Here is a 138,520-nt window from a genome sequence, read left to right as displayed (position 1 = left end):
GGACAATTGAGTCTGCCTTGGAGCACCTTCACTGATCATTCACTTCATTGTTTCCTTCTCTACTTTCTTAGTTAACACAGACAATTGTTTTTCAAATGTCTTTTCTGTTTACAGAAACTACAAGTGTCTTTAACAAGTTTCTCCCTCTTCCAGTGGTTAATGACTGGGGTGAGTGCACGTAGCTTTTTTTTTTTTTTTTAAGCCTATCAATTTGTTCTGATTTTTATTCTGTTTTTATTGTAAGATTCTTTTCAATATGCTCAACAAAGTGTGTTTTAAGTTAAATCCCGTGTCATATTAAATTAAATCCCATGTCATTGACTTAAGGCCATGCACGAAAAGGCAGGAGAGAACTGGATCATATCCACTTTAGGATCTACTAAGATGGGCTTCCCTTGTGGCTCAGATGGTGAAGAATCCACCTGCAATGCTGGAGACCTGGGTTCAATCCCTAGGTGGGAAAGATCCCCTGGAAAAGGAATGGCTATCCACTCCAGTATTCTTGCCTGAAGAATTCCATGGACAGAGAAGCCTAGCAGGCTACAGTCTATGGGATCACAAAGAATTAGAGACAACTGAGTGACTAGCACACAAGATATTTAAAAAACTGATCCTTGACATCTCGAATTGAACTCATTCTTTCTCTGCTTGGTCTTCCCTGATGGCTCAGACGGTAAAGTGTCTGTCTACAGTGCAGGAGACCGGGGTTCGTTCGATCCCTGGGTTGGGAAGATCCCCTGGAGAAGGAAATGGCAACCCACTCCAGTACTATTGCCTGGAAAATCCCATGGGTGGAGGAGCCTGGTAGACTATAGTTCAAGGGGTCGCAAAGAGTTGGACATGACTGAGCGACTTCACTTTCTCTGCTTACAGGACTGAAACAGAGTCCAGCATGTTTTCACAGGGAACCCTTCGGAATAGTCTCCAAAAGAACAGGCACACCTTCTATATAGCTTTCATAAAGTCCTCTAATTTCTTGCACAATCAGCATCTTTTAAGTCACCTCAGTGTCATCTTAGTCTGCCTTTTCCATCCAATTATTTTATATCTGAGGTTTCCTCCAAAATTGCCCTATGATGCATTTTAACAAAAATGTAAATTTCTTTGCAGATATCTGTCAGTTTCACCTAGACTTTCAAAAGTCTTGAAATGGATCTGAGGTCAAAATGAGACTAGGGAATAAAATCAACCACAAATGATTTTTCCTATTATCACTTAAGAGATAAATGGTGTGTGGGGGTTTCCCAAGAGGGAAGGGGAGACTATCAAGAGGTACAGGACAGAGAGAAATGGAGGAGCAATAAGAGTAGGATGAAGGCCATTAGGTTATATTGTGATTTGTGAAGATTATGTATGGTTAGTTGCTAAGTCGTATCTGGCTCTTTGCAACACCATGGACTGTAACCTGCTAGGCTCCTCTGTCCATTTCTGTTTTTCACAATTTTGTTTTATGCTGTGGCCAAGCAAACCCTTCAGGAAGCAATTCTGGAATCTGAATTTCTTTGGGTACTTCTTTATACCAACCCAAAAACTGAACATTGGATGAATTGAACATTGGAGTTTTAGATTTTGTCCTCTTTTATTCTAAAGTACCTCTCAAATGAACAATTTTGTCCACATCAAAGGGTCCCCAAAGTAGCTACTATAATGCTAAATTATCACTGGTTAAACTGTTTATTTAGAAAAATAAGTATACAAGATTATGTTACAGCACAAACATATGTAAAAAAGTAGGAATCTGGCTCGAAGAATGTATGAACTCTAATTTAGACCAGAGTGGGCAGCTCATTGGTTATTTATAAAAATAAAGTTTTATTGGAACTTGTCCATTTATGGCTGTATAAATAAGGACAATGACAGAGTTGAGTAATTAGAAGAGAGAGTGCATGGCCCACAAGTCTGTAATATCTGAAACTTGACCTTTTACAGAAAAAGTTGGCAGGTCCTCAGTTTAGACTAAGACAAACCCAGGAGAGCCTGGAAATGGTCAGCTTTTGTTGCAATTAGGTCAACTGACTCTGGCCACACCATTGTGACCCTTAGAACAGGTAACTATATGATGTTTTTGGCTTTTTGGACCACAGCGTGCCTTTTACCACCAAAGCCACACGACAAAGGTGTTTGCTGGACTTTCCACACTTTGTACCATGCACAAGAATCTGGTATTGTTGAGCTTGGAACAACCTTCCTAAAAGTCAGCTCAGAGAAACTGTATCTTCCTCACCTCCTCCTGGTCTCTGAATTCAGCTGTCTCCAGAAAGGGATCTTCATCTCTCAGCTGCTTCCAGGGTAATGGCCAGGATGAAAGGGGTGTGAGTTTATACAAACCCATTTTGATAATCCAGGATTCAACACTGACCCCAGGACTTGCTTCTTTCTTTCTCTCATGGCAACCTCAGGTTGGCCTGATGTATATATCTTCCAGTAAAAATGCCCAGCCAGGAGAGAGTCTGGGGCATTCAAGCTACTTCTGGTTCAGTCACCTGGATTCTCTTGTTTGATCAATATCATCATACATTATTAGGATAATAATCACTTTGTTGAATACGCTGCTTACCCGGATTCTTCCATAGCAGCATAGACGGGTCAAAGTAGGGGATATAACAAATATCTGTGATTTTTGTTTTGTTTTATTTTAATTTTTAGCTCTGCTTGGTCTTTGTTGCTATGTTCAGGCTTTCTCCAGTTGTGGAGAGTGGGGGCTCCTCTTTGCAGTGACTTCTCTTATTGTGGATCATGGGCTGTAGCATCCTGGCTCAGTCGCTTAGGCGCTGGGGCTCAGTGGCTCTGCAGCATATGGGATCTTCCAGGACCAGGGAGCTAACCTTTGTCACCTGCTTTGGCAGGCAAATTCTTAACCACTGGACTACCTGGGAAGCCCTTCTGTGATTTTTATAAAAATCCTTTGTCTGTCTTGTGACTGAGGCTTTCAGACAAAATGTGTGCAGTGGAGGCTGACTGGGGAAGAGGGGAGTGATGTTATAGATATTGGAATAGGTCACACTGGTTTTGTGCTGGTGGAGGGAGAATAGCATCTTGGCCCTTAGGAGGGACCACCTCAGACTCGGGAGTTATGGAGGAGGAGGAGGAGCATTAATGATCTTTGTGTTTTATTAATAGAATCACCGTAGGAGGTCTTCTTCACAAAGAAAAATGCCCCATTTATAAGCAGGAAAAAATACCAAGTTAGAAATGGTTACAAGTGCCTTCAATTTACCTTGCTAGTGGATTTGTCCTCCCCTAACCGATGGCTCTGACCATGATTTGATTGCCATTCCCCTTAACCTTATCAAAAAGTTTGTGAGAAAAAGCAGAGGATGACCCCAGATCCTGCATCTCCCATTCAAATCACAAAGTCCTTCCTCTGGTGTCTTCCCCACTTCCATTCTCAGTCATTTTGTGTGGTAGACAGATGTCCCCTAGCTGATGGCTGACAAGCAGAACTGGTTGGACTGACTACCTTCAGATAGTTCCTCAAAAAATGATTAGATCCCATCACTGAAACTAAACTGGGAAATTAAGGCTTGCCAGGTGACAGGGACTCTACATGGAGGTGCCATCGCCCCATGCCCTGGACTGATGTAAGTCTCACCTGAAGAAACCTAACAACGATAAAGAACATTTTCCTTCCTGGCTCACCATGTGAGCCTCCAGGACTGTAATTCTTGTGCAGGAGCCAGGCATTAACCTGCCTCTCTCAAAATCAGGAGGACTTTGCTCCTGAGGGGTGGTCATAAGACACCTTCAGATTTTTAAGGAAATATCACCAGTTGATTATGTAGCCTTCAGATGATTATGAAGATTGGTCCAAAAAGAGGCTGCCCTGGATTACTGGGAGGGGTCCCCCAGGGAGTCAACAGACTCATTATTTATGTGCATCCTTGTAGGTGTTATCCCTATAAGGGATATCATTGAATTAGAAAAGGCTGTGTAAAATTTGTCCTAGAATTTAGCCACATGATCAATGACACGCTGGGGTTGAAGCTGAGCTGTAGGTTGCAGGTGGACTTCTATGGCCTGTGTAGAAAGCTTTCTATGTAGAAAGCTGCTGCTGACCTTGCTGGCATGACCTTGCTTGCTTGTGTGCTAGGCAGTCTGACCTTGTTATGGCAAGTCTGGGATAACACCACAACAGGTTATATTTAGGAAGCCCAGGTGTGCACAGAGAGAGCTGAAGGCACAGGTTCACAAAGTTGGCCAACCAGTAATGGTCAAGGACACTGCCCTGCGGGTCCAGTGGTTAAGAATCCACTTTGCTATGCAGGGGATGCAGGTCCAATCCCTGGTCGGGGGTGCAAGATCCCACACGCCCCTGAGCAATTAAGCAAGCCCATATGCTACAAATAAGACCTGATTTAGCCAAATAAACAAGTAATTTTTTTAAAAGGAAACAACTAGTAATGAGTCCAAGACTCTTTCTTCTGCCTTGTAGCAAGGCCAAGCACAATGAATATGTTGAAACTTTGCCCCCTGACCTGGCTGTCCTCCTGCATGTGTTAATATACTAAGGATGACTAGCTCTCTGAGTCTGCCTTTAGGCATTTGTAGTTATGCAACTCATCACGGTATTGGTCAGTGGCTGGGTACTTGAGAGAAGAGACTAGAAGCATAGGAATGCAATCTATAGTTTTAGTAAAGGGATTTATTCTAAGGTAAACATGTAGAGAGAATCACAGATGAATAGTGGGTGAATTCAATTGGCCAGGAAGTAAAGAGGAGCACACAGGCATTCCTCTAGTATGTGGTTAAATTCATTTTTCTACAGCAACTGGACTGGAGGAATTATGGTAAAAGAGTAGACATGTATTTTGGGAAACCTGGAAACTGATCTCCAAAACATGGCTACAAATTAGAGATCCTGGTCTGAGATGATGGACTTGGGGAAGCCAGTGAGTTGGAAGATCTCTGATAAGATCCCTCTGTGTTATCTGGAAGTTATAGGGATCTCAAGCAATAGTTGTAGCCATTCAGGTGCTATTAACCAAGACCTGGTTGGCATTGTAGCCCTGGCCTGGACAAAGTGAACAGAGAATACTTGTTCTCCTCTTCTCTCTGGAAATCTGTTGGAAGGTCACCTCAGAAAGTTCTCACCACCAACAGGGTCGTTGCAGTAGAAATTGGTAGGCAGAAAGTAGAACCTGACAGAATACTTCCTGGCAGCCCCCATCCCCATCATACCCCCAAGAGGGCTGTGAAAAAAATTGTGAACGTTACTATTTCCAAGCCGGGAGCTGGAAGTGAGAGCGGGTGAGCCTGCTATGAGTCATGTGTTGCATGGTGAGGAGACCCTATAACTGAGGCTGCAAAGGGCAGGCCCAAACCCAGGACCAGACTGAAGTACGAGGAGGGCCAGGGCTGCTGAGTTAGCTGAGGAAGGCTGACAGCCTCCCCTGAAATAGTCTTGCTGCATTGTCAAGGTTGAAGACACAGGCAAGTATATAAGCAGTGCATGTGTGTGTGCTCAGTCACTTCAGTAATATCGGACTCTTCACAATCCTATGGAATATAGCCCACCAGCCTCTTCAGTCCATGGGATTCTCCAGGCAATAATACTGGAGTGGGTTGCCATGCCCTCCTCCAGGGGATCTTCCCAACCCAGGGACTGAACACTCATCTCTTTTGTCTCCTGCACTGCAGGCAGATTCTTCACTTCTGAGCCACCAGGGAAGCCCTTCTTGGCCACCCTGATCATCTTGTTTAAAACCAAGGTCCTCCCATCCCCTGAACCCCTGATGTGCTTCAGCCTGCTCTAGCTTTTCCGTGGCACTTTTCACCTTCTAACATACTATGTCATCTACTTCTTTATGGGGAATATGGTTAACAGTCCATCTGCTCACTCCCCTAGAAAAGGAAACTTTTTTTTTCACTGATGTATCCAAAACACCTGGTACATCGTAGATGCTTTAAAAATATCTGTTGAACAAGTAAAGAACTTTACAAAAAAATACTTGACTTATCCAAGTCCGTTCAGGCTGCTATAACAAAATATCACAGACGAAGTTGGTTATAAACAACAGAAATTTATTGTTCCCAGTTCTGGAGGCTAGAAGCCTGAGATCAGAGTGCCAGTATGTTTCGGTAAGGGCCTTCTTCTGATGGCAGAATTGTCGGTTCGTCCTCACACCGCCTCAGGGACAAGGGAGCTCTCTCAGGCCTTTTTTATATGGGTATTAATTTCATTCAAGGGCTCTGCCTTCATGACCTACACACCTCCCAAGTGCCCCAACTCCTAATACTATCACTTTGGGGGTTTGGCGTTTCAACATATGAATTGAGGGGGCGGCAAGGAACACAAACATTCAGACTATAGCATGGTTCATGTTGTTTGTTGTTCAGTCCCAGTCATGTCTGACTCTTTGCAACCCCGTGGACTGCAGCATGCCAGGCTCCTCTGTCCGCCACTATCTCCCTTTGCTCAAGTTCATGTCCATTGAGTTGGTAATGCTATCTAACCATCACATCCTCTGCCACCCCACTCTCCTTTTGCCTTCCATCTTTCCTGGCATCAGGGTTGTCAGTGCTATATAAGTGTTAGTTCTCAAGGGAAAGAAAGTTCTAGAGGAAAAGAAAGAAGAAAAAAGAAATTTTGAATATAAATATAAAATTCTTGTTGTTAAATTAGCAAACCTAACCCTTCCTTAATTCACTTTAATTTAGGAGAAGCCAGTTGGTAAAGTTACATTTTCACACAATCGAGAAGAGTTTTGTTTCTTACAACCATAAACAGCAATTCATTTAACAGAATGTCTAGACAGCAGTTCCTCTGGATCTGCCTTAATGACATATTTTAATTAGTAGATACTGGCATATAAACAAGAACAGAGTCAAAGCCCTTCATCACATTCCTTTTCAGATACAGAGGGAAAGCTGATACCTTAAAAACTCATCTCTATAGCAACACAAATTGTGTTAGTTTGCTAGGGCTGCCATAACAATGCACCACAGATTGAGTGGCTTAAACAACAGGAATGGCTTTTCTCACAATTCTGCAAGTCAAAAGTCTAAGATCAAGGTGTCATCCAGATTAGTTTCTTTTGAGGCTTTTCTTCTTGGCTTGTAGGTGGCTGTCTTCTCCCTGTCTTCACATGATCTTTAATCATGTGTGGTTTCAGGTTTCCTCTTATAAGGATACCAGTCATACTGGATTAGGACCCGCTCTCAATTTAACTTAATTACCCACTTAAAGACTATCTCCAGGTACAGTCCTATTCTGAGGTACTGCAGGTTAGGGATTCAACATATAAATTTGGGAAAGGCATAGCTCATAACACTAGTAAAAATTTGAAAAGAAAAATATTTGTATTGACAAAGGATAAAATTAAGCAAGATCTTTCCTTAGCTAAGCTTAATTGGACAAATAATATAAGGTACCATGCAGCTCTCTTGAAATTTATTCAAGGTAGTCAACTTCAAAGTACATATTTGGAACAAATTGAAATTTTCTTCAATGTTTTGTGCCTATACACTATATCTAGAAAATGTACACTATACATTTGCCTATACACTATATCTAGAAAATGCTAATTTTTAGGAGCATTATTTGAGCAGCTTCTGAAATTTTAAAGAAAGGACTGTTATTTGAGGAAGAGGATGATTTTTGTAAATACCATATAGTTTTTTCTCTATCACAAAAATAAAATAGATGATTTTGAAATATCATTGTTTTCAGAATTTATACATTTTCATAAGAAATCAGACATTTTTAAGTTATTTTTTCATTCAACAAGTGTGGTTGTCTTTTCTAAAGTCATTATTAGTAAGTAGCATATATTTAGTTTTCTAACCATTAAAGGTCTGTAATCTCTAGAGTAGTTGTGTATACCTTCCAACGATAAAAGGAAATGACATAATAACTATACAATGGTAATAAATCCATATTTGATCTGTCTGCCCTATCCAGTCCCCTCTCTGGGAATTGTCCTTTTCCCCACTTCATATGGTTACATAGGGAGCAATTGCCAATGTTGCTCCATCATCTGAAAAATAGACACCTGTGCAAACTGACCTGGTGATATGGCATCCAGATCAAAGTCTATTCAGGTGTCAAGAAACAAAAAGACAACTCTAGAATGGGAGAGAATATTTGCAAATCATACATCTGACATAAGGGGCTTGTATCCAAAATATATAAGGAGCTCTTATACTCAGCAACTGTCCCATGGGAAATAGATTTGAATAGAAATTTCTTCAAAGAAGTTATTCAAATAAGCACATGAATAAATATCAAACATCATTAGCCATCAGGGAAATGCAAGTCAAAACCACAAAGAAATGCCATTTCACACCCACTATATGACTGTAATCAAAAAGACAACAAATAACAAGAGTTGGCAAGGATGTGGAGAAGTTGGAAGCCTCGTAAATTGCTTGTGGGATTGAAAAATGGTGCAGCCACTCAGGAAAACATGGATGAACCTCGAAAACATGATACTAACAGAAAGAACCAAGGCACAAAAGGCCATATAATATATGATTCTAGTTATATGAAACATCCAGAAAAGGCAGATTCATAGAGACAGAAACAGATTAGTGGTTGCAAGGAGCTGGGAGTAGAGAGGAATGACTACTAATGGGTATAGGGTTCCTTTTTGGAAAATTATGAGAACGTTCTGGAGTTACATGTTGGTGATTGAGGTATAATTTTGTGAATATAAAATAGATTCTCCTTTTTTGTGGTAGTTCTATTCTGTAAAGTTGCCACAAACACTGAATTAGTGACTACTGAGTATTGCTCCTAAGGGAAATATAGGATTGAGTTCCCAAAGTTTCTGGTTTCATAATATTCTCATCTATCAGTCTTACAAAAGCTTGTTTTGTGTGCGTTTCTGTTTAAAGACACCTTACTTAATATAGATTTCTTGTAATTTAATATTACTTTATACTAAAACACTGGCCAGGAAGAGTTTAACATTTTCTTCACCTTGGATAATGTGACAGTCCATTTCTTTGGCTTTCCATGTCACAACTATGCTACTTAATATAGTTCATGCTTTTTTTAAAGTTGGTTATCATCTCGTGAATCCACAAATTTAGCCACTTTTCCATCTTTTCCATCACCTCATCTGACACTATAGGTGTTACAGCAGTACTTGGCAGATTTCCTCTTCCTTTGTCTGGAGGTACAGCATTGTTGTTTAATTAACATTGACCTCATAACCAACAGCACTATAACTCGTGCCTGAAAAACAATTATCTAACATGTGTTTTCTCTGTCATGTCCCTCCCAGCCTTCCTGTGTTTAGAAACACTAGAGAGCACTTCAGCACTTCAAGTACTCTATAGTTGAAGGCCATTCTAGACAGCAATATCACCAACAAAAAGCACAAAAGTGTTAAAAATGTGCCCTCAATAGACTACAGGAAGGGTACTTGACTTCTAGTATGAGAGTGTGTGTTCAGCAATTCAGATTTTTCACCATTCTGCTCAGGTCCATGAATGAGCAACTAGATCAAAAACCACTGAGTTTTACACATTAAAAGTGAACTTGATAGTGTTGTTGAACCCAAGTTTACATGCCTGAAGCATGGTAAAGCCAAATAAACCAAAGCATCATAGTTTGAAGCAGAGAAAGGTTTATTGCATTGCCAAGAAAGAAGATTGGCTAGCTCAGGCTCAAAAAGCCCAAACTCCCCAGTGGTTTTCAGGGAAGTTTTTAAAAGGGAAAACCTGTGGGGAGGTCTGCAGGATGTGTTATCTTCCTCTGATTGGTTGGCTGGTGAGGCAGTAACAAGGCCATATTCCAGGAATCTCTATCATCCGCCTTCTGGTTCCTAGCAGTCTGGGGTCCAGAGCTTGCTTGTGTTCAGCCTGAGGTTACGATCCTCCTTAATTCCTGTAGAAGAACTCACAGATACATATCAGTTTGTTAGGTGTATTTCTTGAGGAAGATTCAGGACCCTGTCTCATCACTGTACTATTGTGTCATGTATGGATGTGAGAATTGGACCATGAAGAAGGCTAAGCATCAAAGAATTGATACTTTCAAACTGTGGTGCTAGAGAAGACTCCCGAGAGTCCCTTGGACTGCAAGGAGATCCAACCAGTCCATCCTAAAAGAGATCAGTCCTGAGTGTTCATTGGAAGGACTGATGTTGAAGCTGAAACACCAATACTTTGGCCACCTGATGTGAAGAGCTGACTCATTTGAAAAGACCCTGATGCTGGGAAAGATTGAAGGTGGGAGAAGAAGGGGACAACAGAGGATCAGATGGTTGGATGACATCACGGACTCAATGGACATGAGTTTGAGCAAACTCAAGGAGATAGTGAAGGACAGGGAAGCCTGGCGTGTTGTAGTCCATGGGGTTGCAGAGTCATACGTGACTTAGCAACTGAACAACAACAAGAAATTGTTTCTTGACTACCTTTCCTTTGTTTCTGCATTTCCTCACTCTCCTTTGTTTCTGTATTTCCTCACTCCCCTAATTACTAACTTCTTGAATCTGCCTTTTGGAACTCAGGAAGGTTGAAGCCTTTTCCTACAAACAAAGAACGGGGAATATGAAAAGGTTTTTGTACAGTAAGTCCCCTACATACAAATAAGTTCCATTCCAAGAGCAAATTCATAGGTTCAATTTGTAAATCCTTCAAAGTTAGTCTAGGTACTCAGCTAACACAATTGGCTATATAGTACTGTACTGTAATAGGTTTATAATATTTTCACACATATAATACACAAAAAACAAATAAATACAAAAAATAAAGAAAACATTTTTAACCTCACAGCACAATACCTTGAAAAGTACAGTAGTACAGTACAACAGATGGTATACAGGAGCTAGCATCTAGTGAACAGGAAAGAAGAGTTACTGACTGAATGAGGGAGAGGAGTTGGGAGATGGTAGAGTTGAAGGATTGTCAGCAATAGAAGATGGAAGACAAGCTGCAATTTCACTCATACCTGATGATGATGGAATGTACGTTTACATCTTTGAAAGTTTGCAGCTTGAAGTTTCATGTGTAGGGGACTTACTGTACCTGGGAGGGTCCCACAAGGTCCTGCTCAGCTTCAATAGTATGTGAATTTTAAAATTATGTCTCATTAAAGCTGTTTTGTCTTTCTTTTTTTTACTTAAAAAAATATCAAGTGTGTCAGTGGGGAATTCTACACAAAACATATAGAACTCATGATATATAGCTTTTTTCCTCCCATGTATCCTTTGAAACAGAAAAATACCATTCTATTCCATGAAAAAAGAATGAGATTGACTAGCAGGGAGAAGTAGATGAAAAATAAACCCAGAAAGAGGACGTTCTGGGCTCTTTACAGTGCTCCAGACCCTGATTTCTATCCTTTGGAGGCCTGCTTGCCCAGTTCTTTCTTTGATACCACTGTAAGCAATGTTCCCTTCTTGCTTAAGCTGGCTCAGGTAGATTCTATTTCTTTCAACCTAAATAATTCAAATTAATATAATAAATTTTTTTAGAGTTTATATGTATAGTTTATTGTTCTTGTTCAATCATTAAATTGTGTCCAACTCTGCGACCCCATGAACTGCAACATGCCAGGCATCTGTCCTTCACTATCTCCCGAAGTCTGCTCAAGCTCATGTCCTTTGAGTTGGTGATGCCATCCAACCATCTCATCCTCTGTTGCCCCCTTCTCCTCCTGCCCTCAATCTTTCCCAGCAACAGGGTCTTTTCCAATGAGTCAGTGCTTCACACCAGGTGGCCAAATTATTAGAGCTTCAGCTTCAGCATCAGTCCTTCCAATGAATATTCAGGGTTGATCTCCCTTAGGATTGACTGGTTTGATCTCCTTTCTGTTCAAGGGACTCTCAAGAGTCTATATAGTATATATATAAAGTTTTTTAGAGTTTATATATAGTATTAGAGTTTATATATATATGATATTATATTATTTATATATAATAATTTTTCTGGAATCTTTTGATGAAATGATGACTGAGTTTAATTAGGTCAACTAGAACTTGAATGAATATTGAGATGGCTGTGAACCATCAGACTGAATTTCTTGAGAGCAAGCTGGCATCTTGGTTTGGTCCATTCAGAATCTATACCTACCATCCATTCCCTATATGTGAAATGTTGAGTGCTGAAAGGTATTCCTGGCACTGAAGTGTATTAGGATCCCTAGAACAAGCTCTCTTCAGGAGAAGTAACAACTTGGTTTGTGGTCCTGACTCTATCACAGTGTGACCTCTGTAAAAGGAGATCAGAAAAAAAATCAGTCCTTAAGGCCTCTTGCAGCTCTGACATTTTTTATTATATAAATTAAACATACTTCTTAAAATAGTTCATACACTATAGATTCTCTTACTAAACCCTCCTTTATGGCCATCACAGGAGATAAATGTCAACTCAGGCTGACTCAGCCCAGTGCATCCAGATCAATTTACAGTGTCCATACAAGCTCTATTCCAGCTCTCAGCTGAGTTAGCAAATCACTATAAAAGATTAGAATTGATGATTTAAGTGTTATTTTTGCAGAGAGACCTTGGGGCATTTTAATCTTAATAAGACAAGGAAGGGATTGTAAACCTCTTTCTCCCACTCTTCTCACAAATATTCAATGTCTTCACTGTCCAAGGGCGCAAATGAGATTTCCCAGGTGATTTGAGCCATTGGTATACAGCAACCTGGTAGGGTCTGGGTGGAGCAGTGGTTCTCAGAGTTTCAGCTCAGCTCAGTCACTCAGTCATGTCCGACTCTGTGCAACCCCATGGACTGCAGCACGTCAGGCCTCCCTGTCCATCACCAACTCCCAGAGTTTACCCAAGCTCATGTCCATTGAGTCGATGATGCCATCCAACCATCTGATCCTTTGTCATCCTCTTCTTCTCCTGCCTTCAATCTTTCACAGCATCAGGGTCTTTTCAAATGAGTCAGCTCTTCGCATCAGGTGGCCAAAGTATTGGAGTTTCAGCTTCAGCATCAGTCCTTCCAATGAACACTCAGGACTGATCTCCTTTAGGATGGACTGGTTGGATCTCCTTGCAGTCTAAGGGACTCTCAAGAGTCTTCTCCAACACCACAGTTCAAAGCATCAACTCTTTGGTGCTCAACTTTCTTTATAATCCAACTTTCACATCCATATGTGACCACTGGAAAAACCATAACCTTGACAAGATGGACCTTTGTTTGCAAAGTAATGTCTCTGCTTTTTAATATACTGTCTAGGTTGGTCATAGCTTTCCTGCCAAGGAGCAAGCATCTTTTAATTTCATGGCTGTGGTCACCATCTGCAGTGATTTTGGAGCCCCCCAAAATTAAGTCTGTTGCTGTTTTCACTGTTTCCCCATCTATTTGCCATGAAGTGATGGGGCCAGATGCCATGATCTTAGTTTTCTGAATGTTGAGCTCTAAACCAACTTTTTCACTCTCCTCTTTCACTTTCATCAAGAGGCCCTTTAGTTCTTCTTCACTTTCTGCCATAAGAGTGATGTCATCTGCATATCTGAGGTTATTGATATTTCTCCCGGCAATCTTGATTCCAGCTTGTGCTTCTTCCAGCCTAGGGTTTCTCATGATGTACTCTGCATATAAGTTAAATAAGCAGGGTGACAATATACAGCCTTGACGTACTCCTTTTTCTATTTGGAACCAGTCTGTTTTTCCATGTCCAGTTCTAACTGTTGCTTCCTGACCTGCATACAGGTTTCTCAAGAGGCAGGTCAGGTAGTCTGGTATTCCCATCTCTTTCAGAATTTTCCACCATTTATTGTGATCCACACAGTCAAAGGCTTTGACACAGTCAATAAAGCAGAAGTAGATGTTTTTCTGGAACTCTCTTGCTTTTTCGATGATCCAGCGGATGTTGGCAATTTAATCTCTGATTCCTCTGCCTTATCTAAAACCAGCTTGAACATCTGAAAGTTCACGGTTCATGTATTACTGAAACCTGGCTTGGAAAATTTTGAACATTACTTTGCTAGCATGTGAGATGAGTGCAATTGTGCGGTAGTTTGAGCATTCTTTGGCCTTGCCTTTCTCGCAGCTCTCAGTTTAGCCTGTAGCAGAATACCCTGGAGAGCTTGTTAAAAAAAGATTGCTAGGCTCCACCCCAGAGTCTCTGACTCAGCAGGTCCCAGAAGGGTCAGAAATTTTATATTTCTAGCTGGTTCCCAAGCAACATGGACTCTAGGTTGTTAGTTCAGAAACAAACTTTGAGAACCATGGAGAAAGAAATTCTCAAAGAGACAATGTTTGGCAATAAATGCTGGAGAGGGTGTGGAGAAAAGGGAACCCTCTTACACTGTTGGTGGGAATGCAAACTAGTACAGCCACTATGGAAAACAGTGTGGAGATTTCTTAAAAAACTGGAAATAGAACTGCCATATGACCCAGCAATACCACTTCTAGGCATACACACTGAGGAATCCAGATCTGAAAGAGACACATGCACCCCAATGTTCATTGCAGCACTGTTTATAATAGCCAGGACATGGAAGCAACCCAGATGCCCATCAGCAGATGAATGGATAAGGAAGCTGTGGTACATATACACCATGGAATATTACTCAGCCGTTAAAAAGAATTCATTTGAATCAGTTCTAATGAGATGGATGAAACTGGAGCCCATTATACAGAGTGAAGTAAGCCAGAAAGATAAAGAACATTACAGTATACTAACACATATATACGGAATTTAGATAGATGGTGGCGATAACCCTATATGCAAAACAGAAAAAGAGACACAGAAGTACAGAACAGACTTTTGAACTCTGGGGGAGAACGTGAGGGTGGGATGTTTTGAAAGAACAGCATGTATATTATCTATGGTGAAACGGACCACCAGCCCAGGTGGGATACATGAGTCAGGTGCTCGGGCCTGGTGCACTGGGAGGACCCTGAGGAGTCGGGTGGGGAGGGAGGTGGGAGGGGGGATCGGGATGGGGAATACTTGTAACTATATGGCTGATTCATGTCAATGTATGACAAAACCCACTGAAATGTTGTAAAGTGATTGGCCTCCAACTAATAAAATAATATTTAAAAAATAAAATAAAATAAAATAAAATAAAAAAAAAAAAAAGAGAGACAATGTTTGGAGTCAGGTGTTTTAGCCCCTGAGAGGTTGTCAATTTGAGGAATTATTGTAACAGACATCTCAGAACCTCCATGTTGGTTTTCACTTGGCCTTCGTCTTTCCTGTTTTTAGTTGACCTTGTGGCTCGGCTGGTAAAGAACCTGCCCCCAGTGTGGGAGACCTGGGTTCAATCCCTGGGTTGGGAAGATCCCCTGGAGAAGGGAAAGGCTAACCACTCCAGTATTCTAGCCTAGAGAATTCCATGGACTGTATAGTCCATGGAGTTGCAAAGAGTCAGACACGACTGAGCAAATTCCATTTCACTTCATCTTTCCTATTTTTAGCTTTCCTAGAGAGATAGGGAGCTTCTCTTAAGAGCTTTCTAAAGTACTAGGTGTATCTCCTTTCAAAGTCCCATGACATGACATTCCTGAAGCATCTGCCTGATTGATATGTAATGTGAGAATAGTTCCTTAATGAAACTGGTACATTCAAGCCTTACATGAATATTTTATGCTGTATCCTTTATCAAGGGTGACTCCCCTCCCTTTAGGTTAATCTTAGACATGCAATTTTCTGATACTCCTTGATGAGTGCCTAATATGCACAAGGTACCAGATTAAGGGCTATGAATGCATGCCTAAATGTACTGGCCACAATGTACTTATCATGGCTCTATAGAACTCAGGGTACAAAGTAGAAGATGGCCTGTGGCATTAGGAGGGCCTGGGCAAAATTCTGTCAAGGTCTAGAAGTGATCTCAACTGGTTTTGGTTTTGTTTTTCTTAAGGTTATGAGCTAACTCTCGCTGTTTGCAGATGACATGATCCTCTACATAGAAAACCCTAAAGACTCTTTCAGAAAATTACTAGAGCTAATCAATGAATATAGTAAAGTTGCAGGATATAAAATTAACACACAGAAATCCCTTGCATTCCTATATACTAACAATGAAAAAACAGAAAGAGAAATTAAGGAAACAATACCATTCACCATTGCAACAAAAAGAATAAAATACTTAAAAGTATATCTACCTAAAGAAACGAAAGACCTATACATAGAAAACTATAAAACACTGTTGAAAGAAATCAAAGAGGACACAAACAGATGGAGAAACATACCGTGTTCATGGATTGGAAGAATCAATATTGTCAAAATGGCTATTCTACCCAAAGCAATCTATAGATTCAATGCAATCCCTAAAAAAAGCTACCAACGGTATTTTTCACAGAACTAGAACAAATAATTTCACAATTTGTATGGAAATACAAAAAACCTCGGATAGCCAAAGTAATCTTGAGAAAGAAGAATGGAACTGGAGGAATCAACCTTCCTGACTTCAGACTCGACTACAAAGCCACAGTCATCAAGACAGTATGGTACTGGCACAAAGACAGAAATATAGATCAATGGAACAGAATAGAAAGCCCAGAGATAAATCCACGAACCTACAGACACCTTATCTTTGACAAAGGAGGCAAGGATATACAATGGAAAAAAGACAATCTCTTTAACAAGTGGTGCTGGGAAAACTGGTCAACCACTTGTAAAAGAATGAAACTAGAACACTTTCTAACACCATACACAAAAATAAACTCAAAATGGATTAAAGATCTAAATGTAAGACCAGAAACTATAAAACTCCTAGAGGAGAACATAGGCAAAACACTCTCTGACATGAATCACAGCAAGATCTTCTATGACCCACCTCCCAGAATATTGGAAATAAAAGCAAAAATAAACAAATGGGACCTAATGAAACTAAAAGATTTGCACTACAAAGGAAACTATAAGCAAGGTGAAAAGACAGCCCTCAGATTGGGAGAAAATAATAGCAAATGAAGAAAAAGGCAAAGGATTAATCTCAAAAATATACAAGCAACCCCTGAAGCTCAATTCCAGAAAAATAAATGACCCAATCAAAAAATGGGCCAAAGAACTAAACAGACATTTCTCCAAAGAAGACATACAGATGGCTAACAAACACATGAAAAGATGCTCCACATCACTCATTATCAGAGAAATGCAAATCAAAACCACAATGAGGTACCATTACACGCCAGTCAGGATGGCTGCTATCCAAAAGTCTACAAGCAATAAATGCTGGAGAGGGTGTGGAGAAAAGGGAACCCTCTTACACTGTTGGTGGGAATGCAAACTAGTACAGCCACTATGGAAAACAGTGTGGAGATTTCTTAAAAAACTGGAAATAGAACTGCCATATGACCCAGCAATCCTACTTCTGGGCATACACACTGAGGAATCCAGATCTGAAAGAGACACATGCACCCCAATGTTCATCACAGCACTGTTTATAATAGCCAGGACATGGAAGCAACCTAGATGCCCATCAGCAGACGAATGAATAAGGAAGCTGTGGTACATATACACCATGGAATATTACTCAGCTGTTAAAAAGAATTCATTTGAATCAGTTCTAATGAGATGGATGAAACTGGAGCCCATTATACAGAGTGAAGTAAGCCAGAAAGATAAAGAACATTACAGCATACTAACACATATATATGGAATTTAGAAAGATGGTAACGATAACCCTATATGCAAAACAGAAAAAGAGACACAGATGTACAGAACAGACTTTTGGACTCTATGGGAGAAGGTGAGGGTGGGATGTTTTGAAAGAACAGCATGTATATTATCTCTGGTGAAACAGATCACCAGCCCAGGTGGGACGCATGAGTCAAGTGCTCAGGCCTGGTAGGCTGGGAAGACCCAGAGGAATCGGGTAGAGAGGGAGGTGGGAGGGGAGATCGGGATGGGGAATATGTGTAACTCTATGGCTGATTCATATCAATGTATGACAAAACCCACTGAAAAATTTTTTTTTAATAAAGGAAAAAAAATTAAAAAAATAAAATTAAGAAAAAAAAAAAAAGGTTATGAGCTTCTGGAAATTTGGCACTCTGTCACTTTAGTGCTTTTGTGGTGCTATGAGGGCTTCCCAGGTGGCTCAGTGGGTGATGAATCCACCTGCAATGTAGGAGACATGGGTTCAATCCCTGGGTTGGGAAAATTCTCTGGAGGAGGGCATGGCAACCCACTCCAGTACTCTTGCCTGGAGAATCCCATGGACAGGGGAGCCTGGGGGTCTATAGTCCATAAGGTCACAAAGAGTTGGACCCGACCAAAGCACCTGAGCACACACGCACATGGTACTATGAATGATTACTCTAACATTAGTGGTATGACATCATCTCTCTAAAACATATAAAGAGAGATAGCAGCATAGGACCAAAGAAAACAGAGGGCCACTCATGGAATAGGAACCAGGAAGTGATAGCAAGGTGACTGGCCACCCTTAGTGGTTCAGTGGAACTCCTTTCCCTAACCTTGTCTCTTCTTCTTCCATCTCTCTCTCACACACCTCCAACCACACTGTCCCTTTTCAGCCTACCCATGGGCTAAACAAGTTGGGCAATTTGCACTTTTAGAAAGGACAGAGAAAAAGTGCATGAAAATAGGTTGCTCACCTTATCATTTGCAGCTGTTGGAACAAACATCCTTGCAATTCCACTGGAATCTGCATTTATTTTTAGTCTTAGGATCAGGTGGTCTGGTATTCCCATCTCTTTCAGAATTTTCCACAGTTGATTATGATCCACACAGTCAGAGGCTTTGGCATAGTCAATAAAGCAGAAGTAGATGTTTTTCTGGAATTCTCTTGCTTTTTCTATGACCCAACAGATGTTGGCAATTTGATCTCTGGTTCCTCTGCCATTTCTAAAACCAGCTTGAACATCTGGAAGTTAACAGTTCACGTATTGCTGAAGCCTGGCTTGGAGAATTTTGAGCATTACTTTGCTAGCGTGTAAGATGAGTGCAATTGTGCAGTAGTTTGAGCATTCTTTGGCATTGCCTTTCTTTGGGATTGGAATGAAAACTGACCTTTTCCAGTCCTGTGGCCACTGCTGAGTTTTCCAAATTTGCTGACATATGTGAATCACAATAAACTGGAAAATTCTGAAAAAGATGGGAATACCAGACCACCTGACCTGCCTCTTGAGAAACCTGTATGCAGGTCAGGAAGCAACAGTTAGAACTGGACATGGAAAAACAGACTGGTTCCAAATAGGAAAAGGAGTACGTCAAGGCTGTATATTGTCACCCTGCTTATTTAACTTAATGCAGAGAACGTCATGAGAAACGCTGGAGTGGAAGAAGCACAAGCTGGAATCAAGATTGCCGGGAGAAATATCAATAACCTCAGATATGCAGATGACACCACCCTTATGGCAGAAAGTGAAGAACTAAAGGGCCTCTTGACGAAAGTGAAAGAGAAGAATGAAAAAGTTGGCTTAGGGCTCAACATTCAGAATACTAAGATCATGTCATCCGGTCCCATCACTTCAAGGCAAATAGTGGCATGGAAACAGTGGCTGACTTTATTTTTCTGGGCTCCAAAATCACTACAGATGGTGACTGTAGCCATGAAATTAAAAGACGTTTACTCCTTGGAAGGAAAGTTATGACCAACCTAAACAGCATATTAACAAGCAGAGATATTATTTTGTCAACAAAGGTCCATCTAGTCAAGGCTATGGTTTTTCCAGTGGTCACATATGGATGTGAGAGTTGGATTATAAAGAAAACTGAGCGCCGAAGAATTGATGCTTTTGAACTATGATGTTGGAGAAGACTCTTGAGATTCCCTCGGACAACAAGGAGATCCAACCAGTCCATCCTAAAGGAGATCAATCCTGGGTGTTCATTGGACGTACTGATGTTGAAGCTGAAACTCCAATACTTTGACCACCTCATACGAAGAGCTGACTCATTTGAAAAGACCCTGATGCTGGTAAAGATTCAGGACAGGAGGAGAAGGGGATGACAGAGGATAAGATGGTTGGATGGCATCACCGACTCGATGGACATGAGTTTGGGTGGACTCTGGGAGTTGGTGATGGACAGGGAGGCCTGACGTGCTGCAGTTCATGGGGTCGCAAAGAGTCAGACATGACTGAGTGACTGAACTTAACTGAACTGAAAAAACTTTATGCATACCAATCTCTAGAGTATTTCAAAACAGATATAAGTGAGAATGTGTGTGAAATCCAAGCTGTGACATAACTTTCTACTCAATATGTATTTAGTAAGGTTTGATACAATTTTCTGCTCATACTTAAAATTGAGTTGGGAGATATCTTAAACTTTTAAAATTAATATATAACTGACATAAAATTATCTTAGTTTCAGGTATACAAATAATGATTCAATTGTAGGTATATATTGCAAAATGATCATGGCAGTAAGTCTAGTTAAAACACATCACTGCACATCTTTTTTCTTGTGTTGAGAACTTTAAAGACTTTCTTAGCTACTTTCAAATATACAATACAGCATTATTAACCATAGTCACCATACTGTACATTACATCCCCAGCATTTACTTATTTTGTAACTGGAATTTTATACCTTTGACCCTCTTCACCTCTTTTACCCATCCCCCACTCCTACCTCCAGAAACCACCAATCTATCCTCTATAATCTAAGAGTTTGTTGGGCTTTTTTGTTTTTTCAGATTCCACATAAAAGTAAGATCATATGGAATTTGCCTTTCTTTTCCTGACTTACTTCATGAAAAGTATTTTAAATTTTTAACAGCAGGTGGGGGGGAATGTGTTTATATCCAAATTATTATAATAATAAGGAAAAATTTAAATGTACTTTCAATACATGTGTGTGCATGCTCAGTCTCTCAATCATGTCCGACTCTTTGTGACCCCATGACTCTTTGTAGCCCACCAGGCTCCTCTGTCCATGGGAGTTTCCAGGCAAGAATGCTGGAGTGGGTTGCCATTTCCTTCTCCACTCAATACACAATGCTATGATTTTTTTATTAAAAAGAACTTTTCTAAGTATATTTCTTTTCAAAAGTCAGAGTAGAGCAAAAGAGACTGTGATAAATACTATTAGTTCTTTTTTTTTCCAGCCATGCCTGCATCTGATGGGATCTTTGTTACTAGATTAGGGATCGAACCCAGGTCCCACAAGTAGAAGCGCCAAGTTCTAACGACTGGACTATCAGAGAATTCTCTATTTTATTTTTTAAACCAAGTGAATGATCTTTCAGTTTCCTTTTAATTCTAAATCCTGAGAGACTGCACCAATGTACCCATAACCTTTTATCTAACTTATTTTTTGAGGCATTTATGATCTTACCTCCTAACTACTGCTGTTGATTAGGCATACTGTTCCATTCAGAGCTAAGCTTCCCTCTTATACAAGATCTAAGAAAAATTATTTTGAAATTATTTATAGAGCTTTGTCAATGGATTTGAGGCTATAGTAACATTGGCTGAGATACGGAAATCTGTGTGATATAATAGAAAGCACAATAGTAAGTTCTGGCATTAACTAGCTGGAAGACTTTGAATAGCTAGTTTACTTCAAATCTCTGGGTCTTAGTCTCTTCATCTATGAAATAGAGTTACTGGACTTGATAAGTAGATCTGAACTAGAATCACCTGGGATCTTCTCAAAAGCACCCATGCCCAACCCCCACGCCTAAGCTCTTATACTCCAGACCACCCCAGCCAAAGCCCAGTAGGTATGTTCTGAAAAAGCTTTCAAGGTCATTCGGGATAGTCTTCTGGATCCTCCCTCTTCTAAGATTCTCCAAGGCTATGAAATATATCTTTACTTTTTATCGCTTTATCTCTAAGTGAAGCCAGGTAAGAGAAACACTTAAAGCCCCTCGATAAAAATTTGGATTTTTATTAATATTTTTAAATGACTTCCTGTCTTATTTTTATTGAAACCTTAGAATTTCAAGCTCCCAGAAGCTGTTATAAATGTAGCTACCCCCAAAGCTTTAAAAATGAGACTGGATTCTATATTGTTTTAAAACTGCCCAAACTTTATTGACCTCAACATTTGGCTTATTTTCATACTGAAATGTCCTCTCTCCCTCTTTTTTTCCTTAACTTTGTTAGGAAAAAAGGGGGAAAAGTATCCTTTCTAGCTTAGAGTCGTTTAATTATAATCAAAACATTTAAGTACTTTTTGTGTCTGATACAATGCTAGAAGATACAGAAAGCAAGTTAAAAAGAAATCATTTCTGCTCTCTGAAGATACATTCCAAAATCAGTAGCATTAAAAGCAAACTGTTAAGATTTATGGTTTCATGACTCGAGGTATAGAAAGTTCTCTTGATCCATCATGTACTCCTTATTTTCTAAAACACTTGCGTCTTTTTTCCCACATAATCAGAATACATTTTCATTCTGATTCAATAAATAAACTAAAAAACAGACTGGATCCCTTGTCTTCTGAAGCACCTTGAGTTCAGGAAATGTGGATTATCATTGTAGCTTCAATGCCTAGCACTCTGCCAAGCACAGAGTAGCTGCCCAATAAACGCTGGACTATAGGGATAAATGGATGTGTTACCTCCTTCCTCTGGCCAATTCTCCAAGACAAAGGTAGAAAAAGTAACTGAGGTGGCAGGTTGCCTCGACTACTCTGAATCTTCACACAGGGCACCGGGAGAGTGAGCAACCATCTTTCCTGGATCTAAGTTTCTCATTTCTGAAGTTTCCTTCCTAGGAGTGATGTGGTGAGAAGACCCTATGAGATGCTGTGGCTACACAACCACATGAGCGATTACTTTGGTTGACTTTGTCTTTTAATTCTTTAATTAATTGCTTCCTGATTTCTGAGGGTGCCTCAACCTTGCTTGTTTTGGTTTTTTAAATATTGATGTTTATTTATTATTATGAGAATTTTATAAAAAATAATTCTCAGGGTTACTTTACAATGTTGTGTTAGTTTCTGCTATACTCAACCATAAAAAAGAATGAAAACTGCATCATTTGTAGAGACATGGACAGACCTAGAATCCGTGATACAGAGTGAAGTAAGTCAGAAACACAATTAATCATATATTAACACATATGTGCTATTAATACGAAATCTAGAAAAATGGTGTTGATGAACCTATTTGCAAGGCAGAAATAGAAACATGGACGTAGAGACCAGAGTGTGGACACAGGGGCGGGGAAAGGGGAATGAATGGGGAGATTGGGATTGACATATATACATTACCATGTGTAAAATAGACAGCTAGTGGGAACTTGCTATATAGCACAGGGAGCTCAACCTGGTGCTCTGTGGTAAACGTGCTTAGTTTTATAGCAACTGCAGTGGTGACAGCTTCCAAACAGTTCACTGCTGCTAACTGCTGTTCACACTTACTCGGCTTTTATACCTGGCATCTCACAGAGCGCCTGGCTTGAGGATCAGTAGGGTTCATTGCAGAGGCTGCTGTATCTAAAAAATACACATGCTTGGGTCTCAACTGAATCAGTATCTGATTTAATTGATCTTGAGAGCCACCTCACATCAGAATGTCTAAAATTTTGACAGTTGATCAGAAGGTGCAGCCAAGCACCTATGGGACAGACTTCACACACTTATTCATTGCGCCTTATTAAGAGGGAGATGAGTTGTTCATCAGAAGCCATGAGGTGGCTAGGATTTTTCCTAGCTTCCTACTAGGATCTTTCCCTTTGATGGAGTCAGAATTCAAAGTGTAGAAATAGAGGTTGCAACAGAGACAAATGGGCTTTTCTTGTGGTCCAGATGGTAAAGAATCTGCTGGCAATGCAGGAGAACTGGGTTCGATCCTTGGGTCAGGAAGATCCCCTGGAGAAGGGAATGGCTACCCACTCCAGTATTCTTGCCTGGAGAATTCCATGGACAGAGGAGCCTGGTGGGCTACAGTCTGTGGGGTCGCAAAGTGTCAGACACAACTGAGTGACTAACACGCAGAGAAATGGGCACCACTCTCACCCCTTTATGCACACCTCTCAGTGGCTCACATTGATCCTGAAGTAAGATTCAAAATTCTTATACTGTCTTGCAAATCCCCTACCAGGACCCCAGCCTGGCTTCCTCACCTCATCTGGTTCTCCCTCACCTTCTCTAGAGCAACCTTCTTTAGCTCTCAGCTGCCATGCCTCTCCTCACTTCAGACCGTCCCAACTGTTGCACCCTCTTCCTGGAATACTCCCCACTCCTCATCCTGACTCCCAGCCAACCCATTCACTCATCCATTTGCCTCAATAACTCATATGCAGTGTTGAGGCTCACGATTAAATGTCCCTTGGTCAGGGGAGAATGTTTTCTTTGACCTTCAGACTAGAGGCTATGTTCTCAGCACATGGGATGACACTCTTAAGGCTATCATCAATTATTTATTTGGTTAATTGTTCAATTTCTGTCTTCTCTCTGCAGGGCTGGGATAGAATCTGGCTGGCTCACCCTTCAGGGGGCTCTGTGTTCAAACCATTCTGTAACCCTTGGCGTATTATTTAACCTCACCAAGCTTCAAGTTCCTAATTAGTGAAGCGTTCATGTCAGTAGCACCCATGTCATAGGACTGTGTAGGAATTAAATGAGGTCGTTCATGGAGAGGCTAGTGATCTGATGCCAATCACATAATAAATGATAAGAAAAATGTTAAGTATGTTTATTTTGTGGGGAAGATGTGGGGCTTCCCTGGTGGCTCAGATGGTAAAGAATCTGCCTGCAATGAGGGAGACCCAGGTTTGATCCCTGGGTCGGGAAGATCCCCTGGAAAGGGAATGGCTACTCATTTCAGTATTCTTGCCTGGAGAATTCCATGGAGAGAGGAGCCTGGCGGGCAGGAGCCTGGCAGGCTACAGTCCATGGGGTCGCAAACAGTCAGACACAACTGAGCGACTTTCACACTTTCTAGCTTAAACATGGTTCCACATGACCTCTTAGGGTTCCTTCCAAATCTTCTCTTACAATTGTGTGATACCACACAGTTTTGGAGTTGGTGCTGCACTGTGCTAAGTTGATTCAGTCATGTCCAACTCTGTGCGACTCTTTGGACTGTAGCCCGCCAGGCTCCTCTATCTATGGGATTCTCCAGGTAAGAATACTGGAGTGGGTTGCCATTCCTTACTCCAGGGGATCTTCCTGACCCAGGGATAGAACGCACGTCTCTTAGGTCTCCTGCATTGGCAGGCATGTTCTTTACCACTAGCGCCACCTGGGAAGCCCCATTGGCATTTAGAGGCTAAATAAACAAGAGCTCTTTTCCTCCTTTCCAAAATCTGCAACCAAATAAGAAAGAAAACATAAGATAGAAAAATAAACACCTGTTAACTTTACAATAGGCAAAGCAGATGGGACAAGGTGATTTTAGCTGTGAAACCAAAGCGGTTTATAAGACCCTTTGCAAAATCCATTTATGCCGACTCTGAAATAGCAGACCTCATCTTAGGTGCAGAGCTGCCTCAGTGAGCAGACCACAGAGAAGAGCAGAAGATATGGGTGTCCCAGAGACAGACTGGCCCAGAAAGATAAAACCCAAGGGCCAGAGCCAAGCCCAGTCACCAATCAGGTTAAGTTATCCCATCTCCCTGGGAGAAGGGAGAATGGGGGACAAAGATAAAAGGAGTCCTGACATGCCTATTCCTCCTGACAAGGAAATGGACCAACCATCCCTGCATGGAAACATGAGGAATGGGAAATAAGTACTGTCTCTTTCACAACATACAATTTATTAAAGCTTGTTTTTTAAAATAAATATTTATTTTTATTTACTTATTTATTTGGCTATTCTAGGTCTTAGGTGTGGTGTGCAGAATCTTTTTTTTTTTTTTTTTTTTTTTTGGTAACTTTAGATGTTTTATTTTGTATTGGGTTATAGACAATAAACAATGTCATGGTAGTTTTAGGTGAACAGTGAAGGAACTCAGCCATACACATACATGTATACATTCACCCAAACCCCTCCCAAGGAATTTTTTTTCCACTTGTGGTGTGAAAACTCTTAGTCGCAGCATGGAGGCTATAGTTCCTTGACCAGGGATCGAACCTAAGCCTCCTGCACTAGCAGCACAAAGTCTTAAACCACTGAACCACCAGGGAGGTCCTCAGTGCTAGTTGAATGACATTTTCCACAAAATAATTGGCAACTTTACTTTGAAAAAAGTCAGTTCCTAGTATACTACAGGAGGTATGTAAAAAGAAGTTTGGTGAATAACTGGTTTTGATTGTCTTTTAACTAAGTTGGTGTTTCTTTGTATCTATAGATATAACAATGTTTGAAGACAGCAACAAAAGTCTAAAGTTGATGCCTTTCTTGAAGTTTAGGCCCAAGCAGATGCTGAGCCCTTACTCTTGCCCCTTCTTTGAGAGAGAACCTGATTTTCAGATGAATGCAGGTCTGTGACCAGGTTTTCACCTGTTAATATCAAAATAAGAAAAATAAGTTATATAACTGTGCTTTTTTTTTCACTAAAATTAAATACTTGTGAGACCTTATCAAGACTTATCACATAGTTTTGAAAATCATGGACTCTGAAGAAATGAATTCAAACTCTACCCTTACTGTGTTACTTTGGATACATTACCTCTTTGTACCTCAATATCCTAACCCACAAAATGGGAATAATAATAGTATCCATCTCACAAGGTTGTATGAACAAAATAGTACTTTCAAACGGCTTAAAACAGTACCTTGCATATAATGTGTTCAACAGTTTCATTGACTGTTATTCACTTTGAAAGATCAGTCTTTATTCTGAAATAATATCCACCCTTTTATTTTGGTATTCAAATGTCTTTATTCATGAAATGATAGCAATAGTTCGGAGTCAATCTCTTTTTCAATTTCCTTACTTGACAAATTTGCAAAAAATTTGGCAATCTTATATCAGTCCTTCCAGTCTTGTTTTTAAATTTAACTGACTCATGAAAAAAAATCTAGAAATCACTAAACTGTAGTACCCTGACTCCACTTTCCTTTTTTGAAGACCTTTAAGGTAAAAGGATAGAGAAATATATTTTTAAATTAAATAACAGAATATTACCAACTCTCCTGCCCCTTTATCTACATAACTTATCTTTGTTGCAAATTACCAAAGGTCCACTGGGGTATTACCCAAAGGTCTGTGAAATTGTCTGTGTGTTTAACAGGCTTAACTCATGGACAATTATTTTGCCTATCTGCCTTACTTGGCAACACGCAGAGGTGAATTTATGATAAATACTACTCAGCGTTGATGATGTCTATGGAAACAGTGATTCTCAAGTTTTCTGTCATCTGATTTGAGGCAGTGGAGGCACTGAATGAACAAACTGCTCATACACAAATTGACTGAAAGACAGTGGAAGATACCAAGTGAAAACAAACCTCATTTCTCTCTGGGCCTGACTTTATGAAGTTGCCCTCATCATAATGCTCACTAGTGGGAGGTAAACCCTTTTTTTTGTTTGTTTGTTTTTCCTCCAGTATTATTGAGATATAATTGACATACAACACTGTATAAATTTAAGAGGTACAGCATAATGATTTGATTTACATACATCATGAAGTGATTATCCCAGTAAGGTTAATGAACATCTATCATCTCATATAGGTATAAAATTAAAGAAATAGAAAAAAGGTTTTTTCTCTTTGGATAAGAACTCTTAGGGTTCACACTCTTCACAATGGTCATATGTAACACACAGTTGTGTTTATATTTATCACAGAGATTACATAATTTCTTATCTTATTGGGAGTCAGTGAAATTATTGAATCTATAAATTAGTATCTCTCAATAATTCTGAAATATCTTAGCCATTGTCTCTTAAATTTTGCCTCTGATGCATTCTTTTTCTCTTATAAGGGATTGTTGTTGTTCAGTCCCTAAGTTGTGTCTGATTACTTGCAACCCCATAGACTATAGCATGCCAGTCTTCTCTGTCCTTCACTATCTCTTGCAGTTTGCTCAAACTCATGTCCATTGAGCTAGTGATGCCATCCAACCATCTCAACCTTTGTCCCCCTTCTCCTCCTACCCTCAATCCTTCCCAGCATCAGGGTCTTTTCCAGTGAGTTGGCTCTTCACATTAGATGGCCAAAGTATTAGAGCTTCAGCATTAGTACATTCAATGAGCATTCACCATTGATTTCCTTTAGGCTTGGCTGGCTTGATCTCCTTGCTGTCCAAGTGACTTTCAAGAGTCTTCTCCAGCACCACAATTCAAAAGCATCAGTTCTTTGGGACTCAGCCTTCTTTATGGTCCAACTCTCACATCATACATGACTACTGGAAAAACCATAGCTTTAGGGAAAACCCCATCAAAAATTTAGATCTTCTCACACAAAAAGACAAATGTATGATTCCACAATGTGCGTGCATGCATGCTAAGTTGCTTCAGTTGTGCCCAACTCTTTGTGACCCTATGGACTGTAGCCTGCCAGGCTCATCTGTCCATGGGATTCTCTGGGCAAGAATACTGGAGTGGGTTGCCATGTTCTCCTCCAGTGGATCTTCCCAACCCAAGGATCGAACCCGTGTCTTTTACGTCCCTTGCATTGAAATAAGTTGGTAATTAAATAAGGGAATGAGAACCTATTTAGTATGAAATTGAGAATCCATGTCAGCAATAACACCCAGAAGTTCTATAAATTCTCTTGAGATAAATTTGCAAAGTTCAGGACACTTTCCCAAGACAACCTATTTGCTTACACTGCAGCACTGCAGATTAAAACTGTGATGATCCTAGCTATAACCACACTGAAGGGGTAATGTTTATTACAAACATAGAAGCCTTTCCTCAAAACCAATGTGTGAAAGTTTCCATTTGTATGAAAACAATCTGGTTTCCTCCAGTGAACTCTGGGCACCTGGCACATCTTCACCAGTGGGCAGAGGATGATGCCAAAGCAGCAGCCTCTCATCAGAACTTTTGATCTGCCTCCCCAGACAGCCTTCTTGGAGAGGAAAAGGGAGATGCCTGACTTCTGAGAATGTGACAAGGGACAGTTTCTATCAGTATTTATTTCTACTTGGCAAAATAAGGGAAATCTAAATGCAGGCTTCTGTGAAACATGCTGGCAATCATAGACCATCCTGAGCTGTGCCTTTGAATCCAGGAATGTAAGCATTTCATCTCTCATAGGCAGATAACAATCCTTATGGGGCTACTGGAATTTGAACCTTCCTTCCCTGAAATAACAGCTTCCCTGCTGGCTCAGTCGGTAAGGAATTTGCCTGCAATGTGGGAGACCCAGGTTTGATCCCTGGGTGGGGAAGATAACCTGGAGAAGGGAAAGGCTACCCACCCCAGTATTCTGGACTGGAGAATCCTATGGACAGAGAGCCTGGTAGGCTACAGTCCACGGGGTTGCAAAGAGCTGGACATGACTGAGTGGATAACACTTCACTGAAATAAAAGCTATCATTTATTGACCAAAAGATTTATATGCATTGTCTTTAATTGTTACAGTTACCTCTCAGATGAGTATTGCTACCCCTGTTTTCTGTCTGAAGGAAACCAAAGCTGAGGAAGATTTGGTCATCTTGCATAAGAGCACATAGCTGGTAAACAGAGGGCTCAAAACTTCAACTCAGGGGTGTCTGGCTCCAAGACTCAGGCTCTAGCCGCTGAGCTAATGGACTGCCTGCTCTCTTAGCAAGCCTGGGTAAAGTAAGGTTGCTCTCTGTAAGACTGGACCTGGACCATGTTTGTGAACCTTTTTAATTAACCTCTGCTCTGAAATGTTTCTCAGAAAGGACGACACCATTCTTAAGTATTTGGCCGGCTTGTTTCTTCCTGTCATTTTTTCCAAAATCTAAACCTCGGAATGATGTGTTTTTATTTCCATTTCCTCTTTGGTCTGAAGTTGATTTCATCTTAATTCTCACTAAAGTGAGTGAGAGAGTGACTTACTAGGGAGAGCCTTCCAAGCAAGTTTTGTCAGTTTTCAGTCAATAATCATTTTTGCTAATAATTCTTAAGAAGCACCTGATTCTAAATGTGTGTTCTTCTGACAGTCACCTAGAAAATTGGAGGTGAAAAAAAAATTGTTTTATTTCAATGAACTAATCATCAGTGATGTGTGTGTGCTCGGTCATGTCCTAATCTTTGTGACCCCATGGACTGGAGCCTGCCAGGCTCCTCTGTCCATGAGATTTCCCAGCCAAGAATACTGGAGTGGGTTGCCATTTTCTACTCCAAGGGATCTTCCTGGCCCAGGGATTGAATGTGTGTCTCCTGCATTTCTTGCGTTGGTAGGCAGATTCTTTACCACAGCACCACCTGGGAAGCCCAACCATCAGTGATGACAGGACTACAAATAAACTATGGAAAAGACGTTTTATAGAATTACAATTAGTACCCAAATATAGCATCTTTTTCAATAAATAAAGGCAAGTAGAGGAAATTCAATTAGCTTAAATGTCTTTATTTGGTTTCTACTCTCAACCCTGACCTCCATCACTCTTAACAAACTCAATCAAGGTCCTTGTGTCTGGACAACAATATATCAAAGGGAGGTCCTAGGGCTCAGCACATGCATACAGAATCTGACCAAGGGCAAAGACCTGAGATCAGGAAAGCTAGAGATTGGTGCCAAAGTTCAGAATAATAGACAGCCAATCAGCTAAGGGTTGACTAAGCCAATGCAGAGGCACTGGGACAAGCTAAGTCTCATAAGGAGACACTAATCAGGTGTAGGCAGATCACGCAAGACAGTGGGAGCCTGAGAACATTCTAGGTGTGTACTGAGAACATTCCCTGTGTACTGACACTGACCCAAGAAACTGGGCCAAAGGTGGAATGGAAGGATCCAACTATGACGGAAGGTCTTAAAGGTAAGACGGTGTTCTGGACTGAATGTTTATGTTCCCCTAAAATTCATATGTTGAGATCCTGACCTCTAACGTGATCATATTAGGAGATGGTGGTGAGTGATTAGGTAATGAAGGTAGAGCCCTCGTGAATGGGATTAGTGCCCTTATAAAAGAGGCCCAAGAGGGACTTCCCTGGCGGTCCAATGCAATGCCCAAGATGCAGGTTCAGTCTTTGATCAGGGAACTAAGACTCCACAGGCCTCAGCAAATGAGCTGCAACTAGAGAGGCTGTGAGCCACAATGAAAGATCCCACATGTCGCCACAGAGTTCCCTCATGTCTCAACTAAGACTTGACACAGTCAAATTAATTAATTAATTACTTTTTAAAAAAAGAAACAATACCATTACACACCAGTCAGGATGGCTGCTATCCAAAAATCTACAAGCAATAAATGCTGGAGAGGGTGTGGAGAAAAGGGAACCCTCTTACACTGTTGGTGGGAATGCAAACTAGTACAGCCACTATGGAAAACAGTGTGGAGATTTCTTAAAAAACTGGAAATAGAACTGCCATATGACCCAGCAATACCACTTCTGGACATACACACTGAGGAAACCAGATCTGAAAGAGACATGTGCACCCCAATCTTCATCGCAGCACTGTTTATAATAGCCAGGACATGGAAGCAACCTAGATGCCCATCAGCAGACGAATGGATAAGGAAGCTATGGTACATATACACCATGGAATATTACTCAGCTGTTAAAAAGAATTCATTTGAATCAGTTCTAATGAGATGGATGAAACTGGAGCCCATTATACAGAGTGAAGTAAGCCAGAAAGATAAAGAACATTACAGCATACTAACACATATATATGGAATTTAGAAAGATGGTAACGATAACCCTATATGCAAAACAGAAAAAGAGACACAGATGTACAGAACAGACTTTTGGACTCTGTGGGAGAAGGCGAGGGTGGGATGTTTCGAGAGAACAGCATCGAAACATGTATATTATCTATGGTGAAACAGATCACCAGCCCAGGTTGGATACATGAGACAAGTGCTCGGGCCTGGTGCACTGGGAAGACCCAGAGGAATCGGGTAGAGAGGGAGGTGGGAGGGGGGATGGGATGGGGAATACGTGTAACTCCATGGCTGATTCATGTCAATGTATGACAAAACCCACTACAATATTGTAAAGTAATTAGCCTCCAACTAATAAAAATAAATGAAAAAATAAATAAATAAATAAAAATTAAAAAAGAAACAAGAAAATAGGGCACAAGTTTCAGAGGGATAGAAGCAAAAATTGAGAGCCTCTGCCTCATGACACGTAAGTCACATGGGCTTGGAGGCCATGTAAAAGAACCGCCTTTCGGGACTCCAGTACCAGGGACTCCTGCTGTGGCAGGGCCCCCTACCTTTATCCTCCAGAGGCTTTTCCAATGTGAACTGATGCATGAAGTTGGCCAGGATTGTATTTCATTTAGCAAGAGCTACAATATGACATTTCTTTCAGACTCTTAAATTCTGAAAATTCCTTTTCAAGAACACTAATGCCTGAACACTGGAAAGGAAAGAAAAGAGTCAGAGCAGCTGGAAGGGGAATATAAAACACAGTAAGATAAGAGAAGAATGAAAAAATGAGAGAAGCATAGAGATAATAATTAAGATCAGGTAAGCAGTCACTAAGCCATATCCACTGTCTCCCTAACCCTCAGGACACTCTCATTTTTTCAATAGCCTTAGTTCCCTCTGGGTTAACATAACAGATCAGTTTAATTGCTTACACTTTGGTTAGTGCTAACAATGGCATGCCAGATGCCCTCCATTTGGCAAAAGAGTAAAATATCTTACATAATCACAGATATCAAATTTGGGAGTAGGTAAATTAATCACAGAGGATCATAGCTAGACACAACCTTAGCTCATTTTCCTCCTATTGCAGATGAGAAAAGTCAGACCCTGTGAGGCTGAAAGGGTTACCAGAGGTCACGGGTCTAGTTAGTGGCAGATCTGAGTCTAAAATCCCAGTTTTCTAATTTCTTGTCCCATACTTATTCCACTCTTTCATTCCCACATGCTACTATTCACTTCACATCTTGGAATACACGTGCTTTCCCTGATCTCTGTCAACAGTACCAACTTTTATCCTTCCATTTCTGTGAAGGACCCTGCTAAGGACTGCTGGGATCCCCAAGGCCGACTGCATCCATCTACAAAAAGAAAGAGGAAGTTGCTATAGCCCAAATACTACTTTTGCACACCTAGTGCTCTGCCTGGAAAAGTTGTGAAAAATACTTCCATGCAATAGTAATAAACAATGATAATAAAACAGTCAATTAGCTCTCTAGTCATTTGAGCACAGCTGACGGGCCAGATTACAGCAGGGTAAAGGGTAAGCCATCATTGCATAACCACGTCCTTGGTAAAGCTGTGGAGAACATGGTTAAAGTATAGGAAGTAAACAGAAGAAATCTGAGCAGGACAATAGGGCTTTGCTCAATATTATGGCCAGTCAAATTGAATTGCTTTTCAGTTATTTCTGTGAAAGAAGGAACAATATTTATGTTCATTTGGGGAAAGTTATCTAAGAGGTTGCAATATCTTTTAAAATATGTATCTGAAAACTCTTTGTTCTTGGAGTAAAGCCAAACTTCAAGAACTCTCATTAGGGTAGGCTATCTTTGCAATGAAGCAGGACCATTAAAAATGGATGGCATTGACATTTTAAGAAGACTGGGAAAAATTGTTCCGCATGAGTCGTAAACATTGAGAAAAAAATGCAAAGCACTTTCTGAAAATGGAAATGCCCTAATTCTTGATGCTGGTGCCTCCTAGCTTTTGTGGAAAGACAACATTTCTTTAGAAGGACACCTCTGCTCAATTTGAGAAATGTTTTCGGGGCTGGTCTTGTGTGATATCCACTTACACAGAGCCTCATGATATATTAGCATCACTTATCAAGCAGTGAGGTCTACTGAGAGACACTATAATGGAGGGAAGAAGTCGGTACATAATTCAGTCCTTCCTTATGGGTTTTTCCAAAGTTAGATTTCCAACAACATGCCCGCACAGACCATTTTTGGAACCGTTCCCTCGTCTTTACAATTATTGTAGACAATCTCATCTTCTTTAATCCATCCTTTTCCCCATTGACTAATTAACCTCCCTTTTAAAAAGAGGGAGAGGGTTGAGATGATGTTACTCTTCTGCTGAAAAAAAATATTCTATCAGTGTGTTCCTAGTATTACAGAACAAATTCTAGCCACACGAGGACAGTACTTGAGAGCCTCTATGATCTATCACAAACAAACTTTGCTTGGCACAAAGTGGAATTTAGTTATTGTTTTACCTTATATTCAGTTTTGTTAGTGTGCCAAATGAAACTTTTATCAAATTCTTTTAACCATTTTTAAGCTTTCATTCTCCCTTCAGCTAATTTTCTGTTCATAGATTTTGCCCAGTTTTTTGGATGGGGGCTTGTTAACTTTTCCAATCTACAAATAGGAACTCTTTATCTATATGATTTATAATCTCATGTCAGTCATCTTTATGACAACTTTTCCAGTTTGTTGATGATACCAACTTATGGGTGAATTTAGAGAGTCAAAGCATTTACTGCTTAATTGGTAGGGCCAGAGTTTGTCTTCCACACAACTCATCTCTACAATTTCTTTTTGGAAGCTTCCTCTCTTACCTTCTGTCCTTCCTGTTTTCTACCAGATTCATATGGAACTCCTATGCTCCATAGACCTTTCATACACTGACATTGATTGGTCTTATGAGTTTCAACACTTTGTGCCTTACCAATCTGATAAACTATTGTAAATTTACAGAGTTAATGGGGGGAAAGTTATCTTTTTTCCTTCTGGATGGTAGCGCTTCCTCTGTGCCCACAATGCCCTAGGTCCTAGGACCCATAGGCCTGGGTCCTATGATTTTTCAACCCTGGATTAGTATAATATAGTAGAAAATATATATTTGTCTCTTCCCACCCTCCCCCTTTCCCCCCGCCTCAGTTCCTGGCACTGAGCTCCTGAAACCCTTGTAATTTCCTGGGTGATAGGAGTGCCTTTTACTTTAATAAAGAGATTCTGATTCAGCTCCTGGGGTCTTTTGGATGAGGGCTGGCTACCCTAAAAATTGAGCCTTAATTAGAAGCTTAGTGTTTTCAGACCTGCCCCTACCCCTTCATTCTCTTGAGAAGGGAGAAGGAATGAAAAAGGAGTTAGTGACTGATCTTGCCTCTGTGATAATGTCTCCATAAAATCCCAAATGTACAGGATTAAGAGAGCTTCCCAGCTGGTGGACACATGGAGATATCAGGAGAGGGCGTGGGAGCTCCTGGTCCCTTGCCACATCCCTTGCCCTTTGTATCTCTTCATCTGACTGTTTGCTTGTATCCTTTGTCATATCCTTTAATAAACTGGTAAACATTTCCTTGAGTTCTATGAGCCATTCGAGCAAATTAATCAAAACCAAGGGGGAACTTCCCTGGTGGACCAGTAGTTAAGAATTCACCTTGCAGTGCAGAAGACTCAGGTTCATTCCTTGGTTAGGGAACTAAGATCTCACATGCTGCAGAGCAACTAAGCCCATGCACCATGCCTACTGACTCTGCAAGCTCCAGATCCCATGCCACAACTAGAGAGTCTGTGCACCACAAGGAAAAGTCCTGCAAAATGCAAGGAAGATCCCGTGTGCTGCAACTAAGACCCAACAAGTCCAAAATAAAATAAATAAATCTTTTTTTAAAAACACACACACACACAAAAAAAAAAAAAACCAAGGAGCAATTGTAAGAATCTCAGATTTGAAGCCAAATTAGACAGAAGTGGCGAATGCCCTGGAGACCTGCTTCTTGTAGTCCACATCTGAAGTGTGGGGGTTGGGACAACTTGTGGGATGGAGCTCTTAACTTGCAGGATCTGACACTATCTCCAGGTAGAGAGTGTCAGAACTGAGTTAAAGTGTCACCCAACTGGTGTCATGGAGAATTTCTTGGTGTGGGGGAAAACCTCCATACATACAGGGGCCAGAAGTGCCCGAAGAGAAGTTTCTGTGTGAAGATAAAGGGAACACAGTGCGGAGAAAGGCAGTAGGGAAGAACTGGGTTCTTCCCTACATAAGAGGAAGGGGCAAGTTGAGGGCTTTCCTATGTGGTGAGAAAGTTGTCACTTAAGAGTTGCAGTTTCTTTTGTACCCAGAAATGAGACTTCTTTCTTTGCCTTTGTAGGAGACTCTTCCTTTGTTCTTGGGAGAAAGCATCAAGGTTCTTGACCTTTTTAGTATATTAACTTGACTACAGATGCTAGATGTTCTGATCTGATCACATACTGTTCTATGCTAGTGGATTCCAAGCTTTATATTCCTCTTTTATGTTGGGAAGGGGAAAGACAGGGAGAAGAGGGGAGCTGACAGTTGTCCTTGGGGACTGGAAATTGAAGGGAGAGGATGAAGAGGAAGCTTTGTGACTCTAGGCAGAGTCTTTAAAGTTGCTGGTGGAAGGTGTGGCTCAGAGCCCGGAAGAGGGCTGATATCTCCTCCCCCTAATTCAGCCTGGCGCTGTTCTTGGACCTGAATGGTGGAGGCTCTGGAAGAATCCAAAGACAGTGACTTGGTAAAGCTACCACCAATAATCAGGAAGGGACAGAACATTAGCAAGGCGACAGTAAGTTCCCTTCAAGATTCTTGGAGGTCAGTAAGGGCATGTGGGTAGACACAGTGTTACCAGAGCAGTAGAAATGGAACGTGTTGGGCGAGGATGATTATTGCAGTGGACAGAACAGACTGTAAGCAGATGTAAGCCATCCTTCTGGGGGTAACAGGAAACACTGGAGAAATGACTGACTAGCAATTAAATCAGTAGGAGCTCAAGTTATAATTTGGGCAGTAAAAACTTAATATGATTTCATTTATGCTTAGTCAAAAACCTGGCCATGTATACCAGTTGTATACATTTTAAGGATACATATACAAGAATAATACTCCTACCTTTATTATATAACTCAAGAAAGTGCTTCAAATTATGGGCATATATCAGACAAGATAGGAAAGGAGAACCCACCACGGCAGGCTATTTTGAATATTTTGAATAGAAATATTCTGAATCAGGTTGAGCTTTGCAATGTCCTTCCCATCAAAATTGAACAAAGAGGATAAGCCCCTGGTGGGACATTATGAGAAAGATGATAGTATCTGTAGAGTACTTTTAAATTATGCAGATAACATACAAATGTATGCTTATATAAAGTTCAATTAACATAGAACTTAAGGTCCAACTTCATTTTCTCTCCACCACACAGAAGTAACAATATGGGTAATTTACAGCTTATCCTTTTAAACTTTATCAATTATTTACACATATGTAGGTGAATATATGGTTTCCCAGGTGGTCCAGTGGTAAAGAATCTGCCTGCCAATGCAGGAGACAAGAGTTTGATCCCTGGGTTGGGAAGATCCCCTGGAGGAGGAAATGGCAACCCACTCCGATATTCTTGCCTGGGAAATCCCATGGACAGAGAAGCCTGGTGGGCTACAGTGCATGGGGGTCACAAAGGTGTCCGACACAACCTAGCAATGAAACAACAACAAAGGTGAATATTTACAAATATGTATCTATATACACATATATAGAGAGTGGGTTTATTTGTGTTTTTAATGTAAAAATGCAATCAAACCACAGGTCATTCTTCTGTAACTCGTTATTTTCACTTAGTGATATGACTTAGAGATCTTTCTGTGCCAGTACCTTCTTTTTAATTGCTCTTTGCATCATATTCTACAGTTTCATAGGTGTACAATAGATTATTTAACCATTCTTCTACTTTTATTTCAATACCAAAATACTTCCTATTCTGGGTTGCTTTTTTGTTTTGTTTGTTCTTATTGTGTTGTTTTCAAAACAGAGATAATATACTATGTCTCTGTTTGTAAGGGTTTAGAAAAGATAATCTCTCTCCCATCTCTCCCACCCCACACCCCCCACAAAAATTCTGTAGAAAACCTGTGACTTCTCTGAGAAATTTTAGAAAAGACTATCCAAGAAAAGTATTACAAAAATATATTTATCATCTAAAATTCTAAAGATGAAAATAAGTAATTCCCTTTGCTAAATAATGTTCTATTTCCTTGTTTACATATAAAGAAACATATCAATAACTCTTTCATTTTACCAAGACCATGGATCATGTAACTAATCTACTGGAAAGTTCAGAGCCAAATTGTGGTCCATCTCTGTTTCACAAATATATCAGACTTAATCTAGTTTTAGTTCCTGACTTCTTATTTTTCTAAACTCACTTTTCCCCTTTATCCAATTTTTTTCACTTATACTCATTGTTTTGAATGCACTTTTAGAAATCACTTTAAACTCTTTTTGAATAGGTGAGAGGATGGACAGATAATTGGAAGAGTGGAGAAAGGAAACAGTTGAATGAGTCAAAAGACACTTTTTTGAGCTGCCTCTGCAGATATCATTTTTGATTTCTAACAAATAACTGCCCTTACTGCAGTAAACATTTTGCAAAGTCTCCTTTGTGCTTTTCGGTATTTGGAATGTTGACTTCCTGAATCTGTATTTATGATTTTACGTTTACCATTCTCATTTGCAAATACAAGCATTCTCCAAGTAAAAATTAATCTAGGCATTGTATATATATACATATATGTTCAACAAAGTTGTTTAAACACTTGATTGCATACGCACTGTCTGTAGTGGGTTGAATAGTGTCTCCCTTAAAATTCTTGTCCCCCTGGAACATTAGAATGTGATCTTTTTTTGGAAATAGTGTCTTCGCAGATATAACGATTTAAGATGAGGTCATACTGGATTAGAGTGGGACCTAAATCCAAAGACTAGTGTCCTTATAAGAAGAGGAGAGGATGCACAGCAACAGAGACACACAAGGGAGGAGCCCACATGAAGATGGAGTGATTGGATTGACGCAGCTATAAACCCAAAGACTGCCAGCACCCAGTGGGAGCCAGGAGAGGCAGGGACAGTTTCTCCCTTAGAGCTTCCAGAAGGAAGCTGCCCTGACAAGACCTTGACTTTGAACTTCTAGCATTCAAAACTAGGAGAGAATAAGTTTCTATTGTTTTAAGCCACACAGTTTGTGAAATTAATTACAGTAGCCCTAGCAAATGAATTGGAGAAGGGAATGGCAACCAGCATTTTTGCCTGGAGAAGCCCATGGACAGAGGAGCCTGGCGGGCTACAGTCCATGGGGTCGCAAAGAGTCGGACACGACTGAGTGACTAACACTTTAGGAAATGAATACACAATCCTTCTATACCTTCATTAAAATTATCTCAAGAGCGCCTGTGGATTATAGTTTCTAACCTGGAAATACAGTAATATGAGTGCCAAGGTTTATAATTTCCAATTTGAGACGTATGGTGATATGAATAACCTGATGAAGAACTCTTTGTTCACCATCACTGCTAATTAAGTAGTAAGTTGACTCTGAAGTGCCAAACGTAAGAAGTGAAGAAAGAAAGACTATAACGACAAGGCCCTTGTCATGCATTTCTTTTTTTTTTTTTTAATTTTCTGGTGGGACTAGGTCTCATTGCTGTGCATGGGCTTTCTCTAGCTGTCTCAAGCAGGGCTCCCCTCCCTTGTGGCGTGTGGCCTTCTCTTGCTGCAGGCTCTAGCATGCAGGCTTCTGTAGTTGCAGCACACAGGCTCAGCAGTTCCTGGGCTCTAGAAACCACAGGCTTCGGTAACTGCAGCAGACAGGCTCTGTTGTTGTGGCCTGCAGGCTCTACAGGACAGGGCTCAGACGCTATGACACAGGAGTTTAGTTGCTCCACAGCATATGGGAATCTTCCTGGACCAGGGATCGAACCCATGTCCCCTGCATTTGCAGACAGATTCTTATCCACTGCACCATGAGAGAGGTCCTATATTCATTTCTTGTACTTAAAATAGAGGTTGTTAAATCTTGAAGTTTATATTTCTGAAGAAATTTGTTTTCCTACCATCCTATTTTAATTTATTAATGACCTCACACTAGCAACTGTTTAGTGTGTTTCAAAAAGCCAATAGGAAAGCTGTGAAAGAGCTTTGTAGGCTTGTGAGTCTAGAATTATATACTGTTCAAACTGAAACCTTATATGTTAAATGCTGATTTGTCATATAAGGATAAATATACTTTCTTAAGCAGCAGTTGCAAAAACAGTGAATTGATTCTGCCATTCAGTCCTTTAAAAACTCAGCAAATCACCCAGAGTTACTCTAATGGAAATCTCTATTGAAGCACAGCTTCTTTCTTCTCTCCTTTTTCTCTTGTCCTATGAAAACCAGAATAAACTACACACATACAAGATTCTGCTTTAAGATTAGGCTGATTCTTTCTCAGCCTAATATTATGCCTATTAATTATTTTGCATTGAAGACCTATATGAGTTATATACTTTGTGAATAAATAAATACTTTCAGTTTAGCCTCAGGGTGAGTTAGGAAAGAATCCTGAAGCACTGAAGTCATCAAATGCGTCTATAATGGATACATAATGTGGACTTCACAGCAGCCTATGGTTATAGTCCAACTCACTTTTATATAATGAAAGATCAGGGAGACAGCCAATCTCCTCTTTCTGATATAAATAAGTTGATGATTTTGTAGCTGCCACCATTAGGTATGCAATACTGTACTAATTTACCTTTTCTTTCATTTGGATACATACCTTCAATATAAACTTTTTCATTTTAATATATACCTTCAATACCATTGACCTTTATGTCCAGAAGAAATGTTTTAAAAATTTATGAGGTTTTGATAAGTATAGTTTTACAGGCAGACCTCTTACAAATCTTTAAGTAAATGGATTTAGTATTCTACATCTTAAGTGTGACTTCAATTAAACATAAAAATAACAAACCATCAGTAAAATAGCTCTAGATAATATTTGTTGAATGAATAAACAAAAGGTGAATGACTTTATTCATTATGTATTTTTGTTATTTCTGCTTGCCTAGCTGCCTTTTGATTATAACTCAGCTTTCTGTATTGATTTGCCTTTAAGGAAATAGTGACTCTTGTGGTCATTCTGGAATTACAGTTATTTTCCTCACAGGAACTAAAGAGTTGGCACTCTGGGTTTATCTAAAGATACCTCTAGATGTTGCAATGTGGCTGCAATCTGAATCTGCCTGCAATGTAGGAGACCCAGGTTCAATCCCTAGGTTGGGAAGATCCCCTGGAGAAGGGAATGGCAACCCACTCCAGTATCCTTGCCTGAGAATCCCATGGATAGAGAAACCTGGCGGGCTGAAGTCCATGGGGTCATAAAGAGTCAGACACGACTGAGCGACTAACACTTTCTAGATGTTGACTTCTTCGCTGTAGAGTCTAGCATAGTGCCTGAAACTCTATAGACATCTTCTACAGGCTCAATGACTATTTCCTGCTTCAGGCTAGTTATCGTTGCATTCAGTCTGTGAACAGAGACACTCTCTGCTATGGTCTGAATGCTTGTGTCTCTCCAAAATTCATGTGCTGAAATCCTAACCCCCAAGGTGATGATGTTAGGACATGGGATCTTTGAAAGGTGACTAGGTCATGAAAGCCCTTATAAAGAAGCCTCACAGAGCTCCTCAGCCTCTTCCAAAAGTGAAGACCCGGTGAAAAGATAACCACCTATGAACCAGTTAACTCTCACCAGACACAGTATCTGTCAGCACCACGATCTTGAACTTATCAGCCTCCTGATCTATATGAAATAAATGTTATTTATAAGCCACTAGTTTATTATATTGGAGAAGGAAACGGCAGCCCACTCCAGTGTTCTTGCCTGAAGAATCCTAGGGATGGTGGAGCCTGGTGGGCAGCCATCTATGGGGTCGCACAGAGTCGGACACGACTGAAGTGACTTAGCAGTAGTTTATAATGTTTTGTTATAGCACCCTGACTGGACCAAGACACTCGCATTCTAAGAAATTAAATAAATTCTAATCCTAAAAATAAAAAATAAAATACAAATTTTAATGTAGCAGATGGCTTATCAAATAGGAAATACAGAAGTTGAAGAGTATGGTTATATGACTTTCTTCACTCTAAATATTCTGTCATATACTTTGGACAAAGTTATTTCAAGTGGAAATATGGGTTGTTGACTCCATAAATTATATGGCATAAGTCTAACTCTAATAATTTTACACAAATGAAAATGAATCAAAATTGACAATAGGGACAACCTTTAAGAGAGAAGAAAAGGGAACATGGGCACGAAACTGCACCATGTAACTTTTGAGAGGTGGTGAGGGGCAGATGGCTATTGTTGCGAGATAGCCCCTGCCCTGCGCCCAACAGTGAAGGGAGGATGGCAGGACGTGCGGAGGGGATGCTTCAGACTCTTAATACTACAAACCAGCTGGCTCTTCCTCTTCTTCTCTCCCCACCAACAAGAACTTTCCAGACTTGGCTCCACATCTGCCCACTTACTGTGGCACCATGGGTTCACAAATGTCAAAAGTCTGAATTGATCGTACTTATTTCACTTATGTGAAGAAGTTTTAGTCTTGGGTAATTATTAAAATAAAATACAATGCTTTACATACCACCACAGAAGTTCAGGTACTGCTATGCGAATCACATACACTAATAAGGTAGAATGGTAAGGAGTCACCCGACACCTGTTTCAACAGGTGGGGACTGGAATAGAGGAACACTTGCCCCTCAAGATTATATGATCTGAAAAGATGCTCTAGAAAGCAAAGGTAGGATAGTGGCAGCAGGTAGAATCAGATAAAAGATGACTTCTTAAAGCAGAAAACGTTCAATAGAGCAGCTTTGTGGCTTTGGCCTCAATATGGCTAAGGAATAACAGTGAAATAAACACATACAGTTATGTGAAATCAGATATTACACTTACTAATATCTTTTACTCACTGTCAGCCTGAAGTGGACTACATGGTTCTGTCCTAGAACCAGCTCATTTCTTTTTTTTTTTTTAGTTTGGATTTTCTCCCACATTTTTTTTTTTTTATTAGTTGGAGGCTAATTACTTCACAACATTTCAGTGGGTTTTGACATACATTGATATGAATCAGCCATAGTTACACGTATTCCCCATCCCGATCCCCCCTCCCACCTCCCTCTCCACCCGATTCCTCTGAGTCTTCCCAGTGCACCAGGCCCGAGCACTTGTCTCATGCATCCCACCTGGGCTGGTGATCTGTTTCACCATAGATAATATATATGCTGTTCTTTTGAAACATCCCATCCTCACCTTCTCCCACAGAGTTCAAAAGTCTGTTCTGTACTTCTGTGTCTCTTTTTCTGTTTTGCATATAGGGTTATCGTTACCATCTTTCTAAATTCCATATATATGCGTTAGTATGCTGTAATGTTCTTTATCTTTCTGGTTTACTTCACTCTGTATAATGGGTTCCAGTTTCACCCATCTCATTAGAACTGATTCAAATGAATTTCTTTTTAATGGCTGAGTAATATTCCATGGTGTATATGTACCACAGCTTCCTTATCCATTCGTCTGCTGATGGGCATCTAGGTTGCTTCCATGTCCTGGCTATTATAAACAGTGCTGCGATGAACATTGGGGTACACATGTCTCTTTCAGATCTGGTTTCCTCAGTGTGTATGCCCAGAAGTGGGATCGCTGGGTCATATGGCAGTTCTATTTCCAGTTTTTTAAGGAATCTCCACACTGTTTTCCATAGCGGCTGTACTAGTTTGCATTCCCACCAACAGTGTAAGAGGGTTCCCTTTTCTCCACACCCTCTCCAGCATTTATTGCTTGTAGACTTTTGGATAGCAGCCATCCTGACTGGCGTGTAATGGCACCTCATTGTGATTTTGATTTGCATTTCTCTAATCATGAGTGATGTTGAGCATCTTTTCATGTGTTTGTTAGCCATCTGTATGTCTTCTTTGGAGAGATGTCTGTTTAGTTCTTTGGCCCATTTTTTTATTAGGTCATTTATTTTTCTGGAATTGAGCTTCAGGAGTTGCTTGTATATTTTTGAGATTAATCCTTTGTCTGTTTCTTCATTTGCTGTAATTTTCTCCCAATCTGAGGGCTGTCTTTTCACCTTACTTATAGTTTCCTTTGTAGTGCAGAAGCTTTTAAGTTTCATTAGGTCCCATTTGTTTAGTTTTGCTTTTATTTCCAATATTCTGGGAGGTGTGTCATAGAGGATCTTGCTGTGATTTATGTCGGAGAGTGTTTTGCCTATGTTCTCCTCTAGGAGTTTTATAGTTTCTGGTCTTACATTTAGATCTTTAATCCATTTTGAGTTTATTTTTGTGTATGGTGTTAGAAAGTGTTCTAGTTTCATTCTTTTACAAGTGGTTGACCAGTTTTCCCAACACCACTTGTTAAAGAGGTTGTCTTTTTTCCATTGTATATCCTTGCCTCCTTTGTCAAAGATAAGGTGTCTGTAGGTTCGTGGATTTATCTCTGGGCTTTCTATTCTTTAGAACCAGCTCATTTCCAAAGGGCAGAGGCAATCTCAACTCCCACAAATACCAGTTGACATGTGCCTCCACCAAAGTCTAAATCAAAATAGTGAGGTCAGGAAATAACCTGAGGTTCCCTGCTCCTGCCAACTGGACTGTGATTTTTTCATCATCTCTGAGGATCAACATCTTTAAGAAATATCATGCAACCTAAAAGAGTGTGACCTTATGCAATGATCCCCAACAGGATAGTCTTCTCAATATAACCTAAAAAGCAAAACACTGAAACAATAGAAACATTCATTCAATACAGAGGAGGGAACAATTTTCTTTCTTTTTTTCCCCCCAGAGGCTAATACTCACTAGTGGGAACTGTGCTGTCCTCAAGAGTTAAGACTTTGATACTCTGATGAGAGTGCTGTACAGGTAGTCCATCAAGAAACCTAAAGATGAGGGGTAGGCTTCTGGTGGTCCATTGGTTTAGAATCCATCTGCCAATGCAGGGAACATAGGTTTGATCCCTGCTCTGGGAAGATCCCAATGCTGCACGTCAAGTAAGCCTGTGTGCCACAGCTACTGAAGCCCAAATGCCTAGAGTCCGTGCTCCACAAAAGAATCCAAGAGAAATCTGTGCACAGTAGACCTCACTCACTGCAACTAGAGAAAGCCCATGCACAGCAACAAAGAATCAGAGAGACCAACATTAAATAAATAAAAACATAAATAAGTTCTTTTTTAAAGAATAAAAGGAACCTAAGGGGACAGGGATATTTTAAATGTTGTGATTTGCCCTATATTAAACAACCTTTATAGTACTTTGCTCAAACAAACCTTGTCCATACCAGGACTCAGAGACCCCACAGAGACTGAGACAGAACTGTGTCTGAATGTCTCCTGTGGAGGTAATGTCAGCAGTGCACTGCTGCAGGGGCAGGGGTTCTGGGGGCAGCAGACCTGGGTATGGCATAAGCCCTCATGGAGGAGGTCACCATTAACCCCACCAGAGAACCACCAGAACTTACACAGGACTGGGGAAACAGACTCTTGGAGGGCACAAACAAAATCTTGTGTGCACCAGGACCCAGGAGAAAGGAGCAGTGATCCCACAAGAGACTGACCCAGACTTGCTCAAGAGTGTCCAGGAGTCTCCAGCAGAGGCCTGGGTCAGCAGTGGCCTGCTGCAGGGTTGGGGGCACTGAGAACACAGCCCTGCCCAACAACAGAAAACTGGACTAAAGATTTACTGAGCATGGCCCTGCCCAGCAGAACAAGACCCAGTTTCCCCCTCAGTCTCTCTGATCAGGAAGCTTCCATAAGCCTCTTATCCTTCTCCATCAGAGGGCAGACAGAATGAAAACCACAGTCACAGAAAACTAATCAATCTGATCACATGGACCACAGCCTTGTCTAACCCAATAAAACCATTAAAGCCATGAAGCCACGCCATGTTGGGCCACTGAAAACGGACAGGTCATTGTGGAAAGTTCTAATAAAATGTGGTCCACTGGAGAAGGGAATGGCAAACTACTTCAGTATCCTTGCATTGAGAACCCCATGAACAGTATGAAAGACAAAAAGATATGACACTGACAGATGAACTCCCCAGGTCAGTAGGTGCCCAGTATGCTACTGGAGATCACTGGAGAAATAACTCCAGAAAGAATGAAGAGACAGAGCCAAAGCAGAAACCACACACAGGTGTGGATGTGACTGGTGACGGAAGGAAACTCTGATGCTGTAAAGAGCAATATTGCATACAAACCTGGAATGTTAGGTCTATGAACCAAGGCAAATTGGAAGTGGTCAAACAAGAGATGAAAAGAGTGAACGTCAACATTTTTGGAATCCGCGAACTAAAATGGACTGGAATGGGTGAATTTAACTCAGATGACCATTATATCTACTATGGTGGGCAAGAATTTCTTAGAAGAAATGGAGTAGCCATCATAGTCAACAAGAGTCAAAAATGCAGTACTTGGATGCAGTCTCAAAAACCACAGAATGATCTCTGTTCATTTCCAAGGAAAACCATCCAATATCACTGTAATCCAAGTCTATGCCCCAACCAGTAACGCTGAAGAAGCTGAAGTTGAACGGTTCTATGAAGACCTCCAAGACCTTCTAGAACTAACACATAAGAAAGAAGTCCTTTTCATTATAGGGGACTGGAATGCAAGAGTAAGAAATCAAGAAATACCTAGAGTAACAGACAAATTTGGCTTTGGAGTACAGAATGAAGCAGCTCAAAGGCTAATAGAGTTTTGCCAATAGAATGCACTGGTCATAGCAAACATCCTTTTCCAACAACACAAGAGAAGACTCTACACATGGACATCACCAGATGGTCAACGCCGAAATCAGATTGATTATATTCTTTGCAGCCGAAGATGGAGAAGCTCTATACAGTCAGCAAAAACAAGACTGGGAGCTGACTGTGGCTCAGATCATGAACTCCTTATTGCCAAATTCAGACTTGAAGAAAGTAGGGAAAACCACTAGGCCATTCAGGTATGACCTAAATCAAATCCCTTACAATTTTACAATTAGTAGAAGTGACAAATAGATTCAAGGAATTAGATCTGATAGACAGAGTGCCTGAAGAACTATGGACAGAGGTTCATAACATTGCACAGGAGATAGGGATCAAGACTATCCCCAAGAAATGCAAAAAGGCAAAATGGTTGTCTGAGGAGGCCTTACAAATAGCTGAGAGAAGAAGAGACGTGAAAGGCAAAGGAGAAAAGGAAAGATATACCCATTTGAACGCAGAGTTCCAAAGAATAGCAAGGAGAGATAAGAAAGCCTTCCTCAGTGATCAATGCAAAGAAATAGAGAAAAGCAATAGAATGGGAAAGACTAGAGATCTCTTCAAGAAAATTAGAGATATCAAGGGAATATTTCAAGCAAAGATGGGCTCAATAAAAGACAGAAATGGTATGGACCTAAGAGAAGCAGAAGATATTAAGAAGAGGTGGCAAGAATACACAGAAGAACTATGCAATAAAGATCTTCATGACCCAGATAAACCACAATGATGTGATTGCTCACCTAGAACCAGACTTCCTGGAATTCGAAGTCAAGTGGGCCTTAGGAAGCATCACTAGCAACAAAGCTAGTGGAGGTAATGGAATTCCAGCTGAGCTATTTCAAATCCTAAAAGATGACAATGTGAAAGTGCTGCACTCAATATGCCAGAAACTTTGGAAAACTCGGCAGTGACCACAGGACTGGAAAAGGTCAGTTTTCATTCCAATCCCTAAGAAAAGCAATGTCAAAGAATGCTCAAACTACTGCACAATTGCACTCATGTCACACACTAGCAAAGTAATGCTCAAAATTCTCCAAGCCAGACTTCAACAATACATGAACCATGAACATCCAGATGCACAAGCTGGATTTAGAAAATGCAGAGGAACCACAGATCAAATTGCCAACATCCACTGGATCATCGAAAAGGCAAGAGAGTTCCAGAAAAACATCTGCTTCTGCTTTATTGACTATGCCAAAGCCTTTGACTGTGTGGATCATAAAAAACTGTGGAAAATTCTGAAAGAGATGGAAATACCAGACCACCTGACCTGCCTTCTGAGAAATCTGTACGCAGGTCAGAAAGCGACAGTTAGAACTGGACATGGAACAACAGACTGGTTCCAGATAGGAAAAGGAGTGTATATCATCACCTTGCTTATTTAACTTATATGCAGAGTATATCATGAGAAATGATGGACTGGATGAAGTACAAGCTGGAATCAAGATTGCGGGGAGAAATATCAATAACCTCAGGTATGCAGATGACACCACTCTTACGGCAGAAAGCAAAGAAGAACTAAAGAGCTTCTTGACGAAAGTGAAAGAGAGTGAAAAAGTTGGCTTAAAGCTCAACATCCAGAAAACTAAGATCAAGGCATCTGGTCCCATCACTTCATGGCAAATAGATGAGAAAACAATGGAAACAGTGACAGGCTTTATTTTTGGGGGGCTCCAAAATCACTGCAGGTGGTGGCTGCAGCCATGAAATTAAAAGACACTTGCTCCTTGGAAGAAAAGTTATGACCAACCTAGACAGCATGTTAAAAAGCAGAGACATTAGTTTGCCAACAAAGGTCCGTCTAGTCAAAACTATGGTTTTTCCAGTAGTCATATATGGATGTGAGAGTTGGACTGTAAAGAAAGCTGAGTGCTGAAAAATTGATACATTCGAACTGTGTTGTTGGAGAAGACTCTTGAGAGATCCTTGGACTACAAGGAGATCAAACCAGTCCATCTTGAAGGAGATCAGTCCTGAATATTCATTGGAAGGACTGATGTTGAAGCTGAAACTCCAATACTTTGGCCACCTGATGCAAAGAAGTGACTCATTGGAAAAGACCCTGATGCTGGGAAAGACTGAAGGTGGGAGAAGAATGGGACAACAGACGATAAGATGGTTGGATGGCATCACTGACTCAATCGACATGAGTTTGAGTAAGCTCTGGGAGTTGGTGATGGACAGGGAAGCCTGGTGTGCTGTAGTCCAATGGTCCAGTGCAGTCCGACACAAAGAGTCGGACACAACTGAGTGACTGAACTGAACTTATAGTATTTTGCACAGGCTTCCCAGGTGGCACTAGCAGTAAAGAACCCACCTGCCAGTTCAGGAGATGTAACAGACTTGGATTCAATCCCTGGATCAGGAAGATCCCTTGGAGGAGGGCATAGCAACCCACTCCAGTATTCTTACCTGGAGAATCCTTTGGACAGAGGAGCTTGGCAGGGCTGCAGTCCACTGGGTGGCAAAGTCAGACACAAGTGAAGCGACTTAGCACACACACAGACATAGTACTTCGCACCCTACACTATATCATATATGTTTACTTGTATGTAACCCCCACTAGGCAGTAAGATCCTTGAAGGAACTGAGTCTCTCCCATTCTCTTTCAATTAGAATCTAGCATATCTAGATTCTGATGCATAGGTGACATCAAAACACTGTAGAATTAATGCTATAATGGATAATAAATAGATCAAAGCTCAGACTTTATTTCAGATTCTGAAAATTGTCCATAGAAAAGACTAGGGAAGAAACTGACACACAGGAGTACTCAGAAAGCAACATAAACAGAAACAAGTGCTCTGATCTTACATGCTCTGAGTAAGCGCTGCAATATCCAGCTGCTTTTTCATTGTGCAAGATTACCCAGCCAAGAGCACAAGCTGGAGCAGATACCATACCTATGTTCTACTTACCAAGCCATGAACCCCAAGAGTAGTTCGTATCTGCCCATGGGAAACAACGCCGTTTTTAAAGAGAATTTAAATTATCTTTTAAATTAAAATGTCCTTTAAATAATGAGAGGTTAGATCCCAAGAGCAAGAAAAAATTCTCTATCAGTCTGATTCCACAACAGATTGTTGGGGGGGGGGGGGGGCGGGGAGAAAGTGAACATTGGGACTTCCCTGGCAATCCAGTGGTTAGGACTTCACCTTCCAATGCAGGGGGCAGAGGTTCAATTTCTGGTCAGGGAACTAAGATCCCACATGCCTCAAGGCCAAAAAAACCAAAACATAAAATAGGAGCGATGAGTAACAAATTCAATAAATGGTGCACATCAAAAAAAATCTTAAAACAAAAAGATGAATATTGTCTGATCTTGAGAATACTGATGTTGGAGATTGTTTTTCTCTGGATTCTCAACATAGGGTAACTGGCTTTATAAACAATTTTTTTTTTTTTGGTAGTATCAAAGAATCACATTGGGGAGCTTCAGCATTCAGCCTGTTCCAGAAAATGAGCCACAGAATCAGAAATACATAGAGAACAGGAAGAAAACTTGAAGGTTATAGAATCACACTGCTATGAGACTTTTTTCAAGAGATCAACTAGTCCAATAATTACTTAATCTTACAGATGAGGAAACCAGAAAGATGGAGGTTAAGTAACTAGCCGTAACTTAGTTATCAAAGCTAATTCTAGAACCTGGTTTTCTGGTTTTCAATTTAGTAATCTATCATAACTGGCTGAACTTGACATCATTATAATCAACATTGACTGTGCATCCACTGTGGGAGAGATTGAGACATACAGACTCGGTCTCCAACAGGGGCCTCACAACGAGGTTGAGAAAACAGGAAATAAGTATTGAAAGACAAACAATAATACCAGATGGCATATGAAAGCAGATCTAGACCTGGGTTTGAGTGGGAATGGAGACGCCACTCTAGTAATCAGTGGGCAAGGGGTGGAGTGTCCTCGCGTGGGCCGACAATTCTGAAGGAACCAGAGCTGATAAGGTGGCTGATAAGGTCCACCTAGGGCTGCAGGCAGGCCTAAGGTCACAGAAGCAGGGTCAGGAGAATCCAATTTCCCGGGGCCATCTCGAAGGGTAGCTTAAGCCTTTGGGCTCATGACCCAGATTGCAAGGATGAGTCCGGTAAAGCTTCTCCACACCTGGGCTCTGACCCTCAGACGGGCGGGGGCCGAGGCAGCAGCACCGCAAGGAAATGGGAGCGGAGGCGAGGGGAAAAATCCTAAGCTGACCGGGATGCCGCGGCGGGAGGGGCAACGGGCGCCGCGCCCGCGCTGCGCGGGTTGAGAAGGGGTTTCCGGGACGGCGCGCGCGGCCGGCGGGGCGGGGCCCAGGGGCAAGCACCGCCTACGTCGGGCTGCGTGACAATGGGGCGGGCGGCGGCACGCGGCTGCGGCGGCCGGGGGCCTCAGGGGGGGCGGAGCCGCTTCCTCTGCCGCCGCAGCCCCTTTCGGGATTTGAAAGATTAAAAACTCCGGGTGCAGAGGGCGGCGGCGTTGAATGTGTGGCGGAAGTGCTAGGGGCCACGGCTCGGCGCCGAGCCGGGTGGCCGGCGGCTTCTCCACAGCATGAATTACCCGGGCCACGGGTCGCCGCGGAGCTCCGAGCGTAACGGCGGCCGGGGCGGCGACGGCGCTGCCTGGGAGCTGGGCTCGGACGCGGAACCGGCGTTCGGCGGCAGCGTCTGCCGCTTCGACCACCTGCCCGCCGGGGACCCTGGCGATGACGAGGTGCCCCTGGCCTTGCTGCGCGGAGAGCCCGGGCTGCACTTGGCGCCGGGCGCGGAGGACCACAACCATCACCTGGCGCTGGACCCCTGTCTCAGTGACGATAACTATGACTTCAGCTCGGCCGAGTCGGGCTCCTCACTGCGCTACTACAGCGAGGGCGAGAGTGGAGGCGGCGGCAGCTCCTCGTCGCTGCACCCGCCTCAGCAGCCGCCGCTGGTCGCGTCGAACTCGGGGGGCGGCGGGGCGGCTGGAGGGGGCCCCGGGGAGAGGAAGCGCACCCGGCCCGGCGGCGCGGCCGCCCGGCACAGATACGAGGTGGTGACGGAGCTGGGCCCAGAGGAGGTGCGCTGGTTCTACAAGGAGGACAAGAAGACCTGGAAGCCCTTCATCGGTTACGACTCTCTGCGCATCGAGCTCGCCTTCCGAACGCTGCTGCAGGCCACGGGAACCCGAGCCCGGGCCCAAGACCCGGACGGCGACCATGTGTGCGGCCCGGCCTCCCCCGCGGGTCCGGCCTCCAGCTCCATGGAGGACGAAGACGAGGACCGCGTCTGCGGCTTCTGCCCGCGCATTGCGGGGCACGGGCGCGAGATGGAGGAGCTGGTGAACATCGAGCGGGTGTGTGTGCGGGGCGGCCTCTACGAGGTGGATGTGACCCAAGGAGAATGCTACCCGGTGTACTGGAACCGTGAGTAGCCGGCCGGGGGAGGGAGCGGGACGGGCTGCCTCTGCAGGAGCCGACACTCACCCGGGTGGGTTTGGAACTTAACTGCGGGGAGAGCGAGGCGCGTGAGGCCTGGAGATTGGTCCGAACAGGATGGAGACCGTGCAGGCAAGCGCCGGCAGGTAGAGGGTAAAGCGAGCAGATGGCAAAAGCCCAGCCGCTTGGGGTCAGGAGGAGAGGATACTGCCGAGGTAGCGCCTCCTGGGTAAGCCGGGTGCTGCAGCCATCCCTGGAGGTGATCCAGGAATGGATGGCCAACCCGAAAGGTTTAATTTCGTGATCCTACCTGAGCTTTGTCCACCGAGGGATCTGATTCGGTCTCGTTTACCCTGAACTGCTTATGATTTAAATACCGGTTTGGCTTCTGGACTGGAAATGTTTGAGGGAATCTGAATAACGGTTCCGTTATGGATTTGGGAAAAGAACATTAATCCCTGGTGGGAAGGGAAGGGATAGAGGTTGTTCTCACCGGTGCGTTCAGGAGAGGTGGAAAAGCACTGCTCGAGGCAGTTGTGACAAGTGGGTCCGCTCACGCTGTGTGGAATACTCATATTTCTCTCTCAGGTCCTTGTTTACATGTTTTCATTTTTGCCTCTTAACTTTGGAAAGTTCCAAGGCTTGGGCCTTGGTTTTCTCATCTGTAAAATAGGGATAATTGTATCTATGTCGTAGGGTTGTTACGGAAATTAAATGAGGTAATATGCTTAAGGGCCTGGGAACTGTGTTTGGCGCACATGTGAATAGTAAAGATAACAATGCAGTTAGGTTTGTAATTAGATTAAGGAGGAAGGCGGTCAGAAATATCCGCCATTGCAAGTAACAGATGTTTTATATGTAAAATAATATCTGATGGTAACGTAAGCTATTGGCGCCCAGTAATTTGTAATATATAGCTGTAATTGTTATGGGCCCAGTACCCTAGCTCAGATGTCTTCCTTTACTGTCACTAGCCTTAGGCCTTGCATACACCTTATAACACTCTTCCTTGTATTAATTATATGTATTAATGACTTAGCTTCCTTTCTGTATGTTTAGCATCTAATGGGAAAAATCCATCATCTTTATCTTCATATTCTCATTGGGCCTAGTGCAGAACATTTTTTAAAAACAAGTATTGAATTGCATATGTGATTCGAATAATGTTAAAACATTTACATGTTAAGCATGAGTCACTAAGACAGCAATTACAACACGTATCAAATCACCAAATAAAACAAGCTTAGCAGGCAATTCAGTTTCTTTACTTCTCTTTAAGATGACATTGAAGACATTTGTTACCACTTTCATAAAGCCAGATTCATCTAGGACCCACCATATCACTCACTCCTTTTGATTATAAGCTCACTAAGGACAAGACATGCTTGCATTCACTCATTCATTCATCTTTTTCCTTTTTACTAGTATTTGTGCATCACACAGTACTCTTGTGAAGGCAATAGGAAAGGTGAAAGAAAGGACAGTCCTCACCTTTGAGGAGCTTCCCACTAAGTCTTTTTCTTCAAATGACCTCGGCATCATGATAGATTTTTATCGTTTGAAGACAGAAGAGCAAGGACTTATTGGAGTCAGAAAGTGGGATAAAATGCAGGGCATTCTTGAAGAGGGGGCTGGAAACCAAGAGATGAATCTTACCCTTTTAGGTCAACTGAAGTATATTTACCAAGAATACTGTGTGCTCTTTTGATTTATGATAAGATTGTTAATGCTTGCGTAGTGCTTGACTGTCTGCAAAGCGACTTTTCACATTATTTCATAGTGATGGCAAATGAGTGCTAATGTTCTTTATATGAAGAAGCAGGGTTCAGCAAAGTATATGAACCTGTCCAAGGTCATCGAGCTGGAAAGTGGTAAAGCAGAAAGGCATTCCAGCCAGATGGAATAACATATGCAATGATACAGAAGCATGAAACTGCATGGCATTTTGAGGAAACTAGGCTGTACCTGCAAGGGTCAAAACACAGAGCCTAGCTTTGGAGTTTGACCACCACGGAGACAGAGGTGTTTGATCAGAGACAAGAGATTGTGAAGGAAGCCCTTGCCTTGTGAGTGCTACGTTTAGGAGAGTAGCTAGAAAAGGAGGAGGGGTGGGTATGCAGTGCTACGGAATTTGGACTTTACCCTGTTGAGTATCAGGGAACCAAACATTTGAAGGCTGTCTATTACTTAAGTGACTAGTGACAACACAAAGGCTGAATTGGACAGGTAGAGAATATCATTAGAATGCTAGTGTCATAAATCGAGCAACAGTAGGGGGGCCTACAAAAATTAACCTGAAAGGAAAAGTGGTCTTAGTCCTCTCAAATCATCTTTCCTAAATCAGATCACCAGTAGACTAGTTATGGGTTATAAATTAATTTTTGTTTAGTGGCATAACAGCAGACCTATTTTGACTCCATTTTTGCATTTTCTAGATAGCTTTCTGCAAGATACAATCCAGTCTGTGTCCCAAGGTTTCCCATTAGTTATGATGTAAATGCAATAGTACTTTTTGTCCATGATTTACTGCTTCTCACAAAATCCCACGTACCTTCCTTCTAATTGGTTTTTCAGGTCTCGGTGTATTATTATATAAGTTTTCACACTGTCTCAGAAGAGTTCCATCCCAGTATGGTTTCTTCAGCCTTTTCAAATGGAAAAATTTATAAACTTTGCAACTTTTGACCTTTCTCTTATTTTACTTTTTAAACCTTTCTGGAAATTTTCTGACTACTGATAAAGTTTTTTAAAAGTCCAATAAGTTCCTACATACCATGGCGGTAGGATTCCAGTGACTTTTGTGACCTAATTGAGTCCACTTTATCTGGGTATTGAAGCCAATAAGTTAGCTATGCCTAGTCTAAAAGAAAGCTGTTAATTTATTTTTACTCTTCCTTTCTAATAGATAAAATTTGAACCAATTTGGAGTACATGAATTGGAAGGGGAACAGAATTTTTGTCTACCGTAGCTTATAAGCCAATATTATTACATATGAAAAGAAGTATTAATTATAGGAAGCTTATTTTAGTTTTATTGACTGTTTAGATGTTTTTCTGACTGCATGTGGACCTTTTAGATAAAAATTGATCATTGCTGAGTAATGGCTTAGTAAACTCCCTCACTCCCCATGTTTTAACCAAGCTCTTTGTAGCCTCTTTATAGGCTTGTTTTGAGAATTATTAGCATTATAACATGCTTAGAACAATGGTGGCGCAAGCACTAGATGTTAACTATATCTGTGTGTATCTCAGAAAGCAATATACGTCACTTGTAGAAACTCACATGAAGGTTAGTGAGCCTGGGTATTCAGATTGTTAAAGTTTGTTTTCACTGGTCTTTACCTCATCACAGGTGAAAATTTTTTTTAGTTTAAAAATCATTTATTGTTAATCAGCTACCGCAATACAAAATAAAAAGTTTAAAGAAAAAGCAGGAAAAAAATCATTTATTGAATGCTAATCTTCAGATTATCTGGAAAAAGAAAGATGTAAGTTGCTATGAACCTGGCATCCCAATTAAATTCTGATTATTTTTTAATTTTTATTGGAGTATAATTGCTTTAGAGTGTTTTGTTAGTTTCTACTGCACAGCAAAGTGACTCAGCTATGCATATACGTATATGTATATTCTATAAGTGTTTGTCAGGAATAATAGTAAGAAAGTGGCCAAAGCATTTAGTAGTTGTCATGGGAAGGCATTTAGAACATCATAGAGATTTTTGATGAGTTAAGAATAGTTTTAAAGCAATTCTGGTAGCAGTGATGTGTGCAGCATGCACTAGGGAATATATATTAATAATTTCCATTCACTGACTAAACAAAGTTATTTTAATTGACCAAATGTCTGTATGAACGTGTAGTTTCCAGAAGCAGTTATTAATTATAAGCCACAGCTTCTCTTACCCCACCCTCTCCTCTTTTTGTGTACTTAAAGACCTACATGCATTATTATAATCCTAAACCATTTGCAATTTCAAACACTTAAGAAATTAATCAGTCTTTATGATACATTGAAGAGAAAATATTATTATCCCAATAAAAAGGTAGAAAAATTAGGGCTTTTTCTTCAAGTACCCACATTATATGGTGTTTATTAATTTGACACAGCTATAACCGTCTCTTAGGTCTTTTTTATTTAAGGGTTAATAACCTTGATACGACTGAGTGACTGAACTGAACTGAACTGAACCTTGATAAGTAATAATCCTTTATGAAGCACAGGCCATCATGGGAAAGTAATAGAGTCCAAGCTGTTAGACGGTAATCTTTCTTGATCAGTTTCAGCCTCCAGTAAAGCAGAACTGTAGGGACTAGAGATGCCTGACTCTGAAACACTGTCGGAGAATTGCATTATCTCCCACTCTCTCAGCCTGGAAAGCAGCCTTGGGTATCACTGGAATTCTATTTGTTCAGGTTTTTAGAACCCTGGCAGAAGTCTTCTGAGAGCTCCATTCCGGATTAAGCCTGCTTTAGACTATTTTTCAGTGACCTACTGAAACAGCACAAAGATAGTGAATGAATAGTGGGTGACTTGTACGGAGGGCAGGACGTGGCATTACCCGATGGAGGCATTCAGGACTTTTCTTTTCCTTTGCATTGTGCCATTAGTTTAAAAACTGGTATCAGTTACTGACCCACCTTGTTTGTATACAGCTCAAATGTGATACTGCATGTTGTGCAAGTTTCTTTATATAAATGTTCAGAGTGATTAGTATGTTTTTCTTTGTTCCATCTGTCATCACCCTTTTCTCTTCTTTCTTCTTTTACTATTTTGTCTTTAAAAAGACTTTTTGTACTCTTTGTTCTCCCAAATTATATCTTCCCTAGTGGCTCAAGCAGTAAAGACTCTGCCTGCGATGCAGGAGATGCAGGTTCAATCCCTGGGTCAGGAAGATCCCCTAGATAAGGACATGGTGGCCCACTCCAGTATTCTTGCCTGGAGAATCCCATGGACAGAAGAGCCTGGCGGGCTATAATCTGTGGGGGTCACAAATCTCTTCCAAATTGTATTTCCTGGGTCGTTTATCCTCACATTACATCATCTAATTTCTGCTTTGGTAAGATCTTTGATGTCTGAAACCCTAGGACTGATTCTTTTCTGTAGGGAACAAGGAAAAGCTGGATATGCTGTGGTGATCATGAAATCCTCTGAGAATTACGGTCACTGGGTGAGAAGAGTAGGGGGATTAAAAGGAGAGAGGGAAATGTAACATATGTTCACAGGAAGCCTAAGATGAAGATTACTGGCAGAAGAGATGTGGAGGGTAGGCAGTTCTAGAATCCCTGATTGTTGGGGAATCTGATCCAAGACCTTTATCTTTTCATGAGTCTGATGAAATTTAAACTGTGCACGTTATCAAGAAGAACTTCAACACTGATAAAGGGTGTAGATACAGTCTCCTCTCTCTTTTTTTTTCTTTTGCCACTATATATTCCTGAAAGCTCAGTTGAAAAGTAAAACAAGGAAAAACATTTTTATAGCCACTGTATAGAACCTGCAATTATACTTTTTTGAGTTTGCTTTGGTAAAGTGAGACTGTGCTTAAAAAAAGATGTTGAATCACTGACAGAAGAGTGGATTAATGGGATGAAAAGCATAATGTAGATACTTTTTGATGTCCCTGAATTAGAGGACAGGTGAAATTCAAAGTGGGAATCTTATAATTGCCTGTACCAGAGAACTAAGGGAAAATGGTAGAAATATTGACATAGGCATATAAAATTCTGTATTATGTATTACTTTCTAATTTTGCCAGATTACTATACATAAGAATAAACTATACAATCATTAATATTTGTTCTAATCTTTTGTTACATTTAGCTATATCTAGGTAATCTTTATACTCATTACACTTGGCTTTTCCAAATAGCCATCTATTGAGAGTTAAGCTTTTATTTGCGGAAGTATAATTTTAACTGTATGAATGGAAAACTCTAATATTACTCTTCCCTCTTTGGCTACTTCTTAGAGAGCCATCATTTTGAACATCGATGCAGATAGTCCTTGGGAAGCATGATACAGGACAAAGAACTGGATGAACTGTGCTAATACATAAGATTCTAAATCACATGTCATAGAAGGAGCTGCCAAAATAACTTTAGGTGAAGTACAAGGAACAGAGTTGAAATTACTTCTGAGCCTTGATATATGTAGATAAATGCAGTCTCGCCTTATATTTTACTACTTACTACAGATGATAAATTTTCAGTTAATATTTTAGGCACGAGTACATTATTTTCCTCTTAGTCTGTATAATCGCTAATAGGCAGGCCCCAGATGTATCTCATTTCTTCCTGATTCGCCTAGGATAGATCATCATTTTAACAACCAACACCTTTTAATGTTAAGTACTCCCTGGTGGCTCAGATGGTAAAGAATCTGCATACAATGCGGGAGATCCCTCGTTTGATCCCTATGTTGGGAAGATCCCCGTGGAGAAGGGAATGGCAACCCACTCCAGTATTCTTGCCTGGAGAATCCCATGGACAGAGGAGCCTGGTGGGCTACAGTCCATAGGGTCGAAAAGAGTCAGTCACGACTAAGCAACTAACACACACAAACCATTTATTCAACTGAACTCCAGGAGTTGGTGACGGACAGGGAGGCCTGGCATGCTGCAGTCCATGGGGCCACAAAGAGTTAGACACGACTGAGTGACTGAACTAAACTATTCAACTTTACAGTTATACTAATTAAGACATAAGAAATATATTCTTTAAAACCCCTGTGGCCTTGTTTCTTAAAAGAAACAAATAGTATTTAAGGTATAATTATATTGTCCAGAGTTTCTTACCCCTATGAAATGGATTTAAACTCAGTGAGTCATAAATATTAACAGTAGCTTTTGCCTAAATTAAGTTAGTATTTTTAATTTAATTGTTACTTTCAGATGGGATCCCCAATGTGTTTTGAGGTATAGGTATTTCTTTCGTAATATAGAATTTTTTATAATTGCTAGCAACTAATGAAATTTTGGAGTTGTAACATTTGTAGCCAAGCTAAATGATGACTAAGACAGTGACTGTTTAGTTACCTTTGTCCTACAGTATTCCTCTAGAACATAGTTCCTGTCTAGTGAATGAGCACGTGTTCAGGTATTAGAATGGAAGGAAGGCAGCATTTTGTTATCTAGTTCTTAATTTACTACCTTTTGTTCTATTTACCAATTAAACATTATTAGTTTCATACATAATGTTTTTACTCTGTCACCCATGTTTTGAGAAAGTTTGTTAACTTTAATATTGAGTTTAATGTAAATTATCTCATATAGGTACAAAAGTCTAGATTACATAACCAACCATCAGTATTCCCCCTTGCTTAGCTTATTAAACATTACAGATATAATCAAAATCTCTGCTGTGACGTCTCCCATTCCCTTTTCTTCAGTCCAAAAATAATCCCTCTCCCAGATTTGTCATTTATTCTCTGTGAAACATCAGAAATAGCAGATGCAGGTAGCAGCCACCCTCCCTTGGTCTGAGATAAAGCTCCCAAGGAAGAGGTCGTTGGTGCCGGGATTCTGACCCAGAGAGTGTGGCAGCGGTCTCAGGCGCTGCCCGTCTGGGACTGCTGGAAATCACCAGTGCTGGCGGAAGGCTTCCTTTGGAACTCACCACAGGCTGCCTGAAGGGGTGTAGGAGAAGTAGTTCAAGGGGAGGTGCCTGGCAGGTGATATTCCACTGTGAAACTGTCTGGAGAGTTGTGGTCCTGGCTGAAGCTGACCATGGGAAGATGCCACTGCTGTTAGCACCTGGGCACTGCTAAAAAATAAAATTCACACACTGCAAGAATTCAAAAGGTGAGCACACTGGAAGCAGAGAGAAACCCCTTCCTCTTCTGTTACAAAGGACAGTTTGGTAGAAGTAGTTCATCAAAATATTAGCCACATAATGGTTCAAGTGGGCTTCTGTGGGGTTGATCTGGGACCCTAGCCATCATTTACAGCATTAATTCTATGAAAAGTATATTCAGAGTGTATAGTACTGGATAGTAGGTTTACAACAAGCCGTACTGAATGACAACATATTTTTCTTAATCTTCCACCTCTTCATTTTTTAGCCTCGTCTCTCATATCTCCTTCACTTTGCCTTGTGTCTTCTACTTTTCTTATATCTCTCATCCTTGCTTATCTCTTCTTCGACTGAATAGCAGCACTCTGCCATTCTTGATTTCCCTTACTCTGTGACCTCCTTCCTCTTTAAGTTCTGTGTGGTCAGATTTTCCCTGGAAGTTTCTAGAGTCGTGAATTATAGGCATGCTTTGGACCCTAAGTGGGTAAAGCTGTAAGGACATAGCTAAGCTGGAGGAAAAGTGCCAAGACTTTCTCTCTGTGCACATCATACATTGCAGAGTACAATATGAGTTGAAATAGTTCTTGAAAATAGTCCTTTGGGAAACTTATAATTGTTCCCTCTGCCTTGTGTTATAAGTGTAGCTTTTTAATACATAAAATGTTTATTGCCAGAATTCCTCTACCCACACATAAGAGAGCCACTCAGGCTTGCTTAATGAAGGAAGTGTTCATTGGAAAATGCACCTTGCAATTATTTTCTTGTCAAGGAAGACCCACATTTTTTCTTTTGATTCCAATAAAGGCCCACCTTTTATCATGATTTGCCTAAGAGTTATAATTACCTGGTTGTTTTCTTCCAGGCAAGTGGTCATGATAAGTACTAGTCTTTATATTAAGTTTAAATTGACTCTTGATGAGTGTTGTTTTAAATGAAACATAATAACTTTGTTAATCTAGCTATAGTGTATTAATCCATTAACCCTTTGAAAAATCTGTCTCTGGTCCCTCGCTATGTATCTAGGTCTTTCTATTCCATTAACTACAAAGTGAAATGACATTTTAAGTATCTATCTATGCAAGTCCCTATCAACGTGAGATTCTACTGCTTATGATTTTGTGTGTGTGTGTGTGTGTGTGTGTGTGTCAGTCCGGCAAACAGGGTCTGGAGATGGGGAATGGCACAAAATATGGAACACTTCACGAATTTGCGTGTCATCCTTGCGCAGGGGCCATGCTAATCTTCTCTGTATCATTCCAATTTTAGTATATGTGCTACCGAAGCGAGCACTGCTTATGATTTTTAAAAGTCAGAATACCAGTGGCTTTAAACACAAAAAGGTCCGTTTCTCTAAAACAGAGGCTATACCTAAAAGAAATATAGATACCTAGAGTTCGGAGCTATGTGGCAGCTCCACTGTAATTGGGAATGGAGGTCCCTTTGGCTATTCAACTTTTCATTCTTTGTGACTTGATCTAAGAGAGCTTCAGGAGCTCAAGACACAGGAAGCGGAAAAGGTAAGAGGGGAAGGTCAAAGAGCTGTACCACCAGTAAGCTCTGCTGTATCCTATCACCCAGATTCAATCACATGACCAAACCCAGTTGCCCAAGAAGACTAGGAATGGTCTTTTTATTGAGTATACTACTGCCCTAGATAAATTGGTGTTCTGCTATAAGAATGAGAGAACAGATATAGGGTAGGCATCTAGCAGTTTCTTCCAAAATATGTGATCCTTTTTTTTTTTTTTTTGCTGAATATATAAGGATTCTCCTGAGAATCAAAGATTATAAGGAATCAGCTCATGTAATTAGGGAAGTTGGCAAGTCCAGAATCTGCAGAAATGTCCCAATTCAAATCCATAGGCCAGCCAGCCACTGTTAAAACCAGGAAGAGCCAGTATTCCTGTTCAAAGATCACCAAAAAGAAGAACTTAATATTCCAGCTTGGTGGCTGTCAGATAGAATTCCTTATTATTTGAGGGAGGGTCAGCCTTTTGTTCTAGTCAGGCCTTCAACTGACTGGATGAGGCCGCCTACCCACATTATGAAGAATGGTCTCCTTTCCTCAAGTCTATGGATTTAAATGTTAATCTCACCCAAAAACATCCTCACATTGACATGTACACACTGCTGTATTTAAGATAGATAACCAGCAAAGACCTACTGTATAGCACAGGGAAATCTGCTCAATATTCTATAATAACCTAAATGGGAAAGGAATTCATAGAAGAATAGATAGATATGTATGTATAACTGAAACACTTGGTTGTACACCTGAAACTATCACAACATTGCTAACAAACTGTACTCAGATATGAAATATAAATAAATAAATAAAAACTAAAACACCTTCACAGAAACACCCAGAACGTTTGACCAAATATGTGGGTACCTTTTGGCCCAGTCAAGTTGATACATAAGATTAACCACACCAGGACTTCCCTAGTGGTCCAGTGTCCCCCTCTTGTCAATGTGGGGGACATAGGTTCAGTCCCTGGTCCGGGAGGATTTGACATGCCATGGGGCAACCATGCCCATATGCCACAACTACTGAACTCTAAACTGTAGAGCTTGTGTGTTGCAACTACTGAGCCCAAGTGCCCTAGAGCCCATGCTCTGCAATAAGAAAAGCCACTGCAATGAGAAGCCTGAACACCACAACTAGAGTAGCCCCTGCTTGCTGTAACTAGAGAAAGCCCACACACAGCAACAAAGACCCAGCACAGCCAAAAATAAATATAAATAAGTAAATTTTTTAAAAAAACGTAAAAAGATTAATCACATTGAATATAAAACTGCATGCTCAATCATGTCCAACTCTGCAGCCCCATGGACTGTAGCCCACCAGGCTCCTCTGTCCATGGAATTCCCAAGCAAGAATACTGAAGTGGGATTCCTACTCCAGGGGATCTTCCCAACCCAGGGATCGAACCCACATCTTTGTGTCTGCTACATTGGCAAGTGTATTCTTTACCACTAGCACCATCTGGGAAGCCCCAATATAAAACTAAAACCATGTATATGTAGACATGCCAAACATTATCAATTCATTTCAGTCGCTCAGTTGTGTCTGACTCTTTGCAACCCCATGGACTGCAGCAAGCCAGGCTTCCTTGTCCATCACTAACTCCCGGAGCTTGCTCAAACTCATGTCCATCGAGTCGATGATGCCATCCAACCATCTTATCCTCTATCGTCCCCTTCTCCTCCTGTCTTCAATCTTTCCCAGCATCAGGGTCTTTTCCAATGAGTCAGTTCTTCTCATCAGGTAGCGAAAGTATTGGAGTTTCAGCTTCAGCATCAGTCCTTCCAATGAATATTCGGGACTGATTTCCTTCAAGATTGACTGGTTTGATCTCCTTGCAGTCCAAGGGACTCTCAAGAGTCTTCTCCAACAACACAGTTCAAAAGCATCAATTCTTCGGCGCTCAGCTCTTTTTATAGTCCAACTCTCACACCCATATATGACTACTGGAAAAACCATAGTTTTGACTATACAGTTTTTACTTTGTTGGCAAAGTATTGCCTCTGCTTTATAAGTGCTGTGTAGATTGGTCATAGCTTTTCTTCCAAGGAGCAAGCGTCTTTTAATTTCATGGCTGCAGTCACCATCTGCAGTGATTTTGGTGCCCAAAAAAATAAAGTCTGTCACTGGTTCCATTGTTTTTTCATCTGTTTGCCATGAAGTGATGGGACCGGATGCCATGATCTTCGTTTTTTGAATGTTGAGTTCTAAGCCAACTTTTTCACTCTCCTCTTTCACTTTCGTCAAGAAGCTCTTTAGTTCTTCTTGTTCTGCCATAAGGATGGTGTCATCTGCATATCTGATGCGAAACATTATAGACATTTATAATGTAGAAGGAGAAAGTTCCTTATAGTCCCACCTCCCCAAGATACCTGTTAATAATAATTTAGGGTATTTCCATTTATTTTCAGTACATATACCAATGTATACTTTTATAAAACAGGATTATACTATTTATACTATATATGCACATGCACAAATATATGTACATGTGGTATTATGATTTTTCATTTTAATTTTAAACATTATTCCATGTCTTCTGAATATTATTTCACAATGGGTTATTTTGATGTATTTAATGAATATTTTTAATACCTACTGTGCCAAGCATCATTTATATATTCAGTCATCTGTTGGTAGAAATTATAGGTCATTTTGTTTGATTTTATTTGTTTTTTATTATAAAATGAGATAAATACTTTTGTAGTATATCTTTAGGCATTTTTGGAAGAGTTTCTATAAAGCGTATTTCTAGAGTTCATCTATAAAAGATACATGTGTTTTTAGGTTTTAAAAAGTACTGCTAGGCCAGAGTTTCTCAGTCTCAGCATTATTGACATTTTGGGCCAGATAATTCATTGTTGCAGCTTGGGGTGGGGGTAGCTGTTCTCTTTAGCAACATCCCTTGGCCTCGATACCAATAGTACCACCACCCCAAAACGTGATGAGTGAGGGGTGACAATAAATAGTACTCACTGTGTGTCCAGTCACAGTTGTAAGACACATATAAAGAGGAGACATGTTGGACGATCCCAGATTTCTGTCTTGGGTGACCTGCTAAATACTCTCCGTACAAACTTGTCATGATACGGAATACAGATGGAATAACAGATTTGTGTTCTGTTTTGTTTCTTCCAGGAACGATGTGTGTCCCATGGCTTTTTGTGATTCTGGTAGCTATTAATTGTTCTACTAGGAGTCGTTTAATTGGCAGTTGAATGTTTAGAGTTTGAGACAGAGGCCTGAACCAAAAAGATGTAGTACTTGACCACATATTGGTGGAATTTAAAGCTTAGGTGTAAAGCTCCCAAAATATCCATCCAAAAGAATAAATGCTTAGATTTATTAGGCTTAAGAGGAGAAAAGATTTGGGAGTGTAGATGTGTGCTAATATTGTTTTACTCTTTGATTCTGCTTTTTAATTTCCATGGTTTTTATGGAGAAGCATGCTTGGCTCTGGTTTGTAAGTCTCATTATAACCTGGCAGTGTAAAATTTCCCAAATTATTTCTTTTAAAATTACAGCTGAATAGCCTGTATTTCTTAGGGAGAGAGCTTAAAAGGGACTTTTTCTGTTTAAGAATATAGGTTGCATTGTGTGGTAGAGAGTTTGAATGAACTTTAGAGTCAAACTTTGGTTGGAATCTTGGTTCTCATAATACTTAACAGTGTGCCTCTAAGCAAATTATTTAGGTTCACTAAGATTCATTTTCAGTTCAGTTCAGTTCATTCGCTCAGTCATGTCTGACTCTTTGCAACCCTATGAATCACAGCACGCCAGGCCTCCCTGTCCATCACAAACTCCCGGAGTTTACTCAAACTCATGCCCATCGAGTCGGTGATGCCATCCAGCCATCTCATCCTCTGTCATCCCCTTCTCCTCCTGCCCCCAATCCCTCCCAGCATCAGGGTTTTTTCCAACAAGTCAGCTCTTCGCATGAGGTGGCCAAAGTATTGGAGTTTCAGCTTCAGCATCAGTCCTTTCAATGATTTTACTCATTTGTAAAACTGGGGAAGTCATTGCTATCTTTAAGATTAAATGAGATGAGCTTTTGGATCTGGAGAATAATAGAAGGTATCCAAATGTTAATCTCTACACATTTTCCCCAAAAGCCACATACATTTAAACCATTCACAGGTGACACATCCAACATTACTACAGGATGGACGATGCCATAAATTTTAAGTTAGCTGTAAGTAAAGAAACAGCAAGTTACAACAGCTCTTGTTACTGCTATAAACCTCTGAATCTGGAGAGTGGGGCAAGGAGAGGCTTAGTTGAGTTCAGTCTCTCTGTCATGTCCATCTTTTGCATTTGCTGCATTGGCAAGTAGATTCTTTACCACTAGCGCCATCTGGGAATCCCCAATATAAAATTAAAGCCATGTATATATAGACATACCAAACATTATCAGTTCAGTTCAGTTGCTCAGTTGCGTCTGACTCTTCGTGGCCCCATGGACTGTAGCACGCCAGGTTTCCCTGTCCATCACCAACTCCCGGAGCTTGCTCAAACTTGTGTGCATCGAGTCACTGATGCCATCCAACCATCTCATCTTCTGTCATCACCTTCTCCTGTCTTCAATCTTTCCCAGCATCAGGGTTTTTTCCAGTGAGTCAGTTCTTTTCATCAGGTAGCGAAAGTATTGGAGTTTCAGCTTCAGCATCAGTCCTTCCAATGAATATTCAGGACTGATTTCCTTCAGGATGGACTGGTTTGATCTCCTTGCAGTCCAAGGGACTCTCAAGAGTCTTCTCCAACACCACAGTTCAAAAGCATCAATTCTTCGGCGTTCAGCTTTCTTTACAGTCCAACTCTTACTTCCATACATGACTACTGGAAAAACCATAGTTTTGACTATACAGACCTTTGTTGGCAAAGTCTCTGCTTTTTAAGAGACAGTGAGAGAAGAGAGAAGATCAGAGGTTAAAATGAAGCAGAAAACCACTCACAGAAAGAAAATGTCCCCCATACAACAAGCAAAATATGGCCACAGACTTGAGTCTTGGTGATTAATAACACTAACTGTAGGGAGGCTGTGTGAAAGAGAGGGACAGAAATAGCAGCATCAGAGAAACATTGCTGGTGGGAGAGGAGAAAAGGATACTGCTCTTTGGAGCCGTGACAATAAGAGGAAGAAGTAAGGAGAAAATGAAGGGTCCTGGAGAAATGAAAGAAAAGCAAGAAACACCAGTTCAGTCTTCACTCAACGCTACCACCCCTACCACCACTATAGGAGCTGCTCTTAATAATATGCGACAGCAGACACTCTGAAACTAAGAAGTCTGTCCCTAAAATACCCATGAACAGAAATAAATGCCATACAAAGCTACTGCAAGAGGAATGCAGAAAATGTGAATTAGTACATTTCCACTGATTATAGTTCTTCCCCAAAAAGCAAACACAAAACAAGAGAAACTGTATTGTAACACTCCAACCAAATATTCTGAAATTTACTGGCATACTAATAGGGACATTGATGAAAGTAATGTTGATGTAAGGGGCACTGATAAAGGAAAACAACTAAAAGAATGAAAATGAGATGAGAGAAGTGAAAAGCTTCAGAGAAAGTGGTTAAAATACAGTATAGGCAAAGGAAGCCCCAACGTATTTATAACTGGATTGACTGCAGAAGAAATCAGTGGAACAGAACTAATTATTAAACCATAGTCCAAGGAAGCTTTTAAGAAATAAGAGGAAAACTGAAATTTATAAATTAAAAGGACCCGCTTTGGCAGATAGATCCAGAACAATGAACTCTGAGACATAGACTGTTAGATTTTAAAGACTAGAAGAACTATTTTAGATTTTGAAGGTAAATTTTTTTCTGGACCCTTGGTGGGGGGGAAAAATCACATTACTAATTAAAAAATTAGATTTGCATCTGACTTCTCTAGAAATGATATACAAAGGAAGGCTGCAGTAAAACAGCATTTTTTAAAACTCAAGGAAGCACAGTTCAAGCTTGCCAACCTGTCCTTCAAGTATCAAGGCTATAGAAAAGCAATGAGAATTTAATAGATTATAGATTCAAGACTAAAACAGTGATGGGGATATGGGCACAATTGTTATATGTGAGTGAGTCAGGAGACAAAGGAAAAATAGAATAAGATCATTCCCTATTGTAAATAGTAAGTGGGAATTTTGGATACCATTTAAAATGGACAGACCGCATAGTAAAAGTTTAAGTAAACAAAAAAGAGATTTAGGACCCTCTAAAATACATAAATACAAGAACGTGTGAAAGTTACCACTAGAACCAAAAACGCAAATATTCCTAAATACCAAAGGAAGACTTTTTTGAAAAGCAAAATCATCTACTGGAGAAAGAGTGGGAATAATAAAAACGGTGATTATAGAAGAGTATTTCAAACATACCAGTTATTTCAATAAGCATAAGTGGGCTTAACTCACATGTCAAAAGAAAAACACATCTAAAAGAGTGAAAAAGGTTAAAATTAAAGAGATGTGCAAAAACATCACAGGAATATGGAAACAATAAGAAAGCAGTTGTGGTAATCTTGATAGACAAAGTAGAATCTAGGGGGAAAAAAACATCAAACACAGCAGTGTGCTTTATGTTAAAACCCCATAATTCTCAAAAAAAAAAAAAAAAAAAACCAAAACCCCATAATTCTCAATGAACTTATATTTTTGAATATCTACTAAATATAGCAAACACCTGACTATCGAAGAATTGCTACAGCAGAATAAAGGATAATGCAAGAAAAAATAGAAACACATAATAGATTTTAAATATATCAGTACAAGTCTGGTATAAGTGATTCAGGATCTAGTAAATTTTCTCTTTCAAAGTAGGAATTGGCCATTGATTTCTTTTAATGGGAATGGGAAATGATATTTAGAGATCACGATCTTTATATCAGGATTGCTCACTTACACGGGGTTAGTCTTTCTTTCTAGGTCTTTTCAGTACACAAAGCTTAGGATACCTTTTTTTTTTTAAGAGAAAATATACATCGTTATTTCATGCTGACATTTTTAGTTGAAATTTAAAATACAGGTTTATTTCTTTCACTTTTATATTTGTATCTCTTTTTACTTGTGCTAAAAAATCTTAGTTTCTAATGATATTAATGAAATTAATTATTCATATTAATACCTGCACTTAGAAATTAACAATTACAATCACTAGCAATTAGTATAGCTACTACAAAAGGTTTAAGATGTATTTGCAGTTCCTTTTGTCCATAGGGTGTATCCTAGTATATATATACAAATGACTGTGTTTTGAATCCACTTGAAGTAATTTCTCTATGTGTAGTTAAACCACCAACTCTTTTTATTTTTAGGCTTTTGTTGTTTTGCTTTGCTTTATGGGTTTTTTTTTATTTTAAAGAATTCAGGATAACTTAGATGACAGTCGTGGTTTATAAATAGCAACTAAAAGTTTGGAGATAGTGTTTAATCAAAAAGCGTTCAGTTTTTCAAAAAATTTTTTCTCAATTTTTTCCTGAAATGGGTGAGGAATTTACTGTAATTAAAAGTTGTACTTGTTTCTGTATACTCACTGGGAGCCCTTGATCTCCAACGCAGCCCTAAAGAATGTACCACACTACTACAATACACTCTTTCTAAACTATTTGTGGGAGTTTATCTCAGTGTTTTCTAAGACACTCAAATTATCACTCGAGTCCTTGCATGACGTTTGTCAACCGCTTAGCCTACTGATTTGGTTACTTGGGGCCTCAGTTATATAGATAGCTGCTCCCCTCCCTTTCTAATGTCAGGTAACTTTTATGTGTAATATTTAATACAAGTAAAATTATATGTTGTAAAAAAAATTATATACTATGGCTTGAAATCCAAAATGTAAAACTTTATTCTATTGGGTCACAAAAGTCTGTTTTTGCCATAGCAGTAGCAGAATATAAACTTGTAGTTAGTATGTCTCTTCTTGGGAGATTGGATCATAAAACATATAATTCTGTGGTTTCTCTTTTCAGAGTCTGATAAAATACCAGTAATGCGTGGACAGTGGTTTATTGATGGTACCTGGCAGCCACTGGAAGAAGAAGAAAGTAATTTAATTGAGCAAGAACATCTTAGCCGTTTTAGAGGTCAGCAGATGCAGGAAAGTTTTGATATTGAAGTGTCGAAACCCATAGATGGAAAAGATGGTAAGACCAATTAATACATTTAATATGTTTTATACAACATATAAGTTATTGATAAAGCTTAGAGTGGCTGCTAAGTTTGAAATAGTAATTCAGAAGTGTTAAAATTTACACGATTTCTGATTATTTCAAACATTTGATTGTTATTTTAGAACTTAAAAATTGCTATAAATTTCTGAACTATTTCCATTTTTATTTTACTTAACATATACTTTCACTGATATGACACTAACATGATTTACCATAAATGTACAATATGTTGTGATATGCTTTATGAATTAGTCCTTTTGAGTAGCTTTTTAGTTATCAAAGAAAATTGAACTTATAAAAAAAAAATCCGTTGTTATTCTACTGAAAGAGTAGTTTTGCTAATATTTTAATGTTGGTTCTCCTGAAGTTTAAGAAGGCTTTAATTTCCTTTGTGTAAGTCCTGTCTAACTGTCTTGCTATTGATAACCATATCAATTTTTAATTTGGAACAATCTACTTATATTTCCTTATTCAGCATTTCAATTTTTTTTTTTTTTTTTTTGGCAATAGTTTAAAATACTTACATACTAGCCAAGATTATCATGTTTCACTATGTGCCTGATCTTGAGTAAAATTCAAAATGTGTGGTCAAGTTAAAAATACTTCTATTGTTCATTTACTGCAGGCAGTGGGATCAACTATTCTGGTGAGTATAACAGTATAGGTAGATTAGAATTTATAGATTTCTCTTTTTTTTTTCCTAAAAGTGTTTCTTCATCCTTGTTTGCCTTTGTTTGGGAAGTTTCTTGGCAAGCCCTACTTAAGCAAGTGAATTAGACTATGAACTAGTTGTTTGTCTCCCTCCCCTTGTAAAACATCTATAAAGCAGAAAATTTCAATTATTGATCAAGTAATTCACAGAATGCAGCTTGGAAGAAATGAATTATGTAGTTGGAAGTAATTGTTTATATAACATCAGTTCAGTTCAGTCATTCAGTCACGTCCAACTCTTTGTAACCCCATGGACTGCAGCACACCAGGCTTCCCTGTCTTTCACCATCTCCCAGAGTTTGCTCAAACTCATGTCCATTAACAATAAACTTAAAATTGGGTGTTTTTATATCTTTAAAACTCTACATAGCTGAGGAAAATGGTGGCTTCTAAGTAAATCGGTAATTAAATCTAAGAAATGTCTATTATATGCCAGATACCATACTCTAGGAATTTTAAGCATTTCATTTTCCTAATTCCTAGAGTCAAATATGTTCTTATTCCACTGTAAAATTCAAGCTCAAGGTTCTTAAATATCAATATATAAGAACAGCTCAGTGTCTGTAAGGCAGAGCTGTGTCTACATTCCTGAAGACTGCCACAAAGACAATACTTTGATTAAAGCACAAATAACAAATTTTGTATATGTCTGATCTTTTATTGGTGACTGACATGTTTTGGAACTTCTCATCACACTCTAAATAATCACAAAAGCCTACTTCATAGTATTTGAAAGGCTGAACTTTTTTCATAACTTCATATCTATTGGGAAAGACTGAATTCTAGATTTTTTCCTTTCTATTAATTCTCCTTAAGTCTTCTCTCAAAAATGGCAATTCACCTTAACACACCCAGTTTATCCTCCCAAATTCTTTACTATTAACGCATGGAAAAAACCCAAGAGCTTCAAGGGGGAAAAGGATGAGTATGAAAAATAAAAATGAGTATATTGTCACCCTTTCTCATACTACATTCAAAGCATTTCTTTTCCACTTGCTAATTTTCCCTGTGGAAGTTAGTTATTAGCTCTGTTTCATCTCTAGATCCCATCTACTTGGAATCTGAAATGTTAAATGGAGCAGCATACTCAAATTTTCTTCAAAGTGCTCTAATTTTATGAGCCAGTCATTTAAAGAAGTCTGATAAAAGAACATGGTTTATTTGTATGAGAAAATTTTTCAGCATGTCTTTGAGCTTGTCAGTCTAGGATATTACTATATTTTTTGATAGCTTTAAAGATACAGATTGGGTGGTAAAATTCTAATTGGTAGTAATAGAAAATTGTGAAAGTATAGAACACTTTTGTATTGTAATCTTTCAAATTAATGATCTTTTGAGGTTCTTTAGAAAAATTGATTTTTTAAATATACTGTGACATAAAACATCAGGATGTTTTATTATCAACAAAGTTCAATTCATTGTATGTACTACTGTCATGAATTTCCAGCCATTCTGTTATTCAGTATTATGCAGAACATACTTTTATGTATTAAAATGTGACTTTTGACTCTGAAGATTATGGGAAAATTCTTTAGTACATTTGAAAATTATCACTGGTCTTGAGGAAAGAACATTTGCTGTCCAAAAAGCTAGATTGTTGGAAAAATAACTCAAATTTACAATACAAAGATAAAAAAGTTTTATCTTTTGATTGTTTTGCTTCTTACCGTCAAGCTTCTGAAATTTCCTATTTTATTAATTTTAGGGGGAAAATAGTTTTTCCACTTAAATTTTCTCATTGTACCTAAGTAAAGCCTTGACTCTTCATACTGCTAGAAGATTTTGAATATTCTTTGTGCAAATAGTACTATGCTTGTTACTTTTGTGAAAGAAACACAGGGTTTTGTCCTTCAAGGAGTTTTAAACCATTGGGGATGACAAAGCCTGCAGATGAGAAGTTACAGAGAATAAATACAAGATAACAGAGTAGACAGTGCATATTATACATTCTTGAAAAAGAGATATAAAATAGAATTGGCAATCACAGTGCAATGGAGTTACTCAAATGAGGCTTTCTGAGAAAGTGTCATATGTAATAATTTAAAAATTTCCAAAATAAAACTTATTCAGGAATTCTTTTTAAGTTCTCTGGGGAATTCCTAAGAAACTTAACAGAGTTCTTGCCTTGAAGTGAAAGCTGCTCAGTCTTGTCCAGCTCTTTGCAACCCCATGGACTATACAGTGGATAGAATTCTCCAGGCCAGAATACTGGAGTGGGTAGCCTTTCCCTTCTCCAGGGGATCTTTCCAACCCAGGGATCAAACCCAGGTCTCGCCGCATAAAGCAGATTCTTTACCAGCTGAGCCACAAGGGAAGTCCCTCTTGCCTTGAAGGACATTCAAATAAAATCCTAATTCCTTTTCCTTCTGACCTTATCTGTATCTTGGTTAATGTAGTTATTGACACAAATACACTGAATATATTTATTATTTTCTTATTAATTATCCTACTAATCTCAGAGTAAACATTGAATTAAATTGATTGAAGTTTAGCATAACTTATCTTTCTAAGAAAGATAAACCCCCCAAAGTATAATTGTATTTTGTGATTTAAATTTCACTTTTTCTGAGTTAAAAAATGACTGTCTTCCAAACCCACCTCCTAGGCTAGGATACAGTTATCTGGCAGCCTAACAAATGAAGGCTAGAAGTTCACTGGGGATTAAAGTTAGTGTAGAGTTAGTGTTAGTCGCTCAGTTACATCCAACTCTTTGCAACCCCGTGGACTGTAGCCCACCAGGCTCCTCTGTCTGTGGAATTTTCCAGGCAAGAATACTGGAGTGGGTTACCATTTCCTTCTGGGAATCTTCCCAACCCAGGGATTCAACCCTGGTCCCCTACTTTGCAGGCAGATTCTTTACCATCTGAGCCACCAGGAAAGTGCTTGAGTCATAAAATAAAAGCAGGGTTTCAAATAAGTTACTTTGTAAATACTTAAAAGTCCTAGAGTAGTATCTCACTCATTTTATAATTTATCCAAGCAGTAATCAGTAAAAAATGGTTGAACTAAATGAATTAGTCCTACAACTGCTGTGGTCAAAAACTGTATAATCTCAATCCAATTACAAGAAAACATCAGACAAACTCAATTCTGGGACATTTTATAAAATAACTCACCAGTATTCTTTGGAAATGTCAAGGTCATAATTAAACAGATGGAGTCAGGATCCTTTTATTAGTGTTTATCAAATCACCATAATGTAAACTTTAAATTTCTTATAATTTTGTCAATTGTACCTCAGTAAAGCTGAAAAAAAAAATTTTAAGTGTCAAAGCCATGGAAGACAAGGAAAGATTAAAGAATTTATCACAAATTAGAGGAAACTAAGGAAACAGCATCAAAATGCAACATGGTACCTTGGATTGGATCCAAAGGCAGAAAAGGACTTAGGTAAAAAAGCTGGAAAATTCTGAATAAAGTTAGTATTTTAGCTGATAGTATTATACCAACCTTAATTTCTTAGTTTTGATAATTGTACTATATAGTTATGCTAACATTAGGAGAAGCTGGATGAAGGATATATATGATAGTGATACTCTCTGTACTATTTTTGCAGCTTTTCTGTAGGTTGAAAATTATTCCACAGTAAAAAGATGTTTTTTTTTCCTTAAAGCCAGTAGAGAAATTAAAATAGTAACATGGGTATATAAAAAAACAAGAAACAACAAAAGGAGAAAAAGGAAATACAGATAAAACAAAGAAAATGAATGGGAAATGGTAGACCTAAATTCACCCATTTCAAAAACTATAATAAATACCACTACAATATTGTAAAGTAATTAGCCTCCAACTAATAAAAATAAATGGAAAAAATAAATAAATCTCAGGCAGCAAACTAAAAAAAAAAGGCAGAGATGGACAGGTTTGTTAGGAATGCACAATCCAACTATATGTGTCTACAAGAGTCATGAAGTGAAAGAAAGTGAAAGTGAAAGTTGCTCAGTCGTGTCCTACTCTTTGGGACCCCATGGACTATAGGGTCCGTGGAATTCTCCAGGCCAGAATACTGGCGTGGGTAGCCATTCCCTCCTCCAGGGGATCTTCCCAACCCAGGGATTGAACCCAGGTGTCCTCTTTGCAGGCAGATTCTTCACCAGCTGAGCCACAAGGGAAGCCCAAGAATACTGGAGTGGGTAGCCTATTCTTTTTCCAGCAGATCTTCCCAACTGAGGAATGGAAAATGGAACCAGGGTCTTCTGCATTGCAGGCAGATTCTTTACCAACTGAGCTATCAGGGACTCAATATAAAATCACAGATAGGCTAAAAGTTAAAAAAAAAAAAATGAACTTTTTACTGTTCAAGCTAAGTTGGGATGCTATGAAAGCACAAGTGTTGGTGGATCCCCAAAGATTTATAGCATTTAACAATTTGGCTTGTAGTCTATATACCTATCCTAGTGCGGGATAAGGATATCCCAAACTGAATATATCATTTCAAAAGTCTAAGGCCAGGAGGGGGAGGGAGGAGGGGAGAATGGGGAAAGGGAAGGAAGAAGTAATAACCCTTTCTCACCAGCTTTTCTTTTCCTCCTTGGTGGCTGACAGGATTCCTGTCTTCTAGCTTTTAATTATCAATCAATTTTTATAAATGTATGTATTTAGTTTTTGTGAGATCCAAGAAGACTGACAGGAGTTTTCTCATTCTAGTTGGCAGATTTGAGATGTGCAGACCTTCTTTCCCTAAAGTTGAGATTATCCAGGTTGCCAGCTTTTGCAAAGGGAAAAGTTATAAAGTTATTCTATTCTAGGGAGTAGTATATCTTCAGCAACCTCCTTTTTGATACTCTGCTTTTAGAATTATATAATGAAGGACATTTCTATAGTACATGAATTATAGTAAGGAAATTTATTGAAAACACTATATCTTAGTAATTAATATCTTTTTCGTTGCTGTGTAAGACTTTAATACATAAATGAAAAGTTTTATTAAATGTTAGCATTTAATTAGAATTTTCAGTTGTATTTTGAGTTTGTGCATACTTTTGCTAACACAATGTAAGAATTCTTAACTAAAACTTTATTTTAGTGATCCTTGTTGGAATGAAAGTAAACCCTTTTTGTCTCTACTTGCTGTGGTACTTAATTCTTTGCTTTGGGTTGAAAAAATTAAACTCTCCATGCTTCAGGTATGTTGTAACAAAGCAAATGCTTTTCAAGTGAAAATAAGAATTAAGTTTGAGAAGAAGGTTAATAAGCATGTCCTTAATTTTGTGAAAATGTTTTGAATATGTTTCTCTGATTTTAGTATATTGGGATATTTCTCTTGTTGTTAATCCTTACATTAGTGTTCCTTTAGGTAAAAGCTTTCATTTTTATATATTGACTAGCTTTTAGAAAGTGTTTACATAATTTTAGAGTGTGATCAGGTGGTCCATATGTTTCCCTCTAGTTAGTTCTTAGTAAATGGGGCATCGTTAGTTTTGCTAGTAAATTTATAAGTCTAGGTTTTGTTTGAGCAGTGAAGTCTCAAGTGTATGTCAGATTTGATCTACTTGGATATGTTAGCTTTTTCCTAATGATTTCTTTTCCTGCAAGTGATATATCTACCCCTTAGTAACTGACCAGAAAGCACATGAAAGAAGAAATATGTTCAGTGAAGAAAATTGTTTTGGTTGTCATTTTCCAACCCTCTGTGACAGCAAGATATTTTTATAATGCTGATGTTACAACTCAGCATATAATTCTTGTCTATACTTTTTTAAAAATCACCTAATTACATATAAAGTTATGAAATGCCTTGTAAGCATTTCTCAATAACCTTTATCACATATATCTTTAAATTTACTTTATATATAAGATTTTTTAAAATTTCTAGTACTATACAGTTGGAGTTAAGTATTTTTGTATTTGAGCAGTATTTAATCTTTGAATATCACATTAATGTAGAAGAGAGTGAGGATGAAAATCAAATGTGTGAAGTATGTAAGTCGCTCAGTTGTGTCTGACTCTTTGCAACCCCATGGACTATACAGTCCATGGAATTCTCCAGCCCAGAATATTGGAGTGAGTAGCCCTTCCCTTCTCCAGGGGATCTTCCCAACCCAGGGATCGAACCCAGGTCTCCTGCATTGCAGGCAGATTCTTAACCAGCTGAACCACCAGGGAAACCCAAGAATATTGGAGTGGGTAGCCTGTCCCTTCTCCAGCATATCTTCCTGCATTGCAGGTGAATTCTTTACCAGCTGAGCTACCAGGGAATCAAATGTATTAGAATGTAAATTTGAACTAAATTATAATGATTCTGTGATTCATTAACTGGACTGTAGAGAAACTGATTGTAAGATTTAATTCTTAGTGGATTTTTTTTAATAATTGCTTATTTAAAAATGTGAAGAAATTTGTTGATATATAACTAGCAATATTTGACAGAGAAAATGTTGACTTTAAGGTTATCTACTGATTTGCCAAATATCAAATCTGTGTCTGGCTTTACTCTGTTGTCTGTTTTATACTTACAAGATGTCACAGCATACATTTTTAATAACTTTTTCTTGTCATTCTGTCTAATAAATCTTTCATTATTTTATCACTAAAAATTAGTTCAGAGTAGAGCTTTCAATTTAATTTTTTTGAAAAGTTTCATGTTTTCATTTTTCGTTTTTGAAAATATTTTAACAACTTTGTTGAATAGAGTTGTGAAAAGAATATTTCTACAAGAGGGCTCTATTATGCTTCAGTGAGGGAAAGCATCTAGTAGAATGTGTACTATGGTATCTTGTCAGGAAAGCTGCATTAGATGTTTAATATTGTTTATTGCATTTTCAATTTGCACATCAGATGTTGGCTATGTCATAATCACAAATTTGGTGAGAGTGAATAACTTTAGTATTGTAAAGATGGAGTGTTATTAATCTCTTATGCATACAAAAATGCCATGTTTTGTTTTTTATTCTATCTATACAAAGATGTTAAAAATGGTGATCATGTAGGTGTCTTTAACTGATATATTTAGATATCATTTGCCTTTTTACTTTCAGTAAAAGTAGAAGCATATATTTGATAAACATTATTAAACTAATATTTTGCTGCACTGATTTTTAATTGGAATTTATATAAAGCATTTAGAATAATGTTTGTCAAATACAACTAATTTTTTAAAGTTAATACAACAAAAAGGCAAAATGGTAAACCTCATTTAAAATTTACTTTGAAGCTCAGTGTTTTTGCTTTCTTAGTTGTCTACCACCTCCCTCCCTTCTCCCTCCCTTCTCTGTTCAAATGGAGAGGATATAAGGAGAGTACAGATGCAGCAGGTCTTAAACGAAAGCGTTCCCAAGGTACAGTAATTGTAGTTTTATTTCTCCTTGTAGATATATTCCTGGCTTGTAGCTTTCAGTTGTGTCTATAGCATTCAGTTGTACTTAGAGCATAGAAATTACTAGTTTTATAGAAATGTATCCAGTGTGTTATTTTGGTTAGTATTAATTAAAAGTGGTATAAATATTTGCGAGCCATGTGTATAGTTTAGCAATGGGATATTTGCCAATATTAATATGCTTTAAGACAATGTGAATGGTTTAGAGAGAAACAAAATTTTGTTGGCTTAACACTGTTAATATCTTGGTCTTATAGTTTTAATGTTTTAAGAATATGTTGCTCAGAACTGTTTTAATAAAAATGCAGTTTTGAAACATTGGATTAAAAGGCTTAAAGTACTGACTTAAGGATCAGACATAGATTTAGGAAAGTAAATAACTTAAACTCTTTGCAAAAGTTTTTTCAGTTTATGGAAAGTTCTTTTAGTTAAAAGTTTTTACACTGGATTTGTGTTTTGTTTTGTTTGCAATAGGAGGCATTATTCAGGTTTGTTATGTTAATTGCATCTTGGTCTTGTGTTCAATGTTAGCAGTAATGTGTCCTGGTAGGTCAGGAAGATATAAATTGGTTTTTCATAAATTTTTGAAATGGCATTTTTAACCATAACTCCAAAGTACATTTTCTTGGCAAGGATTTGCTTTTCATTGTATTCTAGTAGGAAATACCTTTTCACAAAAAGTGTCTTATGGTCTTAGATCTTGACCAGGACTCTATCCTTGAACAGAAGAGTCAGACTCTGTCACTAGCTGGCAGAGTGGCATTAAGTGGCAAGTCACTTAATCCCTTTCTTTATACCTTTATATGTTTATATATAATGGGAGATAATATTTTGCTTTAAGAGTATTCTAAGGAAATAAATTAGGTACAGTGATTTGAAGGTGACTGGTTTTATAAAGGTATGTGAATTTTTCTTACCTCTATATAAGAGATAAAGAGAAAAGTTTAAGTCCTTCAGACTATAAGAATTATCAAAAGATGAATTGGTGGACATGTTTTGAGAACTACCTTAATCTGTTGCTTCCACAAACATTACTAAATTTGTGATACATGCCAAACAGGATGCTAGGACTGTGTTTGGTGTTAGTGATACAAAGTGATTAAGGTATAGTCCCTGCCTCACAGAGTTTGTTATTCCCAGAGAATATAGGTTTGACTTTTTTTTTTTCTTTAGAGCTCATTTTCACCAAGTATACCTCATTACAGAAATGAAATAACCGTACCAATTTGAACATAATAGTAGGAAAAAACTGATTTCTTTTTAAAAGCTCTTTCAGCTTTGGAGTTCTGTTATGGTGAGCAGTATACAGTGATAATTGACTTTAATATCCATTCCCAAAATACCTTATATTCTAATAAATTAGGTTATTCTCTTCCCAGTTTAAAGATATATTTTTTTTAACCTGAGTCTTGTTTTATCTTATGCTGAGTAGTTTCCACAGAACAAAAAGTAAAGTCAACAGAAGAAATGGAACCTAAGTTTCTATGTCAAAGGTATTAAGGACTTTCATGAAGGTGTATATCCCTTAGACCTAAGGAATGATCACATAACCTGAGAAAGCAGTTCTTTAATAATCAAATCATATTTCCTAAAGAGGTTAAAATTATGATCATTAAGCCAGCTTTATTCCATGTTGTTCTAACAAGTTGCCTTTTCCTATAGCATGTTTAATAATTTACAAAATTAAGTCCCTGTCCATGACTTGTTTCACATCGATATGTGTTTCAATAAAACAGTTTTTTGTTGAACTGAGTTAAGATATTCATTCAAAAAAATCTGTTTATTATAATTTTCACTTAAATGAAGTTTGTCTTGGAGACCTTCAAATTTTTCCTTTTTGCAACAGCTATTCATAGTTTCAAATTGAGTCGAAACCACGTGGACTGGCACAGTGTGGATGAAGTATATCTGTATAGTGACGCAACAACATCTAAAATTGCAAGAACAGTTACTCAAAAACTGGGATTTTCTAAAGGTATTTGTTAAATATTATTAGAGTTTGTCAAAATGTTGGGAATCTGACTTTTTCTCTTATATTTAAAACAAACAATTCAGATTTTACTTTCAGTATATTTTAAATATGTATTAAGTTTAATGACAGTTTCTACCCTGTTAAACTAACCTTTATTAAAGTGACTGAGTTGACATGTATTCACTAATAAATAATTATATGTTAGGAATGATCTGGCAAGATTATTAAGGATGTTTTTTTACTTCTCAAAGCACAAAAGCAGTCAGACCTGAGGCAGATGTGAAATCAAACATAGCAATTGAAATTGTGTCAGTTGAAACAACAATTGACAAGCAATTGAAACAGTGTCAGGAAAAGTGAAGACTGGAAATTTTTCTTTGGATTTAGTGAAATGTAGATCATTGGTGACTTAATAGATAAATTTCTGGGACAGAGACAGATGGGCATGAGTTGAAGTTTAAGTTGAACTTGAAGAAATGGAGGTATTGAGAATAGACAAATCTTTAAACAAAGCAAAATTGACTAAAAGGAAAAAAAGAGGGACTGATACCTGGAAAAGATGTGAGTGCATTATCAAAAAATATTTTTTCAAAAATTTTTCTGTCTGATAGTTTTTTTGCTGTCTTTTAAAATTCTTTGATAATAGATGTGCTTACACATTTATTTGTTCATTAGTTGTATTTGTTTTGTGGATTATCACACCTTTAGCCCATTTTGCTATTTGGATGATTCATTTCACTTTTTGATTAAAAAGTTCTTTAATTAACTTACTGTGTGTCATGTTTTGCAAGATATTTTCCTGTTTGTCATTCATCTTTTATCTTTTCTTCATAATATTTTTCTTAGAGATGTTTTAAATTTTTATGTGCTCAGTTCATCTTTTTTCCTTTTTGCCTTATTGTTTCTGGCTTCACTGTCATGTCTAGTTCAGTACTTTTTATTAGAGCTGATCATTCTATATCTTATAAATTTTATCCCCCCTATTTTTTTCAATATAGTGAAAATGCTATCTCTGTAATAAGTAATAAGCTTAGAACCATGATTTTCCCACAGCATCAAGTAGTGGGACCAGACTTCATAGAGGTTATGTAGAAGAAGCGACATTAGAAGACAAGCCATCTCAGACTACCCATATCGTATTTGTTGTGCATGGCATTGGACAGAAAATGGACCAAGGAAGAATTATCAAAAATACAGCCATGTGAGTGTTTTGATGACTACAGTCTCCATCTAGTCAGAGTCCAAATTTTTGTCCAGGGTATAGTTTAATCGTTATGCCACATGTTTCTCCGGTGCCAGCTATTCTATTTTAGTTGTAGGTGAAGCTTTTGGACCAAATTTTGAGAATGATCATATCTAGGTGATGATGATGATATTTATTTGTTTTTTTTTTTTTTCCCTTTTAACATGGAGAAGTGAAGGGAAAAGAAAGCCTTTAATGTATTGTTAGTTTAAATTAAAGTGAAGTTGAAAGCAAGAAACAAGTCTGGTTTTAAGTTTCTATGTTAATCTCTGAATTGCAGAAACTCAGAATACTGTATAATTCTGAAAAAGCTAAGAATTGTGTAAATTGCCAGTTAGCAGCTTAACTTGTCCAATTAATTATAACCAGAGGAAACTGAACCCTAAATTTTACAGAGAACAAACAGTGGGTGTTTTGCCAATATGCTAGGCAGGTTATTTACCTCAGTTATTTATATTCAGCTTTATTCTAAAAGCTTGTTAAGATGTTGGGAGAAGGAATGTTCATATATGAATTTCAAAAATGTTTAGGACGGTGTGAAAAGGAAATTTTAGAGTTATGGCTTCCACCCATAACTTGGCTCTCAACTTTGCTCTCTTCCACAAACTTGGCTCTCAACTTGCAGCCAATATAAAGAAAAATCTGATCAGATTTATAATGTGATGAGAACAAATTGTTGAGAACACAGTTTATCAGGTTCTGAAATTTCAAGTAAATGTGTTTCTTGAATCCTGATAAAGCAAATACTGTATGATAACAGGAACTATGTCCTCAGCAATATCTCTATAATAATACAATGTTGAGTTCTATTTTACTTTTTATTGTAACACCTTATAATGCCAGCTGATGGATTAAAATAAAAGTACGTTCAATCTGAAAAAAAAAAACAAAAAGTGTTTGTCAGACTTTGTCAGACACTGCCAGGTCATTCTGATCCTTGTCATTCTCTGTAGCTTGTGTTACAGAGATCTCTTCCCTCTGATTCTGATTTTCTTTTCTGATGATTTGTACTTCCCACAATGTTTACATTCTTGTGGCAAGATGCTAATCTTCTCCTTGGTTACCTAGCGACTCTGAGAAGTAGGTTTAATAACATGTTCTCTCTGGAGCTGTTCATATTTGGAAAGGTACCAGCTTGATTTCTTTGGGAGCAAGTGAGGGAAAACTTATATCAGAAGGAGGATTCAGTAGTCCGTAAAACTGAGAAGTCTAAGATTTGCCAAACAAGTCATCACAATCCAGTTTCTATCCGCTCTACACACCTTCATTTTTTAGCTATTTTCAGACATCTCCTGTGGTTCTAGATGTGGTTTATATCATCTTGTATTCGAGTTCAGGAAGAAAAAAATTAGTCTTTTTTTCCAGAAGTCCCTGCTAGTCTATGCATTTTAATGACTGGTAGTATCACCTGCAACTGTCTGAATCTGTACACGACCATGATCTGATCTGCCAGACTTGTCAGCTTTCCATGGCACCACCTTCATGGGAGAAAGGGAAAAAGAACTACAGAGCTTGTTGATGAAAGTGAAAGAGGAAAATGAAAAAGTTGGCTTAAAACTCAACTTTCAGAAAGCTAAGATCATGGCATCTGGTCCCATCACTTCATGGCAAATAGATGGGGAAACAGTGGCTGACTTTATTTTTCTGGGCTCCAAAATCACTGCAGATGGTGATTGCAGCTATGAAATTAAAAGACGCTTACTCCTTGGAAGGAAAGTTATGACCAATCTAAACAGCATATTGAAAAGCAGAGACATTACTTTATCAACAAAGGTCCATCTAGTCAAGGCTGTGGTTTTTCCAGTGGTCATATATGGATGTGAGAGTTGGACCATAAAGAAAGCTGAGTGACAAAAAATTGGTGCTTTTGATCTGTGGTGTTGGAGAAGACTCTTGAAGAGTTCCTTGGACTGCAAGGAGATTCAACCATTCCATCCTAAAGGAAATGAGTCCTGAATATTCATTGGAATGACTGATGTTGAAGCTGAAACTCCAATAGTTTGGCCACCTGATGCGAAGAAGTGACTCATTTGAAAAGACCCTGATGCTGGGAGGGGTTGGGGGCAGGAGGAGAAGGGGACGACAGAGGATGAGATAGGATGAGATGGTTGGATGGCATCATCGACTCAATGGACACGGGTTTGGGTGGACTCTGGGAGTTAGTGATGGACAGGGAGGCCTGGCATGCTGCGGTTCATGGGGTCGCAAAGAGTCGGACATGACTGAGCGACTGAACTGACTGACTGAACTGACACATTAGAATTAGATAACCATAGGAAGAGGTAGAGCCATATTCAAAAGAATAAAATATTTAGGAATAAGTTTAACAAAGAAGTGTAAGATTTGTACACTGAAAACTATAATACACCAGTGGAAGAAATTAAAGAAGACTTAAATAAATGGAAAAGACAACCCATATTTGTGGATTAGAAGATTAATGTTATTAAGATGGCAGTACTTCCTAAATAGATCTAAAGATTCACCACAATCCCTATTAAAATTTCACCTGTCATGTTTTGCAGAAGTTGGCAGGCTGATTCTAAAATTTACATGGAAATGCAAGTGACCCAGGATAGCCAAAACAGTCTGGAAAAAGAATAAAGATGAAGGACTTTGCAATGATTTGCTACAAAGCTACAGTAGTCAAGACACTATGGTACTCATTGGTGTGAAGATAGACCTAGATCAATGGATTAGAATTAAGAGTTTGATTGATTTTCAGCAAGAGTGCCAAAATAATGCAATGAGTAAAGAATAGCCTTTTAACAAGTGGTACTAGGACACCTGGATATCTGCCTGCAAAAGAATGAAGTTAAAGCAAAGAAAACTGATTCATGATACAACATGGATGAACCTTGAAACACTATGCTAAGTGAAAGAAGCCAGACACAAAAGACCATATATTATAGATGTTATTTATCTGAAAAATCCAGAATAGGCAAGTTCATGGAGACAAAGTAGATTTATGGTGTCAGGGCCTAGAGGGAAGAATTATGGGATCTGACTACTCTGGGTAGAGTGTTTCTTATGGGAATAATGAAAGTGTTCTGAACTTAGATAGTGGTATTGGTTGTACAACTCAATAATACTAGAAGCCACTGAATTGTTTAAAAAAAAAAAAATAAGAAAAAGCTACCGATGTCATGTCTAAAAGACACAGAAGTAAATTTGTAGAGACTCACCGACCAGAAAGGAAGCATTGGTATAATTGGAAAAATTATAAAAATTATAATTATAAATATAATATATATATAATATATATAAATATAAAATAAAAATTATAAAATAAAAAATATAAAAATAAAAATTATTTAAAAAATTGGAAAAATAATTGGTATAATTGGAAAAATTGGTATAATTGGTATAATAATTGGTATAAATGTGAGCATCAGTAAGGATAATAACTACAATGGGTTAGAACAGTTCAAATATGTTTTAAATTTATGAGTTAGTAATAATGTCAAAAAATATAAAGCTTCTTAACAACTGAGTATTTAATTGTTAATAAAAGAGAAGAATTAGCCATTTATCCTGCCTTTTCTCAGTTCATACACTAACTATTTGATTGTATCACAAGGCAGCAAGTATTTGATGTGGGGAAATTTCGCTTTCCTGAAGTGTAAGGAGTGGTGAGATTTAAAAATTACTTTTTTGCAACCATAGTAAATTAGTGGAGCTAAGCAGTGATCACAGCATTTTCTGGTATCACCAGAAAAGGAGAAAACCAGGTATATATATATATATATATCTATGGAGTAGTAGTCTAGCCAAAACAGTATAACTTGAATCTGATCGGGCCCCTGTATCACACCACCAAATAGGGAACAAGAAGCACATTAAGGAACTCTGTGGGGATACCGTCATTAAAAATTAGACTGAGAAACTGCAGGACATAAAAAGAATTAGAAAGCCAAAAAAGAGAGAGAGGGATCTATAGATTAAAAGACACTTAAGAGACATCAAACAGTTGCAATGCATGGGCTGTATTTGGAGCTCAGTTCAAAAGTTTAAAAAAAATACTTTGCTGTACCTTAATTTTCAAAGTAGAATTTAAAAACCTATATTGTGTGGAGAACAAGTATAGAAATAGATGAAATATAAGACAGGCCACAATGTGCTAATTATTTAGAGGTAGGGTATTTTATTAGGAAGACATAGCAGTCCACTCCAGTATTCTTGCCAGGAGAATACCATGGACAGAGGAGCCTGGCCAGCTACAGTCCATAGGGTCACAGAATCAGACATGACTGAAGCGACTTAACCCACACACACAGGATATTTTATTATATATTGTCTCCACTAAAGACTTACAATTATTTAGAATATAATATCAAATCTTGAAATATTTGCAATCAGAGATGACAGATTTAAGAAAACAGTTCTGAAATGAAGGTGTCCTAGTATTACAGACTATTGCGTAATGTAGCAGTAATTTAAACGTAATTGGACAGAGTTATAAGCAAGTTGGAAGTGTTATGATTGAAGGCATTTTATACCATGTAAATGCATATATGAAGTTACTCTCATAGAGTTTTGTTTTGTTTTGATTTTTTTAAGGATGAGAGAGGCTGCAAGAAAAATAGAAGAAAGGCATTTTTCCAACCATGCAACACATGTTGAGTTTCTGCCTGTTGAGTGGCGGTCAAAACTTACTCTGGATGGAGGTACATTTTGTTTAAAAATTAAATTATTTAGTCAATGGGAATGAAGTGTTTTTAATTTATTTGTCTTGAGGTATACTCACTCTTTGTTCTAGATTATTTAGGAAAATAAAATCCATTTTTTTAAAAAATAAATAATTATATTGACTTAACATCATTTTGGACCACCATATAGATTTCTCTAATAGTACAGTTTTCATGAATGCCCTGACGTTTTTGACAGAAAAATGACTTGTCAATGCTTTTAAAGCATTTGTTGTCTACGATTTCTTTTTTGTTGTTGTTGTTCTCTACAATTTCATATGAGCTTACAGTTTCTTCCTGATAATTTTCCTCCCTTGTATTTGGAAGATAAAATCTTAGGTTTTTGTTTTATTGTCATTCCTGCGTTCCTTGGACTGATGGATTTTACTCTAACACAGAGAAATTACATAAAATTTGCATCTTTCTTTACAATAAGTTTTGTCCTTTGAGTATTAAAATCATTGAAATAGAATGTTTAGGTTGATGCTTTTGAACTGTGATGCTGGAGAAGACTCTTGAGAGTCCCTTGGACAGCAAGGAGATCAAACCAATCAATCCTAAAGGAAATCAGTCATGAATATTCACTGAAAGGACTGATGCTGAACTGAAGCTCCAATACTTTGGCCACCTGATGCGAGGAGCCGACTCATTGGAAAAGGCCCTGATGCTGGGAAAGATTGAGGGCCCAAGGAGAAGGGGATGACTGAGGATGAGATGATCGGATGGCATGACATGAGTTTGCGCAAACTCTGGGAGATAGTGAAGGACAAGGAAGCCTGGCATGCTGCAGTCCAAGGGGTTGAAAATAGTCGGACATGACTGAGCAACTGAACAATGACAAAACGGAATAAGAGAAGATATTTGCAAATGATATGACCAATAAAGGATTAATATCCCACAGCTTATATAACTTGACATCAAGAAAAACAAACAACCCAGTTAAAAAATGAGCAGAAGACCTGAAGAATATATACAAATGGCCAAAAGGCATTTGCAAAGATGTTAACTTTGTTAATCATTAGAGAAATTCACACCTGTCAGAGTGACTATCATCAATAAGAACACAACAATGGAGGCTTCTCAAAGTCCTAAAAATAGAGCTACCATATGATCCAGCAATTCCACTCCTGAGTATATATTGGAAAAAAAATGAAAATACTAATTCAAAAAGTTATGTGCACCCCAGTGTTGATAGTAGCATTATTTATAATAGCAAAGGTACAGAAGTAACCTCACTGTCCATCAACAGATAAATGGATAAAGATGTATATATACATCATAAAATAAATGAAATTTTGCCATTTGCAATGACATGAATGGACTTGTAGGATATTATGCTAAATAAGACAAAGACAAATACTGTATGATATCACTTATATATGGAATCTTTAAAAAAAGCAAACTTGTAAATATAACAAAAAGAAACAGAACAAATAGGTGGTTACCAGGAAGAGAGGGACAAGAAAGGTGGAGGGGATTGAGACGTACAAACTACTGCATATAAAATAAATAAGCTGCAAGGGTATATTGTATAAAATGAGGACGTTAGCCAATATTTTACAATAACTCTAAATGGAGTATAACCATTTAAAAATTTTGAGTTACTATGGTCATCTGAAGCTTATTGTACATCAACTGAACATCAGTAAAATTTTTTTAATTTAAAAAGAAAGATCGTTAGCTTGTTCATTATTTAAAGGAAATATTTTCAATCTTTCAGCACCAGTAAGTGCATTGATGTTTGTGGTAGTTAAATACCCTTCATCGTTTTTCAGTTAACAAATAGTAAAATTTCAAGAAGGTAAGTTTCATCATATTCAAAGGTAGTCTTGAATTTAAATTTTAATATAAAACACTTAGGGAATGTATTTTTTTTCACTGTTTTTTCCCTAAAATTATCTTCTCTTAGTTCATTTTTTTTTTTTTAACTTGTAGACACTGTTGATTCCATTACTCCAGACAAAGTGCGAGGTTTAAGGGATATGTTAAACAGCAGTGCAATGGACATAATGTATTATACTAGCCCACTGTATAGAGATGAAGTAAGTATCATGATTATTTTGTTGCTATCGGGTATTTTTTAGAGTGATAGCATGTGTGTCCTGAATTTTAACATTTTATGTTCTCTTTTGTTTTACAAGCAAATGAGAATTATAGCCTCTATTTCATAGTGCTTTTGATAGTCTTAAACTGTCCATTGGGACCCTTAATATTGTAACATGATAGCAATATTGTAACATGATAATATTATAACGTGATAATCTTGGAAGTGAGTGTTTGGTTAGAAAATAGCTCTGTGAAAATATGTCAATTTTCATAAATCTGATTAATATCTTTGAGTATTGTCCTGACAAAAGTTTTGGACATGTAAGAGTTTTGTATATAATAGGCCTACTTCTATTGTGTCATTTCTATGGTGGATTTGTATAGTTCTCAAATGGTAATGGTGCTCATACATCACAAAAGTAACCCTAAAGGGGGTGAGGGAGTGAAAGTTTAATCAGAGGGATGAGAGAATTTCTGTGAATGCAATTTGTCACTTCACTGGTAAGAAAAAAAGAAATCCGTTTCATGGAAGTAGCAGTATTAAGTACCCAACATGTATTAGCTTGTTTAATTCTTACCTATGAAGTCAGTATGACTAGTATCTTCATCTGAAGGATGAAGAAACTAGTATAAGGAGTAATAACCAGTATGGCAGCTGTGCTGCTCCAAACCAATCCTTCACGGATTTTGTTCATTCATATTCATTCCCTAACTTTATCCAAGATATCTTTTATACATCTATAGAAACATGTTTGCTTAGTTGCCGTAGGAGCTTCCTTCTCTTCCAACTACCATTCCCTTAGGATTTTTCTTTATTTCTCTTTCTATATTCCCCCTTGACATATACCAGTATTGGGCAAGGTTTGCCTTGATCTGTTTGAAAACAGTAAAAGCAGCTACAGGCTTCTCAGGTGGTGCAGTGATAAAGAATCCGCCTGCCAATGCAGGAGATGCAGATTTGATCCCTGGATCAGGAAAATCCCCTGGAATAGGAAATGGCAACCCGCTCCAGTATTCTTGCCTGGAAAATTCCATGGTCAGAGGAGCCTGGCAGGCTACAGTCCATGGGATTGCAAAGAATTGGACATTACTGAGCACACACACACAAGAGCTGCAAGCAGAACTGCTTTTCTGGACTTTGTTGTTCAGTCACTCAGTCATGTCTGACTCTTGGCAACCTCACGGACTGCAACACTCCAGGCTGCTCTGTCCTTCACTGTCTCCCTGACCTTGCTCAAACTCAAGTCCTCTGAGTCGACAATGCCATCCAACCGTCTCATCCTCTGGACTTAATTCTGATCAAAAAGAAGGCCTAGTCGGTGAAGTAGAATTCTAACACCTTCCATGTTTATAGGCCTTTATAGTGTACAGTGAGGATTGAACTATAGTATTGCAAGTAAACCAGTGAGGGAAGGAAAAGGGAAAGAGAAGGGCTGAAAGCATATTACTGTACACACACACACACACACACACACACACACACACACGCAGAGTTTTATTGCAAGTAAACCAGTGAGGGAAGGAAAAGGGAAAGAGAAGGGCTAAAAGCATATTACTGTACACACACACACACACACACACACACACACACACACACAGAGTTGGTAGTATCCCTAAGAAGGTATCCTTAGTCTTCAAGACTAACATGCTCTGAGTCATGTCCTCCAAAAGTAGTATGTGCTTTTTTAAAACTTGACATTAATATCCAGAAAAACTAGAAAGGGAAAACTGTCACATTCAGACCTCTGGCCATTGGCGAATGATGACTGAGAAAGTGATCACTTTTTATTTTGCTCTTGTATCTTCAAAGATATTCTCCTCAGAATGTAATTGAGTAAAACAGATATTCGGTAGGAGAAGGGAACTGATAGCTAATGTAAGTGAAATGGAAGGAGAACACCCAGGGCTTTAAATTAGTTGGTTTTTTGATCCAATTGAATTTAATGGAAGAGAACTGAGAACTCGTTTCTGAGATTCATCCGCAATCTTCAGCAGTGTTTCCGAAACATGCCTAGTTAGAACATCACTTGTGGTGCCCGTTAAAAATACCCCCATGGGGGGCATTGGAATTGAGGATATTAATGTGAATTTATGACTTTGAAAATAAGTGGATGTATGTGGATAACATCTATATATTTAAGCATACATGTTTAAACATATATATATATGTTTATGCATGTATTATGCATGTTATGCATATATATATATGTGCATGTATTTCCTACCTCTGTCCACTGAAAGGACTAAGAAGCAGACACCCCAACCTAATGAACATACCTAGCACCCAGATCTTTGCCTAGTACGGTTACTCCCCACTAAGAAAAAGTAGAGTTTCTTGGGAAAATGGCTTCCAGGACTAGGGCAGGAGAGGTTCAAGTCAAAGCTGAAAGAACTTGTTTTGACAGAAGGTGGAAAACTGCTCAAAAGAATGATGAGGCATGGACACAGAATGACTTAAAGAAGCAGATCCCACTGACCAAATCTGGAAGAATTTGAGCACCAAAATAATTAAGTAAATATTATTATTTATTGTAAGCTTCCCAGATGGTTCAGTGGTAAAGAATCCACCCGCAATGCAGGAGACTTGGGTTCAATCCCTGGATCGGGAAGATTCCCTGGAGAAGGAAATGGCAACCCCTCCAGTCTTCTTGCCTGGAGAACCCCATGGACAGTGGAGCCTGGTGGGCTACAGTCCATGGGGTCACAAGGAATCATACACGACTTAGCAACTAAACAACTATTACTTATTGTAAGGAATTATTAGTATATTTTATAAAATTATAATAAGGTTAATGTAGTTAAGAATTTTAAGTCATTGAAAAATTTGTAAGTCCTTATCGCTTATAAATAGATAAACAAATTGGGAAGAAGAGAGGTCCTTTGCTTACAGTAGAATGCCCAGGGCTTACTGGTAAGTGTGGAAGGACAGCTGGTGGAAAGGGCTCATTTTGCAGCCGTCGTCATGGTAGGATCAGGCAGGAGAGGACTGGGCAAGAGTCATTCGTGAATGCTAGAATGAGGGGAGTTGTTTGATGCGGAACAGAGTCTTTGCATAGTCTTAAAGTGTATCCTCTCAGACTGCTTTTAGTTTAAAAATAATGAAGGACTTCCCTGGCAGTTTTGTGGTTAAGACTCCATGTTTCCACTGCAAGGGACATGGTTAATCCCTGGTTAGGGAACTTAAGATCTCACATGCTGCACAACCCAGGGGAAAAAAAGATCTTTAAACAACACTAACTAAATCATGTCACTCCCTGGGTTAAAATCTTGGTTGACTCTCATTAGAATAAAACCATAATTAAAGAAAAAAATGGAATGGCTTTTTAAAAAATAAAGGTATACAGTGGAAAAATCAAGCAACACCTTTATGGGTTGTTTCTAAGGCACATCCAGAGGAGGACACAGCATAATTTACGCAGCATTCCAATTAGGAGGAAACGTCAGACGAGTGTAAAATGAGGACGTTGTCATTTAAAAGTAGGAATTAAGACTGTATTATTTTAAAATGTTGATATAATAAGGAAAAGAATGGCTGTGGAAAACATTTCAGATATAGAAGATTAAAGAGACATGATAGTTAATTTTAACTTCTCATACTAAACTATATACTATACTAGATCAGAGGAAACACTACAAAGGGTATTATTAGATCAACTGACAAAATCTGTATGGGACTAGATTAGATGAAATATATGAGTATATGAAATGAAATATATGAAATATGAAATATATGTGAATTATGAAGTTAATAACAGCACTGTGGTTGTGGAAGTCTTAGGAAATATACACTGGAGTATTTAGGGGTAAAAGACCATGAAATACGTAACATGTCCTTAATGGGTCACAAAAAAGTTCTGTGTGTGTTAATAGAAACAGAACAAATGATAGGGCAAATAGAAAAATGTTCACATTAGGTGAATCTTGGATAAAGCCTGTGAAAGATCTTTGTACAGTTTTTATTTTGCAGCGTTTTATAAATTTGAAATTACTCCCAAATGTAAAGTTACGAAAAAGAAACTAAAAAACTACTCTCGCAGGTTCCTTCTCTGGAGATCCTGACTCAGTGGGTCTGAGATAGAGCCTGGGAATTTGTGTTGTTGGCAGTTCCGCAGGTGATACCATCAGAAAAGTTTGGCAAACATTGCTTAAGTCATTGTGAAGAATGAAAGAAAATAAAAAAGACTTAGAAGTAGGCAAAAATTATTCTTATTCTTTAAAAAGGAAAGCTAATTCTGCAAATCAAAGTTCATTTAGCACAAGGTTGATGTTAGGCAGGGCTTCCCTGATAGCTCAGTTGGTAAAGAATCCGCCTGCAATGCAGGAGACCTGGGTTCAATCCCTGGTTTGGGAAAATCCCCTGGAGAAGGGAAAGGCTACACACTCCAATATTCTGGCTTGGAGAATTCCATGAACTGTTTGGTCCATGGGGTCGCAAAAAGTCAGAAACAACTGAGCAACTTTCAGTCCTTGGTGCCAGGCAATATCTAGACTAAATTATTTTTCAGTAGTATATGTTTCCTAAAGGAAGTAATGACAAATAACAGCCAGCAGCGATTCTGTAGGATTAAGGCCTGTCTGGTGAATGAACCTTGTTAGGTTTATTTGATAGGCATAAATAAGAGCATTTTTCCTCTTCTTCTCAGCCTTTGTAGTCAAATAGATGCAATTTTTAAATCTGCCACTTAACTAGCTTAAATAAAATTTCTCAATTTCTCAACTTCCTCACTTAAAATGGACATAAACTACACAATTGATAAAGATTGTCATGGGGCTTCCCCAATGGCACAGCAGGAGGCACGAGTTAGATCCCAGGGTCAGGAAGATACCCTGGAGGAGGGAATGGCAACCCACTCCAATATTCTTGCCTGGAGCATCCCATGGACAGAGGAGTCCAGAGGGTCACAAAGAATTGGACACAACTGAAGCAACTTAGTACACAAAGATTGTTGTGAGGATCAAAGATATTATGGTATAGTTTCCAGTACAATTCTTTGTGCTTAGATTTTCAAGTTGTAATTAAGTGTATATCTGTCTTTATGTATTTCAAGGACTACCATTTAAAAAAAGGAATAAATTTATTCTGTTAATTCTAGAAAGTAAAATAAGGATCTGTGAATTGAAAATATAGAAAGGAACATGTTTGATTACTCAGTGAAGAACTGTGTAATAACTAAAGCTGCCTTAAAAACACAGAAGTGTTACAAGGAAAAAAAATTGTACATAATGTAAGCTGATGGATTTTAACTAAACTTACTGTGTAATCATTTCACAGTATAATATCTATATCAAATCATTACATTGTACACCTGAAACTTACACAATGTATATCTCAATTATATCTTGATAAGACTGAGGGAAAAAAATTTTTTTTAATAGAAGTAACCACTTCTGGATAAAGGTACTCACTGAGGTAGATGCTGAGCTTTTTATCCCTTTATATGGGTGTTACTGAAGGTACTTTAGCTTCACAGGGGTTTGAATTAAATCATCTCTGAGGCCTCATGGGAGGACCCTAATTAGTGATTGTGCACTGAAAAGTTGTGCTTCGGGGAAAATTTTTATATACTGAACAGTACTTCTCAGGTCATACTTTCTGAGGGAGTACTTCTCAGGTCATACTTTCTGAGGGCCAGTTTTTGGTTTTGTTTTTTTTTTAAAGGAACTAACTCCAGTCTGTCAAGACATCATTAGAGAGCCTTTGGCTCTTTTCTTCAACCCTAAATAAAGTAACATGGAAACTCCAAAGAGAACTGTGACCTCTTTTGTGCAACAGAACTCTCTTTTCAACGGCTTTTTAAAAATGAAGAACTAAAAAGAGAATTGTCATGGTCCTATCTTGCCATTGCTATTTGAAAATTATTTAATTGATGTATATGACTAAAACTCTAAATTACTTTTTCTCATTAAAATTTCCTGAAGGAGAGAGAAGGACAAATGACTAATTATGTTCTTCAGCCATATTTTAGGGATTTAGAATCTCTTGAAACTGCTGGATTTTTTTCCATTTTGGTTGACTTTCTTGATAAATTTTAACTTTTGAGCAATGGTTATGAAAATTAGAAACTTTTATTAAACTTTTGAAGAGCCATCTAATGCTTTCTTTGTGTGAGAGGTTAGCTAAATTGATTAGATAATATTATAGAGTTAATAAAATTAAGATAATAGGGTATATCATTAATCTTGGTTCAGATATCCCAAATGAATATAGTTGGTCACAAGGGGATCCTAGCTGGAGGAATATAAATGGATCAGAAAGGAAAAGGGGAAAAATAAACCCTAATTAGAGTAGACTTTTTGGATATAACATTAAGGTGAATTTCTTCTTTTGCTGCTGAGTGGATGATTTATAAAGACCTTTAGAGATAGTGCAGAACTGTTTTGCCCTAAAAGTTGTCTTTCAAAATTGTAATGTATTGACCACAAATGTTCCTATATATGTAAGCTGCAGACAGAGAGATTTTAAGTTCTGCTATATCTGGATATGTTCTAATAAGGGAACACAAAGATTAGTTCTAGTCATGTAGAAGATTATTAAAACAGATGAAAACATCAGCTCTTCAGAAACTATACATTCTCTGCTTCAGTCCATGGTAAAATACTTTAGTGTTGAATAAAACTTTCTCTTTGTTGGCTATTTACTTTTTATGATTGCTAGATTAAGGAAGTTATTGGTATAATGAGTGCTGCTTTAAATTTTTAAAATATGAAATAGCTTAATCACTGGTAGAGGAACTGGTAGATCTTTTCCATTTTTTACTATTTAATTTTAATGGGGGTGGTATTTTAAAAAAAAACAAAAAATTGGGTTATCTTTTGCCGAAATACCTAGGTATTCATCTTTTAGTGTTTCTGGACTTCATGGTAGGAGTTTTAAAATCAAGCCCTTCAGAAGTAAACACTATCAACAAATGTTGCTTTTAAAGAAATGTATTTTATTGAAAAATTAGCTTTTTCAATACCTACCTTCATGTAGATTATAAATTAGGAAAATTGCAAAGTTTTAAGGGTTGGTTCATATTCTTAGCAAAGCCAAGTCCAAAGCATTACATTATAGCTCCCTTTGAACAAAGCATGTGATTTCACATCATACTGCCTACTTTTTTAATTCTATTGACTAGAATTACCTACAACCCATGTCTTGGGATATTTTTATATGCATTTACCACTAATGTGTGGTACCCAGAATTGCTGAATCTGAAACTCGAGGATGGAGCCTAGCAATCTATATTTAACAAGCCCTCCAGACCATGTACATGGTTTCAGTGGCTTCAGCAAGGACCTCAGTATTGTACAGTAGAGGTCTGTAACCTCTGTGAGGTTAACAACCAGAACATTGCACCTTCATTCAACTCACTGGCAACCCAGCCAAGCATGATTGCTCAAATAATTTCCAGTTTGATTCTGCTAAAGAGTGTTCAGTGAACCAAATGGAGGCGACTTGTTTCTAGAAACAAAATAACAAGATATGGAAGCAATTAATAATTAATGTTTGTATGTCTGAATAACAGCTGATGTATTAAAAAGAACCGAAATGAGAAATTGAGTATCAGAAAGTTTATAACCGAATAGTAGTAAGCAGTGATAGGAAGAGGAGAGGACTACCTGAAAAATCAGGTCAGGGCCCTGTATGAATGAATTTGAGTAACAAAAGAACCTTGTTCTTCTCACTTCATAGAATACTTCAGTAATATTTATTAAAGCTAAATTTCAAAGAAAGCAGTTTTGTAAAGAAAAATGGCTAAGATATTTTCTACATTATTAACTTCTAAACCTTAAAAAATTCCTACTTTTTAATAGTATTTAAGAATACTTCATATTACCAACATAATGGGAATTTTGGAATATGAAGTACATCAACATAACCATTTTCCTTAGTCATACAATGACCTTTCATTACATTACTCTTATCTAAATGCAGCAAGTAATAATGCATATAATATATTACATATACAATATGTTAGTAACCCTGTTATCATAAATTCAGATATTCTTTTCCTAAGCTTACTGTGGCTTAAAAAGTACAGGGTACAAGCCTTTAGAATAGCATATGAGTCCATTACAATAAAGAAAAACTATCCAGAGGCTTTTTGGAAATCTTACTAGAATCCTCATGGAACTTTTTTTTTAACGCATGAAACTGTTGGCTGCAGTAGTTGGTTTAAGGACTGTGAAAGGATCTGTGTGGGTAGCATCTGTCTTTATTATTTAGTGTTGCTATGGATTATAATATTATGTATACCTTTACATTGGGAAGATCCCCTGGAGAAGGGAAAGGCTACCCACTCCAGTATTCTGGCCTGGAGAATTCCATGGACTGTATAGTCCATGGGGTCGCAGAGAGTCGGACATGACTGAGCGACTTTCACTTTTACTTTACATCATTTCCTGTAGGGTTCTGAAGCAGCTGAGTTAATTTTAATAATCTAGATATATCTATCTAGTAATATATTTTTCTTTCTTAGCATATTTGAGTTTAGAAATAACATTTATAGAAGTGATTATTCTAATTTGATGTTTTCTTATTTGAAACAGCTAGTTAAAGGCCTTCAGCAAGAGCTCAATCGATTATATTCCCTTTTCTGTTCCCGGAATCCAAACTTTGAGGAAAAAGGGGGTAAAGTCTCAATAGTGTCACATTCCTTGGGATGTGTGATCACTTATGACATAATGACTGGCTGGAATCCAGTTCGACTCTATGAACAGTTGCTGCAGAAGGAAGAAGAGTTGCCTGATGAACGATGGATGAGCTACGAAGAACGTCATCTTCTTGATGAACTCTATATAACAAAACGACGGTAAAATAGCCTAATCTCTTAAAAGAAATTAAAATATCTTCATGGAATCACTGGACTTCTTAGTAGAAAACTTCAGATTTTTCATAATAAAGAAAAAATACACTGTTTAGGGTACAGAATAGAATATTCAAAGATTGTTGAATAATATGCCTAATCAAGTAAAAGACTATTAATTTTGATACTAATTACATGTGTTTTCCTATAGCATAAAATTACCATCTTCCTCTTTTTGCTTTTCTTTTTCTTCACAGTTTATTAGAAATGAAATCTAAAACTTATTCCATGCTGAGTCACTGTGTAGAAGCTGATGAGCCTCCATCTTTTTTATTACTCTGAAAATAATTTTAAAGCCCTTTTTTCTTGGTAAATATATTTTAGACAGATTTTATAATTATTTAATCATTTACAACCTTTCTGATACTATCTTTTTTAGTTGGATGCATTATCTGTTTTTTTCTTCTGATACAACTGGTAGATAGGTTAATTGAACACAATAAAAAACGTAAATCACGTAGAAAGAAGAGTATAAAAATCACACATAATCTCACGTGAGAACTGTTAATGTGTTAGAATATTTTCTTTAAAAAATAGTAAATATATATACTATTTTATCAGACGCACTTCAAAGATTATAAGTATCCATTAAGTTAATAAGCCCCTGATTCTGTTAATCCTGGAATATGCCTGATACTGTGTTTTAATTCTTTGCTACATTTCTATCTTCATCTCTAATTACATGCTCTTGTTCTCTTGATGGTCATTCAACTGACTCTGATAAATCTGTGAAATGTCACTCATTTTGATAGCATTATATAAAACAGCCAATTTCGTTAACTTAAACTTTTACTCAGGAAGCATTGAATTTATTTTAGTTGTACAGAAATGGTCTAAGGATTTCATTAGAGTTTTATTAATAAGTACCATAGGGAAAATGCATAAATTTTATAGTATCAAAATAGCTAATAGTTTTGAAAGAAAATGTCATGTTGCAAACATTAGCACTGTGTTTTTTGTTTTTTGTTTTTGTAACACTGTATTTTAGACAAACTCAAGTAAAAATGCTTTTAACAGGTTTAGAAAATGAACTGAACCTTTTTAAGTTTGTTCCATTGTTTATTAAATGTAAGTACATACAGAACATTGTATTAGGAAAAAGTGGAAATAACTCAAATGTTCATCAACAGAGAAAGGTTAAACTGGGTTTATCTATATGATGGGCAATTAAACAGTTGTTATAAAGAATGAAGTAGGTTAGGAGGCAATAAAGTGAACAGATTGCTAAGATTCATTATTAACTGTAGAAAAAGGAAAGACATAGAAAAGGGTATGTGGTGTGAACATTTGGTATGGTTTTTTAAAAGTGTATATATGCTTGTATGTGCCTCACATTTTACTAAAGATTCCTCCCACCAAAGCCTATTAACAGCATGTATTGGAAGAATAGGGTACTTTACTAATTATTTCATAAACTTTTATAAACTTTCTGTACTACAGCAAGTTCATTTATTAAATACTGTCAAGATTTAATTTCAGGGATTGGATGATTTCTTTATGCTTAGTGAACTAGTGAGCATCTAATACTTAAACGAAATTATGAATATGAATGTGTACGTAATCTCATACTCCTCCCTAGGCTGCGAGAAATTGAAGAACGGCTACGTGGTTTGAAAGCATCATCTATGACACAAACACCTGCCTTAAAATTTAAGGTAAGGAAAGACAGATGAGATTTTCATTGTTTATCTCAATTTTTCTTTTTCAGGCATCATTTAAAGCATGACGTTAGGGATCAAATGAAATCCTAATTATTCTTTGAAGTGAGTCTTTTTTTGAACCCTTACAGTGTGTTGGACCCTGCTGGTTTCTAGATTCTACTAAGAAAAGAATGGACAAGACTCAAAATACATAACACAGCATTACTGGGGCTATTACATAGAATAATATGTAGGCACAAGTAGGAGGTTTAATTTTGCCTAAAGGTTTATAAATGAATGACATTTGTACTTAATCTCTGTAAATTGGGTATTGCCAAGTAGAGGAAAGAAGAAATGCTCTGTTCTTAAAAGAAACAGCATAAACAAAGGCATGGAGGGATGTAACTCATTGTACATCCAAAAATAGAGACAGATCTGGGAAATATCTAGTATTTAAAATTAAATGTTTGTGACCAACTAGTTTTATATGGTAAGAAAAATAGCTGGAAGTATATCAGTGATGATTCCACGGATGGAAAGCTGGCGTGTCAGCTTAAGTGTATGACAGAAGCACAAGATGTGCATGTAATGCAGTTAGTTTGGAGCAAGGTGAGCAAACCAGTTCAGCTAGAATATACAAGATGCAGGGCATAGGGGCTGTGGGAAAGTAGGAAGAGAACTTAGATTTGATGGGACAGTGGAAAGCTTTTCAGGGTTTTTGAGCATCAGAATAGATCTGTCTTAGCAGTGGTTTAAAGAATAAAAAGTAGCAAAGAGACATTGACATTGGCCTATTGGAAAGGACACAGCTTATAGCTGAATAACAGCTTATTTGCAGTGTTAAATGGAGGATGACATAAGTCTCCTAATACTCATTTCCAGTTGAATATATGCCCATGTCTAGTGTACTGTGTTATCTCTTCCTGATACCTGTTTCTTTTATCATAGAAACTTAACATACGGGTTACATGATAGAATGATGCAGGCATACTTATTGAATCTATTTCTCTGACTTCTAAAGTTTTTTTTTTTTTAACTTAAACATTTAAAAGCCATATGATAAAGTTATAAGATACATTCAAAACCCATAACAGCATGGTCTTTGGAGTCACCCCCACCTGGAATTTGAGTTCTGTATCTACCACAATTATTGTATATAATCAATGTTAAATATGTAGAATTGCTCTGATAGGAAAAATAAACTCTTCTATTTCATGTCCTGGCTTTTGTTGGTTATGATACACTAAATATGTTAGAATCTCAAAATTCAATTATCACCTTACTAGAATTTATACCCTTGTCAACCACAAATTGGCACTTGCCATCTACCTCCATAAGGATTAAATCATGTGCTGCTGCAGCTGCTAGCCTTCAGCAGCCCCCTGAAAGGAGTTCAGGGTGAAGAGCAGAAATGAGGCATTCTGTCCTCGGGGCGGGGTGTGGGGGGCGGCTGGGGGTGGTTGGGAAGACTAGCAGGACAGGTCTTCAGATAGCTAGGAAATTACCTAGCTAGGTAATTTCCAGAGCCAATTTTATGAGCACAATTCTTGTATCTCCTCATGTCTTTAAAAGCACTAAAATCATTCATAGTGAAGACTATTCCTCGTGACTAGCAGAAACCTTCTGGAAAAATATGTGCTTGAATGCATGTATTCCTTCTTCACCAAAATCACATATATACTGACCTTCCCCCCTGCATCTTTGGAACAGTTTCTCAAAGCTACCTGAGGTGCTATCTCCCAGGATGCAGTCCTCACATTGCCCCAAATAAAACTTAGCTCACAACTTTACTGTTGCATGTTTTTTCAAGTCGGCACCCTATAGTTGGTATATTTTTCTAATACATGGTCATGTGGTCTCATAATATGAATTTTTAATTATATAATTACTTACAGAGAAAAATATATAGATAACTGAAATTTAATATTCCTAGGTAGAAAAGTGGTAAAGAACCCACCTGCCAATGCAGGAGATGTAAGAGATGCTGGTTTGATCTCTGGGTCAGGAAAATCCCCTGGAGAACGAAATGGTCATCCACTTCATTATTCATGCCTGGAGAATCTCATGGACAGGACAGCCTGGCAGGCTACAGTCCATGGGGTCGCAAAGAGTCAGACACAAATGACTTAGCATACACGCACAAAAAGGAGTATACAATGCATTGGCAAATTTATCTAGAACTCCAGAGTTCTAAAAGAAACAGAAGTCTTATATGCCTGTTACCTGGCAGATGGCTTTACTTTCAGAATAAAGTATTAGATTTGTCACATGTGACCACTGAACTTTAAAAAGAGCAAAAAAGTATTAACAAACATTGGTCTGAAGAGTAGAAAACTTTGATTGTGATCATGAGGCTTTGCCACTAACTAGTTATGTAATATTACCCAAATTACTTAACATCTCTGAATTCCTCTGTTCATTGATCTCTAGACAGAGTACTTAGACTAAATATCTAAAGCGTTTCTTCACCCATAAAATTCTTTGACAGCTGTAGATAACACTAAAGCAATCATACTCTTACTGGAGAGATAAGTAATTCCTTTGTGTTTGTCAACCAAGCTGCAAATCAATCATAAACGAAGTTGTTTAATCCATGGGTTTAACGATTCAACATTTATGAAGTGCCTGACCAATGTATAAACCATTTTTCTGGGGTATACGTGTGTGTGCACACATGCATGTGTATATCAAGCAGAAAGGATTTACAGAGCTTTCTCTTCTATCTTAACTATTTTTGTATCTTTATCTTTTATTCTTTTCTCACTTTATAGAAGAAATGAGAGGAATCTTTTCAGAATTGATGCTTTCATCCCTGTCACTATTATTCCAGATGCTTTTTCTTATATTTTTAATTTTTCTTAATACAGTTCTTCAGCCTTCAAACATCTTTAAGTTACTCCATTATTTAAAAACAAAAACTTTCTTAAAGTTTATTTAGCTTAAAGCTACCATTTCAAACTATGTATTCATTCATATATATTTTTTCACTTGGAAAAAAAATCTCCAGGGGCATGGGAAGAGATTAAAGGTGTGTAAGTTTGGAGGCAGGGACACTGTTACAGTATAGTCCAGAGGAGAAGAGATGAAGTGAAATGTTAGAATCTGTTGGAGTGACTTCTTAGATGTTGGAGATAAGAGGGAGGAATTAATTTGTGATATCTTGAATCAAGATATGGAACATATGCGAGAGGTAAAGTGGGTTTAGGAGGGAAAGCTATCATATTCTGTATGTAATCCAGTACTAATGATGACCCTGTTTTTCTTGAAGTGCTGTCCTCCCTTGACTTCCATGCTGCTGCATTATCCTGGTTCTCTTTCTCCTTTAACCCTCTCTTCTGTAGTTTTATCTCCACCTACTCATCAGGCGCAGACGTTCCTTATAGTTCTGTCTAAAGCCACTTTATTCTATGTGATTCCTAAGCAGTTTTATCCATTCTCTCAGTGTTCATCACTTCTATGATGGTGACAGACAGACTTGGATGATGACATATTCAATTCTGTATCTCCTGTCCGAAATTCTTGGTTACCTGTTAGGTATGTTACAGATACCTCAAACTAATTATGAACAAAAACATGGTTTACTTAGAGTTTCCTGTTACAGTTCATAGGTTAATTAATATCTTCCCGGTCAATCAGACCCAAATCTTACAAATCGCCTCTGACTCCTTCTTTATCCCTATCTCCATTTGAATATTCATGTTGATTCTATCTTAATCTCTCAAATTTCCATTTTTGAATGGAACAACTTGTCCTCCTAGGTACAGATTATCTTTTGCCTAACCTCTTTCAGTAGTTTCCTAACTTGTCTCCAAAGTCTACTGCCGTCTAATTTTCCAGTTCATTCACAAGCTACTACCAGATTTACTGACCTCCTAAAACATGGGTCAAATCCTGTTCTCTTTCACCATAAAATAAATTATGCTCTGTTTTCTTAGTCAAACAGTCAAGGTTCTGTACATTTCTCATTCCAGTTACGTTTTCCCCATAGCCAGTCTTCAACCTTACCAGATTGTTGCCCTTCTCTAAATTAAGCCAGGTTCTTTCCTGCCTCTGCTTTAGTTCATGTGGTTCTATCAATATGGAATATCTTTCCAGCCCCCAGTGTATCCCAACCCCAACTTTGGAAATCCTCTTCATCTCTTAATGGCCAGTGCACATCCTTTATCTACTCACCTGTAGCACACTTTCCCTCTATTATGCCCTATTTTACTCAGTCTCCTCCACAGGATTGTAAACTCTTGGGTGCAGAAGCTCAGCCTTATTGGTCTATATATGTTTCAGAATACCTAATATTACTTTACACAAAATAGTAGCTTAATAAGTTTTCCTTCTCCTTATTCTCATTCTTCATTTTCTGTTAGATTTAAAGATACCGAAGCTGCTTCTGGATAGTTTAAAATAATTAGTGGTTGTTATATATTTAACAAGTAATGCAAATACAATCTAGACAGAACTCATTTAAAATTATATATATTTAGAGATAATTTTATTATTTGTATTTTACCATATATTACATTGTGTCCAAATTCTTTGAAAAACAGTTCACCATTTTTAAATTTAGGGTGACTTTATCATTGTAGGTTGAAAATTTCTTCTGTATGGGATCCCCACTAGCAGTTTTTTTGGCATTGCGTGGCATCCGCCCAGGAAACACTGGAAGTCAAGACCATATTTTGCCCAGAGAGATTTGTAACCGATTACTAAACATTTTTCATCCAACAGATCCAGTGGTGAGTTGTAAATATGGATATCTGTGTCTCAATATTAAATTTTTCCTAAGAGAATCTGTGAGAAATCTTGCAAGGTACTGCTGAATTGATGAGAAAGTATTCATTTACAGACATCTCTTATTTTATTTTACTTCACAGATAATGCAGTTTGTTTTTTTATTTTTTACAAACAAATTTTGTGGCAACCCTGCATTGAGTAAGTCTACTGATGCCATTTTTCCAACAGCATTATTTTTTAATTAAAGTATATATTTTGCTATTTAGACATAATGCTGTAGCATATTTAACAGACTTTTAAGTATAGAGGAAAGTTAACTTTTATATGCATTGGGCAACCAAAAAAATTGTGTGATTCGCTTAATTGCGGTGATCTGGAAGCAAACGTGTACAGTATCTCCGAGGTATGCTTTATCTATTACACTTGATAAGTTCGTATTTTTTAAATATTTTTCTTTGGTTAGTTTAGGGATTAGGAAGTAAAATACCTTAAAGATGTTCTGTTTATGTTGTATTTGTAGAATGAAAGCATAATGTAAAAATACCATCCAATTAATGGATCCAGTTTATCCAAAGGACAGAAGTCGTCTGAACTTTCAAACCTTAACCAGTTGTGATTCCAATAATGTAGTAGCCATAAAATTTAAAAATCCCACTTTAAATACTTTGTTCTCTAAAGCATGTTGCAACATTGAAATGTGTTTGGTAGATCCTCTTAAAAATGAGAATATTTAAATACTGTGTATTAAACATGGAAAAGTGGAAGAATTTATTTTAGCCCGGTAGAATTAAAACATTTTGGATTTTTGCACTCTCTGTTATGTTTGTAAATAAATTTTTCTAATGTAAATAAATTAAAATTTTTGTAAATAAAAATAAATTTTTCTAATGTAAATAAGGATTTTGCATCCAGGTGAACAGTTTAATGTGAAATAAGATTTTTTGATGAGATAAATTCTTCATTAAATCGTATTGGGGACAAGTATTAAATATAACTAAATTTAAGGCAAACTATTTTAAATAGCATTTATTTTCTGAAAAACAGCTTTATATGACTCTAAAGTCTTTTAAAAGATCTTTGGCTAGTACCAAATAAATATAACATTGACTAAACACTAGAATTTTAGAAAATTTCCCGTATGTTAAAAAAATCAAAACTACTATATTTAACAAATAAATTTCACTGAAATGGAACCTAGTATTAAATTCAAATACTGACTATACAGTCTTGGCCAGGTCAGTTCTAAGACTATCTATTTTTTGTCTGTATGATGCAGGTGATAATATTTTACCTCAAGGTTGTCAGGATTAAGTAAAACATGTGCAAAGCAGCTAGTTAGACCTTAAGTATATTGTTATATCCATTCATTTTACTGATTTTCCTATAACTTAAAAGTGAACTTAAGATTGTAGGTGAACTGTGAGCTATATTTTGTATAATCTTAAATTTTGTTATACAGTTGACACTTGAACAGCTCTGGGGTTGGGGTACCAACCTTGTGCTCAGTCAAGAATTGGGGTGTAATTTTATAGTCAGCTTTCCATATCTACAGTTCTATATCCACAGATTCAACCAATTGCAGACCATGTAGTGCTTTAATATTTATTTATGGAAAAAAAACACACACGTTTAAGTGGACCCATGCAGTTCACTCCTGTGTTGTTTAAGGGTCAGCTGTATTATGGAGGATTACAAACTCATCATTACAAATTATTTTTTATTATTCATTTTATAGTTTTTCTGTGATTTTTTTTTAATAGTTATGTCAGAACTGTGCTAGGCAGTTTTTCTAAACTTATCTATTCTTCCCAACATCCTTCTGAGGTAGTAGAAATTAGGAAGTATTATTTCTTTTCTACAGCTTAGGAAACTGAGGCTTTGAAACTTTGTGACTTGGTGAGTGTCGTATAGTTAATAAGGGACAGAGGCCAGAATATGAATGCAGGGAATTGTATGCCAAATCCATTGCCTTTTCTACTATATCATCCCTATTTCACCTTAGACAAATGGTCTTATATCATCATCTCATGCACTATACTAATCTGCTTGAAAATAGGGTCAACTAAGAGCTTAGATATTAAAAATTGACCTTATTTACTGTGTTCCAAGTTACTGTTTACTGCTTCAGTTTTGTTCGTGAGATGAATATTAATCTAATTGTTAGATGTTATCAGAACATAATAAAAATGAAAATTCCTCTGAAAAACAAGGTCTTCCCTGTAGTTCAAACTTCCCTGTAGCTACAAGGTCTTCCCTTGTAGCTCCTGCCTGCAGACAGGAGACCAGGGTTCGATCCCTGGGTTGGGAAGATTCCCTGGAGGCTGGTATGGCAACCCACTCCAGTATTCTTGCCTGGAGAATCCCATGGACAGAGGAGACTTGCAGTCTACAGCCCATGGGGTCACACAGAGTAGGACACAACTGAGCAGCTGACATTATTGAAGAACTAATTAAAGGGCACTATTAACCTAGATTAGCTCTAATTTTTTTATAGTCTCATCATTAAGGATATATAATTAGACAAACTGCATATTATTAGCAGTGAAGAAATAGGAATACATGTTAGGAATGTCAGATTTTGAATCATTTCCTAAGGTCCTCTGAGCACACAGTCAAATAAGAATGAACAGTTTACTAAAACCTAAGCATTGTGCCTTAATGTTTTGTTTCTTTGAATTTTTTTACATCAAGGCTTATAGATTAGAACCGTTAATACTGAAACACTACAGCAACATCTCACCTGTGCAGATCCACTGGTATAATACATCCAATCCTCTACCTTACGAGTATATGAAGCCAAGCTTTCTTCACCCAGCGAAAGATCCTACCTCAGTTTCAGAGAATGAAGGCATCTCAACAATACCAAGCCCTGTGACTTCGCCAGTCTTGTCTCGCCGACACTATGGGGAATCTATAACAAATATAGGCAAAGCAAGCATATTAGGTAATTTCTCTTCAGTATTCCTCATCAGTGAACTTAAGCACTTTTATATAGTCATTAAATTTTAGGTACCTGAAAATACTCTATATATTACAAAACATCTGAGAATTAATGTTTAGAGTTAACTACTCTCACTTCTTATATTTGAAGACAAAAACTCTAAATTCTCTAGTTAGATCAGATCCTGTAGTTAGAGAATATAAGATACCTGGATGCACAAAAGAAAGAAAAGCTGGAGGCATCAAGTCCCTCATTTTAACCTTGGCCCCATCACTTGCTGTGAAATCTGGAGAAGTCATGCAGTTTTTAATGCTCATCTCCCGCATCTGTGAAATGAGGGGGTGCTTGAGTACTAAGGGTGCCCTGGCCAACCCATTCTCTGATCCGTGTCCTAAAAGTCAAATCGTGTCCTTCTTGAGAGCAGCAGGGATATTGACTTTCCCTTTGCGTGCTCTCTAGTTCCAGCCAGTGTTTGGCGTGGCGTTGGGGCTCAATTGTGTGCCTCTTAATTTGTCCTTTGCTTTTGGTTACAAGTTGCCTTAATATAAAATGCCACAAGATGGCACTGTAAACAGGCTCTATCTGCTGGATTCATTGATATTCATCATAGAGATTGTTTATTGACAGCTTTTTATAACAATCCACTTTACTTCAGGAGTAGGCATATCAATAGTAAATATATGCCCATGTGAATGGCATGGTTCTTTTTATTAACATTTTTAATCTTACAGAATACTTTAAAAAACAAATAAATAAAATAGAATCTTTTTTTCTTTGTAGGCTGTATTCCTGAAGTTTGTACAACTCTCATTCTGTTCAACACCATTTTTATTTAGAAACCTACAATATAAATTGCAAATTTTTTTTGTTCCCACCCTGGAAAAACATGACTAGGGCTTAGTCTCTCTGCCAGCTGACTGTAATTACGGGTGGTGCTCTTTAGCCTGGTATGTGGTGTAATTCAGCAGAATGACTGGCCTGTTTTGTGAAATGCAGGGGCTGCAAGCATTGGAAAGGGACTTGGAGGAATGTTGTTCTCAAGATTTGGACGTTCATCTGCATCACAGCCATCTGAGACATCAAGGGACTCCATAGAAGACGAGAAGAAGCCAGTTGTCTCACCGCCCATGACCACTGTGGCAACGCAGACCCTTCCACACAGCAGTTCTGGCTTTCTTGACTCTGCATGTTAGTTCATACTCTTCTTTCCAGGTTTATACTGTGTCCTTTTTAAAACTGGAGGAAAACAAAGAGCATTAAGATATTAACACTAACAGTCCACTCTGTGATCTAAAGTATGCCCTAGCTTTTAAAGAAAAAAATGCTTTTCCTCTTAGATTTTCAGGTATAATTCCCAGGTAAATGCACTTTTACTCTCTGCATGGGTGAATTAAGTTAAGAACATTAATAAGTGCCTTGTTGCACAGATCTTACACATCAAGTATAAAACAAATCTCTTTGTGTTAAGCACCCCTGATTTTTATAAAGTAGTTTTTTTGTTTTGTTTTTAAACATGGTCTTCTCAGCCTTAAAAATTCATTTAGTTGCTGCAGATCTATGCTGTATCTACTCTTGATACCGTTTTAAAAATGCTCTGCCAAAGCCATCCTGGTGCTAATCCCATAGGTCCCTTCATCAACCTAATTATAAAGCCTTCAGAACTTTAATTATATTGGATCCACTCTGTGGCTTCCCATCCTGTCCCTACTACCTTGTGTAAAATAGATACTCAAGAATTGAGTGAAAGAATGGATAATTATTCTGGACTTAGCAATAGAATGATGCTTTATTTAATTTCTTCCAGTGGATTTATAAGGTCTAAAATCTTAATAGTTGTGAAACACTAAAACTCTTAGTGTATATTTACTTCTGAGGGTCTAAACTTAAAAGCTTATTTATAAATGTCCAGTGAAATAAAACTAGTAAGTCAAGTCCTAGTTTCCATTGACTTACTTAAGGAAATATAGATTCTGAAACTAGTTATTTCCTTTCTGTAACTATAGCAAGAAGAAAGTTTTTTTTTCTTTCTCTAAAAATGTTTATTCAGATGCTTAGCTCTGTTTTCTTACTGTGTCTGCTGCTCTAAATTTTAAAATGACCAGCATTCATTGCCATTCATAAAAAATTAAAAAGGAAGTTGAGATGTGACAGTCCTATAGTCAGCCCCACTCCACAATGAATTATCCTAGCCATTGCTGAGTTGGACATTCCTATTTGGACCAATTCCATTTTTTAAACTTAATCCTATGCATGACTGAGTACTAGAAATTTTATAATTTCAAACCTTTTGAACACTGCCTAGAAAATTCATTTTAGATTTTGATATTTGTACAAAATTCATATTTTTTATGAGTTACTCTACATTATTGCTTAATAACAGAAATGTGATTGTGAAAATGTAAAATTTTGTTGCAACATGCAGATGTCAAAAGAAAACTATAAACGTCTGAAGAAAAATAACTTCAAAGAATTTTGTAAGATGGCGGGTAAAAAGCCACAATTCCTTGTAATGTTAATGCACAGCAATGATGCTAGTAAACGTTAGGGTGACTAAGCGAACAAGAAGAGCAGAGTAGAATTTGAGCCCCAGAGAAGGGGTAAGGAAGACACAATTCTATAGGATCTGAGGGAAAAAACTGTCTTTTAGTGTTTTTGCTATTTAACATAGAAATTTCAAAGTGATAATGATAATAAAGAAGAAACTTATTTCTTCTTCCAGGACATGTGAAGGTAGAAATGCTTAGTTTTATTGCATTATAATATTTTAACAAAATATGTTTTGTCATTCTTGCATATAAATTCTTTGTTGGTTCTAATGGTAAATTACTTACCAACTATAGACTCAGCTAACTGAGCTAACATGATTTCTTAGTTTCATGTTTTCATCTTTAGATATAGATTTTTAAAGTCCAACTTTTAACATTGGACAATTGCTGTAGTAGAATTATACCTTTTAAATCAAATCCTCTAGATTTACCTTTGACTTGCTTCAGTAATATACTCTTCTCTGTAATCCTGATTTAGATAAATTTCTTAAATCATAATCGCTATTTTGGCTGTATCTTGCAAATCATAAAACCTTTCTTCCTTAAATCTTCTTTCTGAAATTTGATCACTGTGGTTAGGTGATTCTGGCTTCCTTCCTTCTTGCTCATATTGGTTGCCTCAGTTCTTCTCGATAACCTTCATTCTAAGGCTACTGACTTTGATTCTCCTGCTTTTTGAGGGTAAGATGGACACAGACTGAATTCATGATTAATCAGGGTTTCTCTCTTTAAAGAGTTAGTGTTGTCAATTGAAACTACTTCGTTGACATCAAGTTGAAGCATTATATAGCTGCTGTTCATTTCTTTTGAAAAATAGAGGCTTATTTCTGGTGGTTTTACTCTTTCTTTTCCTGTACTGCCTTGTGTTTGTAACATATCATGAAAAGAATTTGTTCCTTTTAGCACTGTTTTGTCTCTAGGTTAGAACTTAAGTGAACTATAAATTTGGAGGATGTTTGAGTGTTAACAGATTATGACATTGTATTTTGAAGTTAATTATGCTTACATTTTCCATGATAGAGCTCTTCACAGAAACCTAATTGTGTACTTCTTTTTGTTTGCTAGGTTTAATCAGCTTATTTGGGAGTATTGCTCTAACTTTCGGCCACTGCATCACTGAGGCCATTCGTAACCATCAGCCAACACTTTACAGCATCTTATGTTTTGTGTTTTTTTTTCACAGATTTCAGACTTCAAGAATCGTTCTTTAATCTCCCACAACTTCTTTTTCCGGAAAATGTAGTACAGAATAAAGATAATACCCTCGGTATGGTATATGTCAGGAATAGCATTCAGAACGCTGTGAAAACGGTCTACTTAGATTTCTTCTGCTCACTGAAAACTTGATCAGTTTTTCTATGAGAGCAGCTTTAATGTTGCCATTAACAGACTATTTTAAATGTATTCTCTTCCTGTATTTCCTAATCTTAAATGGTGGTGGTCCTGAAACCTGAGTATTCATTAGTTACTTAATGTGCTAAAATATATCATACTCCTATATGCTTCTCCAAAGAAGGAGCTGTTTAGAGAGAGAAGAAAAGCATTAGGCCATTTTCTTTCTTCTCTGTTGCCCTCCAGCCTTCGGAGAGCTTCACTGTTCTTTTCATGTACTATATTTAAATATAAAAGGATTTCAAAGTATAAAGAGTTTAATCATTCCTAGTTACTTCAGATATTAATAACACTACCCCTAGGGCTGTTAGTATGCCACAGATGATACCTGGTTTCAACACAAATATTTAATGGTCTTTAGAGGTATAGACTTGCTTTGAAAAAAACTATTATTGGCTATAAGAGATATTTTCAGTTTCCTGATTTTCAGCAGATTCAAAATGTATTAGTAAAGATTAATCTTAGCAGTTCAAAATTATTTTTATCATTAACTTCTCATTCCTTTTTTCTATATCTTTCTCTTTCCTTTTTTTAAAAATAATGGATTTGTCTTTAACAAAAAAAGTAAGTTATAGGTTTCTCCTTGGATTTTCAAACTGTATCTAATTTTGCAATTTCTATGTTTATAATTGCTAATTTTCATGCATTTTTTCTTCTTTCAAAAAAAAAATCTTAACTAGATATAGATTCCAAAACAGTGTGTCAGCATAACAAGCTGATTTGGGCTTTTGACTCTGTGACAGCAGTTTGTGTTGATCTAATTCAGTGAACTCCTCTCAAGAAATGATTTTTATAAGTGCTGTCTCTAGTCCCTAGTCATGTAATAGTCACTTCCATAAAGAAATAACTGATGTGTGCTTTTTGAATATTTAGAGAAAGGAAAATTAATCCATTCATCTATTTGTCCTACATTCAAGTAGTCCTTTTATCCACTGCCTTAAAGCCAGCCCAGCTACCTAAGCAGTTAGACCACTCATCATAACTGTACCACATTGATTCGGATGGTAATATGTATCTGGCTTCTATTTTCTCTTCTCCTGTTTTTATTCATTCAACAATTTTACCATGAGGCAAGTAGATAGTCACTAGAAGAGATACCAAGATGAACCCATTTCAGTGCTGCCCATAAAGATGTTAAATGCTGATGTGGAAACTTAAGTATATTTCAGAGGGCATATATTCTTGTAGGGAAGGTGAATAACTACAGAAATAATATAAGCAATAATACAAGCCCTATATGGTAGAATATGATGAACCTCATGACAAAGATTCTAAGGAGAGAGAAAATGTTTTCACCTAGAGAAATAAAAAAAAGGTTTTGTGGAAGTACAACTTAAATAAGCAGAGATGAAGAGACATTTCAGAGAGAAGAAACAGCACAGCACAAGCAGAAACGCAGAGGTGGGAAGCACAAGGTTATATAGAGATCTAGAAGTTAGTTCTGAGAAGAACCAAGGATGAGTAGAAGGGAGTAGTTCTGAATATGCTGAGGAACGTTTCTCCAACCAGATGGTAGAGGATCCAGCAGATCTGGCCATCCCCAGGAGTTCCTTTGTATTCTTATGAGCCTGTGTTCCCCCAAATAGCCCATCTGTTGTCAAATGTAGGTGTCTGAATGTCTTTCAGAGTAGATTAGTGTTGGGAAATTTGGGAGTCAGAAAATGGCAACTAATTATAAAGTTCATTATGGAATTTTTGCTATTTTTTTAAAATAAAGGATGTTTGGAGAATGTTTTAAAATATATTTGGAGCTATGATAAGTCACAAAATGTAAATACTCCTTGGATATCAAACATCTAACTACATAAAGTATATGGTTGCTCTGAGACAGAGGAAAAATAAGATATAATTTATCAAGAACTCTGAACATATATTGCAAATGTCTCTTTCATCAGTCATTTGGAAACCCAGTTTCCTTTACTAGTACTTTAAGTGGTTTTCTTAGTATGTACCTAGAGCCTAAAATCATGTAATTATGATCATAATTGCTATTTATGAATTAGGTAATTTTTTAAGCTTCATTAAGTTTTTGAAAATTTCTCTAGCTTGTTAAGACATTCTCTTTAAATAGAAGAAACCTGTCCAATTGGTACACGTTATAATACTAAAATGGTTACTTTCTATCCATGTATTTTGCTTTTTAACACCACATCCAGGTTGACAAGCCCTATGCAGGAAAGAACACTCTACTGAAAGCAGAGTGCTGAGGAAACTGCCTTCACCCTGGGGAGATGGCAGACATTTGCTTGGGGAATAAGGAGGGAAATGTGCCCATGTGTATGACTCCCCCAAAAAGAAAAAGTGAAAGTGAAGTCGCTCAGTCGTATCCAGCTCTTTGTGACCCCATGGATTGTAGCCTACCAGGTTCCTCTGTCCATGGGGCCTTCCAGGCAAGAATACTGGAGTGGGTTGCCATTTCCTTCAACCCATGTTTTAAAACAGTGAAAGAAAATTATTGATGATTGTTAAAAGCCAGCAAAAAAAAAAATTTTTTTTTTCATTTTTACCTCTCCTCACCTTTCAGTTCAGTTCAGTTGCTCAATTGTGTCTGATTCTTTGTGACTGTATGAACCGCAACACACCAGGCCTCCCTGTCCATCACCAGCTCCTGGAGTCTACCCAAACCCATGTCCGTTGAGTCGGTGATGCCGTCCAACCATCTTATCCTCTGTCATCCCTTTTCCTCCTGCCCTCAATCTTTCCCAGCATCAGGGTCTTTTCAGATGAGTCAGCTCTTTGCATCAGGTGGCCAAAGTATTGGAGTTATCTTAAATTCCCTTTTTGTAGGTACAGGCATATTAACTCTAGGCACTCCAGAGAAAAGGATTAAGTGATTCTTTGTTCTCCTTTTTCTTGACCTAATTCAGTGAAAGAAGCTAGGAAAAAACTACTAACCTGTCTAGTGCCACCCCTTCTTGATACAATAATAATGAGAAGGCGGGTCCAAGGCAACTCCGTGTAGATTTGGGCCGACTTCGGCCAAGAGCACATCTCACAGCACACGTAGAATAGTGCCACTATGGAGTGACCTCACACCACTGGGAATTCTGTGATCTACATAAAGAAAGAAGATGAGACATTGGCCCACCTACATCCATCCATCCACCCACCTGTAAAACCAACATGAATATGGTGTCAGCTGTAAACCAGACTGCCTGGGGTAAATCTTTTAAGGAAGATGAGAGACTGTAAGACAGGTTCATCAAGTACAAGCTGGTTACCTAATTTTCATTTTGATGGGGACTACCTACAGATAAATAGAAAGGGAGGGGATAGGGTAGGCCAATCTAGTTAACGACACTTATTAAATATCCTCTAGTTGATAAGGACAGAGACACATAATGAGGCAATAAATTTGTCATTTGAGTTTGTAGTATATGAAAGGCAATGTTACACAGTGATAGCACATTAAGAATACATTTCAGGGGCATAAAATCAAAGTGGAGCCAAATAACACTGGTTATAACAGGAAAAATCTCCCTTTAACTTTAGAATGACAGTTGTTTGAGGCTGTTGGACTAGGAAGGCATTCTACAGTGGCCTTTAAAAGGAATTTTTAGAAATAACATGGTATGGGCACCAATTTTCATGTGTGTTTCCCATCTCTTCATTTTTTCTCTTATTTCTCCTTTTTTTCTTCATAACTGACTTCACCTTGACTCCTCTTCACCATGTTTGAGAATTCATTTCTTCTTTTCATCTTCTTGTCTGTTGTGCCAGAATGTACCTACGAATTTTAACATAGATGTCCCATGAAATATGAAAGATAAAAGATTAAGACATTCCTACCCCACAGTTCAACATGTGGATTTCAACTATTTCTGACTTCTTATGGACTAGGTTATAATGTAAATGAGAAAAATAGCAGTTTTGTAAAAGGTCTATGTCAATATATTTCATAGTGCTTTATAATCTGATTGAGTATTTATACTGTTTTAAGTGTAAATAAACCTTATCTAAAATTTTTTAGATAAGACCCATGGACATTCTTTGTCAGAAAAGCACAATTGAGTAGAAAAATAACTATAAATCACCAAATGGTATTGTTTAAAATATACATTAGCTAAACTTTTATATGAAATCATGCTCTAAAATGATGTGATTTGCTTTATGCGATTTCCAAACTTCGCAGGTAAAGCAAAACCCAACTTTTTCTCCAACCTCCTTAATTTTTGCCAGTTTTTACTTTTTATACCTGCTAGCATGCTGAACAAAAGAGCAGATTTTGAGTCTGAATGGTAGTGATTTGGGTACTTTTTATTTTTAAGACAGACCCTTCATACTGTGTGGCTTATTGACAGTTTTTGAAGAATTCCTGAAGATGAGATTATTGTTTTTCTAAGTGTTTTATCTCTTAAGGATTTGTTAGATGAACCAATTGCAGTCTTATAGCCTTGGATTTGGTAAGGTGATTTTTCTCATGTGTTACAAGGACTTTCTGTGTGTTTTAGAAAAAGCTTAATTGAATTTACTGAACTGTTTGAGGACAGCCCTGTTGTAAATGAAGTCCTTCCTCTCAAGGGTTACCACTGTTCCTCCCAATTTCACTTTCCCAGCCAGTGGATTCTTGAGCACATGTATGTCCCAGGTACATGTTTGGCCCTGCTGACAGGATAGAGACTAAAGTATGTTGTGGCCCTTTGAGGAATTCAGCATAACGGGGAGGAAAACACTGTAGGACTGTAGTAGATGTTGTCTTCCAACATGTTCCCCTGAGCCAGTTGATGTAAAGAGCCTCCCCTGTGAAGGAGCCTTTAAGTGCCCTGTTGCACTCGTGCTGACATTACTGCATGTAAGGCTGACCTATCATTCTGCAAGAAGACTATTTGCCGTATCTTTCAGGTTAGGCACAAATTTAATAAATAGGAAAGCCAGGATTTGAGGCCAGTTTCTTTATTCCAGATACACTGTATGGTAGCAAGTGAGATTTTTGTTTTCTTACTTTATTATTCCATACTGACCTGAACATACAAAGGAGAGGGTTCACCAGACAGAATCCTGAGCTACTGAGGCTCTTGAGTATTTTCTTCCCATAAGGTGAGAGTGGAAAGTCACTTTTTAAAAAATAGTGATAATAATTAGGAGAGTCAACTTGTGTTTGGTAAATTTTTATTCTCCAATATATAGTAAGTCTGTTTAGAAACAATCTTACTGTGATACTTACTCATTTGTTTGACTTCTTTTTAGTGGAACTGGATCACAGAATTGACTTTGAACTCAGAGAAGGCCTTGTGGAGAGCCGCTATTGGTCAGCTGTCACGTCGCATACTGCCTATTGGTCATCCTTGGATGTTGCCCTCTTCCTGTTAACCTTTATGTACAAACACGAGCACGATAATAATGTGAAACCCAGTTTAGATCCAGTCTGAACCCTTGAAGGACATTAATGGCCCAAAACTGATTTTTTCTTGTTAAATATGTGTGTCAAGATATGAAAGTTTCAGGTTTAAGTATGTTTCAGTTTTGTTTAGGGCAAGAAATATTTGAATTTGAAAGCACTTTATTTTATTTAAAAAAGCAAAACAAATGTTCAGTTTGAAAGAAGTTATTTATAATTTTCATCATTTTAATTATGAGTCTGACAGAACCCCCGGCAGAGAATCAAGGAAGACCTGGAATTGAGGAAGATTTGGGTGACCTGCAAGATTATAAGTCACAATCTAATTTCTCCCAAATATAAAGGCTTATTAATGGGTTGAACTTAATGTATTAACCAAAGTATGTTATAAATCTAAAATGATCAAGGTCCAGGATAGTCTATGTAAAGATCACAAGGTGGTATCATTGTTTTAGATTTCTATAAAAACTTCCATTTCCACAATTTCTTTGAAACATGAGTTTAAAATGTTTTGAATTTAACTTGTTTAGAAAACCTAATGCTGAGAGAAACATTTGAACTACTGTATGTATAGTTTATTACCTCTGACTAATTGCTTTATGTCAATGTATGAAACATTACATTTTTAAAAAATTTCTTTGAACAATTTAAGAACCACATTTATTTTCTATAGTGTTAAGACCCTTTTTTCTCAGAACTCCATCTTTGTACTCTTCAGATGAATATATAGACACTGTGGCATAATTTCAGTATTTTTTCCATTAAAAACATGTAGTTTCACACAAATAACACTAGTTCAATTATTTTGAAAAAGAAAGTGAACTTTTTATTATGTCACATGCACCTCAGAGAAAACTAAAGTTTTCTACTTGACACAGAATACTCCAGAATAGGTACATTTAGTAAACTTTATTGGAAAACTAGTCAACTTCTTTGGAGTAGGGAGTATAACTATTTTAATTAAGTATATGACCATTCGTGTGCCAAACAAATAACATATACAAAGGGGATAGAGTGCCCTAACAAATTTTATAAGTTTTTTGAGGAATTGTAGTTGCAACATAGACAAAATAGTTCAGGATTCTGAGGCATTGAAAGGGTTTCCTCAGCTGTCATTTTTTCCACAGTGCTTTTCATCTGAGGAGCTCAAAGTGCTTTGCGATTTAATAATCTATGTAGTAGCTCCTTGAGGTAAGTGAATGAGTGTTATTCTCATGTTACATGTTAACACACTGAGGCACCAAAATATACAAAGTGCCTTGAATTAGATGACAAAGCAAACCAGGAGAACTCAGACTGAAGATAGGCCATGTTCTTTTATGTGCTGTTTGTTGGCTAACACACATGACCTCTTATTTTGCAAATAATAATAATAACAGAAGTTGCGATTCATAACTTGGAGAAATGACTGAAACTGGTCCTTCACCCTACTGGTCATATACATTTTTGGGTTCTCACAGGCAAAGGAGGAGTTACTTACAAGGGATCAGTAACCATTTCTGCCACAGTCAACCCTCACTTCTGAGAGGCTTCCACTGGGGTTCTACTTAAGGTGCTGCCATTGCTTATCTTAGCTTCACAGAAATCATTGTCAAACTAGGAGCAAAGTTGGTCGGTTATACATCTCACCTTCTTTATGAGATATAGAATCTTTGGCTTACTCGTAGACTTTACTTGGTTGGCCTTTCATTGAATTTGCACAACATAAAGCACTTCTTAGTGCTTAAAAAGATCGTAGTCTCCATGCCCAAATATGTGACTCACTAAGAAACTCTTGCTATAAAAGGCTTTTGATGCTATCTTAGCAAAGCTGAAGCAATGTCTTTCAAATTTAGAGATTCCTGTGAACAAAGGTCATTCTCATACCCTGTTTATTTCATAGCTCTGTTTAGTTTTCAGGAAAATTAAACTTCCATCTCATATGACTGTTTCATTGAAGGTACATGAGTTTTTGGGTCTTAAGACATTCAAATGCCTCAGAGCTTTAAGGGATTCATTTTTAACCACTAGAATGTTAAGAGCCCCTTTCACCTGAGGGGAGTGAAAACCTATCAAACCTTTTAATTTGATATTCAGTAAAAGGAAAAGTATACTCCCATGGCTATAGGAATACATCAGCTTCCACTTTTTCATGTTAGGGAAAAATCCAATTCAGCCACATGGAAGTTATTTGAATTCTTGAAAAGAGCAATATTCAAAACCACCTTTTCAAAATGAGATATTCTGGATTATTGGACAGGTGTTTTGTTTTGAATTCATAATTTCATAAACATGGCGATTTTTATTTCACAGTACTCTTCTTGTTTCCATGTCTCTGCATGTTATCATGGAATGTACTTGTATATACTCAAGTAATATACAGAGTATGTGTAATTCTAGCTTGATTTAGAAGCTAAGTCAGTTACTGAGTAACATTTTGCAACTTTATTCCTGCAAGTACTAAATTGGCCAAAAAGTTTTGTTTTTGATACCATTAAAATTTTATTCTCTACTTTGTGTACCTGCTATGATGATTCTTCTGAGTACTGGTCAGACCATTCAAACAATTTTAATCCAGTTAGGCCCCCAAGAATTATTTATACTTAGAATAAGGAGAATGTTTTGTTAGTTCATAACTTTATTTTTGACAGTAATTATACTTGTGTTATAATCCAGTGTTACAGTATATTAGCACTTATTAAAAAATGTTCTTGGTTTCCTGGTAACTAATTTATATTGAAGTAAGCCTTAGGAATCTTTTATTTTACTTCTGTTAGATAGCATCTGCCAGCCTTCGGGAATTCTCACACTGAACAAGTTCTTTAGAAGGTCTCAGATGGTGACATGTAAACATTCATCTCATTTTCTCTGTTTCCTCATTGGAGCTGAAGTATTCTGGTCTTATTCTGGCTTTACCTACCCCTAAAGAGTAAACAGGAAAAGAAACCATCAATGGAGTGTCACAACCAATTCCACAACTCCTTCCAATGATGACACTTTGAGCCCCTTAAGGTAGAACTAGACCAAACCTTGAGAGTTCACTCTAAGGCCCACAGTAGAGGAAAAATAATTGAGTTGCTTTCTGATTAATTAGGTGGTTAATATTTCTGTCTTCTCAGCCACAATTAGTAGGGCATTTAGACAATTGGGGAAACTTAATTTGAGTGCATGTCTTAGAACTGTTTGAATAATATTTTGTTAGCTTGGAAATGAGGCTAAAAAAGATATGTGATATTAGAGAAGGATCACGGCAAAGGTAAAAAGATGATGTAGCAGTCCTTCACTGGAAAAAGAACTAGAACTTGACCAGACAAGTCTAAGTGTTGGATAGTTGACTTCTGTGGTTATTCTCAGGTTTCTCTTATCCGGATTCTGCTTGTCATCCTTCTGCTTGAATACTTCTGCCTCAGGCCTCTGCCAGCAATCTGCTGGTCCTCTGACTGAATTTGAAACACATGCAGGGACTTCCCTGGCGGTCCAGTGGTTAAGGCTCCATGCTTCCAATGCAGGAGTGTGGGTTTGATTAAGATTGCCACCCAAAAAAAAGTGCGTTAAGTATTTTTATGGCTAGGTATGGGCAATACATACTGCTTCCTGGCATTTTATAATAACTTACCTACATAGAAAAGCTTTTGCTGTATCTACAGCATATTTGGCAGGAAGCACCCCTACTGAACCCTTAACTCTGTTAATTCTAGGATGGGTCTAAGAACCTTGAAACCCACCCTGTCTCCATTTGCTTTAGTCAAGGGGAAAGGAAGTTGCCAAGGAAATACTTGTATTGAGCTTGGAACAGTGTACAGAATGGCAGGATATAAAATTTCATCTTGAAGCTCTCATTTAATAAATGTTAGTGCTGGCATGATAACAGCCTGGATTATATGCATCCTGTTTCAGTCTTCATTGGATATTTGCAGTAATTTTCAGAGGATCTTAAAAATTTCAGATTTTAGAGGTCATCTCATCCAACCATGTTTTAGTTTGATGTAAGCATTTAAATAGCATAAAGGTCTTGAAAAATGAAGGGACAGCATGTTAGGTTGAGCCCAAAGACATTGAAAGACTAAGTACTTGGCAATAGAGGAGGGAGGTTATGGTCTCTCTACAGAAAAATGTCATTGACCATAGTGGAATTGACCATCATTTTCCAAAACGTGTTATGCAGACTTTAATAGATGTTGGTTCAGAAAATAAGTTTGGGAAATACCAGATTTAGAAGACTTTTACAGCAGGACTTCAGGAGCCCTCAGTGTATTAAATGCAATGTGAATCTGGTGCTGAAAGGTGGAGAAGGGAAGTTTTTCCAAACTTACTTAACCATTGTTAATGGCAACCCATTCCAGTATTCTTGCCTGGAGAATCCCATGGACAGAGGAGCCTGGCGGGCTACAGTCCGTAGGGTCGCAGAGTCAGACATGACTGAAGCGACTTAATATTCAGCACAGCATTTTTATGAACATACTTAGGAAAATGCTGTCACACTTAAGTCCTAAAGAGATGTATCCTTTTGTTTGACAAATGACACTCTAAGATCAGATGGCCAGCCAGTGATAAGAGTCAGTGCCTGTTTCCTTCCCATAATACATTGAGAGCTCCTAAAGGGCAGAATCCTCCCACCCTCCTGGATGGAGGAGGGTAGGAGGGGTGCCTCTTCCTCATCCCCTCCCCCAGCTCCAGCTGTAACCTGATGCTGATGCTTTAGGAGCTGCAAGCTCTCCACGGAGGCTCCCCGGTTGGTCTCCTTTGTTCCCGGTCTCTTGTGAAAGAGTGTCTTACCTGGGCTGGATGTAGGTCCTTTCATGTGTCAGATTCAAAATACCCAGGAAAAAAAAAAGCAAAAGAATGAAAAAATTAAGGAAAAAAAAAAAAATGCCCAGGAAACATAGTTTTTCATTCTGGTGATAAATGCAAATGGTAGGAAAACAAGTTGCACACTGTTAAATAATATTGCTTTTGTGTCCTTTTCAAACTGCATATATTGACCTTTTATCAATTCATGTCACATAGGGCCCTTCTAAAACTGTCCCATCATAGGTTAACTAATAGAAATTTTAAAATTCAAGTGTTATATTTTGGGGAGACTAGGAGATGAGTTTCTGGTATGTGTGTCTTTTCCCCCAAAATAGTCTTTTTGACAGGTAGTTAGCATGTACTTTTCCTTGGCCTTTGTGTTGGATTACAAGTGGAAGTGCACTTAGTATTGTCCATTGCCTTATGGTTTTTCATTTATGTGTCACAGGGAGCAACTTGCTTCCTTCCCATCCTACCGTTGTCAGGCTATGTTGGGAAGCTATTCTTTAGGGAGACTACATCTGGTCTTCTGCTGCAGTAAGATAAAAAACATGTGTTAGTACCTGACCTTTAATCCTTTCTCCTAGAAGACATCAATTACCTATGTGCATCATTCATATCTTCCCTTAACAACACCCACACTCACTACTGTCTCTGCTTGATCTCTGAAAATATTTGATTCCCTGTGAGCTTTGTGATAAACAAAAGTATAACCATTTTGGGGGTCTAAGGCTGTCATAATAAATCCAAACTCTGCCAACAAGAATCTGGGTGTTTTTTTTGTTTTGTTTTTTACGTTTGCCACTAGGCTTTCCCTGGTGGCTCAGCTGGTAAAGAATCTGCCTGCAATGTGGGAGACCTGGGTTTGATCCCTGGATTGGGAAGATCCCCTGGAGAAGGGAATGGCTACCCACTCCAGTATCCTGGCCTGCAGAATTCAGTGGACTGTATGATCCATGGGGTTACAAAGAGTAACACGCAACTGAGCAACTTTCACATTTCTCAGAGGGAGGTAACACTATATGACTCTTGGAACTCTTAGGTTGTTGCCTTTCAGCTTCTGTGACTCTTCTTAAGTTCACCCTCCCTAAGTGCTGTCAGTGACTGCAGTAACAACTCACAGAAGGTGGGCCTTTTCATTTTCTTTTCTTCATTCCCTCTCATTTTCAGTAGTCAAGGCAGGTTGGTTTTCTCAGTGTTCAGTTTTACTGAAGCATTTTTCTTGTTTGAGCAGTGGCCAGTTCAGATGGCAAAAAATACATAACTTTCATTTTAGAATTTTTTCAGTTTTGATTTTTCTCATTTGGAACTTGCGCATTCACCTTTGGATAATTTCAAGGAAGTGAGAGGTAAGTAGTAGAACTCTCCTGGATTACACTTTTTCTCTAGATGAATTGATGCATTCATTATCTCATTCACCAAGCACAAGTCACTGTGACCTCTCTTAGACAATCTCAAAGAGTAGGCGGTTCTAAGCATTCTTGGGAACATGGTCCTCCTCATCTTTGTTTATGGTAATCCAGAAAGTTCATGAAGAGTGCAAATATTAAAATCTGCCTACTCATGAAATGAGTTATGACAAACAATGTCAGGGAATATCTAGTGGAAAACACATGTATATATCTGTTGGTGAACAATGGCCACCACCCCACCTCCTACTGGGAGGGTTAATAGCCACTGTGGCACACCAGCTCTCTCAAACATGAGAGGGAAAAGTTGGTTTGTTTTGATCCTGTAAAATCTGTTCACAGCTTCTCAATCCAGGATCAAAAGATGACCATAGTTCTCAAGCTTTAGGGCTAACCTGAATATGTGATAACTGAGAGAAGATTAATGCCATGAAGCCATGCAGATTGGGATCAACCACTACAACATTTCCAGTCAACTTCCCATTTCCTCACACTTTATTTCATGCCAGACTGATTGAAAAATAGGGTTTGAGGTATAAGAATCCAGGAATTTTCATGCTAGACAGAAGTAATTCCCTCGAGTGGTATTAACTTTAGATTGGGAAATAAAAGAGCCAAGATGAATGGACTACATATATTAATAGAATTGAGATGGGACAGTGTTCGAACTAAAGAAAAAGCAAATGTGGGAAAGAAAGCTACTTGATGCCCAGTCAATAGTCTTGACAGCTTAGACACTTCATTTTCTGAGGAAGGTGGATGATACGGTGGCATGGATCTGATCACAACATTTCTTGAACTGAAGCCCTTTGCTGGCTCCATTTATCTTTGGAGGCTCCCTGTGACCTAGCCCAAGCTGCACCTCCCCGCTGAGCTCTACCTTTAGCAGCATTTCTGTCACAGCAGACTATATAGCATTTACCTAAGAATGCATGTGTTTTAGTTATTGTAGTGGTTGGTTGGTGTTTTGATCTACCCAACATCCTATTTCTCCTCCTTTGGGGTGGGCACTTGCCATCTATCTCTACAAGGATTAAATCACGAGCTGCTACAGCTGCTGGTTTTCAGCACCCCCTGAAAGAGTTCAAGATGGAGAGCAGAAACGAAGCATTCTGGGCTCCAGGGAAAACTGGCAGGACAGATCTTAAGATAGATATTTTCAGGAGCTGATTTTATGAGCCCAATTCTCGTATCTTCTTAGATCTAGAAAAGCACTAAAATCCTTCATGGTGATAAAGATATTTTCAGGAGCTGATTTTATGAGCCCAATTCTCGTATCTTCTTAGATCTAGAAAAGCACTAAAATCCTTCACGGTGATAACTATTCCTCATGACTAGCAAATGTTTCACAAAACTAGCAGAAACCTGGAAAAATGTGTTTGACTGCATATATTCTCTCCACCAAAATCACATGTATACTGGCCTTCCCCCCTCTCTCTTTGAAGCAGTTTCTTAGAGCTATCTCCTGGGCTGCAGTCCTCATTTTACCTCAGATAAAACAACTTGCAGCTCTCACATTATACATTTTTTTAAGTCGACAAGATCCTCCCTTCCCCATCTCTCTATGAGTTACTGCCCTAGGCCGGCCCACTCTGTGTGGTTCTAAGTGGCTAATCCTAGTAAAGTGTTGCAACCTTTCCCATCCTTGGTTAAAATTATTTTCTGTTTCGCCTGAATCCCTATTATTAAAACAGCTTTATCAAAGCACTCACCATAACCATGCCAGGTGATGGGTGTATGTCTCGGGTCAGACCGTACTTCCCAACCCATAAGCCACACTGACTATCCCAGAGTTAGGCACATACCCCAAACGAAACTGAGAAGAGGCTTTCTATCGTATTAAATTGCTGGCCTGTATGTGCAGGCCTTCTGTGGCAATTCAGTAGTCTGGTGGGCATGGCGTGATGTGAACATGGAGCCGCCTGTAGTCAGACTTCACGCCTTTCTCCTGCAACATGGGTTATGTCCATCTGCTATGGGAGAGAAGCAAGTGGAGAAATGAAGCAAATGCTACTCCTAGTTTTCCTGATGCCACTTGAATTTGCTTACACTGTTTTTCTTGGGTCCATAAGATTTCAAATTAATAATAATTTGACCAAAAATAAGCTCCACCTCCCTAATGGAAATTCTGTCTTCAAAAGACCTCCCTCAATCCTCTGAAATTAATAACTACTTGTGAGTCCCTGTCATAGTCCATTTGGGCTACATAGCAAAAATATCATAAACTGGGTGGCCTGTAAACAATAAACACTCCCCTCAGCTCCGGAGACTGGGCAATCCAAGATGATGGAACTGGCAGACTCAGTATCTGGTGAGAGACCACTTCCTCATTGACTGCCATCCTGCAATCTTGCATGACAAAGGGACAAGGGATCTCTCTGGGCTCCCTTATTAAAAAGAGCACTAATCCCATTCATAAAGTCTCTACCCACATGGCCTAATCACCTCTCAAAGACCCACTCTAAACACTATCACCCTGGGGACTATGTCTCAACACATGACTCTAGGGGAGACATTCAGTCCTTAGCACCCCCTACTAACAATATGTTTGTTGCACTGGTTTCATTTTGCCTTGATTTGGGGTTTGATCATCTGTCTCTCTTTCACTTGTTGACAGGCTTTTTAAAGGTAGGGAGGGACTTCCCTGGTGTCCAGTTGTTAAGACTTCACCTTCCAATGCCGTGGGTGTAGATATGATCCTTGATCAGGGAGCTAAGACCCTGCAAACCTCACAGTCAAAAAACCAAGATACAAAGCAGAAGCATTATTGTAACAAATTCAATAAAGATTTTTTAAATGGTCCACATTTTAGGGAGCATCACTGGACTCTCCATAGGACACTACATTGTAGGGTCTTCAATTTACTGAATTATATCTAGACTGGTAGTGTGTAAGTACCAGGAATAACCATGAATTTAAAAATATGAAAATCCACGCTTTCATGGAGTATATATTCTAGTAGGAAAATTATTTGACCAAAATTCATGGGAATTGCTGAACTGGAAGAAGCCTTGAGAAGAAGAAAACCCTACCTGGAAACAAGAGGCTCGGGAAGAAGGGATCTTGCTTTTTCCACAACCAAAGAAAGCAAAATTAGTAGCTTCTGGGATGTAGCAAAAAAGGAGTAGGAAGCACATGTCAGGGTGAACTTGAAAATAGAACTTGGATTCTATTTTCTATCCTATTAAAGACCGACCATTGTATTTACCTGTGCAGAACAAAAATGTCTAGCTAGGTGTTCACAGTTAGTCCCCAACTTGTGCTCCATAGTAACTCTGTGGTGTTTCCTACAGAGACCAAAGAAATTTCTTTCTTGCTGTATGCTATTCCCTAAATGCAACAGTGCATGTTCACTTCTCTCTACCTTTGCACTCACTGTCCCCTCACCCTAGAGTGTGTTCTGCTTCTTTCCCATTTACTGAAAATCTTTATTTATTTTGAAGTTGGTAATCACTGCATTCATGATTAGAAAAAAAAAAAAATCCCAGTGTTTTCCCAATTCCTTCCAGATGCAGACTAGTTTCTGTCTATACCAGACAGCAATTTATGATTTACTCTCTCTGCAACTGAAACATAAAGAAAGAGGAAACAAGCAACGGAGGAAAAGGTGGAGTTTGTGGGAAATGGTAGTTAGTCAATTAATTTGCATTTGTGGAAGACATTATAATGTTCTGTTGTGTTTTGTTTATAAAGAAGGGAACGTATTCCAAGTTTCATGTGAACAGCTGTCAGCTTTAGGATCATGACATTTTTGGAGGGTAAGGACCCCGGTTTGTACATGGACATAAATGCACAAAGTTTTGTGTCAGTTCTTACACAAACTTTTGCTCTGATGGTTGACTGACCATGTGCTGTACTAAAGATGACCTGTGTGGGGAAAGGATGCCGCAGCATGATGCAGGGGAAGGACTGCTCCCACAGTCAGTGACAGTGGAAAGTGACCCAGCCAGTGGGAACAGCTGGGGCATCTTGTTTGGGGCTGTCTGGCTCCTTGTTGTAACCCCAAGTTGAAGGACACTCCAGTTTGACTCATCAAAGCCTGGAAATTTTTCTTAACTAGATCTGTGGTTGTGAAGATTTGCTGCCACTACCTGTCTGAGAGATTCTCTGCTCATTTTTCATGTTCAAGGATATGTCTCTATGCATGGGTGGGGAGGAGGAAGTTACTAGTTTGCCAAATATATTAAATCCTCAATCGTGTGACTTTTATAAAAATTACTGTTAACATTTACTAGCACTGTTCTAGATGCATTAGATGAATTCCCTCGTGTCATGTTTACAATGCCTTCCTGAGGTAAACACTGCTGTCAGGCCTTTTTTTCCACAAGAGAACCAGGACACAGACAGATTGAGGTAACCGGACCACGGCCGCATAGCTACAACACGGCGGTGGAGCTGCGCGTGAGATGCTCAAGCCTGTGCCGTGCTGCCTCTCCCAGTGCGAGTGTAGGGAAACAGTCCGCGTGGGGCTTCAGACCAGACTCCACCTCACTAACTGTAGGCAAAAAGTCTGAGGATGTAACTCAGTCAGCACTCTTAGCTTACTCCCCTGCTTGCGTTCTCGATTGCTGGTAAAAGTAACCATGGTGCTCTCAAGCAGGATAGAAATAAGGCTATTTCATGAAAAGCACAAACCAAGGTGATCACATCCTGCCTTGTCTCCTTCAGAGTTAGGAGCAGAATGGCTGATGTCTTGACCAATGGATATACTCTTACCTATACTCCTCTGAGTACATAAAGCACCTAAATATTATCACCCAGGAATAAAATAATCTCGAGAATGTGTTAATTCACATTCCCCTAGGTTTTGAAAGGCTGAAAAATATTCCATTTTGTCATCTGTCATGATTATCCTGGAACCACATTTTTAATGGTGTAAAGTCTATTGCAGAATTCACTCTGAAATATTTCAGACAGTTCTCTAGCACGACACATCTATATAAAGGCAATCAGGTTCTTAGGTGTACAGAGGTCCCTCAGGAGTCCATAAATCCTAAATGAAAAATTGTCATCAAAAGAAACTAGAATTCCCTTTAGTTTAAATCACATTTTACATTTCTCTAAAAGGTTTGTCAGACCCAGATTTCCACTCATATGAGATTTCTTTAGTCCTATAACCGCAGAATTTAAGAATACTTAAAGCAAATTTCAAGACTTGGGAGCTTGGTCATGTTTGTAAAACGTTTTCCTCAGAAGACTTGTTTGACACAAGCTCTATAAGTATAAGGAGAATCATGAAATTTGTGTTATGCTGTTTTCTTAGATTTGAAAATGTTCTCCTAAATTTATATGGCCTTTACCTAATTTACTGTAACAATTTACTTTTGAAGCCCATTTTGTCTCACCTTTCATTAATTTCTCATGTATAAATAGTTAATATTTATAATCTAAGGAGTTGCCATTACAGTGGGAATAAAAGACAAGTGACATAAGCCACCATCTCACCATCACCATTCTCAGTTCAGAGTGGTCTAATTTCATAATTCTGGCAACACTCTTAATGCTCAGCAAACCATGAGATCACTGAATCAAGCAGCTATCCCATTCACAGCCCATCTTTATACTTTTATTTTAGCTAGGTTTTACAACCTGGTCTCTGCCTTGATAATTAAACATTTCACCATGCATACGCCTTTAACATCATTGCTGAAAACTTGCCCCATGTTTTTGCTTTAAGCCTTTGTCCTACTTTTTGGTATGTCACTAAACAGACTGAGCATTCAGTAAACTATACGCTACTCAGACTCTCGCATAACATTCTAGTTTAGAACACAGTAGCTTTTTGTTGCTGAGGGACCAGCTAAAGAATGTTCTTATTTATGCGGGTGGTGGTAAAAAACCCCAGAGGTTACCTAGGTATGTGTATTACACTGCTGTACTTTTTAAAAATATTCTACCTGAGTCAGCTCTTAATTATACCTAACATTGAGGAGAAAAGTGTTGACTAAAACAAAATTATGAAAACCATACTTATTTTGGAAATGTAATCCAGAAATATACTCAGCTATATGTCAACACATATTTGTGTCCTAAGTAATTCAGTAACTAATGTAGGTGCGTTTTCAGCTCTTTCCATGTTACCTGAACTAGGGTGATGGTAGGCAGTGCCCTGGTTACCGCAGCTAAGCACCTGTTTATCAAGTCTTGGCTGACCTTTAGCAAGTGGCATTTGTCAAGGATAGCATTAAAGAGAGCTTTGAAATACATTAGGTATTTATTTAAAAACTTGACGACCCTCCAGCTGGAACACCAGTGCGCCCAGGTATGCAACTTAATACTCTTCACACACACACAAAAAATACTCTTCACAGTACAATACTCTCTCACAAGATCTTTGCCTTCCATTAACAATTCACAAGCTGCCCTTCCTATTGACAGCCTCGTGCCAGGGTTTTCTGGGAACAAATTCAGTAGAGAACTTACTTAACAACAGCGGTTTATCTAAAAATTTTACTCCAAACCCCCTTGGGCAAACACATGTCACTGATCCCAAGGTAGCATTCAGGAAGTCCCTGATCCAAACACCAGATTCAGCAAATTCCCAGGCATGGCCAAACTTGCTAGAAAACCAAAAAGGGAAAGTCTGGGAAATAAGCCAAGATCCTGGGTGTCATTTGTATAGCATTCAAGCCAACTCTGGTTTCAAAATTCTTTTGAGATTGTTACTCCATGATGGGAATGCATTCCACAGTGCTTGGCCACAGATCACCACACAAGAAACACCCTGCAGAACTGTGTTTTCATACTGGTCAGTTTTTGCAATAGAAACACTTAATTGTGGGTAGAAAAGTTCGTTTGGTTTTTGAATTTTCTTAAAATCTACTGGGAGGCATTACCAAAGAGGAGATATAAAACTGGGCTAAAATTTTCTATCAAATATCTTAGACTAATCCTATATATTCTATCTTCCTGGCCTGTTTCCAAAGATGCTGTGAAGAATGAACAAGAAAATATTTTATTTAAGATTGTTATAAGCACAAGGAAGACATTACTCAAAAGATACGGACAAGAAATTGTAAGCCTTCAATGTAAGCTTTAACGAGTGAGTAGTGATATCCCTAAGTAATCTATTGATTTGATTGCAACCTCAGTAAAAATGCAGCAGGATTTTATTTGACAAACTATTTTTCAAACTTATATTGGAAAAATAGACAAGAATAGCCAGTAATTTCTTAGAGGAAAGAAGGATAATTAGACCTACTGTAGAGTAAAACATAGTATAAAACTACTATGATGAGAACTCTATAGTGTATGAAAAGACTAGGGAGACCAACAAATAAACTAAAAAGCCTAGAAAGGCATCAAATAGATAAATGTAGTCTGTGATAAAGTTGACATTTTAAATCACCCAGTGAGACGAATCTAAATTAAAAGTATGAGATCCTGCTTTGTGCCTGTAAGGTTGACAAAGTTCAAAAAGCTTGATAGCGTGCTCTCTTGCTTCGGTCTAGGAAACAGATAGTCTCAAATGTTTGCCAATGTTAACATGAATAGGGACAACCTCTTTGGTGGGCAATTTGGTGATGACTGCTTCCCAGGTGGCACAGTGGTAAAGAATCCATCTGCCAAGCAAGAGATGTGGGTTTAATCCCTGCGTTGGGAAGATCCCCTGGAGTAGGAAATGGCAACCCACTCCAATATCCTTAACTGGAACATTCCATGGATAGAGGAACCTGACAACCTACAGATCGTGGGGTCGCAAAGAGTTATACATGACTAAGCACGCACACACATCAAAATTAAAATGCCCACCCCCTTTTACTCAGCAATTCTGCTTCTACAGGTGCATCCTTCAAATGTCCTCATACGTGCAAAATGAGCTACATATGAAGTAATTCACTGTAGAAATGCTAGTGACAGCAAAAGATTAGCATCAGTGTAAATGTTCATTGATTGGGATTGGTTAAATAAATGATGGTACCTCCATTAAGTGGAATGGAGTGTAGCTTAAAGATTTTAAAAATGATAAGACAAGGCAGTCCTGGATATACACGTATAAAACAATCCTCAACCTACATGGTTAAGTGAAAACCAAAATGCAGAACTGTGTATATAGAATGTAATCTATTGTGAAGGAGGTTTGGGAGTATCAAATACTCAGAAAGATAAGAAAGTAGTTCTAGTGGTTTCCTCTGCAAAAGAGTCTCAGATCAGTTCAGTTCAGTTCAGTTCAATCACTCAGTCGTGTCCGACTCTTTGAGACCCCATGAGCCACAGTACGCCAGGCCTCCCTGTCCATCGCCAACTCCCAGAGTTCACTCAAACCCATGTGCATCGAGTCGGTGATGCCATCCAGCAATCTCATCCTCTGTCATCCCCTTCTCCTCCTGCCCCCAATCCCTCCCAGCATCAGGGTCTTTTCAAATGAGTCAACTCTTCGCATGAGGTGACCAAAGTACTGGAGTTTCAGCTTCAGCATCAGTCCTTCCAATGAACACCCAGGACTGATCTCCTTTATAGGATGGACTGGTTGGATCTCCCTGCAGTCCAAGGAACTCTCAAGAGTCTTATCTAGCACCACAATTCAAAAGCATCAATTCTTCGGTGCTCAGGTTTCTTTATAGTTCAAATCTCACATCCATACATGACTACTGGAAAAAACCATAGCCTTGACCAGACGGACCTTTGTTGGCAAAGTAATGTCTCTGTTTTTTAATATGCTATCTAGGTTGGTCATAACTTTCCTTCCAAGGAGTAAGCATCTTTGAATTTCATGGCTACAGTCACCATCTGCAGTGATTTTGGAGCCCAGAAAAAAACGGTCAGCCACTGTTTCCCCATCTATTTGCCATGAAGTGATGGGACCGGATGCCATGATCTTAGTTTTCTGAATGTTGAGCTTTAAGTCAACTTTTTCACTCTCCTCTTTCACTTTCATCAAGAGGTATCAGTTTTTCTACTTAAATTTTTTTCTTTTGGTTTTTTCATTGAGATTGTGTTAATATTCTAAATTAATCTGGATGAAGTAGACATCTTTTTGACATTGAAGCCTCCTATCTTAGAAAAGGATGTGTTTTTCCACTCAAGTCTGATTTTGTGTTCCTTAAAGAAATTTTTAAGATTTCTTTGTTTGGATTGTGAGCATTTCTTTATTTTATGCTGTACCAAAGTATTTTGTCTTTTTTGTGATCATTGTAAATGGCCTCTTTTATTCATTATCCTTTTTCTATGGTTGCTATTTGTGTGTACTAGGTTAAACCATGTGGTACTGTCAAATCTGTGAGTCTAAAAAAGTTAAATATTGGCAATGTCATATAGCTTTCCTAATAGGAAGGCTAATTATATTGTGTTCATTTGCTAAGTCATGTCTGATTTTGCAACCTCGTGGACTTCAGCATCCCTGTCCATCACTATCACCTGGAGATTGCTCAAATTCATGTCCATTACTTTGTTCCTAAGTACTTTAGTGAATACTCTTGCCATACCTTTTCAAGTGATTTTCTTTCTTGAGTTTTTCAGACGTGTAATCATATTATCTATTAATAAGGATTAATCTTAATTCTATTTTTGTGATCCAATTTTTGCTCCTCTTATTTATTTCTGTTGTCTGATTATGTAGGCTATTATCTCCAGATTGATGATAGTTAGTTATAATGGTGAGGGTAGACATTCTATTATTTCCCTATAGAGCATAGTCTTTCTGGTTGGGATATATATATGAATGATACAACATGATTATTCCTATTTTACTACATATTTTAATCAAGAATTATTGAAATTTTAAAATGCTTTCTAAAATAATTTATGAAGATAGTGCTATGATTTTTCTCTTTTTAACACTAATAGGGTGAATTAGGTAGATACATATTTTTTCAGATGGAACCATCTTTGCATGTCTTATATGAATCATACTTTACTAAGGTATGCTATTCTTTTTATGTGTTGTTAAATCAGTTTGCTAATATACTCTTTGGAGTCTTAGAATTGATACTGATGAGTGCTTTTAGTCTGTGATTTTTATTTTGTGTTACCTTTGTCAGGTTTTGGTATCAGTTTTAGTTTGGCTTCATCATGAGAATCTGGAAGATTGTCATCTTTTCTACATACTCAAGACCATTTGATGTCATCTGTTATTTACAAGTTGGTAGAATTTACTAGTAAAATCACTGTGAGTAGGGTATTATTTATTTGTTTATTTTGAGTAGGAAATTTCACAACTTTTCACATTTCTCTCATAGTAATTGCTAAGTTTCAATTGTTATCTCTTCTGAGGACAACTTGGCAATTAATCTTTTACTAGGAAATAATCTATTTTCTGCATTTAAAAAATGTATTTTCATACAGCTGAGCAAAATCAGGTTTTATAAGGCTTTTCATCCCTTATGTCTGTGGTTTTTAATTAATTTCCAATTTTTATTTTTAGTATGTGAACTTTCTCCATTTAAAAAATATAGTTAGAAAGGGACTTCCCTAGTGGTCCAGTGACTAAGACTCAGGGCCCAGGTTCAATCCCTGGTCAGGGAACTAGATTCCTCATGCTGCAACTAAGACCCAGCAACCCAGCACAGTCAAATAAAGAAATAAATGATTTTTTAAATGTAGTTAATTATCAGTTTTGTTGGATTTTGGATTTATTTATTAGTACTGCCATTTTTCTGTTTTCTAATTCTTTAATATCTACTTTTATATTTATGTATTCCTTCCTTTTGCTATACTAGATGTAATAATGCCAGTTCATGTCTAACAGCATTTTAGAAATTGTTTAAACAAATAAAAAATAGTACGCCATTTCTATTGCCCTCCATATGAGAGTTTTTTTAAAAAGAGAGAATTAAATTTTAGTGAGGAGAAATGGAATAAAGTCCTTAATTTTTTCCTTTGTTTCAGGTAAATATAAATTTAACTGTCCTGTGATTTTTTTATTTTGGAATTGTTGACAATTTCTCCTAAGCAACAAACCTAATATGACAATAGGAATAAAAAAATATGCTGTTCTTGTTGGCTTTCTTTAAAATGGCCTTCCTCTGTTCCCTTGTGTCTTAATAAATTACTATACAATGGGTCAAGCTATAATATGAAGATCAAGAAAAAATATATTCCCAGTTTCTCTCCCTGCCAAAACATTGCTTTATCTATTAATTTGTTTGGCTACCTAGCAAGTATCCTTTGTTTGTGTGTGGTTTTGATATTATGGGTCAGTTAGTTTCACTTCTTTTAGTTCAATTCAGTCTAGTCGTCCTTTACCACCTGCTCGCCACTGTCCTTAGATGCAAGAGAGAGAAAACTAAGCCAAGCCACCATCTCTCCACACTTTTCCATCCCCACCCCAAGGAACTCACGGTCTGTTCTGTTGGTACAGATTGTTCTTTAAGCCTCAATCAGACTTTGCCAAAATACCCATCACAAGACAGAACAAGGAGAAGAGTAGATCGCTTAACCCAGATCGTTTCCATAACTGTAAAAACAAGAAACAAAAGTTAAGCTGGTTAATATGCATGCTCAGTAGTCAGAAGGATCCTCACAGCAAATTGCTTGTAGCAGCCCTCACAAGCCTGAATGAAGCTCTTGTTTGACTCTCTAAATTCTGCGGGTATTGAATCCCTAGACTGTATTTTCCCTGGCAAAGCCTTGGTCCTCCATACTCTGCCAAGGAGAGTGAAGGTGAGGAGGCCTTCGTTTCCCCACAGTTTTTCTCCATTCTTGATCTCCTCAGGATCCTGAGAGTGGTAGAACCAGTTCATATATGAGCTAGCCAAAGTGTTTAATTACCTTCAGAGATTTTTATTTCTTGCAAATGCAAAATAACTTCAATTAACTCAATTCTTACATTTCACATAAAAGAAGAAATATGCAAGTAATACATGTATATCTAAGGTACATTTATCACTTCTCACTTGAAGTAATTAATTCAAAATAATCAACATTAGGCCTTCTCTGGCAGTCTAGTCTTTAAGACTCCGTACTTCCATTGCAGGGGGCATGGTTCAGTTTCTGGTCAGGGAACTAAGATCCCACATGCCTCACAGTGGGGAAAAAAAATTGAAACAAATTTAGTGGCTTAGAGCAACACAAGTTTAAAAATAATAACAATAATCAACATTATCCTCAGGGACACTCTGATGATGGAAGTGGCCTTAGATTTATTATGAAGTTACAAAGAAAGAACAAGGTTTGGGGCTTATTACTCACTTGAACATGCTAGAAACCAAAAGGTAATGTGAGAATATGATGGTATACAGTCATATACCTTTTTCAGTATAATTTCAGGAATATTTCAGTAAATTTAGATCTTGTATTTCTTTTATGATGATAAAGGTGAATTATCCAGAGCCTCTGGACCCCAGCTATTTAGTTATTTAGGAACATTTCCTGGGAAGAAGATATGTGCATCCCATGACCAAGGGCCCCAAAAGAAAAGCGTTTGGAACCCAGGAAATGGTCCCTGCAGGCTCACTCTACTAGTGATAGAAGCTAGTTGTTCAAACAACACTCATTTCTCATGTTGTCTCATCTCATAGTCTCATCTGAAAAGTTTCGTCTCCCATTTTCTCTCACATTTTGTAATAACTCCACATCCAATATTTGTGGGGAGAGGATGTTGTTTTATTTTTAAAGACATATTTCATCTGTCTTTGTATCATTACATTTTTATACAGTTATCTCACTGGTAACATAATTTAACAGAATCATAGACTGTCTTCCTTGGGGCTTTTCTAAGTTAAATTTCTCCATTTCTTCACATAAAGTCTCATCACCTTCCTAATCACTCTTCTACTGGACATACTTTAATTTGTCCCTATCTGCATTAAAATAAAATGCTTTAAACAGGAAAATGCACTCTAGTTGTAGCTAATAAAAGCAGAAGGATGAGCAGAAGGCCTTTGACCTTCTTTATCCTGCCCACTGTAGCCTCTGGCAGACACACCACTCTATTATTAAAATTCATTATATCATGGTCCACGAAAATTCCCAAGTTTTGGACATCCCTGGTGTTCCAGTTGTTAAGAATCCACCTGCCGATGCAGAGGACTCAGGTTCAATGCATGGTCCGGGAAGATTCCACATGCTGCAGAGCAACTAATCCCGTGTGCCCCAACTACTAAGCCCGCGCCTAGAGCCCAAGAACTGAAAATACTGAAGCCTGTTTGCCTAGAGCTTGTGTTCTGCAGCAAAAGAAGCCACCTCAATGAGAAACCTGCATACTGCAACAAAGAGTAGTTTGTTGCTCACTATAGAAAGCCGGTGTGCAGCAATGAAGACCCAGCTCAGCCAAAAAAACAAATAAAATTAAATAGTTTTTTTTAAAGTCTTTTAAAAAAATTCCTAGGTCTTTTTCACATGGATTTCCAAGTACCCAGTTCTTCTCACTTGATTCAAAAATCAAAATATATTTTGAACCCAAAATATATTGTACTTGTCAAGGTTCTGATTATAAATACAAAAACCAATTACGGTTCCTTAAGTGGAAATGGAAATGACTGGGTATCTGGTGGCTTGTAGAAACAAACAAAAAAAGCAGAATGGACCAGATACTCGCCATAGCAGCAGGCTGCTCAGGACGTGCCACTTACCGACAGGGAATTTGGTGCCCCAAGACTGGCACCTGCACCACTGGATACCTACCATCCTTGTGCTGGGTTCCACTGTCACTGGGCATGCACTTTGCCCCTCCAGACTCTCCTCCCTGCACAGACACCAGGAGGGGTTCCTAACTGACTGTCACCTCTTCATGATATACAGTCCAGGTGGCATTTGATTGACTGTGCATAGATCTTGTCCTTGTTCATGCTCCCTCGGGGTGGGAGGGATAGTTGCCCTCTGGGCCTCCAGAGTGGAGGGAGCATTTTCCCTATTATGATCTTAGTGTGTATATGTGTGTGTGTTCTCAGTCGTGTCTGACTCCGAAACCCCGTGGACTGTAGCCTTCCAGGCTCCTCTCTCCATGGGATTCTCTAGGCAAGAATACTGGAGTGGGTTGCCATTTCCTTCTCCAAGGGATCTTCCCCACCCAGAGACTGAACTCATGTCTCCTGCATTGCAGGCAAATTCTCTACCACTGCACCACAGGAATTGATCTTAGGGCTCCTCCCAAATAGGAAAAGCTTTTCAACACTGGGCAACCCAGATTATAAATACTATATGTAAATTTTCATTTTGTAAATTTGGGTTCAAAACTTGGGACTAGTATCTTTCAAGTAATGATCCTGTCATTCAGTTAGCTTTCATTCCCAGGTTTATGCTCCTACACACTTTCTACATACTTTCTTTGTGTTTTTCCAGACTCAGTCAAAGAATTGCACAGGAAAGCCTCAAAAGTAAGCATTATGATCAGGCTTCCCTCTGGCTTGAAGACCACATATTAATCTTCGGGAAATGTATTCCTCCTGCCACCCCCAAAAGATAGTACAGCCTCCAACTGGGTGAAAGAAAGCTGGTATAGGATATCTAACAACATTTCAGAAAAGCAGAGCTCAAGTATTCCGAGGCTGAGAATTGCTTCAGTTGATGTCTATCTTCTCTACCCACTACCATCAACTCAAGTCACAGACAGAAAAGTGTGAAGACACAAAATTTCTAGCCCTCAAACCATGATATAGAGAGGAAAACCAAGTAGAACTAACTGGGTTTTGAAGTTTACAGAGGAAAAACAATCTTGATTCAAATCAAGTAGAATGTAGACAATCTAGATAAAATGTGAGCAGGATGAAAAAAAATTGTAAAGTGATTTAACAAACACTTATTTTTCCAACATTCAAAGAAAGGAAAATAGCATAAACTTGATAAAGGGCCTAATTTAGAAGAACCCTAGAAACAAAGGAATCAACTACAAATGCTTTAGACCACAAATCCTTTTAAGAACATGAATTAAATAAAACAGGAGCTCAAATACACTGTGATAAAAGAAAAAAAGCAGAATGAGCTGAAAGGAGGACCAAACAACATAATTACAAAATTAATAAAAGTAAAAGCAGCAAGGAACAGAGTAGAAATTGCTAAAAAAATTTGAAAATTTTGAATTACTAACATAGAGCAAAGGTTTGAAGTATATAATCATAAATGATCTCCCAGAAATAGTAAACCCATCAAATTAAACAAAAAATATTCAAGAGAATACCCTGAAACAAAGGAAGGTGAATTTGCAGAATTAAAAGACACACTGTTTCAGAAAACCTCAACATGTAACATTTAGTACTGAGATATATCATGACTTAAACTTAACCTATTGAAATTCTAAAGTAAGACTTCTTCAAGCATTCAGGCAAACAATATCAAATTATCTGCTGACTCAGAATTCAATGACAGAAAATAGGAACAATGACTAAAGTAATGCAACCAAGAGTGTCTTATCCAAATAGGTTGTCATTCCTGCACATATGCAAAATGGACTTTTTCTAAACATACAAAAATATCAGGAAACATAATGCCCATGAGCATCTCTCAAAAAAACTACTTGGTGATATCCTGGCATTTAAGGGACAAATTTAAGGGAAAAAAGGAACAAAGAAGCATATAGAGGACGTTCAGTGAACCCCAAATCCATACAAATACAGACCAGTACCAACTGTTGGACGTCACTGAAGAGAATGTTAATGTTCCTGAAGAGATTGTTAACAAATATAAAGAGTACTATAAAAGTCAAGAAGAGAGGCTGTGAGGTGGGAGACCATGTATGCAGTTTATCCCCATCTTTCACAGAAGGGGTCAATCAATGTATGAAATTGAAATGACTAAACATGCTTAGTGACATCTTCTCGTCTTTTTTTTTGTCTTTAACTATTATTGGAGTATAGCGGCTTTATAATGTTATGTTAGTTTCTTGGTGTCCAGCAAAGTGAATCAGTCATATATATACATATATCCCCTCTTTCGTAGATTTCCTCCCCATTTAGGTCACCACAGAGCACCAAGTATAGTTCCTTGTGCTATACAGTAGGTTCTCATTAGTTATCTAGTTTATACATAGTAGTGTATATATGTCAGTCCCAATTCATCCCACCCTTTCTTCTCAATCTTAAAGAGATTGTTTAGGGACTAGTATTACTTGAAAGAAGGAAAAGTTATTGGAGTTTTAGCAATTCTTTCCACTTCAATTTTGTTTTCTGTGAAATCCAAGTTATTTTCGTCTATGAAATTCAAGTGAAATTAAATCAAATGCTATTATTTTTGTTGATAGAAAAGGAGCCTTAATATGAGATGATGTTACATCCATGGGATTAGGACAATACAGGAGAATATTAAATACTATTGATTCCCCACTTTAACAAATGTACATTTTGGGTTTCCTGATGGTTCAGTGGTTAGGGGTCCACCTGCCAATGCAAGGAACATGGGTTTGACCCCTGATCTAGGAGGATACCACATGCAGAGGGACAATTAAGCCCATGCTTCACAACCACTGAGCCAGCGAGCCACAACTACTGAACCCAAGAGGCACAGCTACTAAAGCCTGTGCATCTAGAGCCTGTGCTCCACAAGAGAAGCCACGGCAATGAGAAGCCCAGGCACTGCAACAAAGAACAGTCCCCCACTCACTGCAACTAGAGAAAGCCCTCACATAGCAATGAGGACCCAGCACAACCATAAATAAAAAATAAAATTAAAAAATTTTAATAAATTAATTACTCATTAAAATGTACATCTATTTCATTGTGCTTATATCAACTAAGTTAGTGATTTCAAATTATACCTTTCATGGGTATATACAATTTACCAAAACTCTAAATTAAACTGTACACTTAAAATGGGTATATTTTATTGTGTGTAGATTTAGTTAAGAAGGTGTATTTAAGTGATTTGTTTAGATTATGTCCCATTGGAGCCTATCTAGAGGATCAGGGGCGAAATGAAGGTAAAGGTCAATGGACAGGGCTTTCTTCTCCTCCAACTCCCACCCATATCTGTTTAATTAACCTGGGCAGTTTGGCATTTATTTCTTTTACACAGACTTCAACACAGGATTCCATAGCTTGAAGGAAGGGGGGGAAAAAAGACACTACTGTTTTAAAAGTATTAATAGATATCAGTTGACCTGAATATAAAAAAATTGTGTATGGCTGTACATGGTGGGTAAGAGAAATGAGCTAACAAAGTAATTCTAGTGAATTAAAGGTAAACATATTTGAAGCAAACATTTCTGGATGAGACACACATTCCTGCTTTCCAGCGTGACTTCAGCCCAGGTCCTTCCTGGACAGATGGAGATGGTCTCCAGATGGCCTGTGGTGCTTCTGAATACACAAATGGGCCTCACTGGGGCTTGGACAACCCCCTCCACATCCCACCCCCCCAACGCTCAGCCTCCAACGCATCCCCCAGCCCTGCTCAAATTACCAGCAGGCCCACACCAGCGAGCGGCTGGCTGGGGTCCTGCCCGCACAAAACATTTTCAGTTTCCCTAACAATTTTTTCCCTCATCATTGCAATGTTTTGGCAGCTGCGGGGCCTCTTTTTCTCCTCTCTTTCAACTTGCCTTGTGCTTCGAGCCACAGGGGAGACCCAAAACCCTGCAGAACATCCCGGAATGCAAAGCATTTGCAATGAGTCACAGCTGCAGAGGTGCCAGCGAGGGCTGTTCCAGACTGAGAGAGGGAACGAGGGAGGAGGGGTAGGGGCGGCAGCTGCAGAGCTTGTGTCAAAGACTGGACCAGGAAAGAGGAGCGGCAACACCGGCTGAAAGGAGTAAAGAAAACCCCCAGGAAAAATCTGTACAGGGACCACTCCTCTGAAACATCACCACCTGCTCCGCATGGATG

The 138,520-nt window shown here is 38.2% G+C and overlaps 1 protein-coding gene and 1 non-coding gene across 5 annotated transcripts; one reads left to right on the top strand and one right to left on the bottom strand.

The window, feature by feature from the left end:
* The first annotated feature begins 50,709 nt into the window (after positions 1-50,709).
* On the top strand, positions 50,710-117,139 carry DDHD1 (DDHD domain containing 1). Of its 4 annotated transcripts, XM_065940424.1 has the most exons (14): positions 50,710-51,746; positions 69,042-69,215; positions 77,129-77,230; positions 79,115-79,243; positions 80,294-80,441; positions 85,041-85,147; positions 87,104-87,210; positions 95,747-96,009; positions 97,643-97,718; positions 102,284-102,433; positions 105,123-105,375; positions 106,369-106,560; positions 109,102-109,185; positions 114,498-117,139. In XM_065940424.1, exons 1-14 carry the CDS (start codon positions 50,897-50,899, stop codon positions 114,677-114,679), a joined length of 2,817 nt encoding a protein of 938 aa, XP_065796496.1. In that variant the 5' UTR covers positions 50,710-50,896; the 3' UTR covers positions 114,680-117,139. The 4 variants fall into 4 exon arrangements, with proteins under 4 accessions (XP_065796496.1, XP_065796498.1, XP_065796497.1 ...); XM_065940426.1 differs by lacking the exon at positions 77,129-77,230; XM_065940425.1 differs by lacking the exon at positions 109,102-109,185.
* LOC136172690 (U6 spliceosomal RNA) lies at positions 60,733-60,839 on the bottom strand. The gene has a single exon (XR_010664044.1). It is a non-coding gene; the product is annotated as a U6 spliceosomal RNA (small nuclear RNA).
* Positions 117,140-138,520: the final 21,381 nt, after the last annotated feature.

The sequence above is a fragment of the Muntiacus reevesi genome, chromosome 7 (assembly GCF_963930625.1).
Source record: "Muntiacus reevesi chromosome 7, mMunRee1.1, whole genome shotgun sequence".
Taxonomy (NCBI): Eukaryota; Metazoa; Chordata; class Mammalia; order Artiodactyla; family Cervidae; genus Muntiacus; species Muntiacus reevesi.
Note: the sequence above shows the minus strand (reverse complement) of the source record. Positions and strands in the feature narration are given on the sequence as shown.

Coding starts and splice junctions, on each gene's coding strand:
- DDHD1 (XM_065940424.1), top strand. CDS start 50,897: ATGAATTACCCGGGCCACGGGTCGCCGCGGAGCTCCGAGCGTAACGGC. Junction 97,719..102,283: donor CACCTGCCTTAAAATTTAAG/GTAAGGAAAGAC, acceptor TTATCATTGTAG/GTTGAAAATTTCTTCTGTAT. Junction 105,376..106,368: donor AGGCAAAGCAAGCATATTAG/GTAATTTCTCTT, acceptor TGTGAAATGCAG/GGGCTGCAAGCATTGGAAAG.